Source organism: Scardinius erythrophthalmus, assembly GCF_964197995.2.
Source record: "Scardinius erythrophthalmus genome assembly, chromosome: 4".
NCBI classification, from domain to species: Eukaryota; Metazoa; Chordata; class Actinopteri; order Cypriniformes; family Leuciscidae; genus Scardinius; species Scardinius erythrophthalmus.
Window position 1 is genome coordinate 23,157,881 of NC_138224.1, and position 144,179 is coordinate 23,302,059.

Here is a 144,179-nt window from a genome sequence, read left to right on the forward strand (position 1 = left end):
AGAAATACATTTTAAAAAATGGCATTAGATCAAGATAGGAATAAAATCTCAAAAGTAGATTGAGAATATACATAAAGCTTTGGGAAATCTAAACACTTCACCTTATGTTGTTTTTTGGTGATAGAACAATTGAACAAAACCATATTACATTAAATATTATTACTACTCTGGTCTGAGTTAACATCAATTATATATTGCCAACCCATGTATTACATATTGAATCAGAACCAGAATGTTGAATTTTGTTTCAATGCCCGACTTATTATACTTTATAATTTACCCCTTCAAACATCAATATAAAATCAAAAGATTAAAATTCTGATGGCAATATTCATTTATAAAGTTACCTGAAAACATTTTGGATGACATTTAAATCTTTTTTGATGACTTAATTGTTTTGACATAGAAATACATGTCCTATCAGTCAGAAACAATTTAGAGAACAAATATGCATAACTAGGCAATTAATAACGTAAAAATGTCTTGTCAAAACTTGTGGTGCACTAATGAATCTCATTGGTTGTGTGACAGTTCAAACTCATGAGTGTAATGAAAGCTAATTCTCATTATTAAAAGTGTTCACTGCTGGGGATCATGTCAGACTTGGTTGGTGCCACAACACAAAAATACCAGTTTGTGGTTGATGGGGTAAACAGTCTCTGTGATTGCCAACTGAATAAAGCACAAATACAAAAGCTGTGGAGATCTGCCCAAAATAGACAATGAATATCCATAGTGAGCCACAAACAACTGGATTATTTATGAAGGTGGAATGAGCAGTACTGTCAGCGCACGACTCTTTCGCTTCATGACAAATAATAGCACAGCATATGTGCTGTACGTCTAAATAACAAAAAAAAAAAAAAAATCAATAATCATTTGATTGTAACTGGTCATTTGATTGTAATTGTAATCAATTGCAATTGTGATTAAAATTGTAATTTATAATCATTTGATTGTAATTGTAACTGCTCTCTAAGATATCGGCATCGGCCATCAAAAAAAACAATATTGGTCGACTACTAGTTTACACATTGTTTAATGTTTTCAACTAAAAGAAAACCTTAAGATATATATAGCAAGCTTGTGTATATTGCCTAATCGTAAGCTTGTTCAGAAATGGTGACAAATTTTAACTTAACTTCAAAAACAATTTCTACTTAAAAAAGTAACATCTTTCTCGTTAAACGTCATTTCAATAAATGAATATTCGATTTTTATGAGCCCGAATATTCGAATGCAATATTTGAGAAAAATGCCCATCCTTAATTTGCTGAATGTTGACTTGAAATCAGAAAGTACTGAGTTCCTATTAATAATAATAAAATAAAAGCAAACGCTATACTTTTTCGCATAACGTTTACTTGCTTTGTTTAACAAGTTCTGTCTAATAATGTATGAGATATGACTGTTGTTAACAGAGACCATAAACTAATGAAGAAGAATGCGAGCGCTGTGTTCAGACACTACCGTTCTCAGGGCCGCTCCTCAAAATAAAAGTCAGGTGTGCCATCAAAAATAAAAGTCCCGCTTCTAACACCAGCCAATCAGAAAAATGTATCGGCTGAGATATTAAAAAAACGCCAAATATAGGCCTTGGCGTGATATTGTTCGACCGCTACTATTCAAATCTATTTAATATTTGATTATTCAATTTCTGTACCTGAAAACTACTGTTAGAACTACTTGAAGATCCTGAAAAGCACTTAAATCTAACATTTTGTTTTATTTCAATGGTATCTAACATTTTGGTATCATAACCTTATTACAATACAAGGTTACATGGGTCAAAAACAATAACTATTTTACTACTTTTTTTGTGGTGGGGCCAGTAAAATTGATGAAGTGAAAATGGAGATCTTGCGAATCGGAATCGAGACATCTGTATCAAAGGACAGATGATTATTTACATCGTTTAATTTAAGTTTCACTGAAACTCTCTCTGCTCTGCGGCTGTCAGTCATACTTCGGTTATGACAGTCAGCATGGGAAAACTCTCCGAGATTCAATATTCCCATACTCGATCGGTTTACAAAGATCTTTATATTGTGGATTTGCATAAAATGACTCTTGATGGAGTTTATTGATGTTTCTAAGGCTACGTTCAGAGTACAGTTACATATTGCGACCTCAGTCTGAACAGTCATAGAGATTTTGCATACCTGCAGTTATCAAGACAGTTGCGAAAGGTAATCAGTGAAGGATAGTGATGTGTCAGAACAAAAGATACAAGATACGAGGGGCTCGTATCATAAATATTTAAAAACTCTCTTTTCACATTCTCATCTTTGTTTTTAATATTGCATGTGCATTAATTCCCTGGATTCTGCGGCAGATCACACAATAATTTAATGTCCTACGTGTTTTCTTCCATATGGCAGCCTGCTGTGTGACGTCTTTTTACCATTCTTTTGCGCATGAGGGTCAGTTCAGTACCATGATCTGTTCGCACTGGAATCTGATATTGGCCATGTTTAAAACAACAATGTGAACAGCTATACAAAAATCGGATCTGAGAAATGAATCGGAATTGAGCACTAAGGCTCGCAGTGTGAACAGCCTAAATGATGTGGTAATCACTACCGGGTGTTTGTTAGATCACAACACTGGTGTGAGAGGACATGAATTGACATTATGCACACATAAGCAGTTTGCGCGGTAAAAGATTATTAAAAGCCTATCTTGTTCTGTCATATCTATCATAGGCTGCATTTACACTGCAGGTCTTGATGCCCAATTCCGATTTGCCGACTATATCCGATTTTTTTGACGACCCGCTTACATCATATTTTAAAAGTGACCCACATCCGATATTTGCATTTACACTATACACTGCCAAAACAACCAAATGTAGACGTTCTGACCTGGAAAATGAAGTAAAACAGCTCGATATGCAATGGACGCAGCAGCAGACAAAATTATTATAGTGATGCGTGGATCGCGGTCATATCCGCGGGGGCTCTGTGGATAATCCGCGGATCGTGCGGGTTAATAGGCTAATAAAAATAACATTCTGATTAATTTCAGGTGGGTCGCGGGTGGATATGATAAATCATTATTAACGAAAATATTAACTACATTCTCTAAAATATGAGTAGCCTATGTTCCATTCCAGTTTAAGTTTCAAGGGAGTAAAGTCTGTTTGCCATTAAGAAAATGAAATTGTCAAATAAATTTTATTTTAAATAAATGTTCATTTAAAAGCAGCGCTCATTCATCAGTGTATTATGTTACCATTAGAGATGCACGCATCAACCGTCGCTTCGAGTCCGCTGTTGAAAGCGATGATCATCCATTTATCCTCACGCATAACACGAATACATAATTTGACCATCGGGTACGATACTTAAATCAGACAAAAATATTGGTGCGGGTGGATGATTTGTTTTTGGCTGCGGATTCGGGTGATGTTGGAGCTCATCCGCGCATCTCTAATTATCCAGTGTTTTGCTTTCCGCACTATTTTCAAAGGTCAGCAAAACATTGCTCTCGTAAGGCGGAGAAAAAAATACTCCACTATGTTGAGACTTCGTCCTCCATCGCTGCATTAATAAGTCATGTGATCGCAGTTGGTGTCTTTTTTAATGACGTATGACTCACATTTACTGGGGAATATCCGATTTGTCTGCTTACATGGCAGACGCAAATGCACGTATCCGATTCATATCCGATTTATTACCACATATGAATGAGGCCTGAATCCGATCTGAGAAAATCGGAATCCATGCGTTTTTTTCCTGCTTACACGTTCACCGGTCATATCCGATCTGTGCCACATGAGAGGAAAAAATTGGAATTGGGTCACTTGAACCATGCAGTGTAAATGGGGCCATAGATAGTTACCCCATTAAAAAGCTGCACAATACATTAAAAAAACCCTCTTTTAATTTTATATTTAACTTCTTGTATATAATATGTTATATTTACACATCTAAACAACTTGTATAAGATTTCTATATAAACCTTAATCATTGTTTAGATTACATCTACAATTAACTTTTTTCATGAATGAAAAAAAAAAACCCCACTTACCACTGTTAGTTTTAGCAAACGAGGGAACGTTAAAACTGGCAAAAGATGGAGCCACTGATGCCACACTGCCATTGGTCAAGCTGGACATAGGTTTGAAACCAGCGCCATTACCAAAGCCAGAGAATGACGCTGTCCCTGCGGCCGATGTCAGAGAGAAGCCCTTAAAAGCTTTGAAAGCCCCTCCACTCTCTCCCTGTTACAAAACAACAAAACTCATCTATAAATCACCCTTCAAAACACATGACCGGATGCCTGCCAGGACACAGGAGGAGTGTTACCTCTGCTCCGACGTTACGACGCTTGGCTTTCTTGATGGAGCGATTCTTCATCACATCTTCAGTTGCAACTGAAAACATTCCTGCCTGAAGACAAAAGACAATATATTCAAACGTTCACGTATTTTTGGCTGAAGCACTTACCGCTTAAACAGTTTATTCTCTCTTTAATCTTAAAAAGTAAAAATCTCTCTCATAAGGATGTACAAGTAAAATTAAATCAGAGTAGTTTTGGGATTGCAGATGGATACAGAGCGGATATAGGCTAGTGGTTAAGTGTCTTTTTAGACACTATGGATAAAAGCATTTCCACTGGGAATGTAAAGACGTTTCACAGTGAAAGTGTGTAGATACTGAAAGGTGGCACACCTCCTCTCCTTCATCTTCCTGGTCCCAGTTCCTGTCCGTCAACTCTTTCTCTGCAATCCTCTTGGCCATCACAGCTCAGCTGTAAAATAAAATACATGGCAGACGTTTAGTCAGGCAATACGATAGAGACAAATCAAACGAAACAGAGTTGGGATTATTGAAACTTCCTTTAGAACTGGAACTAAATGGAGAAATGCCAGATTAGATTACAAAGGAAAGGAAGCTTGTGACGCAAGTAACACCAGCAGGAGATTTTGGATCAACATTAAAATATCAACTGATCCTAGTAGACATCTGATTTAATCCTCTGATCTTAAGTACACAATAGGTGTAGGGTTAGTTTAGGTCTACGGTGTGGATCAGTTGAGGTCAAGGTTCGGTTGAGGTCTCGAGTTCATGACCAGGAAGGAGTCCTATTTAGGTAAATTGTATCTGTCAACCAAACAATCACATTTGACTCACTAAAGAAGAGACAACATTCAAAATCACATTATAATATATATACAAATGAAATAATGCTGAAATTCCCAAAGATTTTAACAACATGAGTCATTAATTACGACTTTGAAGCGCATTTCATTTGAATGACGTGACAGATTGAGCAACTACCGGCAGATGAATATTAAATAGCTCAAACATGATTTTAATCGATTAATTTCGGACTCAAATCGCATAATACTATATTAGCAGCGAGATTATCTGTTTATATGGTGCGTTTGTGTGAATACGATGGTTTAAACGTGCTAATGACGGGCCGGCTCTTAAATAAAGATCAATACGACGAATCACGGATCAGTGTGAAACAAACCACTATTTAATAAAGTTATATACATACCTCACACAATTTCCCGCCAACCGTTCGCCCCACACACACAGTTTCGACTGCTTGTGCTTGAATGATGACCGCGGGAATCTCAATCTCGCGCATACAGAAGCAGGCCGCGCGCTCACACCGCCATCTTACAAACGCATTTCACACTCCGCATGTGCACACAGAGAAGTGTTCTGCGCATGTGCAAAGAGAAGCGGCGCCCGCGCCTCACACTGCGCATGTGCGAAGAGCAGTAACTGCCGCAGGAGTCTGTGGGAAATGAAGTCATATATATATATGTGTGCGTGTGTGTGTGTGTGTGTGTGTGTGTGTGTGTGTGTGTGTGTGTGTGTGTGTGTGTGTTTTATTTATTTATTTTTTACTGTAAGCATTTGTGGTTCTGAATACAGTATTACAGTCTGAAAAACCTATAACTTGACCTTTGGCCTATTTATAGGCCTATTCTAAAGCCATGATTGGTTGGTGTTAAGTAAAGCAGTGAGTGTTTGCACATGTGAGGAGTTTGTGTGAGGTATTGATGAATTACTGTGGCATTTTGATAGGTTGTGTTTGAAAAAGTAAAATCAAGATATGTCCTGTTAGATTTGTGTGAGAAATAGAGAAATGTGTGTTGTGGTTTGCAAAAAGTGTTTTATGAAATTGAAAACTGAGGCAAAGGCTGAGAATTAGTGTATGGGTTTGCAGATTTGGTGTGTGGTTCTGGTGTTTGAGTGTCAGGTTTCAGAAATTGTGTGACAAGTAAGGATTTTGTGTGTAAGCATTTGAAAAAAACTGTAATATAGCGTAAATTATTTTGTTTCAACGTTAGATTTAAGTAATAAATTATGTAAATATTCAAAGGTGCTGTAAGGGATAGCATACATTATTCACAGTAGCACAACCTTATTGCTGTTATAAAACTGAATTTATTTCCTCTAAATAATTATTTTATAATCAAATTCTCAATGTATTTCATTCTCACACGATTTAGTCTTTACAAGTAAACTCATTTTAATAGTCTGGCTATGGAAAGGTTTCTACTGCTGGATATAAGCATTTGGGTATACTTTCTACTTTCTACATGATGATGTATATCTTGAGCAAACATCTGTAGTTGATCTATGTGTGAGATGGCTTTGTAGTGATACAGCATGGGTCAACCTGTGTGTGTGTGTGTGTGTGTGTGTGTGTGTGGATATTATTCAGCCTTGTTTCCTTCTGTAGGCAGATTACAGGCACTTCTGGTCACGGTGGCATGGAGAAACAGATGGCTGTGTTCCAATCTCTCAGGATCCCACACTTCTGTGCCAACTCAGAAGCAGGTGTTTCAGAAAGCAGGATATGGGCTATGCCAGAGGTCCTGGTGGCCACAGGAGAGCCCTCACCAGATGGATGGGATAAAGCCGAGGTGACTGTAGCCATCATACGAGACTGACTGTGCCATGTTTACAATCATTTCAAATGACTAAAAGTGAAAAATTCATTAAACAACGTAGAAGGCCTTTCAGGCGTTTGTCAAATTTAGCCTATATTTATGCCTTTGGCAGACACTTTTATCAAAGTAAATTACCTTGCATTCAAGGTGATAATTTTATCAGTTCTTGCATTTCCTTGGAATTGAGCCTGTGACCTTGGTATTGCAACATGCTTTGAGCTACAGGAATGTTTATAGTGTTAACAAACCCTTTGACTCAAGGTTGACTTTATATTGTGAAGCACTGACAAAACTTTGAATGTCTTGACAGTTTCTGTCATTATAGCCAAACACATTTAGGTTTATTCATTTGTCAGATGCTTTCATCCAAAGCAACAATTTTAAGCCTTTTTTAAAGTTTACGCAATTTAATTAATAGTAAAATTCCATCAAATTGAATAATCCTTTTTGAATATATATATATATATATATATATATATATATATATATATATATATATATATATATATATATATATATATATATATATATATATATATATATATATATATATATATATATATATATATATTTATTGTACAAGCAATACAATACAATACTGTATTTCAATTGAGTACTAGAGTAAGTTAGCAGTTTTGGGGGTAACTCATTACAAGTAACTTGAGTTACGTAATCCGATTACTTTTTCAAGTAACTAGTAAAGTAACGCATTACTTTTAAAATGTACAACAAAATATCCGAGTTACTTTTTTAAATAAGTAACGCAAGTTTCTTTATTTTCCCATTTATTGACTGACAGCTCTCTTGTGCCCATGTTGAGACAAATTGAAGTGCAGAGGCGTTGTGTGTAAATATGATGGTTATTGTAGTTCTAGACTAAATGTGAGCGTGCATCAAGTAAAATTGATGGTCCATAGCGTGCATTTACTCATCTCACTTCCACAAAAAAAATTCAGTATTCCTCACAATGAATAAAATCAGTGAAATTCAGAATCAGAATACTATGCAAACCTCCAATAACTAAATATGTTAAATAAAACATAATTTTTTATGCATTTAATCTCACTTTATTGACCATGTACTTACTAGATCTAGATACAAAAAATACTAGATCTTTTTGTTTTTATTGGTAAAGTAAGTGTTAAACTTTTTTCTCCTGCATCCTATTTTTGTATTCTTGTCACAATTCTGCAAGAGATAGGATCCAGATGCAAATGAGCAGAAAAGGGTTTTTTATTAACAAGGCTGAAAACTTGAAGCGTGAACCACAGTTCAAACAGTAGGGCTGGGCAGACGACTCATAAATAAATAAAATAAATAAATAAATAAAAATAAGATCCCAGAAATAAAAAACTGGATTTGCAAAAGAAAACCAAGACTTCCACTTGACAGGAAAAATAAGAACTGAAGAAAATAACTAAAAATAAAATTCTAAAACAAAAGAGAACTCAAACTAGATTATAAAGCACAAGAACAAAAGCTCTGGGACAGCTTCCTCCGCAGCGGGCTCTGGGACAGCTGGAGTCTGGACCATCTGAATCAGGTCCTCCTTGACCACTAAGCTAGGTGCCTCTTGGCTCAGACCATCCTGGGTCAATGGTTTAGGAACCTCATAACTTCCTCCTGGACCAATGACTTGGGAATCTCTGAACCTGGGCCCTCCTGGGCCAATGGGCTAGGGGCCTCTAAAAGAAGGGTATTTGACTTGCCAAAATGGGGCCTCCTTTTCCTCTGCTTCTGAGGGCATGACAATTTGTGCTCGACTGGCTCAGGACTGGCAGGAGCAGGCTCGACTGGCTCAGGACTGGCAGGAGCGGGCTCGACTGGCTCAGGACTGGCAGGAGCGGACTCGACTGACTAGAACAGACTTGACTGGATCTGGCGTGGCTGGAACTGTCATGGATGGCCCTGGGGTGACTAGACTTGACAGACTCGGGAGTGACTAGGACTCTGAGACTGGAACTGGAAAGGACTTGGAATCTTCTGCAGGGATTGCATTTACTATGACTGCAACTGACTCCGTGGACTCAGAGACAGTGGTCTGGGCTGCCCTCCTCCTTTTCAGTCTACGCTTTAAAGTTGGAGTCAGAGAAAGATCTTGAGTTTGACTCGACGAAAGAGGGATGGCAGTATGGTCACTGCAAGCTGACTCTGGTGGTGTCAGTATCTGCCAGTCCTAGCGGTGATGCAGATAGTGGGTGTTCCAAAAATCCAAAATTCCCAGTTGCTTCATCTCCCACTGTGGCAAGGGGTAATCCAGGCAGAGGTTAAAAGCAACCATGAGGGACGCATCATCGTACCCAAGGCCTTTTAGCCATAGTCCAGAAGAACAGGGCAAAAGGCTGCACATCCAGGCCCTGCTGGCGAAGCGATAACATCCACGCTGGAGTGCCAGTCTCTCTTGGGCAGTTATAGGGGGAACTACACGGATGCTCATTGCTGGGTCCTGTGTTGGCCGGTTCGTTTTGTCACAGTTCTGCAAGAGATAGGACCCAGATGCAAATGAGCAGACAAGGGGTTTTATTAACAAGTTAGTACATTCTTCTTATCAAGAACCTTTCCCCCCAGGGTTCTTGAGTTGCTAATATGGTTCTTTGGAGACTGACTACAGTCTTGATTTTAGGTTCTCAATTGGTTCTCTATTAGTTCTTCTAAGAAAGGGTTTCAGACACCAGGAGGTGCTTAAGTTTCTGCAAAAAAAATGTTTTACAAAATGCATTTTTTTGGGCTGTCAAAGTTAACATGTTAACTAAAGATATTCATTAAATATTTAACACATTGCTTTATATCATATGTATGATATAACATTTTATTGCTATTATTTTATTTTATTGACAACCCTATTTATAACAGTAAGACATAACCCCATTTGTTTAATTTTGTCAATAAAATATTTCTTATATAAGTCTTTATCTTTATAAATATTTTTCCTTGTATTGTACAAACTGTTCCAGGTCCCGGGGAGTCAGCAGGACAGGAAGCAGTGAAAAACTTACCAGCAGCTTTGATGTTATCAAAATTTCAGTTTGATATGAAATTTGATGATTTTAACTAACCTTAAGTTAGCAGTAAATGAGAGAGAGAGACAAGAGTTATTAATTGGTTGCTTACAGTTTTTGCCCGTTGCTTGAACACATTTTGAAAAATTTCGCTCATTGTGCCAAAACTCTACACACAAGTAAACATGACACAACACTGGGAAATATACCATTCACATCTGTGTCACATTGAAACTCTACTATCAAAACCTAAACTCTGCTATCAAATCCTAACATTCATTTGCCAAAATTTAACTCTGATGACAAAATGACACATACTTGCATCATATGCATACACTTTCAGATCAGGGGGAATACACTAGTCTACTTTATATAAAACACTGCAGTCTTTGATTTTCACTGTTAATTCAGAAGGCATATTTTCAGGAGGCACATTTTCAAACAACCAAAAATTGTGCAAAATAAAAAATTGTCCACAATTGCCCTTTGGCCAATTACATTACGACCCCGTCGTCTTGTTTTGCCCAGGTCGAATTCAGCTTCATCAATGACAATGAATTCATGAGGCTGTGCAGCTCCATCCATGGCCAAGATTCTCTGTAACAAAAAAAAAAAAAAAAACATATTACTGTACTACAGTACACATACAGAACCCTCACCCCATCACACAGGTACCCATGTAGCTCTCCGAATGGACCTATGTGGTACTGATATGGTACATATTCAGCTGCTACTGGATTTCACCAATACTGTATTGTAAATGTAAAGGACAGTTACACTTACCCGTACATATTCAGCTCGAAGTCCTTTGACCCTGACACGGTTCCTCTCAAATGGGAACCTGTAGAGCTGCTTCATGGTGATGTTGTGTTTTCCCAAGATGCGTCTGATGGTAGTGATGCTCACATGGTTTATGTTGTTGAACACTTGCCTGTCTGCAAGTATTTTCTGTTGTAGCTGGTGGAGACGGATGGCATTGTCTGCCCTCACCAGGTCCACAACGGCAAGTTCCCGCTGTTGTGTGAACAGGCGTTGGCGTCCTCCCCCAGGAGGTTTTCTAGTCATTCTAGAGAAATACAACCACAAATTGTCATCGGTTTGCTTCTTTTTCTTACAGTACTTTACTGTATACTGTATCATCCACTGTACTGAAACATCTCAATATAAGTAATCATGGTATGTTTCACAAAAACTACCACTTTGGCTGCAAAAGGAGCATTAGCACCCTGCAATACCCTGTTGTTTTACATGATGTGGTAATGTGATATACTGTAGTACAGTGCTGTAAATACCATCTGAGTAGAGTAGAAGGTAGAGAGGTGAAGACATACCTGTTTTCTAGTCAGAATGTTCTTACAGATGCCACTGTGAAGCGGCTTAGATGTGGGTGGACTCTCTGCCCAGCTTCCCTCATAGTCAGGCCATGGTTGATGACATGGTCCACCAAAGTTGCTCTTATATCATCAGAAATAGGGGTCCGTGCATGGCCTCTTCGACCTTGACCTTGTCCTCTTCGTCCTCCTCATCCTCCTCGTCCTCCTCTTCCTCTTCCTCTTGCTCTCCCTCCATCCATGCTTGCAAAGTTCTTGAAATGGCTAAACTGAGGGCTTTTTGTTGCTGGCTGATTGGTGTTCAGTTTTGCAAGTAAGTGTCTTCATGTGTGTATTTGAGTGGTTGCAATTACCCGATGTGTTTTGTATTTTGGATACATGTGTTTTCCAAATGGCACCCTGAGATTTCATTTTTGAACTAAGTGTCTTATGTATGAAATAGAGTGTAGTATGCAGGACCAAGTGTGTTGCATAAAGGAGAAAGTGTGTTGCAGAATTGCAACTAGAGTGCAAAGCAGCGCTTTTGTTTAAGGTATGGGTACATGTGTTTGAGGTATGGTAACAAAAGCTTCAAGTTGTGTTACTTTAGTCTAAGCATGGGTCTATAGTGTTCAAGCAACGGGCAAAAACTGTAAACAGTCCTCTTTGTTGTCTGAGGATGTGCTTTAGTCACCACGGTAACTCTCTCAACTGTCACCCAGAATTCAGAAAATACAGCTGAGCTGTTCAGTGCAAACTTTATAATACATTCAAATAATTTAAATTAAAACGTTTGCATACTACATGTACATAGAAATATATATGCAGATAAAAAATTATATATATACAAATAATTTAATATTTTTGTGACCCAATCTAGCGTGGTTCAAGAATGATTTGTGTTAACCATCAGTGGAGTTTCTCCTCATCATAGTCACACTTTGGTTTGTTTTCTGGGAGTTTTAATGGTACTATGCTCTGTAAATTCTTAGAAGAACTAGATTTTAGAAGAACTAGATATTGCGACAGAAACTCTTAACTCTCTCTTTTCCAGCACTTTAGACACAGTTGCTCCTTTGCGCTTAAAGAAGATCAAAGAAAATAGTCCAACGCCGTGGTACAACGAGCACACTCAGGCCCTTAAGAGGGCAGCCAGAAAAATGGAGCGCAACTGGAAGAAATCAAAACTAGAGGTATTTCACATTTCATGGAAAGACAGTTCGATTGCATACAGAAAGGCCTTAAAAGCTGCTAGATCTGCTTATTTTTCAAACCTATTAGAAGAAAATAAACAAAACCCTAGGTATTTATTTGAAATTGTGGCTAAACTAACGAAAAATAAATCTTCAACCCCAGAAGTTTCCAAGCAGCAGAGCAGTAATGACTTTTATGAACTTCTTTACTAACAAGACTGATAATATCAGGGAGAAAATTATAACTATGCACAAATGATTTGCTCCTATCATCCGATTGTGGTTGTATCTCGTTATTAGTGTTACTCGATCTAAGTGCAGCATTTGACACTATCGACCATAACATTCTTTTAAATAGACTCGAAAATTATGTCGGCATTAGTGGAATTGCACTAGCATGGTTTAAATCATACTTATCTGACCGTTATCAGTTTGTAGCAGTATGGCGTACCACAAGGCTCAGTACTAGGACCGTTGCTGTTCACTCTGTATGCTACCATTAGGAAGCATGGCATTAGTTTTCACTGTTATGCTGATGATACTTAGCTCTATATTTCTTCACGCCCCGACGAAACTTACCAATTCACAAAATTAACAGAATGCATAGCTGATATAAAAAACTGGATGACTAGTAATTTCCTACTACTTAATTCTGAAAAAAACTGAAATTCTAATTATTGGACAAAAAACTTCCTCACATAATAACCTAGAATACTGTCTAACACTTGATGGCTGCTCTGTTAAGTCTTCGTCGTCGGTTAGGAACCTGGGTGTGCTCTTTGATACCAATCTTTCATTTGAAAGTCACGTGTCTAGTATCTGTAAAACCGCATTTTTCCATCTTAAAAATATATCTAAATTACGCCATATGCTCTCAATGACAAATGCGGAACAATTAGTTCATGCGTTCATGACCTCAAGGCTAGATTATTGTAATGCTCTACTGGGTGGTTGCCCTGCACGCTTAATAAACAAATTACAGCTGGTCCAAAACGCAGCAGCTCGAGTTCTTACCAGAACCAGGAAGTATGACCATATTAGCCCGGTTCTGTCAACACTGCATTGGCTCCCTATTAAACATCGCATAAATTTTTAAATTGCTGATTACTTACAAAGGACTAAATGATTTAGCTCCACAGTACTTGAGCGAGTTCTTAACGAATTATAATCCTTCACGTCTATTGCGATCTCAAAATTCCCGCCAGTTGATAATACCTAGAATATCAAAATCGACTGCTGGCGGTAGATCCTTCTCCTATTTAGCACCAAAACTTTGGAACAGTCTTCTTACCATTTTCCGGGAAGCAGACACACTCTGTCAGTTCAAAGCTAGACTAAAAACACATCTCTTTGACCTAGCATTCACATAACACATTATAGACTTCTATAATTCCATATTAGGCTGCATAGATTAGGTCAGCCGGAACCGGGAACAATTCCCATAAATCCTGATGTACTCGTTACATCATAAGAAGAATGGCATCTACGTTAATTTTAGTGTCTTTGTTTATCCCGAGGTTTTCCAGCAGCCTGTCGGATCCAGGCTGTATCCAGATCTGATGAAGGACCTTCGCCTGGTCCCGATGTCAACGCAGTGCTGAAGTGCCAACTAGTCTCTCCCTATGGAGGATCCCTTTACCACTCTACAGATAAAGCGTTGTTGGGAAAATTTGTTTCGCGTACCTAAGTGACAAAATAAAATAAAATTCTGTATCAAAATTTATAAGGAAAGACCAGTACTTTGTTTAAGGCTTGGTCTGTAGGGAATTCCAAACCTGCGCACATAGGCCTACAGTATATTCAAACGCACATAACTATAGAACCAATTCTTAATGCGCATGTGAACGCCATCAACGTTTATCACAGGTTCACGTTTAAAGTCTAGAGAGAATGGTGTCGTCTTAGCGGCCCCTAATTTAATAACAAATGATTGTTGCGACAAAAGCGAGTCAATCAAAACTAACTTTAGCTGGAAAATAACTTTACCACTATAAAGCCAAAACAATCTCTATTACCTTAAATTATACGTTTGTCTCTGTAAAGCTGCTTTGAAACAATCTACATTATTAAAAGCGCTATATAAATGAGGATGACTTGACTTGACTTGTAAATCATATTTATTGGAGAGAAGAAACGGGCAAAAAAAACGGGGAAAAAATCACTTTAATTTAATTGAAAATGTGTTGGGAATAGATGCTGTAAAATCTGTCAACATAATACAAGACCATATTTCAATAATTTGCTTTGCTATTAGAACAATAACAATATACAAGCCCATTATTTATTTTTTGAGGGAAAACACACATCACAGTATTTTTCTCACACAATGAGTCCTTTACTGAAAATGAATAGTTGCCTTTTATATTCCTCACAATGGAATCCATATATTGGCATCCAAATGACCTTGGCATTAAAAAGTTCGAAACCCCCCTGTTCTTTAGAGCTCCAGATTGTTAGATTGTTTAATAATAATAACTAAAAAGAATCATTTAAGACATCAAACTGTCAAACCATTAAAAAAAAATCTAAATAGAATGTTTGTATTTAAGAATAAAGAGTTATAAGTAGCAGAACAGTGGAACACTCTTGATCACTTTTGCCAGTTCCATCAACAGAAAGACGAAAATGTTTGTAAATCTGATGGGAATAAATTTCCAATATGCTCATGTATAGACCTTTGACTATTAGAATATGGTTGAGTCCATATTGCAGCTTATTCCAGTCAATATCCGCTCACTTAGACCCTTTTAACAGTTTAATAATAGCAGGCAATCTGTAGAGGTGTTCTAACTAGAAAAAATCTGACTTTCTACCTATATGTGACTCAAAGCGGTCTTGGGTTCTCCTCACTAGTCTCTTAATGAAGTCATGTGGGCTGATTATCTTTTCTTTTTTGCGGTATGCGTCTCTAATTGCTAATTTGTTCAGATGACATATTTAAATGTCAATCAGGCACCACAGATCAGTGAAAGTCTAATTATGCAGATTTAGTTAACATGCTGTAATTATAGGAGTGAATTGACAAATTAAGAGGAAATTTAATTGGTTTCTCTTTATGGAACCATCTCTCTGGCATTATCTGCATGTCTTCAACCATATTTCAGCACCATAAAGCCACTGCGGTACAATCTTTTTAATCATTTAAATGAAAGTTGTCATCCAAAACAACCATTACATTAAAATAGCAAGAACACTTGCCTGTATGTGAAATCTGTAAGCGATTGTGATGGATATTAAAACTAAACAGGACTCAAAGTACACAATTGTATATTTACACCTATTAAATATTAGTGTTTACTGACTAGTGCAAATACTTCTTTTTCAAATAATAAACAAGAACATGATGTAAAGTTATTGATTAAGTGAATTGTAGATACATTACTATTTTTAATAGTAACTATTATTTAATTTTAACTATTTTTAATTTCCAGTCTTCACTGTCACATGATCCAGCAGAAATCATTCATGCTGATTTATCAATGTTGAAAACTGCTGTGCTGCTTGATATATTTTTTAATAACCTGTTATATATTTTTTTCCAGGTTCTTTGGTGAATAAAAAGTTAAAAAGAACAGCATTGATTTAAAATAGAAATCTTGTGTAACAATATAATACCGTTCAAATGTTTGGGGTCAGTATGTTTTTTCTTTCTTTTTTTTTTGAAAGAAAATAATACTTTTATTAAGTGATAGTAAAGATTTATATTGTTAGAATAGATTTCTATTTTGAATATTATTTAAACTATTTAAATTATTCAACTATTTAAAAAAAATTGTAATAATATTTCACAATATTTAAGTTATTTCTGATCAAATAACTGCAGGCTTGATGAGCATAAGAGACTTACATTACACAAAAACATTAAAAATAGTAATGTTCCCAAACTTTTGAGCGGTTATATAGCATATGCAATGTTAGCATAACACATAGATCTTTTCTGATGTTTTGATTCTCTGTTTCTGCCTCTGCAAGGAGAGATGAACCATAAATGTCAAAAACTGTGATGATATGCATTCAAATACATCTGCCTGCCAAGTCGAATTCAGTATTTACAGCTGACGAAGCGTGTCTTAATTTGTTCATATAAAGTGCGTTGGCAACTCAAACCACCGATCTGGAATTCCAGCAGTTCAGCATTACTTAATATAATCTTGAAATAAAAAACAACATTTCCCACTTTACATTGACAAGAATGTTATAAAGAGAACAGAATATGAATAAAAGAGCAAGGCACAGCTTTAGACTCAAACCTGTAGAGCCCACATGTGCACCAAACCACTGCATCATCACATTTGAATATTCATAAAACCAGCCTGTCTCAGGAATATTGACTATAGGTAACAAAATTTGCCCTAATTGATTTGTTGACAAGTTGACAATTGATTTGTTTACAAGTTAGATTAGCACTTATGATTGCAATGTTTTTCTGTAAAAGAAAACTATACTCATTATTGCCTAAAATACGTGTGGTGGAAATACAGTACTTAGAATATTGATGTATTTAAGGTATTGCATGTTTGTCATGTTTCCCTGACTGGCACATGAGTTCATTCTAAAACTATTCCCATAGTGCTGGCATGTGCTGATGAAGGTTACGGTGCGATCAGATCTCCTCTCTCTCAGCCGTGATGCTTACAGTAAGAGCCGAGCTCAAGTGACACACACTCATCTATTCCAGGAAACTCTCTTATTAAAGTCAGAGTGTGTTTCAGGACATCAAAGATCTGATGTCATGACTGTTCACGTGTCTCAAAGAAATGTAATTTGTGTTATGTGTCGTATAGCTAATGTAACATCTGTTGTTTTACCGTTCCATGAGCTTAAAGTCAATATAAAACAAAATGTACACTGAAAAAAAAAAATTCCGTTAAATTTAGGGTAAAAAAAAAAGGCAGCTGCGGTTGCCAGAAATTTACTGTAAAAAATACGGTAGCAACATTTTAGGTTTTACAGACTTAACTTAAATTTACAGTAAAATTTAATTAATTGATATAATGTTAATTTACAGACCTATTGAAGTACTAATATCTGTTTTGTACCATTGTAATACACTGACAACAACCAATCACAGAGGTGATGAAAGTCACATGATGAATCAAAGCTCATCACAAACAGCTTTTACACATGAAAATTAGCAATTGTATATAGAAGCTGCACAGTGTCATTCACACAAACACTAAATACCATCATGGTGACACACATGAAATTTAAAAAATGCAATAAACATTAATTTAACAACATTAAATGTAACATAAAACACTAATGTATAGTACATAACTTATTAGAAAAAAATAAGAAAAACTATGAAGAAACAGTTATTTCGGCAAAAATACATCAAATGTGAAGTGTCATGCAAGGAATTGTGGGATTGTCAATTTACGTTTTTTCACTGTAAATTATACAATGACTTGTTCTTTTTCACTTCCAAAAACTGGTATTTTACTGTAAAATTACATTAAATGTACAGTTAGATCTATCACAGTTATTCACCGTATATAGTACAAAAAAAATCTTTTAACCAATTAACAGTTTTCCACTGTAGAATTTTTACAGTGTGTTACTGTTAAAATCATGATTTTTTTTTTTTTTTTGTATTTAATATACATGTTTGACCTAATGCTTCATTTATAAATATATAAGCATTGTTAGTTATTATGGTTAGTGTTCAGGGCCCCTTTCTTTTGTGTGTTAGGGTTAGACTGTTCTGTTCTGATCTTGGAGTTGTTGTCATGGTAACAGATCTGTGAGCTCCAGAGGAGGTTTGTTTAGAGTAGACAGTAGAGTATAGGCCTACTGGAAGTTTGTCCCAGATGCTGCATCCAGTTTATGAGAACAATTTGTTACCAAGGACAGTAATCATTTAAAATGATAATACATCTGTAAATGACACCATATCAAGCTGTACAAGTACTTGACATTTCTACATACAGTGTTTGTGTAATGATCAATGTGATTAAGTGCATATGTCGTATATAAATATATGTTATTATAAATGCACTGGTTCTGAAGTCTCATATATTCACAGAAAATAACTTCTGCTTTGCAAAATATAGTGGTTAAGTATATGTGTGTTATACTTATAATATGTGTGTTCATTTGGATGTAGTAGAAGTGTGGTAAACTGAAAGCAGTATTACCATATCTCACAGGCTACTGGTATTAAATTGAAATTACACTAATGATTTCAATAGTTAGTTCTTTCTTAAAAAATATTTTTTTTTTTTTAAATATATTTCTTTATGGAGAAAATGAATGAGATTTGTCCTTCCGAACCCTCAATTCCTAATAATAAACTCCCTTTAAAAAAATGCTAATTAGTGGTGCAAGCAGTTTGTACTGATTTTCTTCTTCTTCATTATTTTTCTGTCCTAAAAGTGTATAGCTGTCAGAAACCATAAATCGCAGAGACCACAACCTCGGCAGGATGGATCACAAACGTGCAACGTTACTCAGGTGCACACTGGTCCGACATTAGGTGGCGCTATAATAAGGTAGTTTGCATGTTGGATCACACCAAATTGTTATTTCCGCTAAATCCTTGAGTTAAACCCTACAAAATGTACATCTCCGATTTTCGCCTATAAAATTTTACCGTCATTTTGGATTTTCTTAAAAAGCTACCTACTTAAAAAACTCCTGCTAGGCTGTTGGTCCGATCTTCACCAAAATAGGCACACAGCAGCTAGCAGTGCTGACAAAAAGTTATTAAAAAAATTTCGATTCGTCAAAGCATTGCAAATGTATAAGCTAACTAATTGGTCATGCAACACCCATTTTTATGAGTTGACCTATATATGAATGCAATGTCCAAGCATTACGAAATTTGACACGCAAAGAGAAAAGGACATTCTGAGGGCGCACACCAGGTTTCGTAAAATTCCACCACAATAACAGCAAAAAAAACATTATGGGCCCTATCATACGCAATGCAGCGCCAGGCGCAACGCAAGTGTTTTTCTAGTTTAAGCCCGACGCAGTTATCATTTTCACGTCCTGCGACACGTTATTTAAATAGCAAATGCATTTGCGCTTATTTGTGTGCCCATGGGCTGCTGGTCTGAAAACAAAGGTGTTGATGCTTTGCTATTTTGAGGCAACTGAAATAGACTGCGCCATTGACCAACAAAAACCTGGACCAGCTCTCTCTCTCTCGAGCGTGTTAGTAATGTGCGCCTACAGAAAGTCTAACACGCACGTACACTCTTCTTATTACGTACACAGGGACGCGCAGCAGCACATAAACTAGCCAAAAATTAAAAATAAAAGGATTACAATGTAAAAATTATTATAAATAAATTAAGCTGATCCGTTTCCTCTCTGGAGAAGCATTCAGTCTTTCCGCTTGCAAATTCCACCATGTAAATAGCGAATCCGCCATAGCGCGAGCGCAACTGGCTTTTAAAGGGAATGTGAGATGAGTTTATTGCATGTTACGCTCAAAACACACTCATTATTTATTAAGAGAATAGGGACAACCCTTTTAGACCATGCGCCGGGAGCGCTGACCATTTTTCCCGTCGTTAAACTAGCAAAAGTGGATTCGGACACGCCCTAAGTGCACTTGCGCAATGTGCTTTAGACCATGCGCTTAGATCCTTAAAATAGGGCCCTATAACTCAACAATCGTATGACCCAAGGAATGGAAAATTGGTACAAATCTTCTTTAGTGGACTTCCTAACATATCCTCTAATATATGTAAAAAAAAAACATGGCCACCAGCAGCCAATCCAATTTTAGAAGCTAATATGGCTATATTAATAAATATAAAATCTGAATATCTTGTCAAAATTAATATGTTTACTGAATTTTTGTGAAAATCAGCCACAAAGTGGTGCTATTATAAGCAACTTTACATTTGAGCTTATAACTCCATAACCGTGTGTGGAAGAATCAAAAATCGTATTTCTTCCAAATGCTTGCTTTAAGCAGGAACAATATTTTAAAAAATCTATGATTCTTTTTTCTTTATCCACCACTCTAATTTGTAAAAAAAAAAAAAAAAAAAAAAAAAAACTTTTTCAAAATCCTCCTAGGGTGTTTGTCAGATCTTCAAACTTCTCAAAACATGAAGGCAGTAAAATTAATGCTGTCCACTAGAGGGAGCCACATGATAAGGAATGTTTTTTTTTTTCAATCGGTTTCTATCCCTTTAAATAGAAATTAATTAATAAATTAATTTATCTAGTTCATTTGTATAACTATTGTGTACTAAGAGTATAGTTTAATTTAATTAGTACATAGAAATCTGTTAAATGCTTCATTTATCCTTCCCTCGCGTCCAGTAACAAATCCTTCCCTCGTGGGTCATATATATATATTATTTTATTTTTTTGTCCAGAAATCTTATTTTATTTCATTTTGATAATATTTTTTTTCTATTTTGTAATGCATTTTTTTTGGAGATTTTTTTTTTGGAGATTTTTTATTTTTTTTTATTGTATTTATCTTTTAATTACTATATTTAATCAGTAAATAATAAATAAATAGTAATTTCGTAATTTAAGCACATTCCTCAAATTCTTTCAACTTAAAGGTGGTATCAGTGATTTCAGGCCCAAAAATATTTTTATCACATTCATCTAATCTTTCCTAACGATCTGCTAGCTGCCCGCCCCATAAGCATGCCATCAAAAAAAGCGCATCTTTGTAGGCAGCCTAGGCTCTGAGATCTGCACACAAAAACAAATGGTTTAGCCAAACACTCAAAACCAAAACAAATAGTGTTCCAACCAGTCACTGACAGTGGGAGGGTGTTGTGAGGTTTTGAGCCAGCTTTTTCTTCAGCTCTGACTTCGCGTGCAGCCGTGCACGAGCACAAAACCTCACAACACCCTCCCCCTGTCGGTGATTGGTTGGAACACTATTTGTTTTGGTTTTGAGTGTTTGGCTAAACCATTTGTTTTTGTGTGCAGATCTCAGAGCCTAGGCTGCCTACAGAGACGCGTTTTTTTGACAGCATGCTTATGGGGCGGGCAGCTAGCGGATCGTTAGGAAAGATTAGATGAATGTGATAAAAATATTTTTGGGCCTGAAATCACTGATACCACCTTTAAATTCAAAATAACTCACAATATCATGCATAAATCTTTTAATTCAGCTCAACATATTTTACATTGGGTGCCTTTGCCGACCTCTTGTGGAAAATGTTTTATATAACATGATGTTTCATGACTGTTGCCACTAGATGGCCTTATATCATTATTTGGAGCAAATCAGCTGTTCCGCTAGGCCCTAAAGTCAGTTATTTTTCAGTATGCATTCAGCTACATATGTAGACATTATAAAATATTTTTTTTGTAAAGTTTTAGCATTTTTTATTTAGAATTTGTAGCATTTTTAGGTTTTTCTATGTGTACTGAAGCATTCATCGCATTCCATTCATTTCTAAGGGGGTCAAATTGACCCGCAAGGGAAGGATTTGTTATTTTTTTAAATTTAACCACAAAACTCCTCGAATCCATTTATGGTAATTTATTTTTTTTTTTTTTTTTTTTTTTGGTGGTTCAAGTGTGACAAAAGTCCTAGGGTCTTGGACCCCTCTGATGAACACTCAATTTTTCCAAATTCCTAAAAAAAAATCCGGGGAACCCGATGGAAGAATGAGGGTTAAATTTAATACACCATTTTTCAATTTACCAGACATGATTACAAATATTGCTGTTCGATTAAAATAAAGAAACAATTTTGTGTCTTTATCCAGATACTATATATTATAAAATGTCTATAAAGACACTTCTTTACTGTGTGGTATGAATAATAAAACAAACTCTTATGTGTTAAACTGCAAGCATAAGGATAGAAGGCAACACAAATAAATAATAAAAGTGAAAAGGATAAACAAGGGTTTGAGCAACAAATGATGTCTTCACACTGTCCTGTGACATTCTATGACATGTGAATGTAAAATATGAGTCCCCACATATTATGATCACATGGCACGCCTTTCAGCTTTTAAACAGGGGTATTTTTTTTAACTTCTCTTTTAATCTCACAATAAGAGGAATTGATTTCCTTTAAAAGTCAGTAGCCCTTTTGACACCTGTGTTGCTGTAACCCGTTCAATCAAACTCTAAAAGATTCAAGATGGACTTTGCTATAAAAACCACATCATAAGATGCATTTTAATTAGATTGCTAATGATCCACATGGGCCATTAGTGCTTTGACCATGATGATTGACTTTTACGACCATATTAAAACAAACACCAATGAAATATTTGTCACAACCATTTGAAACGAAAGCAAAACAATGATTAAAATGCTGGACAGTCTCAAAATATCCTCTGTTCAAAATGCTTTTTGACTTCCTTCATAAGCACACACATCAAGCAGAAGAAGGTTTCCAGTCAGTTGTAAGTAAATGCACTGGACTGCCCTTTCTGCATCACATTAACTTCCACATCACATTCCTTCTGTCCTGAAAGCTGATTGGCTCTCATCCCTTCTGTCTGGATGCATATGCCACAGCCGCAACTCCTGATTGGACGGCAGGGCAGAGCAGTGCGTGAGCACGCTGTAAAGCTCCAATGGCATTGTGACTTGTGTTTAGAGGATCGAAGGGGGCGGAGGGCGCACCACTGGGAGGGTGGATGGGGGTTGGGACGAGGACAGGGTGGAGTAAAACCCAACTAGGATCAAAATGATCAGCTGTTAAATGCAAAACACATTAGTATGCATGCTCATTCTATAACTTTTGCTGTAAATGAGTAATAACATTAATACATGGTCAGAGTTTTGCTTCATTATTGGAGCAGCTGAACCAAACTATAGAAGTAAACAGTAGATTTATCTTTAGACGCCAGATTTCATGTAGCAAATTATGTTAGCAACAGAAATATTTGTTGATAAAGGGAAATGTGAGGTAATGCAGCACTACTGACTAATAAAAGCAGAACAGAGGCCCATATTTGCATTTTAATAGCTGGAGGGATTTGTTCATTTACGCGATGTGGGGGTTATACAGAGGTCTGTGAGGGTCTGTGAGGGGGTTGTGTCTATACACCCCCCAAATCATTCATACAGATCACACTTAATCATAATACACACTCTCTTTGGTCTTCTTCATAATCAAATCAGATCATTTTAATTCAGCCACAGTGTTTGATTTACATATCATTTATTGCTAGAATAACATATACATACTAATGCAGAATCTAATAAACTTTGCATTGTGACTATGATTATTTATGAGTATTTCATCATGACAGTACCTTACCAAAATGTCAGATTTTTTCTATTAATTCTAGAAGTTTTCAAACTTTTTTGGTTTAGTTATTTTAAAATGAAAATAGTATATGGCTAAGAAAAAGGTTATGCCGATCAATTCGATGCCTTTGTTTTTCGTCGTCTCCATAGAATAAAATAACAGATAAAAAAAAAAACACACATTTTGCACAATTTGAAACAAATTTTCACTGGGAAATTAATTTCCATTAATTTACCACTAAAACTCAACACTCAAAAAACTCAAAACACAATATCATCCATAATGAACTTTTTTCACTAAATCTGAATATAGGAATACGAAATACGAATCTGTAACTGTCAAAGCCACCTCATAACTGATTTTCTGGAGCTCAGCTTTACAACTTCACAGACTGTCAACATACTCTCAACAGGTAAATGATTTCTTTCTTAAAATGTGTAAAAAAAATAACTTTAAAAATTGTAATAATTTCCTAACAATCATGTCTTTTTCTCTTTTTAGTTTAACAGAACATGTAAGTGTGAGCAGCTCTGTTCAGTTAAGAATACGCATCTTCTCTTATCAAAGCAAGTAACAGAAATATGGAATTTGATCCATATTGTTTGATTTTTATGCCTATAGTTCTGCTGGTGAGGTTTTTGTAGAGAACTGCGGGAGCGCGCATGACTCCATGACTGAGGGAGCGCGTGCACGCGACAGAGGAAGGGAGAGTTCTTCTTTCACTGCTCCATCCGGGAACTTTTCCGAATTAGCATTGACAACCGAAGCGCAACTTTTTCCCCAGGCAAAGTGAAATCACGCCGCGCACTCGGACAAAATATAGTTCCACATTTTTCAACTCAAAGACTTAAAAATAAAGCCGTACGTTACGGGTAGGTCGTTCAGGCGTTTGCCGTGTGGATTACGGAGTGAATTTACGTGACTGCTGGAACCTTTAGGTCGCTTTCTGAGCACTTTTGTTTATACTGGCGTAAAGTGGGTGATGAGTCTTACGGCCAGTAAAGAAGCGAGAACTTGCTGTGCAGCCCGAGTAGTTCTTGCGATTGTTATTGTTGCTTTTAAAATATTTGTATTACGCCACAAATAACGCGGATCGCGTCGAAAGTGGAGGAAAAGTGCTTCTGAAGTCGGAATATGGAGCTACAAGGCCTTCAAGAAGCACTCAAAGTAGAAGTCCAATGTCATCAGGTAAATAAAAATGGCATTTTGTTCAAGCTTTCCTGGGATTCTTACGTGAATAAAACGCTATAAGACGGACATCAGCCGTGTTCGAACGCTTTAATTCGGGTGGAATTCGTAGCCTTTTAGAGTCATACAACGGTAACATTCTTTCGCCTTTATGACGCCATAATCACTTTGAGCGCATATTGTTAAAACGTTCTTTGATGCACTTTCACGCGTGCGGCGTGTTTTTAGCGATTTGCACTAATAATGCGGCGGTTTTGTGTAGCGATCGGGACGAGACTTGAATATTTATGAGGTTCAAACGGACTCGCTGCTCGCCGCTTTGTTCCTCCCTCACATCCTAACTTGAAACACTTTCAACGAAACGCATTTTCGTTGTTTTACTTCGTTTAGAAACTAGTTGCACTGATGAAGCGGGACCCACAGGTAATTCATTTTATTTGAAGCGTTGAAGAATGGGGCATTTACATTGGGGCGAGAAACTTTATCGGCATCACTAGTTCTTACGGACGTTCTCAACGCTTTGTCCTTTACGTGACTTTGCCAAATAACACAAGGGGGGTTTGTGAAGTTCTGGAAACATTTAGGTTGTTTTTGGGGAAGAATCGTGTTGATTAAATGTGTTTAATATTATAACGGTGAGCTTAAGAAACAACTACATTAAAGGCAAAGCAGAATAACTGCTTTAAGTGGAAAAACAAGTAATAATTAATTTAATAGGGATTATATTTTGCCCCATGAATGCATTAAGCGACATTTTGGAAACAAATCCCCCTTTCATACAAGGAAAAACACAATAAAATACTATAAATTAGCTGGGCTCAGTGAAATCATAATAAACAACAACTGCTTTATGTGCACATGAACATCGTCTTGGTTCTTTAGTAAATTGTAGCGTCCATTTTTAGTAGGTCGACATGTTGAGAGTTTGTGAGGGAAAGTTGCTCACTTCCTCGGCCATGTTGCATTAAAACATCGCTGTCCAGTGTGTACTTAACCTCAACGTACTTATTCGATACTTTATCGACAGTCTTCTCGGTGGGTTATATTTCTTGGTCACATGACGACGTGGTAGAATTTGATTCGATCTCTGCAGTTCACTTTCACTTTTTTTTAATAATCGCGACTCAAAAAGCAAGGTCATCAATACTATAGCGTTCCGATAGCAATTATTCATGTGTTCACTGGTAATTCGTCTGCTTGGCCTTGGTTTGTTGGTTTGTTAGACACAAGCTCTCAATCCCTCACTGAATTCGCCTGTCAGAATGACTGAATTTCGAGTCCGTTCGATTGTGAGTTTCAGTTCGTAACGCAGTTTCAGCACCTCGGACAGCGGCGCGCGCCTGCATTTCAACGTGTTTTAAATGTCAAATGTTGCCACTGTGTGAAATGTTTGTTGTGAGGCTTTTTTTGGTGTACCCCAGTTTGATAGTGGAAGCTTCCATTTTGTACTGAAGGGGTGTTGGTTTCTTCCTAACATGGAGCAAAAGTCTGCAGAGTTTCTGGCTGGGGGGAGGGCTCATTCATGGCCATTCTGGAGAGGGGGAAGGGAGGAGAAAACACTAGTCAGCATCACACAAGACACTACACACAAGCCTCTGTAGGCCTTATAACACTCCTTATGAGGTTCTCCTAATTAATAGTGTCTATCACAGTTTAAATGCTTAACAATACTAACTTATTCATGCTTAAGAGTCAAATAATGCAGTAAATACTAGAGGAAAAGCATTCAAATACATGGAAATACATATAATGGGCTACAAGTATGATATATTTGTTATTGTGTGATTAAATCAAAGGATATACAGAATTATAAGGCACTGTGATGTTTCTATAATGCAATAATCATACCCATGAATCGCATTCAGAGATCAAATTCCAGAGGTTTTAAAGTAAGGTGTCATAATTCACCGCTAAATGTAAACCTTTTAAAACATAAAACGTTGCTTTCTCAAGGCATTCTCATGTTTAGGCTTTCATAACCCCAACAAAGGCTGCGACTTTGTAGTACAATTTATAATTTATTTAACAGTTTTTCCCTTTTTACTATTAAAGTCTTTGAGATGTGAATTATAAATGTGTGGTATGTAGAAAATCCAGAATGTTGCAAACCTAACCACCACATTTATAAGCGACTGCTGAGTAAATGCAGTGTGTTTTGTCAGTATTAAAGCTTATTTATGCTAAATGCTGTATTCGTGAGTGTCTAGAAACTAGAAATATGTAACTGAACATGATATTGGACTTTTTTTTTGTCATCTGGGTCTGTACTGACCCATCCTCTTCATATTTCACCCGAACTTTAATTTGAAGGAGGCTTGTAAATGAATGCAGATGATGAGAGGAAGCAAACCCTCCAGTATTTATTAACTGAGAACATCATAATTGTGTGAAGCCTTTGTAAGTATCTTTGTAAGTTCCCCACAGGGCAAATAACTTTTATTCATATATAAATATCTGTCTTAGCTTGTGAGTTTTTAACACATATTATGCGAGAGGGTTTTGTATTGTTGTCTTCTTGCTAGTTGTTGCATCACTGATTCAGAAACACTCATAAACTTGCTGTAAGTCTTGAGCTTTGATTTGCTCAATTTTTGGTCTCTCTCAGGGCTCACAAATCCTTCCTAAACTGATCCCTGTGTGTGTCCCTTATGCACAGTGAAAATGAATTGTGTTGTTTTTGTCTTTTGCAATAGAATAAGGTTTTGCTTCCTGCAAAAATATCCCTGTTTTAGTTAGTTTGCAGTAAAACATTTGCAATGTCTGTTTATTCAGATTCATAGAGATGTGACACACATTTCCATGTGATAAATGAATGGTTCACCCAAAATCTAATTTTATAGAGACAGAAGAAAGTAAATGTTTAAAGGTTGAATAAGTTTGATGCATTAGCACTTGTATCTCTTAGCTTGAAAGCAGTTCAGCGTTCTGTCCAGAGTGATTTTATGTTACTCTGTCCCACAGACTGACAGCAGCTTTAATGTTCATATGTGAAAGCGTTAGGGCTGGATCGACGTGTCGACATAATCGATTGCGTAAATGAGTCGATTTGCGTTGAATGCGTCTAATCGCTGCGCTGTTTATGGTCATCCAATGATGGTGGCTCTGACTCTTGGGCTTGTTGAAAATCAGCTGTTATCACAGAAATATTGAGCCCGATCTAAAGGGCAGGATTTATTTTTAACAGAGACCAAATAAAATGGTGTAAAACTGAAATGGCACAGGCCTATCACAGCAGCACAACTTCTCAGGGTTTTTCTACCTCAAAACAACCAAACGGCAGTGTATGTATTTAGACTATTATAGTACATTTTTTACGCAGCACTAGAATACCGTTGTCAGTCCTATATTTTGTGCTTAAAAGGATAGTTAACCAAAAAATTTGAATTTGCCCATGATTTACTCACCCTCAAGTCATCCTAGGTGTATAAGACATTCTTCTTTCTGATGAATACAGTCTGAGTTATATTAAAAAATACTATATTCCAAGCTTTAGGCCTATAGTGAATTGCTGTTTCTGCAATTCAAAATTTTTTCAAGAAAAATATCCAAATTTAAAACTTTGTAAAGTAAAATAGCTTCCAGCCAAATGAAAATACAAGCGCAACTTATGCGAGTAATGCGACGTACTGCTGATATTTAGGCTATTCCATGACGCACTACGCTACTTCTGATGTCAAAGCAAAAACTGAGTATGTTCGTTTGGCCGGAAGCTAGAATTTTACTTTGTGTTAAATATGAATATTTTTCTTACACAAATGCATCGCTTCGCTTCAGAAGGCCTTTATTAACCCCCCGGGGTCATGTGGAGCACTTTTATGATGGATAGATGCACTTTTATGATGGATAGATGCACTTTTATGGACTTAACAGCCATTCACTGCCATTATAAAGCTTGGAAGAGCCAGGACATTTTTTAATATAACTCCGATTATATTCGTCTGAAAGAAGAATGTCATATACACCTAGGATGACTTGAAGGTGAGTAAATCATGGGCTAATTTTCATTTTTGAGTGAACTAGCTATCCCTTTAATACGGCTGTTTATACAGCATCCGGTTTTATACGAATGCAGTGGGTGCGATGCCGCGAGATGCATGGCTCAAGCGTACTCTCTGCAACCAGTTACAAAGCATTTAACGTAATTGTATTTAATGGATGAACTTACGCCTCGATAGGACTCATTTATTTAATAACTCACTGACAATCACTGTTAAACTTCACCATTTTATTTTTGTTATTGTCGCTATGGTTACTGCTATGGATGGTTAGAATGCTGTTGTGACTTGAGCTGTTTGATCATACGGGTGAATTAACATATCCAACAGCTACTCTAATCTCAAGACTGAATAAAACATTTCAGGTTTCACACTTGTAAGCAGTTGCTGCTGTAAATCCCAAAAAGTGACTGTGAACGCAGCCGTAGTAAACGCCTATACTGCATAAACCTGATCTTTAGTCATAAATATTATCATTAGATAAAAGTTCATACATAGATTAGTTATGTTTATTATTTATTGGTAAATGAACCAACAGATTAATTGACTATTCAGAAAATAAACAATAGATTAACTAGGGAAAATAATCGTTGATTAATCTAAAAAAAAAAAAAAAAAAAAAAAAAATCTTTAGTTTCAGCCCTAAAAAGAATCTGAGTGTAATTTTAAAAATCTATTATGTGCATATTATGTAATAAGACACGAAAGTGTAAATACCAATAACCCATAAAAGAAAATGATCACCATTCACTTCAAACCTTTTCTCTCTTTTCTTCAAACCTTTTCTCTCTTCCATTGAACACGAAGTCGAATGGACACAAATATCATATTTTTCGTATCCGTCTTGTGCTTTACAGTACCCATAGTTTCAAAGCCAAATATGGATTGAAATTGAATTATTGATGTTGTGTGCGTTTGATTTATTCTCATCTGGAACAGGATGTTAAAACTCTGGTACTTTTATGTGAGGTACTTTACTCGAGGAAATCACAAAGCATCAGTTGTGGAGATGTAGTGAGTTCTTCATTTGTTTTCCCGTGCAGTCCTGGCCAGGACGTGAGTTCCTCGTTTTTTGCGTTGTGGTCGGGAAAGCCCTGCTAAATGATCCTGATGTTAATGAAGACACATGTACGGCTCCTCCTGGAGCTGGAGGTTAGTTTGAGAGTGAGATTACTGACCTGCTTTGAAAGAAATAGTTTATCCAAAAATTACAATTCCATAATTGTTTTTCCATATAAAAAGGACAAAAACTATCCATGACTTGTGCACTGTATTTTCGTAGTTTTCGGAAGTCGTATGTTAGCTAATAAACAACACAAATTGAAGTTGTTTTTCACTCTGCATTTCTTAAATCAAAAAATATTGCAGGTTTGAGGTCAAAATCAGTGCCTGACATCAACCTGGCATAGTCTATATTAGGGCTGGGTATTGATACAAATTACTGGCTGGATTATGTTTGCCTAATAAAAGTAAAGTTTACAGGTAATGCCACGAACATGCAACGCCATCACCCTGATCTCACTGAAAATGTTTAATTTACTTAAAATGTTAAATTTAATTCCCAGACTGAAAAACATTTTGTGCTGTTTTCTAACAGTTTGGACTTTAATAAAGAGAGAACTTAACCTGCACTTAACCTTTTCACAGGCATTTTGTTTTCATAGTTAGACATATCATGATGTATCATTATAGGATTGTCTAGCAATATATCGATTATCATAGAATTGCTGTATCGTGTATCGTATTGTATCGTGAGGTTCTTAATAAAATTGACTGAATTTGAAAGCTAATTCAATGTTTCATATCAGAAGTAACAAAGCACAAAGCTTATTGGGAGCCATGCTACAAAGTTTTGTTCATTCATCAACTGAAAACAGCATAGACCGAAAGATCGATTCTTGGGGTTTAAGAATTAGCCTACCATTGTTTTATCAAATAAAAATCGATTAAAATCGAAAAATCTCTATTTTTTTTACCCAACCCTAGTCCATATGATGTATTCAGTCAATTTCAGAGCTTTGGTGGGTCATTTCCCAACAGAAAGCTTTCATAAGGCTTCAAAACACTTGAAATAATAGCATTCGAGCTATGTGGACTGACTGGTGCTTTAATGATGAGATTTATGGTGTTTTACTATTTTATTCTGGTCATAACTGACTATCATTTTATGAAAAGGAGGTTCATGAAGCATCTTCAGTTGTTCTCCTTTTGCATGTTTTTTGTACAGAACATTCAGATATGGAGATGAAAAAAGGCCTTTGGTTAAAACATGGTTTCGATTGCATCACTTCACGGGATATGGAAAATGTTTTTTTTTCTTTTTCTTTTCAGCAGAATATCAAAGTCACTATGTCACAACATCATCTAAACTACACACAATCCATTTTTATCGACAAGATTGATATTTTTGCAAAGTTCAAGTTCAGATTTGATTAGGCAAACTGGTCGTATCCAATGGCAACACAGTCTGATACTAGGACAACTGTGTGAATCATTCATGTTCAGACATGATGTTTGAGCTCAGTGTGTGAGGTTATAAGACCTGTAGGAAAAAGACATGATGGACGGCCAGTTGAAGCTTTTCATTTTAATGATTCTAGCAGTGTTTTTGATCTGTCCTTGTGTCTCATAGCAACACCGTCTGCGGTAAATCATTCATGCGGTTATTTCTGTTGATGTATTTCACTCTATTATTGTGAAACACTTCTAGAGCCATTCATACACAATCACATAAGACATTAAATCATGTAAGTGATTTATGCCTTGCTTTATAATATTTGTGAAGCATTAAAGCCTTTTAGACCAAAGTGATCAAGTTTGTCATCATCTCCATTGTCTTAAAGACCTGAATCTGAAAATCAAGCTTTTAATGTTGTTTATATGTCTATGTGGTGTTTTTAATAATAAGACAAACTATGTGCAAATTCATGTCATCACATTACGTATTGAGTATTTTCTCCTTAAAACTGCAGTGAACCAAAGACAGTCTCAAAAACACGATTTGAAATCGCTGGGTCACAAACTACCTTGTAACCAATCAGATCAATGTGTGATTGACAACGAGTGGATCTCTGAGCTGGTGTGAGTGAGTGGAGGCAGGGCTAGTTTGCATATATTTATCGAACTTACTTAGAATTTACTAAATGAGGCAAGTGTGTAGAGTTACATTCAAGCTATTTAAGGCGTGAAGAATATTTTTTCAAGGAAAAAACTTTTAAAAATGTTATTTTGGTGAACAAAGATGAGTTTTAATGGATAAATTGATTAACTACAAAGGGACTTTAATATTCTTCTTGAGATAGCAGGGCTTCTCAAAGACATGTGATGTGTGTGTCCAGTTGGAAATATCTCCAGATCATATAAATTGAATTTAACTGTATTTTGTTTGATTCACTATTTTTTTAACCTTATTTAATGAGTTTTCTATTTAAATATCATTCCAAAAAAGTTATATACTGTAACAACACATGCCATGCAGCCAGTATGTACTTATATTGTGTCTTGTTAATGTAAATGTCATAATTTGTCATTGTTGAACTTTCTTTTGGAACAAAAAGGGAGATATTTAGTAAAACAACAAAGCTGCTCTTATCCACAACTATTTCCAATTTGTCCAAATTCATACCAATGATTTTTTTGGGAGGATCGGATCCAAGTGGCATTTAATGAGAATGTTCTCTTCCGTTGTAGCTGTTGAATTTCTATAAGGAGGGGGGGGCATTATCAGTGAATAAGGACTTATATTTCTGTCTGTTTGTCACACAAAGCTATCGTATAACATCAGAAGACTTGGAATATAGTGCCCAAGTCATATGGACCATTTTTATGATGTTTCTTTAATCCTTTTTAGAGCTTGACAGATGTGCTCACTAAGACCTGTAGTAAATTTCTCTAGAGTGCATGAGGCCCATTCCGTCACTGAGCGTGACATTTGCTTCAACGCTCTGGCTTTCTGTGCTGTGAGACTAATAAGGTAACGAGATTAGATCACGTTAGATGACCAATAGGATTACTTTGTTTGAACAAGTCAACGTGATGACTCTTGGCCCTGCTCCAAAACCTACTTACAGTGCCTTATAATATTTCGGCCAATTTTAAAGAAAGCATTGTAATGAGCTTGTGAAAAAAGTCTCTTGACGCAATTTTAAATATATTTTTAAAATTTAGTACCAAATAATATATCAATACGAATAGCTAAACTGATCTTATTTCATGCCATACATGTATGTTTGTTATTTCAATGATAATGCTGTCTCAGAAGGCAACTGCCTATAGTATACAGCGAGGCTGTTTAGTATTTTGGAACAGAACCCAACTGTCTGTTTACCACACGAAATTTCCTCAACGAAAAGTCTCAACTTGCTTTACTGGTTTTGATGTTCCGGTCCATTTCCTGCGCTACTTAATATGATGGAATATGATGTCTGAATAGTTTAAATGTGTTTGAGTCAGCATAACTATGGCCAGTGATTGGGAAAAGGTCTTCATTTGATCAATAATTTATTGTTTCACAGATTCTGACTATCAGAAATATAGTAAGACATGTAATTTGCATGAACCCTGTTTATCTTGTACTTTTTATATATATATATATGATTCGTACTACAGTACGGTGGCAAAGTAGCCTACTGCACAACTTAAACGAAATTTAAAAAGCAAACATAAGTTCACTTCACAACGGAGATAAGCCAAAACACAACGAAATCAAGCCACAACAACTGTAGTAAGTCAACACGGTTGTAAGTGTTGTGGCTTGATTTCGTTGTGTTTTGGCTTATCTCCGTTGTGAAGTGAACTTATGTTTGCTTTTTAAATTTCGTTGTGTTGTGCACTACTGGGCCACCGTACTGCAGGCACCCTAGAAGTATCTTGATCAATAATAAAAGGTATTAGTTTATGAATCAACTAGTAATAATAGTAAGTTATTTGAACTTACAACCGTACAAATATGATCTGTTTTAGGCTAGAAATAAACGTTCATAAATATTTAGGCCTAAATTTAAGATTTATATATTTGAATTGAGTATTCAATTTCAGTCCATTTGGATGACACAATTTTAACCTAAAAAATAGATAAAAAAAATACAGGTGATGGTAAATATAAAGCTGGTTGTTGTGTATTCAAAATGCATTAAAATCTTACCAGTTTTATTTATGTATGACTGACGAAAATGCATCACTTTAAGTTTATGTTAAAACAGTGTTATCCAAATGGATGGAAAGTTTATGTGCAATTCAAATACAGAAATCTAGGCCTCAATGTTTTTGGAGTGTACCCAGCATACCATTTTGTAAGGCTAGAAGTGATTAGCATGCTCTTGTGCTGTGATGTTGTTTTTTTAGTGCACTGTAGTAAAGTCCAGGGGGCGTGTTCTTTCCGTCTTCTAATCTGTACACTCTTCTAGGCCGTCAGTAGTTGATGCATTATTGAGGTACCCTTAAAATACATAAAGACTGTTTAATGATTGATGATATGTGAGGTTTTGTCTTTACGCTTATGTATATTTACGCTCTAGTGTTATTGGGGCGACAGGGCAGGGCTTTAATAGGTCACCAACGGTTGGTACTGTATTCCATGTGTGTGGGTGTTTATTACCACCCAAGTCCTTTTAAATATAAAACAACTGCTTTTGCTGCAATCTGTGAGCTCATTTCCTGCTGAAGCCTGATTCAGCTTTGGAATCATGTCATGAAAAACAGATTTTTCTTGATTATGATCAGATAAAACTGAACACATACTGTTACATTTAGCACTCAAAATTTCCCTTCCAGTCCAAAAAAGAGCCGTTATGAAATGAAAAGCACATATGACTGAATTTGTAGTATTTTACTAGTATTGTACTAAGAATTTTTGATTGTGATGCACCGAGAATTTTTTTTTTTACTGTAACACTTAAACTGAAATTAAAGTTTTCATTTTGATGAAAACAGAAACCGAAAATAACACTTATATAATAATCAATTAGGGCTGTGAAACGATTAATCGCTATTTATCGCATCCGAAATAAAAGTTTGTGTTTACATAATGTATGTGTGTGTACTGTAATTATACATTATAAATACACACACACATGCATGTATATATTTAAAAAATATTTGCATGTATATACTGTATACATTTATATATAATTTATATTATATATATAAATATTTTATATATAAATAACACATTTTTCTTAAATATATACATGCATGTGTGTTTATTTATATACAAAATAATAATAATAATAATAATAATAATAATAATAAACACAGTACACACACACACACACATATATTATGTAAACACAAACTTTTATTTTGGATGCGATTAATCGTTTCACAGCCCTATAATCAATTAATTAATAAAATGTATAATAATCAACTCAAAAAATTGATTTAATTTTAATTGAAATATTTATGTTTCTACTCCAATTTGTTGAAATATAAACATTTAAATGGGGGCTGTAATACAAACTTGTTTTCATAACAGATTTATTCAAGCCTATTAAATAATGAAGACAACAATGAATATATAATATAGTGCATATATCTAGCAAAATGAGTTTTTTTTTTCTGTAGCTGACTAATGAGTTTTCCTGAGGTAAATAGAACATTACTTGACGCCACATTAAAGAGCATCAAAATGACATTTATTGTTTGAATTTTCGTTATAAAATTGACAGAATTTAAAAGATGAGACTTTGTTTTTATAACAAAACTAACAAAGCATAAAACTCATTGCGGTGTTTAGTGAAGTTTTGTTCATGCATCGAAAGAACAAAGCATAGACTAAAAGATCTTGGCTCATCAAATTGAAGGTTGAGTAAAAACAAGAATTCTCCCATTTCACCTAATATTGGGATCGTAGTATGCATGTGTTCCCACCAAACCATAGTGAACATCAAACAACTGTGCCCAAGTAGGAAGGAACAGTGACTTTGACTTTTGACCACCGTACTTATATACTGAGCAGACACTTTCTTTCCATGTCAAGGGTTCAGTAGCATTTATGGGATTGAAACTCAACCTTTATGATGGCGCAGTCATACCTTGGTATTCAAATGCTCAGCTTGTGTCTACAGGAAACTGTTCTTATATAAAAACACAGTTGAATGTGAATGAACAGTAATGAAGGTTAATTTCTGGAGGAAACATGCAGCGTTGCATGGAACAAAGTGTTCAGAGAATTGATTTTGTTCTAGTAAAGTGAAGGCTTGACTGCTGATTCATATTTCACAATTCATGGGAAGTCAAACTAATTAGGCTATAATTCTAAGTAATGCTGCTTTACTGAACTCTCATGACTCAAAAACTCATTTACACAGTTATTCACATGCAGAATCTGTAAGATGTTTATCATTTATTTTTAGAAAGACAGGAATCATAAAAATAGCTGGATATATGTAGATATTTTATCTCTCTTAGTTAATTAAAATGCTTTTAACAGCTTACAGATTTAGCAACTGTATATATGGACTGCATAACTAGAAGCAATAAGGAAAGTCATTTATACGAACCACTGACCTATTTCTGTTATTGGTAGTTACATCACTCATGTAAAGACAGTTTGCTCATGCCTTTACTTGAGGATTTGAACTGATGTTGTCAGAGTGATGTGTAAGTCATATATCTTGTATGAAACACAGCTCAATGAAAGGATCACAACAGGAGGAACAGCAGTTTGTTGCGTTAAAAGCACTGAGCTGGTCTGAATCAATCAGCACTTATATATGTTGTTAGAGAGAATGGTTTAAAGTGTTGAAAAAAAATAATTAAACTGCAGATTTAGATTTAACGCTCTCACTCAGTAAGGGTTTAGCTAGTTTGGGACCAAATTTTAGTTTGTACTTATTGATAAAGCATTTGTTTTATCACCCCCCCCCCCCATTATTTGTGTTAAAATTGAGAAAATGGAAAGAGACCATTTAATTGTCTTCTTTCCATGCTGTTGGAAGGGTACACATTATGTCACATCCAGCGTGTCAGCAATTTTAAGGACAGACAATTTTTGCAATGTTTGGAAAATCATGTGGGACCAGATTTGCACACAAAAAGTGGGACACAGCTAAAAATTACTTTTTTAAATAATTCAATTAACTTTTCTCTGCAATGAATTAAATATTAATTAAACAAATAGTCAAAATGATGACACTGTTGTACGATTGTTCGATACGGTTCAGACCTTTGAGGTGAGACGGGCAAAAATCACACTTTTATGGAGGCGGATACGAACATTTGAAAACTAGGTACTTTTCCTGCTTGGTTCATTTTAACAGTTTATCAAACCTAATGATTCTCACAACAAGAAAAGATGGGATTTTGGGCCTTAAATACTTAAAGTCATGGGACACCAAAGAGTACTGTGTTCGTGTCTCCGGTTATAAATGTCACTATAGATAGAAGCATGTTTTTGTTTATTTGTATGCTTTATCCAGTGTTATCTTGGCATTTCTAGCACATGGTGCTTCAGGATTCATGACAGTCTTCTTTGTAAAGATGTTCTCTTGGCGTCGTTGGCATTCAGCAGCCGGAAGGTGGCATGCTTCATATTCAGCATTCACAGATGAAGCAGCGGAGCTATTAATAGCTTGAGGACAGTTTAAATACACACCGCCCGTCAGGAAAGAGTAGCGAGAGCGCTTGAGTGACTCACTGTAAATAAAGAGAGCCTCATAAGCTCTCAAAGACACTTCACATCTCCTGCCCGCTGATCTAACTTCATTTTTTTATTTAGAACACCTCATGTGGGTTTAAGTGTGACTGAAGACCTTTAACTGGGCAGAATATCTTCATTACAGACACAAAAAAAGTATTCAGATCACAATATAATGGTGGACTTATCCAAACTGGAGTTCAAAACCATGCCATGTGACGCAGGGCCAAAAATAAACCACTTTAAAACAGTACAACTGAAGGGTGACATGATCGTTTTCATTGATCAGCGTTGGTGGAAGTCGGTGTCTCATGTGGATGGTTATCGGACGATTTCTCAGATCCATGGAGAATTCCCAGGAAGCTTTGGAATCTGTAGGGAATCTTTAAACCATGGTAATCTGACCATGTTAACTGTGATGATCAATAGTGACATCAGCTCGACCCATCAGATGCATTTTTCCGCTGAACGGTCAGATGACTACAAACTCCTCCGAGAAAAGTAGCATTAGTTGAAGTACTTTAAATAAGGTGTAGCTTGTGTCTCGGAAAGCTCCAGTTTCACAATCTGTCTTTGTTAGGGTGACAGTAAAACAGAAGAGGACAGAAATAATTGAGGAAAGAGAGGCCGTCCTTGTGCTGTCACTCAAAGACACGGGCAGAACAAAGAGTCACCCATCCTAATGAATGAGACTTTGATTTGTTTTTTTCCTGACAAGGTCATTGAAAGCAAGTGAAAAAAAGCACTACCAGACATAGATGCTGGAAAGAAAACGCCTAAGCAGTCTTTCTTCTGCATTTGTACTCCAAATGCACATTTTCCTGACTTTTATACTGTGCAAAAGCTGCATTTGCGAGATGAACAATGTTCTTGTGTTCACTACAGCGATGTTAAAAGGGATAGTTCACCCAAAAATTGTTTTGTCATCATTAAAGGAATATTCCAGATTCAATACATCTTCAGCCTCCATTGACAGCTACGCAACTACCACTTTGTCTCTTCAAAAAGTTCAAAGAGATCGTAAAACTATTCCATATACATTGAGCGGTTTAGTCCAAACTTTCTTAAGAGACTGGACTGCTTTCTATGATGAACAGATTGAATTTAGGCTTTTATTCACATATAAACTTTGATCAGCGAACATTGACAGAAGCTCAACTGAACCTGCTTGACGTGCGGGAACAAACCTCATTGGTTCTTGCAGAAGCTCAAACTTGCTGCGTATCACGAGAATGAACCTCATTGGTTTTTGCAGAAGCTCAAACTTGCTGCGTATCACGAGAATGAACCTCATTGGTTCTTGGAGAAGCTCAAACGTGCTGCGTAACATGAGAAATAACCTCATTGGTTCTCGCATGTCAAGCGAACATACTTGAGTGAGTTGATGAATGTTTATACATTGTAACGGGGTTTAGATGTTACGGGAAGAAGGAGGCGGGAACCGGCGGACATTCAACAATATCTAATAATAAAATACACAAATACAAAAATAAAAGTAAAAGCCAGCAGCCCCTCACGGACGACTGCTGGCGACAGAAACAAAACATGAACTAAAAATCAGGCCTGTCCTCTCTCGCTCTTCACTGTCGTCGCTCCTCCTTTATGCTTCCGCTCCTCCGTGAGAGATGCGAGACCGGTGCGTCGCGCAGGTGTCGCTCATTTGCAATCACGCCACCGGCCTCGTGCCGTTCTCCCACGGCCCTCGACCTCGTCCTGCTCGCCACATACCCCCATCGCCCCTCGCAGGCCGGGGGGTACCACCGAGGCTGCGCCTACTCCCCCCTCCCCCCCTTCCCGGGGGGACCGATCACGGCGGCTGCGGTACCTGGGGGTATGGACAGACGAGGCGAGAGTACAGGAGACGGAAGCATGAGGAGCGACAGAGGGGAGAGAGGGGAGAGAGGAAAAAAAAAAAAAAAATCTTGATCCGGTTCCCGGACACACTGCCGCTCGGCCCTCAACCAGCTGAGAGACTCACTCGCGGTGCCATGCGATGGTACTGGACATCCGTTGGGGGACGGCTCGACGCTCCTCCGCCTCCTGGCAGACGGCGATGGCTCCTCCTGTCGAGGGCAGCCGGCAGCGAGCCTCCCGTCCCCTGCTCCGCCCCCATCATGGCCGACGGCAACAGGCTCCGGCCCATGGCGAACGGGAGCGACTCCTCCGCTCCCTCGCGGATGGCAGCCATCCCTCCTCGACCCAGGAGGACGGCAGCGAGCTCTCCGTCCCACCTGATCTTCTTTCGATCCAGCACCATCGCCTCGGGCAGCAATCGGCGGCCGACGCTCCCTCGTGCTGCCCGACCTCCTCAGCACCGCGATTCCTCCCAGCAGCGAGGGCTCTCCGACTGCGTGTCCCTCCTTCTTCCCGGGTTTCGGCACCAATGTAACGGGGTTTAGATGTTACGGGAAGAAGGAGGCGGGAACCGGCGGACATTCAACAATATTTAATAATAAAATACACAAATAAAAAAAAAAGTAAAAGCCAGCAACCCCTCACGGACGACTGCTGGCGATAGAAACAAAACATGAACTAAAAATCAGGCCTGTCCTCTCTCGCTCTTCACTGTCGTCGCTCCTCCTTTATGCTTCCGCTCCTCCGTGAGAGATGCGAGACCGGTGCGTCGCGCAGGTGTCGCTCATTTGCAATCACGCCACCGGCCTCGTGCCGTTCTCCCACGGCCCTCGACCTCGTCCTGCTCGCCACATACATGATTAAAATACTAAATTAAATCTGGTCAGCGATTAAATTTATAAAACAAATCTTCAGAAAATTTGGACTAAACCACTCAATTCATATGTATTAGCTTTACGATCTCTTTATGAACTTTTGTAAGCGTTAAAGTGGTAGTTGCGTACCATGTCAGTGGGATTGAAAACTCTCAGATTTCATCAAAAATATCTTCATTTGTGTTTCAAAGACTTACGGGTTTGGAACGACATGAGGGTAAGTAATTAAATGAGAACTCCGGTCAATACAATACAGAGAACAACGACAAAAATCGGTGTTGCCTACACCGAGTTATTCCATTTTTAAAATTTGCACCCTGTTGACTTCAATGGGGCAAGTACTAAACCTGCTTTTAGCCTCTTAACTGTCACGATCCACACACCAAGGAATGGGAGAGAAACAGGTGGATCCAAATACAACACTTTTATTTGTAGGGCAATCCAATTCGTCATCATCCATGCAGGGGTCAAAATCCATGTTAGCAGTCCAATAACAAAATAAACAAACAAGGAACAAAACAAACTCAAACCAGGAAACAGACTTCAAGAAGTGTAAGTGACATACCACAATGACTCCGTGACAAGGACTAAAACAGACAGGGTATTTATAGACAGGTACAAACAATGTGATGAGAAACAGCTGTATGCAATGATGAGTGATAAGGGACAGCTGAGTGCAATGAAAAGACAAGAATCATGGGGAATGTAGTACTAGAGTGTGCTGGACACCGTGAGGAAGGAGGAGATCTAGTGGTGACCCAAGGAACATAAACCAGACACTGTGACATAACCCCCCCTCTACGGAGTGGCTCCCAGACACTCCAAGACAGGACACGGAACAAAACAAGAGTTCAGGAGGGAGGTGGCACGGTGGAGGATCAGGGGGAGGGACGGGGGGCCAGGTCCATGAAGGGAAACAGAAACAGGGGGTAACAGACTCAAAGGGGGCCAGGGTGACACAGACAATACATCAGGGGAACAGGGCGAAGCAAAGAGTCCATCCGGCGGCCAGGGGGGAGACTTTCCCTCGGGCGGCCAGGGCGGAGACAAGTCCATCGGGCGGCCAGGGCGGAGACTTTCCCTTGGGCGGCCAGGGGCGTAGACAACAGTCCATCGGGCGGCCAGGGCGGAGACTTTCCCTCGGGTGGCCAGGGCGGAGACAACAGTCCATCGGGCGGCCAGGGCGGAGACTTTCCATCGGGCGGCCAGGGCGGAGACAACAGTCCATCGGGCGGCCAGGGCGGAGACAACAGTCCATCGGGCGGCCAGGGTGGAGACAACAGTCCATCGGGCGGCCAGGGTGGAGACAACAGTCCATCGGGCGGCCAGGGCGGAGACAACAGTCCATCGGGCGGCCAGGGCGGAGACTTTCCCTCGGGCGGCCACGACTCAGGCACTGGAACTGGCACCACCGGCTCAGGCGCTGGAACTGGCACCACCGGCTCAGGCGCTGGAACTGGCACCACCGGCTCAGGCGCTGGAACTGGCACCACCGGCTCAGGCGCTGGAACTGGCACCACCGGCTCAGGCGCTGGAACTGGCACCACCGGCTCAGGCACTGGAACTGGCACCACCGGCTCAGGCACTGGAACTGGCACCACCGGCTCAGGCACTGGAACTGGCACCACCGGCTCAGGCACTGAAACTGGCACCACCGGCTCAGGCACTGGAACTGGCACCACCGGCTCAGGCACTGGAACTGGCACCACCGGCTCAGGCACTGGAACTGGCACCACCGGCTCAGGCACTGGAACTGGCACCACCGGCTCAGGCACTGGAACTGGCACCACCGGCTCAGGCACTGGAACTGGCACCACCGGCTCAGGCACTGGAACTGGCACCACCGGCTCAGGCACTGGAACTGGCACCACCGGCTCAGGCACTGGAACTGGCACCACCGGCCCAAGTGTGTGCGTAGCCCACACACACCACATGGCTGTGGCCATAATGGCCAGTGTCGCGGTCACTGAGGGCTCAGGAACAGCCGGCTCAGGCACAGGAACAGACACCACCGGCTCAGGCACATACTCAGGAACAGGCACAGGCTCCGGCTCAGGAACAGGCACAGGCTCCGGCTCAGGAACAGGCACAGGCTCCGGCTCAGGAACAGGCACAGGCTCCGGCTCAGGAACAGGCACAGGCTCCGGCTCAGGAACAGGCACAGGCTCCGGCTCAGGAACAGGCACAGGCTCCGGCTCAGGAACAGGCACAGGCTCCGGCTCAGGAACAGGCACAGGCTCCGGCTCAGGAACAGGCACAGGCTCCGGCTCAGGAACAGGCACAGGCTCCGGCTCAGGAACAGGCACAGGCTCCGGCTCAGGAACAGGCACAGGCTCCGGGTCAGGAACAGGCTCCGGCTCAGGAACAGGCACAGGCTCCGGCTCAGGAACAGGCACAGGCTCCGGCTCAGGAACAGGCACTGGCTCCGGCTCAGGAACAGGCACTGGCTCCGGCTCAGGAACAGGCACTGGCTCCGGCTCAGGAACAGGCACTGGCTCCGGCTCAGGAACAGGCACAGGCTCCGGCTCAGGAACAGGCACAGGCTCCGGCTCAGGAACAGGCACAGGCTCCGGCTCAGGAACAGGCACAGGCTCCGGCTCAGGAACAGGCACAGGCTCCGGCTCAGGAACAGGCACAGGCTCCGGCTCAGGAACAGGCACAGGCTCCGGCTCAGGAACAGGCACTGGCTCCGGCTCAGGAACAGGCACTGGCTCCGGCTCAGGAACAGGCACTGGCTCCGGCTCAGGAACAGGCACTGGCTCCGGCTCAGGAACAGGCACTGGCTCCGGCTCAGGAACAGACACTGGCTCCGGCTCAGGAACAGACACTGGCTCCGGCTCAGGAACAGACACTGGCTCCGGCTCAGGAACAGACACTGGCTCCGGCTCAGGAACAGTCTCTGGATCGGCAGACGACCCGTGCTTCCTCCACGCCTGCAGTACCGCCACTGCATAAAAAAGGAAGACCACTCTCTTGGCCGTGGCAGGACTGATGGTGGGCGACTCCGAGACGATCTCAGGGATGACAGCGGGCTGCTCGGAGGGGACGGCCTCCGGGACGACAGCGGCCTGCTCGGAGGGGACGGCCTCCGGGACAACAGAGGGCTGCTTAAAGGGGACAGCCTCCGGGCCATTGGGGAGGCAGGAAGTCTTCCTCCTCCTCCGCCTGCGGACCACCGGACTCGAGACCACCAAACCCGGGACCACCGGAACTGGGATCACCAGACTCGGGACCACCGGACTCGGGACCACCGGAACTGGGACCACCGGACTCGGGACCACCGGACTCGGGACCACCCGAACTGGGACCCCTGGAACAGTCACGGAGGAGGTCTTCCTTCTCCTCCTCTGTTTCCGACGGTAAGGTGCAGGTTCTGAGCTGGACGGAATCAACGGTGAAGGGTGCTTAGGGGAATTCAACGCCATGGCCTCTTCGGTCTGGCGGGCCCATAAAGCAAGGCCCTGCAAAATGTTCATGTTGCTGGATCCATTGTATGACGGAGTCATTCTGTCACGATCCACACACCAAGGAATGGGAGAGAAACAGGTGGATCCAAATACAACACTTTTATTTGTAGGGCAATCCAATTCGTCATCATCCATGCAGGGGTCAAAATCCATGTTAGCAGTCCAATAACAAAATAAACAAACAAGGAACAAAACAAACTCAAACCAGGAAACAGACTTCAAGAAGTGTAAGTGACATACCACAATGACTCCGTGACAAGGACTAAAACAGACAGGGTATTTATAGACAGGTACAAACAATGTGATGAGAAACAGCTGTATGCAATGATGAGTGATAAGGGACAGCTGAGTGCAATGAAAAGACAAGAATCATGGGGAATGTAGTACTAGAGTGTGCTGGACACCGTGAGGAAGGAGGAGATCTAGTGGTGACCCAAGGAACATAAACCAGACACTGTGACACTTAACATCCTTGATGTGTCATTACAAGTGCACAGAAAATGTGAGTGATTCCTTCAGAGTGAACACGAGTGAATCAAAGGTTTAGTTACCTATGATCACGCCCGTGAACTCGGCAATCGACTACTTTGGACTTCCACCGAAAACAGGATGTAAACACAGGTATTTGCGCTGGCTTAAATAACAACATTTTTATACATATCTTTCACATCTACTGCAGTCAGATTCACTCGTGTTCACTCTGAAGGAATCACTCACATTTTCTGTGCACTTGTAATGACACATGAAGGATGTTAAGAGGCTAAAAGCAGGTTTAGTACTTGCCCCATTGAAGTCAACAGGGTGCAAATTTTAAAAATAGAATAACTCTGTGTAGGCAACACCGATTTTTGTCGTTGTTCTCTGTATTGACAGCACTCCAAATGTACAAAAAAATTAGCTCAATGTTAAAATTGACCAGAGTTCTCCTTTAATGACAGAATTTTCATTTTTGGGTGAACTATCCCTTTAAACTCAATCGACAGTATTTGTGGAATAATGTTTATTAATTAAAAAATAAGGACTCATCCCTCACTTTCTTAAAAAAAAAACAGTAATGAGGTTTTGATGAGGAACTGACAATGGAAGGTGAATATACATGTTAACATGAATTTAGTGTTTACTGTGTAAAATTGTATTCAATTTTACAACTTCATAAGGCTTAATGTCTTGTAGCTATATACTATTGAAACATTGAGTATTTTAACGTTTACAGTTTGCTCCTATAAGTAGGTCTAAAAAGCACCATAATAGCCATCCATAAGACTGCTGGACTGTATTCCAAGTACACAGAAGTCATAAAATAGCTTTATGTGAGAAAGGGGCCTTAATTTCAGTTATTCAAGGAAAATATTCAGTAACCCTTTATTTTAATGTGTTGTATGTTACATGTATTTACTAACAGTTAATTATGCATAATTCTCAGCAAATAACACTAAACCAAACTTTGACCCTAAACCTATAGTAAGTACATTTTGCTAATTAATATTACTCCATAATTGTATAATTAAGGCATAAAAATAAAGTTTGATCAAATATTTCCCTCGACTAACGCTCTTATCTTGCTATCTTGCAGCCTTGTTTTTCAAATTGTTGCATTCATATATCTCATGTACATATCATAGTCGTTACCATAGGCCGTAAAGGACAAAAGTGCTTACTTTGTGACTGTTTGTGGTGGTATTTATAAAGTATTAATGCTTTTTTTTTGGTATGTTTTATGTTTTCAACACTTTAAGTGCAGAGACATGCTCCTTAAAAGAAAAGTAGAGCACAGACACATGAAGATCTGAGAGAATAATCTATCATGCAGCACAGAAAGCTTTGTCAGGCTTATGTTTTTCCTGTGGATGTGCTGTTCCTGTCATATCCTGATCCGGGATCCATTAACCGTATTTAACAGCAGAGCTAAAAACCAAAACAATAGAATAAAAGCTGAAAAGGTTATAATAAAGACTAAAGAACGTGACAGCGTTTTTTAAAATGTCATGAAGCAGTTATGAGTTTGTCATAACAGATCTGTAGCCTTATAGTGTAGATTATTCACAAACGAAAGATCAGAGAAGATCAATACATCTCTTCAGAATGATGCACTTTGAGGCACACTTGAGGTCTTTGAGTTTTGCTATTAACACTAATGTAAGAAAAGAAAATACATTTACTTGTGAATATAATTTTGGCTTGGTTTAGGACTAACCTTTTCTTCTCCATTGGTCAATTTGTTTTACTTGTTTTAAGCACAAATTTAACAAAATGCATTTTTTTTCTCTTCTTTTTTCCTGGAAAAATGAGAGAGAATACGATTTTTACCTCATGATTTGTTTAAATTTCAATTCAGGGAGTCAAACTTCAAGAATCATTCTCGCTACATATTAAATACTGGGTAAAGATTAAGGGTACGTTTACACGACCACGATATGCTTAAAACGGAGAAGTTTTTCCTTTCAGTTTTCCACGTACAGACAACACAATTGTCAAAACGATCCCAACGCCGTTGTGTAAACGATCGGCCAAAACCCATAAAAAGTTTTACATTTTTAGTTGAAAACGGTGTCATGTAAACAGCCCCTTATTTGTATTCAGATATGTCTGTTTGGACCCATCAATGGAAATTGAATCGTATGCAGTTTTTTTGTAATTTGTAGAAATGTTGTTTTCTGTGGATGTGAATGAGAATTATCAACTGCCAAGTGTAAGACATTGTGGGATAAATACATTTATTATTTTATAAAAATGTGAATTCGTTCATGATGCTGAATGAAGCTTATTTAGCCTTTTTTCCCTGGTTGTTAAAATTATCTGAAAGCATATGACTGACAAGTTTTTGCACTTTCATGGTGTATATGTATATACCACTGCATATGCACCTTGTGTGTTGTTACCAGAATTATTAATAATTGCTTAAAATTCCTATTATAATTTTTTTTTGTCAATCAATCCAGAAATGTTTGAGAAACAATCAGGTTTTTTTTCCCCCTCACAGTATAGCAGGCAGTTTTCCTAGGAGAGAAATCCAATCAAGATTTCATGTACCCTTTCAGTGGAAATTAATTTTAGCAAACGCAGAGGAAATGTTAAGCGTACGGCACATTTTCACCTGGAAAATCGTTCTGGAAATGATGCAAGCAGTTAACAGCAAACAGAAGAGTCAAACTAAAACTGAACTGTTTGTCGTCGTGCTCCACCTCACACAATAAAAGAAACAAGATGTAGTTTCACTCGTCACGTTCACACGCCAACGCCTGCGATAGTCCAGTAAAGATTGATTTCTCCAGCAGACATACAGCAGGAGCTCACATGTGGCATTTCATTTTGTGTGCGTGTAATGAAATAGTGATTCGCTCTGAGATGAAGTGCCATGTTGAAACTCACAGAAACACGGGCAGCGGTCTGAATATTGATTTGCATCTTTATTAAAGCAAGAAAATTACCAGTTTCTGAATACAATACAATACTCAAACCCAATTTCATTGTGCTGAAGAACGGAAGAGCTGTGCTTTCATCGATCAGACGCATTATTAAAGAAATGAGTTTTTGGGATTTGAGATCATTGAGATGGAGGCAATAAACAGACTTTGACTTTGACTCTGATTTTGATTAGTTTATTGAATGTGTTCTCATGCTGTACTTACAAATCATGCTAAGGTTTCACCTGAATATTACTTTGTTACTTGGTGTTATGTAACTGACTGGCAGGCGTTGGAGACATTTTGGACTTAACAGCTGGGGAACTAGTGATTTAACTGTTTTTTCTTCTTCTTTACTTTACCTTCACACCGTTGATGTTTCAAACTAGGATCTCAACTATTCCCAACTATTACAATAATAATATACTTTTCTCTTAATTTCTTAACTTAAGGGAGATCTTTAAGTTTGCTAGTTTAAACTCTTTAGTTATATGTAGAGCTGTGTATTGGCAATATTTTTTTTTAAAAAGAATAATAAAAGTGCTTGCAGGATTCTTCAGGTACGAAAACAGTTACGAGTGCATATATTCTTAGATTCTGCTTTAAAGCTGCACAGTATGCCAGTTTTTAATTTCTCAAGTAAACATCAACACTGCATTGAGAATCAATACAGTATTGTCAAACATAATATTGTGATATTCAATTAATGTTTTCTTACACCCATAGTTATTATAGGACCACACAATCACCTGAATCAATATGGAAATGACATTCAGTAATTAATATTAAATTGACCTTTTAGAAAATGTAGAACAATATTACTTATGTTCCTCATGAAAATTTGGGAACACATAGTTTGATACACAGCATGAACTTCAGAAGATGTAATTAACAATTTGGGTTACACTTATTTTAATGTGTCAGTGTAATTATTTAAGTACTGGGTAACATTAAGTTATTACATGTACTTACTATATGGTTAAGGGCAGGACTACGGTTTGATTTAGGTTAGTTACATGTAATTATGCCTAATTTATAGTTATTACTATAGTAAAAACATGTAACGTGTAACAAGGACACATTAAAATAAAGTGTTACCAAAATTTGAAAAATAAGAAAAAAAAAACCAGCTTGTATCCTCTCTGGCTACAATTGTGTGTGTTACTTACTATTACAGTATAAATGTCCTGCCAATAATGTTTTACTGTATTATTGGATCATTTCTGAGTTTAAAACTATACAAAGAAACACACTTCTCAATAGTCTTATGTTAGAAATGGTTTTCTAATGGAACCATTCCAACAATTGCTAAGATTGGATTGGTCAGTCAGGTTTTTAAAGCGGGCCTCACTGAAGGGCCCAGATGGGCAGTAGACACACAATAAAACTGTTTGGGGGAAATTGGGAGTTTACTTGCCAGGGTAGTCGATGTTTCTGGTGTTACATGGTGTTTGGCCATACACCGATTACATTACTTGGCCACCGCGCTACTGTAGTTTTTCTTTTTTAATTTTAGGCCTATACACAGAGTATGCGAGATCGCAAATTCAAAAGTGAAAGTGAAAAGCGAAAATTTCCTCACCATGACATCCGTAATCTGGAGTCAGGATTCAGTTTCATTCCTGTTGTGGTCACATCACAAGGTTTATTTGATGTCTATTACATGAGGCCATGGGATTTTTGTTGTACAGACAATCAAATAAATAATGCCTTGAGATATCTTATCATAATGTTCAAAGGGGCTCTAGTTTGATTATCAGATTATTATAGAAGTTTTCAATAATTGAACCACCTGTTGTCAGCTATTCCTGACTACTTTTGGACATTTAATTCATTGTATTATTATGGTGCATATTTTCATTTCAAATATGTCTAGTCTGGAAGATTTACCTTCAACAAAATATAAAAACAACAAACTGTGGTTGTATTTTCTGTCCAAGTTGGCGGCTCACGGCCAGAATAACTTGCAATGTGGACCAGGTTTTATGACAATAGTCATTGCTCAGTCTTGAAGACCCTGAGTAAAAATGAGAAGAAATCTTAGAGCTCTGACTGAGGGGTTTTTGTCTTCTGAAACGTTGCTTGACGTCCACACAGTCTTATCACAGAGAGCTGAGGATTGGGCTCATGGCCTGTTGTTTGGCAGGAGATTATTGGTTCTGAGGCCAAAACACACAGCACAAGACAGTCCCAGATTATCCCGTTCTCAAGTGGGATCGCCTCATGTGGTAGGACGAGGTCAGGTCATTTCGATGAAGGCTACTTCACATCTGCAACTCTCTAGCTCTATAAGGGGTGAATAGGCTTCTACATAATTGCAACATCTAGTCATAAAAATGGAATTACTGTATAAAATGGAACGTCACGGAATTTAGCCAAATTTGGATGAATAAATCAAAAGTTGGGCTGTACACTTCTGTGCACTTTAAACCTCAAAAGACTGCTGTTTAAATATGAAGTCTGCATGTTCTGCGTGTCTCAGACATCTAGAAAAATGGAAACATAAAACACAGAATTTGGGACTGATTTCATAGGGCCCTAGATGGACTGTGATCTTCTAAAAAGAGGATTTGATGCCCAATTAAGACTGTTGCCCAATCTGGGGCCATTTTGACCAAAAAAACTGGGGTCTTAAACCTGAAGATCTTTACACAGGATCCATTGACATCAGAGGGGCATGAGGAGATATTAGAAGATCAGAGTTTGCAGATTTTTGAGCACAGTTGGTTGTTGTTGTTGCTGTCAAAGAGAAGAGCGTTAAAATGACTCTTGAAAAGGCTTCTGATAACCGAGAACATTTATTTCCCGTTCCATTCATCGGGCACAATGAAACCGGAAGCTCGGTGTTGACACGAGACACGTGGCTGATTTGTTTAGCCCGAGGCGAGAGAGGTCCGAGCGGTTCATTACAGCACTGAAAAGGCTTTGTTTGTGTCAGACCGCCAACTCACTGCTGCTGAGCATGCTGGGAAATAGCCCCTTGTTTATGAAATGTCACACATACATGTCAATCACCTTACTGTGTGGATGAATATCCACGTCAGTTTTAAATATTAGGTCAAACATGGTAAATAAATTTAACGGATGGATTGAGACGCTGACTAACCTCCTGCAGATTTGCCTTCAGGAAGTGATGTTGCTTAAATGACTGATAAAGTCGACCATTAGCGTGACAGTAGCTCAGCTGTTCTCAGAAATATTGAAATGAACTACTTTAAAAAATATATGTTGCATTGTAGCGTGGCAAATTGGTACATTGGTTTTCAAACTCTATCATATGGTGTTCTACCACATACCCGTCTCCATATCGGCGTGATGAATATGATCTTCAACCAGATGGAACTGGATAATATTCTGAATGTTCTGACCTATAATGCTGCCTGAATCAATCATACACTATTCGTTCATTGGCCAGAGGAGAACTGCCCCCCGACTGATCCTGGTTTCTCCCAAGGTTTTTTTCTCCATTCTGTCACTGGATGGAGTTTTGGTTCCTTGCCACTGTCGCCTTTTTTACCTTTTGACTTTTGGCTTGCTTAGTTGGGGACACTTAATATTCAACAATATTATTGATGCCTGCATTGATACCATTGTATGAGAACTGAACTGAGCTGGACGATGACATCACGGTTTTCTCCAGAGTGGCTAGATATATAAATGAACTAAATTAAGAACTTTTTTAAACGAAAATTAATCATTCCTGAACTTACTTAAGCTGGAATGTGACGCTATGTTTGAAACTAACTTTGTTGCGTTTTTTTTTTCCTGTTGTCACTGTAAAGCTGCTTTGAAACAATCAGTATTGTAAAAAAGCACTAAATAAAAGTGACCTGACTTCACTTTGAGCACTGAGAAGTGAATCACTTTGTTTAAATGGTTAATTTGCATTTACTACCGTTTCCAAAAATGATTCACAGATAATTAATTTACGTCTTTGTGGCATTAATTTGATAGGAGTATTTATTGGAATCATTTTACAACATAATAAAGTTTCATTTGAAAGCAGCAATTGCTAAAAAAACAGATCATCTAATGATAAAGCTAGAATTTTCTACCAAGTTTACCCATGTTGCCTTGCTGTGGTTTGGGGGTGGGTCGGTTCATACGGTGACCTTTGAAACAATCATCAGTGTCTTAAGGTGAACGGGGCAGCAGTGGAAGGTTGTGTCCAGATGCCGGTTGTGAGGTTTCCTGTGGATAACATTGATCCTTAGAAACAATAGAGCTCACCACATGCATTGTGAGAGAATGAATGAATAACATATGAATAATCATCCTATTCACACCACAGTGGTGAGCATGTGCAGTGATTTTAAATGGCTTTTGCTTCACCTGCTCTGGATTGGGGTTAATTCACCACTCATTCTCAGCAGATTTACTGTCGTAAATAAGGAAAGAGTTTTAAGAGTTTTTTGGTGAATGCTTAGCTTTAGATAATTTTGTCCAGCAATAATGAGAAACACAAAGCTGGTGACAGGTAATAGTGAGCAATTTTGAGTGCCAATAACTTTTCCTTTAGCAATGCAAACACATAAACCTGCAGAGCCAATGTGATTCTTCAGAATCATAAACTGAAGCAGCATTATGAATATATGCATCTGTCTGTCAGGGTTTATTGGCTGTAGATGCTCACATGTGAAGAACATATTGAAAACGCTCCTTTACAGATAGATGGGCTTCTGAATATGAAAAGCTGAATATGAAAGACCTGTCTCGCTCTTTCTCTTGCTCCCTTCCCCCCTCACAGTCTTCAGAAAACCATAAAAGCCGTTCAGAAATGAGAACAGGTCGCTGGAATGGAATATGAAATATTCAAAGTGCTTATAGTGTGAACTGTGCTGTTTGGAGCAGGGAAAGAGGTTTTCTGTGTGTGGAATTATTAGCGACACTTTTACGTGCACCATCAGACTCTAGAACCCCAGTGGATTTTGTCTTTTCAAATTTCCAGTCAAAATATTTGACCCTCTGGAGCTCTTTGGTCATTTTAGGCCGAAAAATGTTATGTTTTGTTTTTTTAAAAGATTTTTTTACTTCATTGGAATGGTTCGAAACTTGGTAAAGGTTTTGGCACTTGCTTTATGAACACAAAAATGAATAAATAAATCATGGACATGATTTGAAAAGGTTAAATGGTCCTGTAAAAAATAGTCACACTTGTGATCCTCGCGGTCAAAAATGAGCGTTGGAAATGAATGGGAGACGAATTTTATCTAGTGAAAACTTTGGTACTGCAGCCAAACAAAATCTTACTGAAAGCTAATTTTTTGAGATATCAAGCTCAAATTTTTAACACAACTTGTTTAGATTTATGGCTTTGATTTTCTTGTAGTTTTAGAGTAAGACGTGATTTTTAAAATATTTAGTTCATAAAAATTTTTAAAATAGTATTTTTGTAAATTTTTCATAACAAAACGTGTACAATTTTTACTTTTTTAAATTGACTTTTTAAAACTTTTTTCACTTCAGCAATAATCTGCCAAGTGTTGTCTTTAAAAAGAGATCAAACTTATGTGCAAAGCATTCAAGATTTTAGACAGTTTAATTTGGAAATTAAATTTTCAGGTCTATGCTCAAAAAGTTAATAAATGGATTATAAATACAGCACAAATATAATTTAGTACATTAAAAAAATCCCCTAAAAATAGAAAATATTAAATAAAAAACATTATCAAACTAAAATATAGTTTTAAAAAAACTTTTTAAAACCGACACGCGAAGAGCACCGTATCCTTAAAATAAGATAAAATACTTGAGAAGTGAAAATATGTAAGACTTTTTCTGACAGTTATCAGACATTTTGTTGAACGATTTATGCTTTAAACTATTTTTTTTTTTTTGTGGTTGTTTTCCAATAAATCCTGAAAAACCCTTAAAACAAGATATATTAAATTGAGAAGAAAAGCTGCGTGAAATAGACTTGTCAGAGAATTTATTTTGAACTAACTTCAAGATATATTGAATGCAACACAGATATATATGAAGCAATTAAATCTAACCAATTTTTTATGTTTATGCATAAAAAATGCCAAAAACTACAGAACAGATCCTTTTTAAATGAGTCTTAATATCTTACACAATTTTCAATTTAAATGTAATTTTAGTTTTTCTAGGGATGCTTATATTTTTATTGGAAAACAAAAAAATAATACTAATTAATATATATATATATATATATATATATATATATATATATATATATATATTCTTTGCAGTGTACACAAGTCTACACCCCACACACATGAAAGTGAATGCTGCTCTACTTTCTGCTTTTAAAGACTGTTTGATCATCTGCTGTATTATTTCCCACGGTAAATGAGAGGAAATGGAAGAAGACTTTGAACAGCCAATAAACACACAGACATTAAAGTGCACTCTTAAATCTGAGGCCCTGAACTTGAGCTGATGCAAGAGCATGAACAAGTATCAAAGCAGCCCTCGCGCTCTCTTTATTATGTACAAGCTTCTGTGTGCTGGAAATTGGGGGAAAACTTTGATTATTCATGATAATTAGCATGCGTGTACACAACTGACACGAACTGTGCTGGTTCAAAAGGAAAACTCCTGAGACAAATGCCCCTGTAAGATCAACCATTAAGGTTTTAATCCAGCACAGGGGCCTGAAGGTTGTCAGAGGTTTGAGGGTTAATGACCTGCTGTTTGTGTGTTTTGTGCGACAGAAGCTCGCTGTCAGAAGTTGTCCTGTGGGGACGGCTGCTAAACCCCTCGCCCTCATCAAGCCGCCCAGCCAGAGCATCGCCATCTCCGTGGTGCCAGCAAAGACTCCCGTTTCCATGGTGACAGCACACATTAACGGACAAAAAGCGTTGAGTTCTGAGACGCTCCCGACGTCCCCCATCAACCTCCAAACACCCGCCGTACACATCAACCGCTCACAGGTACAGCAACACAACTACACAACACACACATCAACCGCTCACAGGTACAGTAACATAACTACACAACACACACATCAACCGCTCACAGGTACAGTAACATAACTACACTACACACACACACATCAACCGCTCACAGGTACAGCAACACAACATACACTACACACACATCAACCGCTCACAGGTACAGTAACACAACTACACACACATCAACCGCTCACAGGTACAGTAACACAACTACACTACACACACATCACAAACATCAACCACTCAAAGGTACAGCTACACAATAGGGGTGCAACGGTTCAGTTCAATTGCTTACGGTTCGGTTTGTATCACGGTTTTAGATTCACGGTTTCGGTACGGTTCGGTATGTGCTGTGTTCAGAGAAAAAGACTAATGTTATAAAAATAAAGGGAAACAAAGAACAAATAATCAAACTACAAGCAACAGCACAAATAAAGACAATAGAGCAAAGATACTAATAAAATAAACAGTGCTTTTCAGGGAGGTCTGACTAGTTTTAAGGTACAGACATTGAATAAAGGAATCAAATGTAAAAAAAACATTGCATATTTTACCATATAAATGAAAGATGAATACTTTATTAAAGTTACAAAAGCAATTCAATCAAGAGCAGTGCGTGATTTCCTTGTCATATGTTGTTTGATTAACATTAAAAACACAGACAGCAGGAATATTAGGCTGCTGTCCCTTTAAGACAGAATGCACAGATTCAGTACACATGCGTTGTCTTTCTCAACTGTATAATTTCACTTAAGGCATAACAGACTATGTCTGTTCATCAAGACGGACATGTTGACATAACTTTTGTGTGAATTTGTCCATTCAAGTGCAAGACTTCAAAGAGAACTCAATATTTGCGCTACGGATGTGCGCACACACGCACACAAATCTCACAGCCCGCGTGAGTTCTCTTTTCGTTTTGCTCTTGAGTGTTTAAATTGGCATGGCTTAAATGAGTTTAGGGGTCTCACTATGATCACTCGGGTGATGACAGCATAAATGACTGGTCATGTTTCAAACATACGGCACTCGCATTGAACAAAGTTTACATAGAGTGACCGTTTTGTTCGTGTTTTTTGATTATCGCTGTTGTAATACATTATTGGGGAGCCTGCATGTGCATCCATCGACGGAAACATACATTAGAGGAATGTTTTACACGGTTATTTTTAGGGATGCACGATACCGATTCCAGTATCGGTATCGGGCCCGATACTGAGTTCATGTACTCGTACTCGTACTCGGAAAAATGCTTTCATACCAACAACCGATACCAGGCAGCGTTTGTACACTTGTGTCCAGATAAAGAAACACTGACAACAGAGAGTATAATGGGGATAAAAAAAGAAAGCTGTTTATGAAGTAAATGTATCTTATTAGTGGAATATTAAACGAAATATAGGAACACATTGTTACACAGTGATGAATCCTGAAACAAGCTATAAGCTGCATAGGCATAGCAATACAAGTGTTTCTTACAGGATTTTTGTTAAAACTATGGTGGTGGGACCTCAGTCCTTCTAGGGGGGGTTGGGGGCATGCCCCCCCCCATGAGAAAATTTTGTGCATTTTAATGTTAAATTCATCAATCTGGTGCACTTTGAGAGTTCAAAATTAAAAGCTCCAACCCATATTCAGTGTGCAAATTAAACAAAGAAAAATTTATTATCTATTTAAATCTATTTACATTACACCTACTACATAATAATAGTTATAATATTAATCCAATGACAGTAATAGCCATATTTTGTAAAACAAATGCACTAAAAAATAAAGGACACTTTCATAATTAGTGTTGTACCAATTTCTATAGATAGATAAGCACATGATCTTTTATTTTGACGCAAACTGCATCAAGCTTTTATTTTGGCGGAAAACATGGTTTACAAACACCTCTCATTAAATTTCTAGTGAATTGCGGTAATCGTCAACTATGCAGATGTGGAAATAATCTGTAACTGGGTTATGGGTTCCTACACTCATGACATGGCCTAAGTGTTTTGAAAGTAGTTCTTATTACCGCAGGCTCTACACTTTCCCATCTCTCTCCTGATCTTCCTCACTATCATCTGAGTTATCACTTGAGTTATCATTGTTATGCAGACGACACACAAATGTATTTTCCTCTTAACCATGGAAAGAATATAGAAGAGATGGCTGATTGCCTTGAGGATGTGAAAGCATGGATGTCGCAAAATTTTTTAAGTTTGAATGAGGAAAAGACAGAGGTTATAGTGTTTACACCTTCCAGTTTACACGATACAACAAATATAAATCTTGGTACCTTGACACCATATGTGAGGCCATATGTTAAGAACTTGGGAGTGGTACTAGACAGTGCCCTAAAGCTTGATAGACAGGTCAATCAAGTTGTAAAATCAAGCTTCTACCAGTTACGAACTCTGGTAAAAATTAAGTCTATACTCTCATTCTCTAACTTCGAAAAAGTCATACATGCTTTTATCTCTACAAGGCTGGACTATTGTAATTCGCTCTATGTGGGGATCAGTGAATCATCCATTAACCGTCTTCAAATAGTCCAGAATGCCGCTGCAAGAGTTCTGACAGGAACTCGAAAACGAGATCATATAACTCCTGTCCTTAAGTCACTCCATTGGCTGCCAGTGCGCTATAGAATCACTTTTAAAGTTTTATTATTAGCTTTTAAGGCATTACATGGGATGGCTCCATCATACCTCACGGACTTACTGACTGTTTATCAACCATCAAGAGCTCTTAGGTCTGCGAACCTAGGCCTTCTGGTGGTTCCAAGAATAAAACTTAAGACTAGAGGAGACAGGGCTTTTTCTAGTGCCGCTCCTAGATTCTGGAATAGCCTCCCTCCTGAAATCAGAGCTACGCCAACTTTGGCCATTTTTAAAGTGAGGTTAAAGACATTTCTATTTGATCTGTCGTATGCAAATTGAATGTTGAAGCAACTGTCTTGTTGCTATCTTTGTAGTGTATTGCGTCTTGTCTTTTTTATCCTCTGTACAGCACTTTGGATCAACGGAAGTTGTGCTTATTTGTGCTTTATAAATAAATTGAAATTGAAATTGAAATTGAAATCATCTGCAACAGGAGCTGATGAAGGTCAGAAAACATATATTTTGACACAAAGCGTCTGCTTTAAGGGCCTGGTTCTATTTTTTCACGCTATTTCTCTGCACATTCCTTGCGTTTCTTCTCCATCTCGCTGACTATTTTGACAGATACACACTGACACTGCTGCACGCTCGCTCACTCGTTTAAAGTTGTGATTGGGCCTGCCCAGTGACAATCAAGAAAAGAGCCAATGGGCCGCTGATCTACGTGTTTCATGGGCTGGTCTGTCAGAAAAAAAAAACTAACACTGACTTTTTTTTTGACCAATGCATTACACCAGCACAAACCCAGCGCCGCAAATTAAGCAAAACAAAACAAAACGAATGGGTCGCCGATGTACAAATTTTATGGGCCGTAAAAAAAATAAAAATAAAATTATGTATGAGTATGAGATGTATCGGCCCAAAAAGCACGTCGGCCCACCGGGAAAATGCCCGGTATGCCCAATGGCCAGTCCAGCCATGACGAGTGGTTCCCTACATTATTACAGGACGTGTGCAAGTCAAGAAGTTCCATGAACGCAAACATCCAAAGTGCACGCCCCGAAAACCAGCGTCTCAGCGCTCAAATACTGAATTGAATTGTCTTTCACATCTCTTGCTTGTACTGACTAATTCAAGTGAACGTAGACAGTATATTTAAATGGGGTCCGTGCGTTCGGTCTTAAAGGGGCAGCAGTCTAATAAACTGCCGGTATCGGCAAGTACCAAAAATGAAAGTATCGGTATCGGACTCGTTCTGGAATAAGTGGTATCGGTGCATCCCTAGTTATTTTCAACAAACCATATTATAGATGCATCATCAGATTTGATATCAACCATCCCGAACCATGTGTGGAGAATGGTGCGGTTGGATTTTTTACTAAGAACCATTACACTCCTACTACACAAATACACAGCACAAATATCAGCCACTCACAGGTACAACTACAATTGGTACAACTAAACACAAACACGACACTATGCAAAACATCAGCTGCTCACAGGTACAACTAAATAAACCCATCTAAAAACCAACAAAAGCACCTCCATCACAACCCCAGCATTCTGAAATACATTGGCATGAGACGGGATTATTATAGCAATGCACACCATCACGCAGTGACAGATGACACATTCAGCACGGTGGCCTTTTCTGTGTTGGTCAGTTTTGCCTGGAAGTACCATCTCCTTGTGCAAAGTGGGCACTTTAAGTGAGGGTAGACAACATATCTAATTTGACAAAACTGAAAGCGAGACTGCAAAAGAGCTATGTGTTTGTGTGCGCTGATCATAGAGTGATGCAGGTATGACATCACTTTGTAGGCCAAAACACGAAAGCGAGTTGCATTTTAGCTCTTCCGGTTCCATCGTCCCGAAGTCAATGGGTTTTTTGAATGGGGTTTTGGTTAAATGGCTGAATAATGTCTGTGGTGAACACAATCTTAAGACACTTTCACGTTTTATTCTACAACATAAAATACTTCAGTATTACCCCACTCATGCTTTTTTTGAAGCTGTTGCGTGTCTTGAAAAAGGCGGTTGCTAACAAGTAGTTAAATGGGACTACAGAGGCTGTTTAGGAAATTAAATCTCGCCGAACAGATAAACTCAGTCCGCTTTTACAGCCTCGTTTTGCTTATAATTGTGCTCTTATAAACTATTCTAAGTCAAACGTTCTTGGAAAATGTTTTTAGATAAAAACTGAAAGAGTTTCAGAGACTGAAAGACGTGGGACCGTGGTGTAGTTCGTTTATAGCCTACCTTTAGCTTTTTACTCCCAGCGACTGACTGGCGACTGGCTTCAAAATTCATAAAAGTTGTGTTTATCTGTGATAATTATATTGATGGACAAAATGTGCAAGTATAAACTTTTGTTGATCACAGAGCTTGTTTTTAGCGATAATCCAGAAGCCTATGGGGAAATCCTATTGGGTTTTTGTCAAGGTAACCAGTGTGATGCGAACTGCCTGTTGTAGGCAATTGTAGGACTGTATTATGGTATATTGATCTTCTCTAGCTCACAGTACTGTCTTGCCTTTTGCCTCTAGCTCGGCCAACAAACCATTGAAAATATGTTTGTCCAAATATGTTATGTTGACAAACATAAAATTTAGTGTGTTATTGGCTCAGAGATCGTACAACACTTGACACACAAGGTACAACAGGATTGCAACTTTTGCTGCCCACACTACTATTTTACCTGTGTGTTGTACCATCACTCATCCAACAAATCACTGGAAATAAACTGTCCACAAACTTCTGTTATCAAAACAGTATTTTAAATTTTAGTTATTCCAACATATTGTATATTCCCTAGTTTCTTGTTTATATCACATGAAATACACTGTCTACTCTGGTTGGAGTGTGTCCCAAAGCAGGTCTTAATAAATAATAGCAAAGACCTTCCCAACAGAAAAGACTCTTCATTCGCATGAGTAGTCACCCCCTCCACCACTTCTTTCACTTGTCCTCCCCCTTCTCTCTCCCTTCCCCCTCCTTCAGACTGGAACGCTGGGATTGTTTTACTGCCTTTTATGGCTGTATTGTTTGGTAGAGTGAAGCTGTTTTCAGCTCTCCCCAGCTGCCCACTGATTCAAAACCCTAAAACACCCTTCGCACTAGAGAAGGAGAACCAATCACTGGCTTTTTGTTTTGTTGATGAATGCGGGAGGGGGGAGAGATCTCAGACCACCTGGCCAGTCATTTGGAACTGGATAATAAGTGGATTGTGGTCCAGTGTGGATGCACATAATAAAAGCTTCATTTCAGCACATATGCACCATATGAAGCAACTTCACAAGCTACACTGAACTGACAAGAATACAACTGCAAATAATTGTAGTTTGTAGGGTTGTATTACAAAAATTTAGCCAAAACTATATCAAAGTTTGTATGACTGGACTTGTGCATCGCCAGTGGACAGCAAAAGTCAGGACTGTTGCATGTTTTCATGTCCACTCCTGACATAAATTAAAAATCGCTTTTGATCATAATTGTTGAGATTTTTTTGGAACCTATTCACTTTTTCATTATGAAATAAGTACAGTTAAATTACAAGTACATTTTAAATTCTTATTTAAAATAAATAAATAATAATAATAATAAAGAAATCAATGTTTTTAATTTTTTTTTATTGAAAATAGCTTTAAATATCAGTGCTTGTTTGTTATAAAATTCAAATGATATATAGTTTGTAGAACTGGATGGTCACATGCAGGGAATGTACAAAAATATATATTTTTTCATTGCTGACATTTTAAATGTTAGCCTTTTAAATGTTAGAATGTTCAGATAATATAGCTTGTCAAAAATAAAAAGTATTTAATGGTACATATTGTATACTGCAAAATTAATTGCAAATTTTTTTAAAATATCTATGCTTGAAATTTAGATCTATCAAATAATTTGACATGATGAAACAAGATGTAAACAGTTTAAGAAAAAATATCACTGACATTTTGATTTCAAACCATTTTTCATGTATCAAAGCTTGAGTGTTATAACTTTTAAATTATATATATATTTTTTTAGATAAAACATGATTTTGACAGTAAAAAAGTACTGCAGGTTAAAGATTTTAAATGAATTATTAGGGATTTAGGGTATCTGATTGTCATATTCGTTTGTAAAACAATGTAAGAATAAAATCCATGTGTATTATTAAAAAAGACATCAAATAATGCATGTATTTTCATGTGTCCAAATGAGATGAAAAACGTAAAAGATTCCTCTAGGACACAACATACATTTCAACACAGGAAACACAAAAGAGAACAGATTGAGCTCAGAGATTGGGTTCATTATTCACAGAGTCCATAAAAATGCTGACCAGCTGCATATCTTTCAGAAAGGCCGTTTTTCTGTCCTCCCCTCTGACCGTTCTTTTACAGATGTCTTTACTTTTGTTTAGCAACACTCAAAAGCATCTCCGTGCGGTTTCCCAGTGATGTCAATGCATAACAAAAGAGTCTGATTTTAAGTTCTTTATGTTGGTTTCCAGAAATCTGTTGAAAAGATTTAATTACCATTGTTGAAACAAACAATTTTGTGACAAGAAAATGGCAAAAAAATCGCTTTGTTCATTTGTGTGCATGTATATTAGAGGCTTTTGAAGTCTGTCAGAGTAAGTGCTCAGATTGTTCAAACAGCAGAGCATATGCATATGACCCTACCACAGAATGACGGAGTGAATTAATTTTAGTCTGAAGTGTCTATAGCCCCTTTCACAAAAATTGCTGTAAAATTGCTAGAGTGCCTTCTGCAAACGCAAACACGTCCCGGGATTGATGAAAAGCTGGGATAGGGACCTAGTAACATTGCCGAGATCAGTCCCGGAATGCGTTCTGTGTGAACAAAAGCGGAAATCAATGCCTTAAGGGGTGTGTCGTAGTGATGACGCTGAAGCTGTGATCGTTCGCCAGCTAGTGAAATGGTACGTGATGCGCTAGTTTATGATCGAATCAGAAAAAAAAAAAAATACATAAGCGAGAGAAATCACAGCTCATAAGCAAACTTAAGATGCTGCTGAGACATTACATGTCACATCGATGTCACGTGTCTTTACGGGATCTTTACGGGATGTGTGTGAACGCACGCACAGATTCAGGAAAATCACTGGCAGTGTGAATGAACCAAAATCAAACGATCCCGGGACAAATCCCGGGACACATTATCCGTGTATTTTCCGGAATCTCTAAGGGCTCAAGATGTAAGAAGAGAACTGCCCCCCGATTGAGCCTGGTTTCTCCCAAGGTTTTTTTCTCCATTCTGTTACCGGATGGAGTTTGGGTTCCTTGGGTTCCTAGGGATGTCCCGATCCGATCACGTGGTTTCAAGACTCGATCGGAATCGGACGTTACCTCCCGATCAGGACTCGGATAAGTATATTCTCATTATTTTTTAACACATCTATAGTTATGCGGTGGCACAGAGTTACGCCGGTTTCACACTGCGCACGTTAGCAGAGCGTAAGCAGCGCGTATGGTGAGCAGGAGCAGGACAAGAGCGTTTTGCTTTCACACTGGCAGCGTTTATCACGCGCGGCTAAACTGCGGGTTGTGTACAGACAGAGTACTCCAAAATGGATAAGTTGGCATTGCTTTATTTCGTTTTCAAATACATTTAAGAGAAAAGACTTGTCAAGAAGCTTATTTTATTAATAATGTCATTTATATAACTTTTGGTTCATCTTTGTTTTTATTGTTCTGGCAACAAGTTTGTTTTGGACATTTGTTTTCTTTTTAAATTGCTGTTGGTCATTTGATCGACTGTTTAAAACACAATAGATTTCATCAATGCACTTTTTGGATTAAAATGGCGGTGTATTTTTGCCATGATCAATGCATTGTCACTTTAATTCAGCGTAAGCGGCGCAGCAAAAATAGACTCGGCGCCGAAACTATCGCGGCACTGCTGCTCCTGCTCTGCTACGCGCTGCCGCGCCGCCTCTGCGTGCGGTGTGAATGCTCTAATCTGTTAACATGGGCGCCGAAAAAAAATACGCGCTGCACGCTCTGCTAACGCGTGAAGTGTGAAACCAGCGAGTGCAGTTCCTAAAAGCACATTACTGGCTTTGCAAACACTGTGGCACTTTTATTTTTTTATTTGTTTACATGCCTGCTGGGTATTTTAAGTTGAGGTGCTATTTGTTTATATATTACACTTTTTTATATTTACTGTTGCACTTAGTCCAAAAGTGAAGAATTTATGTTTTTTATTACTTGATTGTTCAAGCTACATCACAGAAGTGCTCTGTTTGTTAACAGAGTTGTTGAATGTTAAAATAAGGTGAATCCATCCTGGATCTGTTTTTCGCTCTTCTTTATTCTTTTTTTATGTATTATAGAAGTATCGGATCGGGACTCAGTATCGGTAGATACTCAAAATCAAATGACTCGGACTCGAGGGCAAAAAAACCTGATCGGGACATCCCTACTTGCCACTGTCGCCTTTTTCAGCTTTGTTGCACTTTGACTTTTGGCTTTTGGCTTGCTTAGTTGGGGACATTTAATATTCAACAATATTATTGATCTGCCTGCATTGACACCATTATATGAGAACTGAACTTAGCTGGATGATGGCATTAGGTTTTCTCCAGAACGGCTATATATATATATATATATATATATATATATAAATGAACTAAATGAATAACTTTTTTACAACAAAAATTAACCATCACTGAAATTACTTAAAGGGGGGGTGAAATGCTCATTTTCACTCAATCTCCTGTTAATCTTGAGTACCTATAGAGTAATACTGCATCCTTCATATCTCCAAAAAGTCTTTTGTTTTATTATATTTTTAATTGAAAGATTGGCTGTACCGAGTCTTTCCGGAAAAAAACGAGCGGCTGGGGGCGGGCCGTGTGGGCGAAGCTAAAGCTGTGCTAACGCGCCGAGCTAACAACACACAGAGACATTTGTTCAACAGTTTTACTCACCGTTCCAATGCACGACTGCGAACCTTTATCATTGTGACTGCTCGATCCTTAAGCATTAGACGATCTGGGCTTTGTTTATAAAACAATCATCGTCGAAATGCAGGGAACAACAGTCTTACACAACTCCGTTTATGCTCAGGAAAACAAACTCCATCCACGAGTGCCTTAACGCCGGGTTCTTTGGGAATCTGTGCAGGGTTGTCTTGCCCTGGCAACCAAAAACACACTTCTTTGGTGACATTGACTTCCCAAAAGCCGGGCAGGGCGCTTTGATGGCGAACTGCTTTCACTCTCTTGCTCTGTTTTACGAGTGCGCGCGCGCCCGCGATCTTACCGGAGAAGTGCCCTTAGGACCCATATAAGGAAATTCCGCCCTCTCTTACGTCAGACAGAGCCATACTCGAAAAAAACTTTCCGAAACTTGTGACAAACCGGAAGGACAATTTTTGGAACAAAAATACTCCTTCAAACGTACAACTTAACTTTTGAAACTTTGACCATGTTTAGCATGGGAATCCAACTCTTTAACAGTGTTAAAAACTAAAGTATGCATGAAACAGTAATTCACCCCCCCTTTAAGCTGGACTGTGACGCTATTTTCTTTCCCTCTTCTGCGTTATGCGTTCAGCCAATCAACGTGCACTCATGTCACTGGTAGTTCCTATTGCGCTGGGTTAGACCCTACTCTGAAGCAGGAGCTAATTTAACCCCTATAAAACAAAATTCCTATTACTAAAATCGTTCCCAGTTCCTGTGGTCCCAAAAAGCAGGTACTTCCGCCAATAGTTATAGGAACTATAACTCCTTGCTTTGTCATAAAGTCAAAATTATAGGAATTCACATTCATTCTATATAGAACATACTTTTTTAACTGTTGTGAAGTTTCAAACTAAATGTAGTACCTACCCAGGGCCGTTTCTAGGCATAGGCAAACTAGGCGGTCGCCTAGGGCGCAAACAGCTGGGGGGCGCCATTGAGAGCCCCCACCACACCAAAAGATTTTTGCCCAAGTGAGTGGAAGAAAAATCCTTCTTTCTTTACATTTCCGATAATGGAGCGTATATTTGCACTAAGTGCCTGTCTTTTTTAGCAAAAATACGCCCACTACTATATATCTACAGTGGCATAGGTCGTAAGGCGTGAGGTGCTTGAAAGTAGCTTTGGATGCGTTCGACCTGAGTTCGAATCCGCCTTTTGCCGAAATCGCTCTTCTCCCTTTTCCCAACACTTGAGATGTAAAATTTATAGCCTAACATAAAGGTCTCTAGCGTTATATTTTGTCAATGAATTAAAATCGAAATCAAAAGGCTTTGTGCCTTTATAAAACAGCACAAGACTTTAATTAAGTAGCCTAGACATTCTGTTTGTGCTGCATGATTTAAAGAAAAGTGCGCACTTTGCTCATGCGATCAGCATGGTGATCTGGTGTTTTTCTCCAAAATAAAAGCTCAAGGGTTTATTTCTTGCAAGTGAAGAAATTACGAGGACAAAAGTATTGTAATTTTCCGATACTATAGTGTAATGTAAATTATACTTTTGAAATATTCATTTTAATTTATAAAGTAGCCTACATATGATTGGCTATATGGATTTTACGTCATAGGAATACTTATATAAATCATAAACACCAGTGATAATGTAATGTAGACTGAGACTCTATATCATGATAACTAATGAGATGTTTGAGCCCTCTTTAGTGTCCAGGTACAAGTCAATGGTTTTTCTTTGTTCAATGTGCACAGTTCATGGGTTGAAGCTCTTAAATTTTAGCTCTCAAAGTACCAGATTGATGCATTAATTTAACCTTAAAATGTACAAAATTTTCTTGCGGGGGAGCATGCCCCCGAACCCCCCTAGAAGGATAGTGGAGGGAGGGAGGGAGGGGGGGGGTCAATAGGAATCTTGCCTAGGGTGCCAAAAAGGCTAGAAACGGCCCTGTACCTACCATACACTTAGTACACTTGAGGAGATTCCCCCTTCCATATGTAAAGTGCTTTGAGTACCAAGAAAAGCACTATATAAATGTAACGAATTAAACAAATTATTAATTTTATTTAAATTAATTAATTGGACCACATTCAATTTGTACAACTTAAACAGTTTAAATCAAAACCCACCTATGTTGTCACTGGTGTTCCCAGGGTTCTTTTTTAGGACCTCTTTTGTTTATTATTTATCTTTTACCAATTGGCATCATCTTAAGAAAATATGATTGATTGATTTTCATTGTTATGCTGACGACACCCAACTTTATCTGTCTTCTAAACCTTCTTCAAAGTTTCCCTCTTCTGCTCTTGGTGAGTGCTTAAGTGAATAAAAAAAAAAATGGTTTTCAAGTAATTTTCTAAAATTGAACAGTAATAAAACAGAAATTCTTCTCGTTGGTTCAAAAAATACAATAACTAAGTCAAATATTTCTTCTATGGTAATAGATAATTGATCTATTCCTCTGTCGAAGCAGGTTAAAAGGTTGGGTGTCATTCTTGACAGAACTCTGTCTTTTGAAGCTCATATTAACAGTGATACCTATTCTGCATTCTTTCATATTAGGAATATAAATCGTCTGCGTCCCGTCCTTTCACTCAAGAGTACTGCTACACTTGTGCATGCTCTTGTAACATCACGAATCGACTATTGTAATGCTTTGTTTTATGGGCTTCCATCCGAATCTCTTCATAAATTACAGTTGGCACAAAATGCCGCAGCTCGAGTCATACCAAAACTTCCATCTCTGAACATATTTCTCCTGTTTTACAAAATTTGCATTGGCTCCCAGTTAAATTCTGTGTAAATTTTTTTTATTTTACTTTTAACGTTCCTCTGGTGCGAAAGTCCCGTAAGGTCAGTGGCCCTTGAGGGCCAGATATGTCCGTGAGGCCATGGCCATGTTCTATTTTTTTTTTGCATGCATGCATCTGCTTGTTGGCTTTGATTAGGAAGGCAGAGCAAAACTGCTTATTTATTCTTATTTTAATAAAATATTATGTCAAACAACTAAAAGTTTCTTTAAGACTCTTATTCTTTTAATGAGGCCTTTTATGATTGGAAACAGTTATTGTACCTTATGCCTCAAAATATATTTTTGATCTTAAGCCCCACAAATTGGCACAAGGAATTTTAAACAAGTTATTAATAGCACAAAAAGCTTTGCCATATTTCACTGCGTTGCTTTTCAGTCGTTTTTCTATATAAACATGCGTTGCCATCTTTGACTTGTCACATCTCGCTGATTTCAGAGCCTCACACATGAGCACCAAGATGTTGTCAAATTAAAAGTTCAAATTTCAAACGCGTCCCAAAACACTGCCTTCTTCTCCATTCATCACTGTTAGTAAATGTTTTGACTAGGGATGTAACAATGCCCTCATGTCACGATTCGATAAATATCGTGATACTGAACTCACGATAAGATATTATTGTGATACTCCAAGACGTATGGTAAAAGGTTAACAAAAAAATTCACTGTTGATTTAAAATGCTAAATGTGGTTTTACATTGTGGGTGTAAATGAATAGGCTTGAACTTGATGCTGGTTACCCAGTGCACAGGACAATGGTTACACCATAATAAAAATATTCATGATTCTGAAGCTGGAAATACAGAATTATTTTAGATGAATATGTCTGCACTCTGTCACTGACTAGATATATTTAAAATAATGATAACATTCCGATTAGAAGAGCGTTTACACTTGTCTTTTCAATGTGTGTGTAGACAACATCCGGTTGCATGTACAGGTTGCATGTTAATGCCAAGTGTAAACGCAGCCCAAGACTTCGATAAGAAAATGTGCAGTGTTGCATGGGGTTGGGAACCACTGTCTGACAACATTGACAACATTACTTCCCTAGGACCAGGTCTGTGAACCACTTGTGTAAGGCCTTACAGAGGCACTTCAAACCACCTAAATAAAGAAGACGGGCTCTGTTCCAATGTTTATGCCCCGCTGATAAGTCAGAATTGGGGTGCTGTGCTACAAACACAGCTACAGTCGCACACGCCGGTCCAAAAGGCATCACTAATAACTCCCACACACCAATGACACGGCAAATGCCAAGTGTTAATTGAATTGCACAGCGTCTACATGTGCAGAGAGAGAAGAGCAGTGGGGTGTTCTGATTACGCAATTTGACTGCTTCATTTCATTTCAAAAAAGATTATTAGCATGCTGGTTCAGCTAACTGGTCACATATCGTTTTTCCTGGTGTGGCATGAGTTTTCAATTCTGTAAAATAATAGATGCTAGTAATGCTAGCTTTTTAAGTTTGTTTTTCTGTCTCTGTGGCTGAAGTCAGTTGTCCTTTTGAGTAAAGAGCTGAATCTGTTCTGTGTGGAAAAACAAATATAATATATATGCTTGCATTTCAGCAGTGTATGTATTAAGATAAATGTCTGTATATCATGTATATTCACTGTATATATTTCTATCTATAAAACACTCATCTGTGTGTCATTTCCTCTCTTGTTCACCTGCTGAAGACAGAAACTTTATGAACTGGTATTTTAACTGCTCACAGCGCCTCCATGTGGGGTTTGCTGGTACTGAACTAGTGACAGGGAAAAGACAAGAGTTTAGCTTAATTATGCAAATGTATGCATATTTTATTTTGCTAGTGTAGTTTCACTCTTATTTAACTATAGCCCTGGTTTAAACATTCAACAAGTTAAAAATGTGTAGGATGCATAAGATAAGGAGAATTACCGTTAGTGGTCAGCACATTGTTTAATAAAATACTTTAATTATGGTATTTTTAATTTGACATTGATATCTGGTCACCCAATTTAATGAACAATATCACATGAAATATCTGGGTTTTCTCCTCAAATTTACTCTCACTGCTCTCTCTGACTGTAACTGTGCCATTTCTTTAAAACATTCCTCCTTTTTTCTTCTTTTTAAATCAAACACTTTTAACTTTTAACTATTATTCTGCCGTAGAACTGTTACCTGTAAATATTTTAGCAGCATTTGACATTTTCATAATATTCAGTATAGATTTTGATATATCTGTATTTGCTTTTAAAATAAATTATGTTTTTTAGAGGCACCATCATAAAAAAATACAGTAAAATGTTGAACACAAGGACAAATATTTATATGTGGCAATATAACAATGAACAACATTTAGCTACATAAAGTTTTTACTAAGAAAAATGCATGCTAAGACAGATGTTTGATTGACTGAAGTAAATTAATTGTAGAATCAGTTAATTCAGTGATATTTTGAACTGATTCACTTTTTTTAGTATTAAGATAAAAGAAGTTTACAAGACTTAATATCTTGCTTCACAAGTAGTGTTGCTTCACAACACTTAATAGTGTTGCTTCACAAGTAAATTCATCTTGCTTCAAGGAATTCATTTGAATTATGAATTCATTTGTTTTCATCACCGCCCTCACTGAGTGTTACATACTATAGAAATTTTGTCAGATTTGTGTGTCCGTAAGTACATTTTAAATGCTTATAAGATCTATGACCGTGTTATGAAATGAAGCGCTTTCATAATTTGACTATTTTCTTTTGTGGATCACAAAAATAGACAATTCTAATAAGCAGCTAAAAATAGGTGTTTCAGTTTACATTTAAAAAGCGTATTGAGGCTCCAGGCCAGAATCAGCTTTATAGCTTCTGATCCGTGACCATCCGGGCAAAAACAGAATTGTTAGCGTTCACCTGACATTTCTATCTTGCTGCAGGGGCTGATGGGTAATTTCATGCAGGCCTGCTGTTTCATTCAGTACTTTCACAAAATACAAGCTGAATGCCGCAACTCAAGGTTACAGCCCCTCTCTCTCTCTCTCTCTCTCTCTCTCTCTCTCTCTCTCTCTCTCTCTCTCTCTCTCTCTCTCTCTCTCTCTCTCTCTCTCTCTCTCTCTCTCTCTCTCTCTCTCTCTCTCTCTCTCTCTCTCTGCTGGGATTCAGCAATTACTAAAATCACAGCCCTGACGGAGCAAGACATTTCATTCGGACCGTTGTCATGGGAACAGGCCGCAGGCCGCCCCACCTCCTCATGTTGGTTCGCTAGCGCACAATAGACAGAGATGAGTGACTGAGAGGGATTTTAAAGCAGTAGAGCTCAAACTCTTGTCTTGTATTCTTCTGGTTATATAACCCCCCAGTGACAGCAGGACATAAAGTGCGGAATCGGTGCACACTGCGGCCGTGGAGCTACAGCAAAAAAAAATCCAGCTTCTTGTATTTATGATACTATTATTCATTGCTGAGGGGTCAAGGGAGTCGAAAACTCAGTTAAACATTCACATGATTCCTTATTTAAGGCTACAGCACAGCCTCAATGTCTTAGTGCTCTTATAAAAAAAAAATGCATATTAAACAAAACAATTCTGGTTGACCATTGATATTACAGAGCTCACACCTCTTGATTCTTTATTCGTCTGTCAGCGTTTTTTCAGCTCTGCTGTTAAAACTTGAAATGGAGTGTTTAGTGCAAATGTAAAAAAATAGTGAAATTCAAATTCTACTTCCTGCCAGTGATATAAAATTCACTAAATAACCATTTTGTATCATTTCTTTTAAATCAGTTATTCACATTTAAGTTACTTGTCATTTGGAGTCACTTTTGGAGTCACAAAAATATGGAAACATGTCTGAAGAGTTACTTTTATTGTTCATTACATATATATATATATTATATATATAAATTATTATTATTTTTTAAATAATTTATAATACATTTGAGTGGATTACAAAATTATGTAAGTTCGTTTCCGCTAAAGAATATACAAAAAAGGTAACTTTTTATCTATTAATTCTGACTTTTTTCTCACATTTGCGAGTGATATAAATATAAATAATTGCGTGATATAAAGTTGCAATTGCAAGTTATAAAGTCAGAAATGTGAGATATAAACTTGCAATTCTGAGGAAAAGTCAAGTCAAGTCATCTTCATTTATATAGCGCTTTTAACAATGTAGATTGTTTCAAAGCAGCTTTACAGAGATAAACGTATAATTTATGGTAACAGAGATTGTTTTGGCTTTATAGCGGTTCTAAAAAAAGTTATTTTTTCCCTCAGAATTGGACTTTATATCTCACAATTCTGAGAAAGAAGTCAGAATTATGAGATAAAAGGTCGCAATTATCTTTGAAATTGTTTTATTCAGTGGCGAAAACAATCTAATATTTTAGTTATTAAATATATTTTTTAATACATTTTTTATTTTAAAATATATTATTTTTATACTTGTATAATGATTATATTATCATCAATAAGTGATAGACCATGTTCATTTAATTGAAATGCTTTCTGGGAGAGCCTATCTCGGCAAAGATAATTAAAACCAATTTGCCCATCCAGCTTGTTATCTGAGGGGATGAAAATGATGGCACCATCTGAATATGCATACTTCCCTGATATATAGTAGATGAAAAACTGCAGGTGAAAAGAGTAGTATGTCTGAATTCACAGTATTCATAAAGCAGCAGGCAAAAAGTACCCGGATGACCTACTACTATTTCCATTGTTTAAGCAATTTTTTGCTGTTGTTTATTTGCTTTATAACGGGCCAAATTGGCCTTAAAAAACATCTGTAGCCATTTAAAATTAGAGGCAACCACTGCGTTTTAATCACAATCCAAACTAAGATGCTACACATGTAGCATGAGCAGCTGTTTTTGATTTAAATTAGATTGCATAATTTCAAGACTTAGAGCAAATACAGAATGGGCTGACTTTACCCATGTGAAATTGCTACATAAGACACCTGCACAAACCAAAAACAGACGGACTGAATGAAAACGCAAATTCACTCTCTGACAGCAGATGGCGCTAATGGAACTGCTGTAAACAAAGCAGCTTTGCTGATAAACACTACTTTATATGGAGGCGGGGCAATTCCAGGATTTTATAAATGGGGGGGACCAAGAACCAGTTGGGGGATTTATGGAGGTAAGAGGAAAATAAAATGCCATCGAAACTATTCTGAAGACAGTCAGTTCCATTAAGAGATACATTCATACAAACCCCCACCCCACCCCAATTCAATATTTTTATTCCCATATTTCGAGCATCGCGAAAGCATCACGCTCTCCTCTTTGCGTCCGTCTTCAGCGTGTCTCTTCTCTGGCCTGTGTTAACGTCCTGTTAACAGACTTCGTAATATTTTCACACAAATGACATTTCAGGACATGATTGCAATGCATTTTGTGTGGAAGTCCGGAATAGAGATAAGCCAAAATAAAACGAAAAACTGTCCGGTTGCCGATCCTGTGTTTGGAGCACAAACCGGTGAGAGACTGGTGCATCTCTAGAAAAAAGGTCGCACCACAACAATTATTTGCTCTCCCACAAATGCTTCCAAATAAATTGAGGTCGCACACAGGGTTTGAAATTAACTTTTTTTTACCCACCGGCCAATTTGGCTACCAAAAGAAATTAACTACATCACTGCTTATATAAATAAATAAATGAATATATATATATATATATATATATATATATATATATATATACACAGATATATATTCTTTAAACAAAATTCTTTTATCCTCAAAATGTGATTTAGGTGGACAGATCAATACAGTACAAAGAACATGTAATGTTGTAAAATAACAATGTCTTTTCTGTTAACCAAATGCTTTTCAATCTTTGATATTGCTTCAGTGCAAATGAACAAGCACGCCATTATTTGTTGCGTGCGCATGCTCAAGTAAGCCAGATATGCGTAGATTTGCGCAATACGCTGTATTTAATATATCATGATGACTCACGAGTTGAATATTTGCCGCTAAATCTGCGCAAATTTGGCTTATACAAGCTTCCCCAGCAAAGTGAGTAAATATATTAACACGCTAAATTGGCTAGTGACTTGACAGCGTTACCCACCACAGTTCATTTTTGCCCGCATTTGGCGGGTTGGCGAATGTTAATTTCAAACCCTGGTCACACAGATTCAATTTCGGTAGTATATGCGACCAAAATGGTCGCAATTTCGAGCCTTGAAATGGTCACTTAACTATCCCATGAGGCCACGGGAGAGGATTTATGAATTACTTAAAATTACTTTTTTTAGGACCTGATACACCACTATGTACGCTTGAAAATAAAATGTGGCGTTTTGAATGAACTTCTGATAATAAAACTTCAATTTTTTGCATCTGAGAAATTTCTCTTTTCCATTCGCTTTTGAGAAGACATGTTGAAATTCTCACTAGGTGTAGGAGCACAGCTACTTGGGCGGAGTGGCTACTTGGGCGGAGTGATTAGCGCAGCACACGAGACGCCCTGTTGATGGTTCCGTAAACAAAGTAGCCACTCCGCCCAAGTAGCTGTGCTCCTACGCCTAGTGAGAATATAGTTCCCAGTATTTCTACGATTAAAAATGGTCTCTGTCTCATATAGCCTTGTTATTTGTTCACGCTGTGACTATACAGATCACAAGATGTAAATAGGAAAATGTTTGCATTATTTTGTCACTTATTGGGATTAGTATGCTACCTTATCCATTTACATCCAGTCTTTGTGCTAAGCTAGGCTAGCGGTGGGTGCGTCAAATAACACTTACAGAATGCACAGAAATGAAAAAGGTATGTGTGGACTTATCTAACTCTGGGGGATACTGTGAATAAGCTAAAGTCCCAAAAAGTCAGAGTGTTCCTTTAACACACACACACATTTCACTATCACATCTGACATTTACGAAGTATTTGTGAATCAGGAGAAGAGTTTTCGGGAAGGTCTCTTTATGCGCAAATCACTCACATATTTACTCGTATATTTACGAATGTTTCATGAATGAGACCCATTGTACGGTTGAATGTTTGTTTCATATGCAGATTTGAGTTTTCAAATGACACCAGTGTGATCATGAATTAGTCAGAAATAACAGTTTGGATTAATCATCCACTGATTCAGTGATTTGTTCTGACCAATAATTGAGTTAACAAACTACCTCACTAAACTGAAAGTCATCACCTGAATCACCACCTCATGACTTGACTCAAAATTTGCCAAGAAATGAGTCCTACTGAAGAGCATGTGCTTTTGAGTTCACCTTTTGAGTTTTTGAGTTCATTTACTGAAAAGGACAGGATGAAAGTGAATCTGGCTCTTCTGTACTATTTGGCCGGTTAGCATGAACAATACATTTTGTAACTACACCATTACACATCTTTTCTCTTCATTCTGTCCCTCTAATGTCTGAAATGATTGCTTTGTAAAGTAATGATTCTCATTACATGTTTTCTTTCTCTCTGCCAGATGTTGGGAGCCCTCACGGCATTCCCGATAAAGGTGCCTCACATCAGCTCTCTGCAGCGACTGGCAGGACACTCACCCAGCATGCTACCTCAGGTACTGCACAACACTAAATGAACAATTCAGCAAACCTTTTTACATTTACATGCCACAAAGTGCCTCATTAATTATTAATGATGTTTCTATCGGACATGTTTAAAACATTTTGAAGAAATATAAGGATAATCCACTGTAGTGACTCCTAACAGGAGCAGCTTAAAGTGAGAGGGATTCATAGCAGTCACTTTTATTTCAATTTGTAACAAGGCCTCGCTGCATTTGCATGTTGAAAAAGTGCGCTGTACAAGCACAGTGGCCTATAATGACTGACTGGACAGTCTGTTTTTCTGAGGTGAGAGACTTTTTATTTCGTAACAAGTTAGGAAAATAACGTTGGAATAATGACACTGACATATAACCTGACAACATCTCATCTGACAGACGAGATCAGATACTGAATCAGGACAACGCCTTTTCTCAGGCACTCTTTACTTAAGTGTTGAGTAAAGCTTTCACTCACGTATTTCAAAATAAAAGTCTTGCATCAGAAAAACATAGAATTATGTCTGTTGTTGTTTCTTTGAGTGCAACCCACTTAAAATGGTCTTGCGACCCACCAGTTGAGAAACTATTCATTCTTTGAAGGGATATGCATTGTTAGTAACTATTGAAATAACTGAATTAATAATTGGTTAATTAATAAGTTGAATTAAACTTAAAGTGAATGCACAAATTAATTAACACAAAAATGTATACACACATCATCGTTCTTCTGTTCTCCCTGGGGCCTTCAGGGGGATTGTTTTGGACCCCCTGTACTCAGTCTCATCTTTTCTCCTGCTAGTGACACCTACTAGAGGTCAAACTGATTAGTCAGCTGGTCGTTTAGATCTACCACTAGTCAATACTTTGTGTTGGAGTTGACTCGTGAATCACATTATTTCAGTTGCACTTGCTCTACACATGACGATGGCAGGAGGAAAATTCCTCTGTCATCAGCTTTGTATAAAGATTGATTGCTCACTTATTGCAGAATTGGACATTTGCACACACATACACATTCATGTGCACATATTTATTTGTGAAAATAAGAGGCAACATATCCATGTATAAATGTGAATATTATGTAATGTATTTGGATTGTATTGTGATTATTACAGTTTTGAGTGTAATAATCAGGGGCTGGAATGTAGTTGCTGGAAAGATTAGTCTTTAATTTTGAAATGTTGTCACTTCCACTTGTTAGTCCACATCACATGGACATAAAAGGAGTGTATTTACTTGAGAGTTTTCCGGTGTTATGAGTTATAAGTAGTTGGGACGCTCATTTTCAGTTGAACGTTTTGTTTTGTTTTATTTTCATTTAAATGTGTCCTTGTTACAGTGGAATTATAATTTTAAGTACCAAGTAATATTAATTAACAGCATGTATTACTGTAGTCCAAAATTCTTGTCTGAAATTTTTGCATGTAAAAAAAAAAAAACACCTCACATTGTTCAACACCTCACATCACGTTTACACACTGCCTCTGAATATTTCGTCCATCATAAGAAATTTACTGTGTTTTTCGCATTCGTAGCAAGCATTTTGAGAGGTGTTTTGACAATTCAGAGCCACCGAATGACGAATACGAAAAAACGCATACAAAAATGTATGGACTCAGTGTGCACGGACCTTTACCCTAAACTCTGCAAGACTTTGGCCATCCAGGAACTAAGTTTGGCACCCCTGGTTTAATCTGAACCACCTTGAAACTAAGCAAACACTACCCAAAAGCTAACAGAAACTAGAATTGAAAGATTGAACGATTTCATTTAAGAAGCCATTTTATTTTAAGCCAAAGCCAAGAACCATCTGCTGCTGGTGTCTGCTCAGGGGACTAAACTGTGCTCTCTTTTTAATTTAGGTTAGGCCAAAGACCCTCATTCCAGACAGCCTTCCCCACAGCCCTTGCCGAGAGCAGCAGTCCAGTCAAACGCTGGTCGTGCCGCAGAGCATGTCTGTGGTCAGCCCAAAAAGCCAAGGCGCATCTTTGCCAACTGCCAACAGCACCTTCAGTCACGAGCGACTGTCCAGCGGGCAGGAACAGAGTTCCTCATCGCCCTTGTGTGTGCCGAGTGCGTCCACAGCCTCCGCCAGCCCAGGGGTGGCATATGCCATCATCTCTGCAGCCTCGCCGGCCGCCCATGGGGTGTCAGGAATAACTGAGGCCATTAAAGTGCAACCGTTGATTTTCAGCCCAGACAGCAAGGTCTGAAGATCCCTTATCACCTACTTGCCTAATAATGCTCAGCTTTAAACTTCCATGATGCTGTTATTGTCACTCTGTGACAAATTATACATTTAGATGCCCAGAATACTGTTCAGTTGATCTGTTTAAGAGGTTTAATGTGTGTATGCAGGTTATAATCATTCAGCCACAGATTCCCAGCTACTGCAAGAGCTCTCCAGCTTCACAAACTGACAGTCCTGTGAAGGAGCCAAGCCCTGACCCCTCGACCCCAGCCAAAAAGCTGGAGGATCCAGAGGTACACACACAACTTGTCTTGACTATTAGCACAAAGTCTGGTCCACATTACAGGTAATAATTCTTGACAAGAAGAGATTTACCTGATTGGCATGGAAAATAACCAATTACATCAGTATTGTAGTGCTCAAGTCCAGACCTCAACCAAAGTCTGTGTGAAGTCCGAGTCCAAAACCATATTTTCTATGACTAGTTGAGACCAGGTTGTTCGAGTCCGAGTTCAGGCTGTCCAAATTCTCCTGAAGGTAGGGTGTTGGTCTCGAACTTAAGTCAGAGTTTGGTCTTGTCTAGACTTGAGTGCAACAACACTGAATTAGATGCCATTCATTTACCAAACTGCTAGTCTTATGCATGGCCAGTCTATCGCAGAATCAAAGTTCATACATGTGGAATATACATTTGAGTATATCTTGTTACTAATGCCTCAAGCAAAACTCTCCCTTGAATTCAAGAGATGCTATTATCCTCAAAAACTTTTGTAATATTGAGTGACTGGTTCTTAAAAACTGATCTTTGTAGAATTTTGATACCTTGTAATTGTTGCATGTGGCCAATCAGATTGAGAAAATGTCAGTTTTGAGATGGGCCGCCCCTGACTAAAGATTTTCCTAGTCGACTATCAGTCGTTCTATAGCCTCAACATTGTTTGCAAATTCTAAAAAGCTAATAAATAAAATATATAACAGCAAACTGAAACACTACAACAATATGGACAATTAGGCTATACCTGACTCCCCATCGCTATTTTTGTCCTCCAAACTCAGTCTTCTCATATTATGAGAAAGGAACACTAATTTGTCCACATTGTCAGAGAGAAGGGAACTCTTGAGCACTATGGTGGCATAGATGTGGAAGCGTACACTTGAAAGAGTACACTTGAAATTTTCTTTCTTTTTTTTTGACTAATCGACCAATTCAAATTTAGTCTCTTCTCGTTGACTAACGTTTAGTCGCCTATTAGGAGGGCAGCCCTAGTTTTGAGTGCAGTATGAACCAGACAGTCAGTGAAAGAACTGTTGCCAGTGTTTGCCCATGTTGTCAAGTGAAATAAGTCTAGAAGAGCAAGACTAAAGTTAACATGGAACATTGAATACTACTAATGTATTAACTTAATTAACCTTCTGTCCTACAGAAAATTGCCTTCATGGTCGGGCTAGGCCTGGTCACTACAGAACACTTGGAGGGTGAGTTATGTGTAAAATGGAGCTAAATATCAATAGACTGACATTTTGATGTCAAAATGTATTTTATTGTTAAGGACATTTTGTGGTGCTGTCTGATACAATTAAAAATAGTATTAATGATGGTTAATTGTTTTGATAGTAGTTATCTTGGAGAAATATGTTTAGTTAATTGAAAAAAATTAATTATTCATATCGGGGACAAAAAAACTCACAATCAGTCAATATTAGTGGTGTATGTTCATCTGCTGCATGACTGTGTTGAATTGGTTTGAAATACATACCAGTTCAAATTCCAGTTCCATCATGTGTGATGTTGCGAATTACCTTCAAATTCATATTTGAAACAAGCCAATTATTCTGAATTCTGCTCAACTCTGAATGAAACAGTGAAACACAGAAACAAACAAAAACTGAGATGCTGGGGTGTAAAGATTCATCATAGATGGTGTTTTTGTTTGAATCAGAGATCCAGAGTAAACGGCAGGAGAGGAAAAGGCGAAGCACAGCTAACCCTGCATACAGCGGACTGTTTGAACCAGAGGTCTGTCTGCCAGTCATAATTCCTTTAAATAATCACTTCATTTTAGGACTGTTCATTTGTAAACATCTTGTATCTTGCTTTTCAGCGCAAACGACTCGCATCCAATTACCTGAACAGTGGCATGTTTCTGTCGGCGAGAGGTAAAATAGATTTCTGCTTCTGTCAAAAATGAGCTGAAAAATAATGCATGGAAAACAGAAACATGTTTGAACAGAATGAATTAAATGCGCACATTCACCAAGTGCTCATGTTTTAATTAGTTGTTTAACAGGTTGTTAAACCAAACACTCACTGCTTTAACTTGTTAAACATGCCAGCACTGCTGTTGAACTGGAATAACCCTAATAACACAGTCTTGTCAGTGTGACGCTACTAAACTGCTGTCTGCTTTCACATGCTAGACTCTGAGGAGCTTTGCTGGAAGGTACGTCTATACTCTAACATCACTCTGTGTGTATGAATCTCACGTGGGAAGTAAAGATAAAGTTTTTGATATGTTTTTAACAGGGTTTAAATATGTACAAAAATGACCAAAATATATTAGGAAAACGTGAATTCTTTCATCATTTGGGCTGCGTTTACACTGCAAGTCTTAATGCACAGATCTGATCTTTTACCATATCTGATTTTTCGTTTTGACCGTTTACATTCACTTAAGACACGACTGGTATCCGATATCTGTGTTTACATTAATCCCTCCCCAAAATGATTCTGTTGGTGATCACTTTACTATGCTACATGGTTGACCCTCGGGTTTTGCATAGGTTTTTGAATCGGATAGCGTGCAGATTTTTGTGTTTATATGTGTGCAACATCTGTGTCAGATCAGATGTGAGTAAAAAATCAGTTTTTTTTTTGTGCCAGTGTAAACGCAGCCTTACTGCATTCATCCATACCTGTTTGACTTTTTTTAGTGGAAAACACACACAAACAAATTTACTGTTTGGATTCTACTGTATATGCTTTAAATACAATTGAGGAAAACTGCAATATTCAGTCCATTTAATACTATAAAGTCAATAAAGTCAATCCAGTCAAGTCTTTATTTACGTACTTTATACGTTTTTTATTTAAGTACTTTACAAGTCTAGTCAAAAATAATTTAGATTTTTGTTTCAGACATTTAAATACACATAAGTAGTAATTAAAACATTTTTATTTGTAAAAAAAAAAAAAAAAACATGTTTATTAAAGCTGTAAAAAAAAAATGTAAACATAATTTGACAACGTGCTTTATTCACGTCAGACACGTATTGTGTTGGTAACTTTCATGCGACACATTAATGCATTGCCATGGAAAAGGTAACATGATAATAATGGACTCATAATCATGCAGAGGGCTTAGTTTGAATATTTGAAATTTTTTATTTATTTATTTATTTTACAGTTTAACATGTTTTGCATGTGAAACAGTTAATAGTTAATTGTTAAAATTGTAAGAATTGCTGACAACTTGTTGTGTGATGTGTTTCTGTAAATGTGTGTGTCGCAGGAGGAGCTGCAGCATGATGATCACTGTGCAGTGTGTAAACAGGAAGGAGATCTTCAGCCGTGCCACACCTGTACCCGCGCCTACCACCCCGACTGCCTCAACCCACCTCTCAAAACTGCCACCCGCGGCATCTGGATGTGTCCCAAGTGCCAGAAGAAAGTATGCTTCTCTTTTCTTCGAACACACATTTTAAAGATCCCAACAGCACAGGGAAGTCTGCAAGACATCTATTGATCAAGTCAAGTCAAGTCACCTTTATAGCGCTTTAGACAATACAGATTGTTTTAAAGCAGCTTTAGAGTGATAACAGGAAAATAATGCATTTCAGCTGTTGTTCAGCTGAAGTGAGTTCAGTGTTGTGTCTATTTTAGTCTTATGTAGTTATCAAAGTAAGTTGATTTTTGTTTTAAGGATATTTAGATAATTTTACTAGAAGGATGTTTAACCTAATAAGACAATGACAATCTGCTCATATTCTCTGTTCTGTTTTCTTTTGAAGGTTTTGAACAAAGATAACTTGTCTTGGCCACAGAACTTCATCCAGTCATATGTTACACATAAAACAGGTGAGCTGTCAAAGAAATATAAATCACTAGCTCTTCTCAGGACTCTGTTCTCCTTGGTGATGATGATGATGATGATGATGATGATAATGATGTGTGTGTTTGTGCAGTGAGAGAGGAGGAACGCAGGAAGCTAATGAGGAGAAACACTGAGCTGAAACTTGAGTGTGAACATCTGAGCGAAGAGGACCAGAGACTCTGCAGTTCTTTCTCTGTAAGTAACTGAGCTAAATGGGGCTGGGTTGCCATGTAGAGAACACAGTTTTAATCGATCTTCACTTTAACGATCCCAATTGTGATTCAACTGCGAAAGACGACTGGTCAATAAAACAACAATCGATATCGCATCTGAATTGAGTGCTTGTGTGAATCAGAACTGATTCAAATCATGAAATCTGTGTCAATACCCAGCCCTGGTGCTAAATTTCTCAAATAACTATTTAATGTTGTACTGGTTTAGTTTTTTAAATTAGCATGCTCTACTAGTTTTGTTTAGCATAAATGTATGTGTTCATGTTGCTGTCACCATAAATGTGCTACGTAACTTGGTCTTTTTCAAAACAACATTTCTTTTTGTAAAAAAGTACAAGATTTGCAAGATAATCTTATAAACATTCTATCAGGTAAGAAACAATACATTATAATACCTTTATCTATGTGATTTAAATATGATTTAGATATACCTTCAGAAATGTAACAGGATTGACATTAATAGTCTTGAAAAAACTACAGTGTGCTTCTTAGAAAAATAAATTGCATTTAAAAAAAAAAGTAGAGACGAAGACTGCATCTGAAATTGTGTACTGTATCATAGGTACTACATTTGATTTGAAATTCGGACGTACTACATCCACCATGTTGTCATTATCATGTGACCTACGTTACGTTGCTTCACTGCCAATCACAAATCCTCTCCCGTGGCCTCATGGGATAGTAAAGTGCCCATCCTATGCACACTTCAGAATCTCGCCAGAAGTAGTAGTAGGTCATCCGGGTACTTTTCGCTTATGAATACTATGAATTCGGACATGCTACTCGTTTCTATTTAAATACTATTTATATATACTATAATACATGCTATTTTTCACCTACTATCTAGTAGGCCTATGGAAGTACTCCTTTTTTGAGGGAATTATTTTTGGGAATATATATATATTTTTTTTTGGTAAAATATGGTAACAGGGTTGATGCATACCTGAAGCAACTCAAAAAAGATGAACATAGAATAACATTAACTTATTATTCACCTCAGATTAAAAGTTAGCAATTTCTGTACCACTAGCACCACCAAAGAGAATGAAAAAAAAAAAGGGGGTTTCCGAATCTTCCATCAGATAGTCCTGCCCCAAAACACACGCCATTGGTTGAACCGGTGTTGCTGTGTCAGCTGTTTTCAGCAAAATCTAAGTGAATGATTTTAATTTTGTGCTCAACAGAAATGCATTGAGCAGAAGGAGCGTCTCCTGGGTCAGCAGCAGGAGACTCAGGCATCCCTGGAGCGTCTCAAGACTCTGATTCGACTCATCCAACGCGACCAGATGATTCAAGTGACTATGACGGCCACCACCACCACCGGAGCATCGCTGCTCTCGCTGCCGTGGATCAAAGCCGCGGACAGCAGCACCAGCACCACAGCGCCCACTACTGGCCCCTCCGCAGTACTGCACAAAAGCGTGCTTCAGCCGCAAGGAAACAACTGACCCCCCGAACCCACACAAACACAAGATCACCACAGACGGTGATATCCAACCGATGTGCATTTTCTTCTGGTAATGTCTTACCAAAAAAATAATGGGAAAATTTGAAAAAGAAAAAAAGAAATAAGCGTCAATCGATTCATAAGTATTTTTTAAAGCCAACACACACAGTGCTCACAAGATTTTTTTTTTACCCACTGTTTTTTAATGTATTATTTTTCTTGGCCTTAATGTATTTATGACTAGATTACAATGCTGTTGCAAATATATGAAATAAGTATTCTACATAGAAACATTTCTTATTATGCTTTGCGTTTTTTTTTTACTGGGGTTTGGTGTGTGCGTTTCGGGGGGGGAATAATTGTTCACATTTCGTTATTGAGAGGGTTAGCATAGTTATAGTTGAAGACAAGCGACATATGAAATGGAGAGCACTGTACATTGATATATCCGAATAGATGCTCGTTTGCATTTTCCGAAAGAACAATGTTTGCCATAATAATTCAGGTTAAAGCGAGACAGGGAAATGTTTTCATTTTGTTCATTTTGTGTGTACTTGCGAGCGTACAAACATAAAAAAACAAACAAACAACAACAACAAAAAATAATTTTTCAGTATTAATAGAGATAAAAGAACAAAGTATTTAAGATAACAACAGAATTTAGCCTTTTTAGTGACGAATTTAGTATTTTCATGCTGATGCCTGTTAATAATTTCAAACTAGTATTGGAGAGAGGGATCGTTGTACATATATGATTTTTTTTTTCTATTTTTTTTTTTTCGGCTGTCCCAACAACAGAAACGAAAAAGGCCATTTGAGTTCTTTGAGTGCCTGATCCCGGAATCCAAAAACGTTTATTTTGTCTCCCCACCATATAAAATATGCCAAAAACCCTGAGTGTTTTTGTACCGTTAACTGTATAACGTTTCCATCTCATCTTGCTCTTGTCTGTTTTTACTTTTCACTTGAGTAGTGAATCACATTTTCATTTACTAATCTCACGTCACTCCAAGGATACCACAAGTTGCATTATTATTATTATTATTATTATTATTATTTTTAATTGTTGGAAGTGAACACTGCCTGATGAATAAAAATAAAGAATTCATATCTAAAACACTCAATGGGGGAAAATAGGAGATCATTTGAATGGTACTTTTTTTTGGAGGTAAAGTTTAGCATGTTCATCTGAATGGTTTGTCTTCCTGCGTGGTTCGAAAACAGATGCCACATCTTTTATGAAGTTACAACTTTAACAACGCAAAAGCGCAAATAACACAGTTAACTACAGCACTATCATTCTAAACAAAGGAGATCACAGTAAAGAATTTATTTAGTGTTAAATAATGGATAACACCACCTGTGTGTACATTTAAGGGCTAACAAACGTAAAATGTATTTAACCACAGTCAGAATCATTTTCCCCCTTTCAGTTTAAAAGGAATATCTACTGAATTCATATGCAGCTAAATTATTGTTACACTTGGTAGTGTCTGTCTTTTGTGTAGCATTTCTATGAAGTCTGGATATGTAATGCAATATCGTGATGTAACACTACAGTTCAGTTCTATATGTTAACATATGCTATTGCATTAATGTTTATGAGCTTACAATTAATTGTATTTTTACAGCATTTATTAATCTTTGTAATTTATAAATGTATACAATTGTTCTTTGTTAGTTCCTACAATCTGGAATTAAACAAATTTGTTAACTTAACTATAGCTTTTTATTGCTGCAATTATAGGTTAAATCAAGTTATATGTATGTAGAAATTATATTCCACCAAGATTAATAAATGTTGTAAAAATGTTCATTGTTAATTCATGTTACCTAATGTTAAAATGTACAGCTTTACTGTAAAGTGTTACTTATACATTATAAAAATATTATTGCCAAATTACTGTTTCCACAAATTCTAATACTTATGAATGGTCACGCGTACAATGCATTAAAACAAGATCAACACAAAATATGATGTTAAAGTATAACCATAAATGGGTATGTATTGTATATATGTATACAGACATCATAAAAAGTGCTGTTTGTTTTTGTTTTCTTGACAAACTTTAAATCTCATCCCACAGAATGTCTCATTCGGGTCCTGTATTGTCATATTCAGAATGTAATCGAATGCATATCATCTGTTGAATTGTTTCACAACAGTCACTCCTGCTGAGTACAGACTGCAGACCTAATTATTTTCTTAACAAGCTTCTTTCATGTTTTCCAGTAAAATAGGTACATTTCCCTAATTTACATTATACTTGTTTTCAGACAATAATTTCTAAAGATTTTTTTTTTTTGCCTTCCTCTACAGCTGTTTAAATGTTTTTATTGGAAAACAAGACAACGCTGATTGAGAAAATGAGTGGGATTTGATGTTATCAGCCCTTTCCATGAATACATGAAATGTTTAAATGAAACTATATCAGTGCTCTGTTCTTCATATCACTTCCATCTACATTGCGACACGTCCCTGATTTCTGTTGACCCGTTGTGGCCCGTGTTCCTCAGATATCTTCAGATATCCATTTCCGGGAGAAACTGTGCAGTGCTTTTACAGATCTATTTTACTACACTCAACACTGCGTTGAACAAAAAAAAACAAATTATATTCTTTTATCAAGGAACAAATGACGGAAGACAAAAAATGACAATTTTTTTTTATTGTTTGCTAATTATGCATTTTGACTTGGCTTGCAATATGTGACGTGTCCTTTTGCATTGGAGAAGGAAGCAAAGCGAAGGAGATAAGACAACACAGAGGTGTTTAGCTAGATGTCTTTGGACTGTGTTTTTCTTTGTCATTTTGAAGGGGACTGTCCAGTGGATAGTACAAATAGAAGAGTGTTTGTCTTACATATGCCAATGTAGTTTTTACATCATCTAATGATCTATTAAAGTTGATTGATGGAAGTTCATCAATTGTAAGAGTTGTCTTGCTTTTTTGTGCTTTGGAGAATTATGGAAAAATTAGGTACAATATTTAATGTGTGTTAAGGATTATTACAGATGTTAAGATGGTAACACTTTATTTTGATGGTCAGCTTTACATATTATACTCACAATAAGTAGGTCTAACTTTGCAACTACATCAGCTACCAGTCATGAGAGTGTTAGTAGACTGTCTGCTTAAAGGTGGTATCAGTGATTTCAGGCCCAAAAATATTTTTATCACATTTATCTAATCTTTCCTAACGATCTGCTAGCTGCCCGCCCCATAAGCATGCCATAAAAAAAAACGCATCTTTGTAGGCAGCCTAGGCTCTGAGATCTGCACACAAAAACAAATGGTTTAGCCAAACACTCAAAACCAAAACAAATAGTGTTCCAACCAATCACCGACAGGGGGAGGGTGTTGTGAGGTTTTGAGCCAGCTTTTTCTTCAGCTCTGACTTCGCGTGCAGCCGTGCACGAGCACAAAACCTCACAACACCCTCCCCCTGTCGGTGATTGGTTGGAACACTATTTGTTTTGGTTTTGAGTGTTTGGCTAAACCATTTGTTTTTGTGTGCAGATCTCAGAGCCTAGGCTGCCTACAGAGACGCAGTTTTTTGACGGCATGCTTATGGGGCGGGCAGCTAGCGGATCGTTAGGAAAGATTAGATGAATGTGATAAAATATTTTTGGGCCTGAAATCACTGATACCACCTTTAACATCTGCTAACACTTTATTTTGATGCTCCTCAGACATTCTACTTACTAAAAGTTACTTTACAAGTATTTCAACTTATTCTAGTCAAGTCATCTTCATTTATATAACGCTTTTTACAACACAGATTTTTTTCAAAGCAGCTGTGCAGTGATAATAGGAAACTAATGCAACAAAGATTGTTTTGGTGGTATAGCAACCCTAGAAGCAAGTCATTGTCCAGCTAAAGTAAGTTTTTGATTGATTCATTTCCATTGTAAAAATCCGTTAGTTAACTTAAGGGCCACTTATGTGACACCATTTTCAACTGAAAACTTTTATTCTCGCCATTCAATTACCCGACAAAAGCATTTTTGTGGCCAGATGACGCAAACGAAAACGATTTTTAAAAGTGATACCGTTATCAGCTCTGCATAAACTTAAAAAACATGAACCTGTGAAAATGGTGACGGCATGCACATGCGTATTACGTGTTTAATCTATAGACATCCACGTTTAAATGCGGATGTGCACGGGCGCATAATCTTTCTTTACAAAGTGACATCACCAATTACTTGTCTGGCATGCATAATACAGCGTTTCTGTGGATCCGTGTGAACGGGAATCGTTTTGATAATGTTCTCATCTCTAAAAAAAAAAAAAAAAAACTTTTGTTGTGATTTTTTTTTTTTTTTTTTTTTTGCCACTTCGATGAGGCAGGGGATAGTCTTGTTGACACACGGTCTCTGCTGACACTTCAGGGCTGCACTGTGGTTGCGTCTCCGCAGGTCCTTCATCTGATCTGGATACGGCCCGGATCCGGCTGACTACGGTAAACCTCGGGATAAACAGAGAGACCAATATTTATTTTTATGTGCTAAATAGGAAAATGATCTATACAGCCAGCAGTTGATTTTGATATTCTAGGTATCATCAACTGCCCAGAATTTTGATATCGCAATAGACGTGAAGGACTATAACGCGTTAAGAGCTCATTCAAGTACTGGGGAGCTAAACCATTTAATTTGTAAGTAATTAGCAAGATTTTAAAATGTGTACGATGTTCAATAGGGAGCCAATGCAGTGGAGACAGAACATCTCGGTTACGTATGTAACCCTCGTTTCCTGAGCAGGGAACGTAGACGTTGCATCGTGATGACGAATGGGGTTTCGCTCAGAAAGCCTCTCATCTTCGAGAAATAAAACGAGCCAATGGCAAAAAAAATGCCATGGGTCTGCGTAATTTGCATAGTGTAACTCCGCCTTACCTCATGGGTATATAAGGATGTACACTGGCAACATGCAGATATGTCTTCGCTGAGGAGCCGAGACTCCGGCATTCCAGCGTTACAGCGGAACGAGGGTTACATACATAACCAAGACGTTCCCTTTCGTAGTCACTACGAGTTACATTGTGATGACGAATGGGGTTCCCAGTCTAATCACGCCACCTCGGCTGTCTTCCAGTGCCCTGCATAAGTCTGAGCTACCTGTCGTGAGACTAGCACGGACAAACGACTCCTATTTAACACAGGAATACCAAGGTACACTGGGAAGCATATCTCAGTGGAAATATGCAATTAGTGCCTGCCCGAAGAGGGGGGACTTACAGAATACACATATGACCCAGGAGGGAGCTGCATATGGAGAATCACTGGGGTGTCCAGCCGCAGGTGGAATATTTCAACCCCAGGGGTGGCAAGGTGGCTTGCCAAGGTAAAGACACATACTCAAGAGAGGCTTACATTGGAAATACACATGTGGGGGTCACCCAGAGGGGGAACCATGCACATGGGGGCACCTAGCCAATCGCAAAAGCTGCCGGTGACATAACTCGGCGTTATGACGGCGTTGACGTCAACAGTGCTGGAGTAACTTAGGGCTTCTCGGGGAGGCTCACCTGAGGAGAATATTGCACGTATCCAGTCCATGGAGTGGAATGGCTGCGGAGCAGGAGGGGAGAAGCCGCAGGGAGGCGGCCTCGGCGGGAAGCAGACTAAGGGAACCACACGGACGGATGGCCGTTGGTGCAGAAGGGCCTCAGTCTGCTTCTGGGTGGTTGAAAACTCCCATCAGTCCTCAACCACACCGCCGAAGAGCCCACCCTGGGATATGGGGGAGCTGAGAAACGAGTTCTCAGACTCCCGCACATCAACCTGGTTGAGCCCTAATGGTGTTCCTGGACCACACGTGGACATCACCTGACCCAGGGATCACGCAGTGACCAACATCACCCGTAGAGCGAGGTCAGTACAGTGCGCGGCGGATCGACCAGTCCGGACATGGGAGGCATAGCGTCCCGGCGTGAAAGCATCAGAGGTTCAGGTGTTTTGTGAATGTAGTTCAAAGATTTGGTTTTGTGTTTAATGTTGTGAGAAAAAGGGTGAAGTTTTCAAAAAATGTGTCTTAGCAATTGTGAAAAACTGTAGCGAAGAAGGGTGTGTTGCGTTTACGACTCTGGGTAAATATGAATTAGCTCAAGAATATGGGGAATTTTGGGAATATTAATATTTATGACTCATGGTCATAATTCCTAAGTCGCATGTACATTTATTTTATCAATTACCGAGATTACCTTGTTCTGTAACTGGTCTGTCCAACCTTTAATTCGTCCATCGAGTAAAGGTAAGATCAGTACAGTTAAGAAGAGGTATTCACAAACTTCAAGGAAGTTTATGTCCTGGCCACGGACATCAAACTTTCTGAGTTTATTAATTAAAACTACTCAAGTAGTCTATATATATCGAGCTTTGTAGCTAATAATTGGATCTTTTCAAGTTTCATTGACTTATAAGGTGGATTTTGCAAACACGGAGACAGTGAAAAGTATTTATGAATTTTAATAAATGCAAAACTAGAGATTATATGAGCTACGAATATAAATGTACGTAAAAATGCAAACAATAAACAAACAAACAAACATATAACCAAACAATAACATAAGTGATCAGAATGAAACGAGATGAAAGAAAGAAATAGAGAGGAGGGAAAAGCTAGTAATTATTACATACAGAAACCTAAGTTTACGAGACACCTGGAACAGCTTTATCAGACAATGTACTTGCGAGTTTCTGTGCTCTTTCTGGTCAGGCTGAAGCTGATACAGGAAGCGGGAAGCGGACAGCGCGGACGTGTCCTGTTTCTGCTGGGTCTTCCAGTGCCGCGAAGTTTAAAGGCTCACTGAATATAATATTACCGAGAAAGTCAGGTGCGTCTCCCGGGACGGGAGAGGTTTCAGATCTTGGTTGCAGAGACGGCAGGCTTTTTCATGGTGCGGGCCATGTGTCCCAGAGGCCAAGGCCTGTCCAGCTGGAGCAGCGCTGCACGTGGAGAAGGAGGAGGAGGTCAGGGACCGGAGAAGCGAGGAAGTGGGATCGAAGAGAGAAGAGAGTGAGAAGTGGGGGTCTCTTCCTTTTAACAGACAATCTGTTTACGCCTTGTTTTGTGACAGAGCGAATCAAAACTTCTGATCTGTAGCGGGAAGACATCTTCTTTGTGTGAAGAACAACACGCCCCCTTTTACCATATGTCTTATGAGGGAAAGGATTCATACTTAGAAATATGATATTTCCTGGAACAAATGCATATTATTGTACTTTGCAGTCAAGATTCGTCTCCGTGAGATGGAGAGGATTACAGAGATATAAATTATGACAGGTAAAGATTGGGGAAACATAACGTTACATTTATATGCATAATTACACACAAATAAAGTTTGATTAAACCCACAATAAAGTTGTCAGTGTTTCCGTTATGGCAAGTGACGACACTTTGAGAAACATAGGAATACATATCTATTTAGTGGCTTGTTGAGTGGGGGAATATCTGTTTCAAAGTCCAGAGTGTGTGTTCTGGAATGTCTTACGAACGTAAAGTTTTATGGTCTGAGGTAGGGTTACCACAAGACACTATTGAGGAACTTCTTTCAGTGAACATTTAGAATTAAAGATTTTACTCTTAGCAACCCACACCTCTATTATAAAGCAAAGCTAATCACACACATACATATCGGAAGGTATACACTCAAGAGCCATATTTCTACATGAAATTGTACTCAAAGGAGGTTTTGTGTGTGTGGGTGTGTGTGTGTGTGTGTGTGTGTGTGTGTGTGTGTGTGTGTGTGTGTGTGTGTGTGGGTCATGAGGTTGTAAAGTCACAGGGAGTCCATGCTGAAATGGGGGGTTTTACAAGGGATTCTTAAAACAGGGTCCTCTTTTATGGCTCAAATGTCCCTCTGGGGGAAATTATTAACCAGCAAGGCCATTTGACGATGGGTTTTGACGTCACATGATTCCTTAATTTGAAAAGCAGATGCCATTGTCGCTACAGGTGTTTGACTCGAGATTGTGATCTGCACTGATACTGTATTACCCTAATGTGAACAATAAAAAAAGTAACATTTTGATACATTCTGGCTATGAAAATAAGATTCTTTTTTCATTACAGTATAATAATTTGATGAAATTGCATTCATTGAAATGCATTTATTTGAAAACTTTACTAAATAAAAGTCAAAGAATTTAACAAAAGTTGAAGAATTTTAAAGTGAATGGAAAAGCATCAAGTTTAATTTAGGTGCAGTGTTGCTCATGAAGGGGGTGGATTGGAATCCACTGCTGCTTCAATGTATATGTAATGAGTGATTATAATCAAGGTATTAATCAATATTTTTCCTTCTAAATGTCAAATGAGTTGAATTACACTCTCTGGAGATTTTACTTTTTTATAGAAGTTACCAGTGTGATTTCTGAAATGCTCTTTTCATGTATTCTTTAATGTCTGTATTTGATATCTGAATGCAGTAACAGCTTATTTAGCCCAGCTTCCAGAAATTAAATAGGGAATTGTTTTGTGTTAGAGAAAGGTCTTCAAAGTGTTAAAACATATAGTGGTCATTGAAGCCAATAGTTTAAGGGACCATTTCTTTTTTTAAAGCCTTACTTTCCAGTTAGACTAAAGTGTGCTCTCTTTGAGAGAAAGAACACATTATCTTGATATTTTGAGAGGACTGAGTTTATAGTTAGAGCCTGGCCAAATCTAACCTTGGAAAAGCTGTGTGTGTTAGTCTTCTTGGTTACAGGTTAAGGAACCACTGGCATTATGGGAGATTGACTGAGTTGCCTAATCGATGTCAAGTCAAGTCATCTTCATTTATATAGCGCTTTTAACAATGTAGATTGTTCCAAAGCGGCTTTACAGTGATTATAGGAAATTAAAGTAACAGAGATTGTTTTGGCTTTATAGCAGCTCTAGAATACAGTTATTTGTCCAGCTAAAGTTAGTTTTAATTGATTCACTTCCGTCGCAACGATCATTAGTTATTAACTTTGGGGCCACTAACACGACACCGGTTTAACTGAAAACTCTTAAGTTCTTTCTGCGCAAATTTCAAAAATGCGAACCCGTGAGAACGCTGATGGTGTGCACATGCGTATTATGAGTTCAGTCTATAGGTATGCGTGTTTGAATATATGTGCGCAGGCGTGTAGTCCTTCCTCGCAAATCAACGCTCAACATACTACTTGTCTAGCCTTAAAATTCATAATACAGATTTTTTATCGCTTCCACGTAGCCACGCAAACCGGAATTATCCCGACAACGCTTTATCTGTAGAGAGGTAAAGGGAGGCCTTCACAGGGGAGAGACTAGTTGACACTTCAGGACTGAGTTGTCGTCGCGCCCAGGCGCAGGTCCTTCATCAGATCTGGATACGGCCTGAATCTGGCGGACTGCGGTAAACCTCGGGATAAACAGAGAGACTGATATTAGCGTAGATGCCATTCTTCTTATGATGTAAAGAGTACATCAGGATTTATGGGAAGTGTTCCTGGTTCCGGCTGACCTAATCTATGCAGCCTAACATTGAATTATAGAAGTCTATAATGTGTTATGTGTATGCTAGGCCAAAGAGATGTGTTTTTAGTCTAGATTTGAACTGACAGAGTGTGTCTGCTTCCTGGACAATGCTAAGAAGACTGTTCCAAAGTTTTGGTGCTAAATAGGAAAAGAATCTACCGCCAGCAGTTGATTTTGATATTCTAGGTTTTATCAACTGGCCGGAATTTTTAGATCGCAATAGACGTGAAGGACTATAATGCGTTACGAGCTTGCTCAAGTACTGCGGAGCTAAACCATTTAGTGCTTTGTAAGTAATCAGCAATATTTTTAAATTTATACAATGTTTAATAGGGAGCCAATGCAGTAATTTTGAAAATTTTACTATAAATTACAGCAACACCTCCCCCTTTGCCTTTCAGACGAGGTTCATGTTTATAACCGTGATCTTGCGGGGTCAACTCATTTAAAGTAATGTAATTGTTTCTGTCAAACACAGCACATCTAGATTATAGTCTGTAATCATATCAATAACAATAAGGCTTTTGAAGTAAGGGATCTAATATTCAGAAACCCAAACTTTATCATTTGCTCATTTGTATTATATCTGTTTTTTATTTGTTAAACATCAATTAAATTTTTACCCTTAGATGGGTTTGGAAGGTTTTTGTATTTCCTAATTAGGGGAACAGACACAGTCTCCATATGATGATATCTAGGTGAAAGAGGCTCTATGTGATGGGATTTATCTGACCTTGGTGACGTGAGACAGCTAGCAGACAGTCGGTTTAGCCAGTCTGTCTGCTTCCTGACCTGAGCCCCAATTCATGTTTGAGCTCTAGAGTCTATGTGCCATATTACTAGAGAGAAGAGCAGCACCATCCCAGGAGGGATGAATACCATCTCTTTTCAACAGGTCAGGTCTGCCCCAAAAACTTTTGCTTTCGATGGAGATATGCTTCTGTCTATCTGTGTATGTGTGGAAAATTACTATGTTTATCTGTGTGAGTCTTGAAGGTGACTTCTGCTGATGAAACTGCAAACTATCTTAAGTAAAACTTTTCTTCAATTTATTATAATTCTGACTCCGAGTCTTCTTTCAAACATCTGGTCCTTGGGTCCTAAACTGTTACCCCCTAACACTCATGTAAACAGAATCAGTTATTATTGGTCACACAAATTTAGCGCGACTCGGATATGAATAATCAAGTTATAATAAGCACAGACACAGGGCTAGGCAATTCCTCATGTATATTTAGTGCACCGTGGGAATACAGACAGGCTGCGTTGAGCACTCACAGAGACCTTGTTCAAGTTGCTGTTTATAAAAGAGTAAAGCAAATGAAAGACGCTTGTAGACTTTGAGAATTTGGTAAGAGAGATGAAACCATGCTGATGGCCTGGGTCTGTGTTGGAGTAGTGAGTTTGATGTGATTAAACTCGAGGTTCTGTGGGGTGCGGACTGAATTGATTCCATTCCTAGAGCTTCCGAACAAATGGGTTTTTGATGTGCGGACTGATGGGGCAGTGAACCCGAGGTAACCCCATGAGTCAGTCCTAGAGCTCCTCCTGTCCGATTTTAGGGGAAAACCGGGTCCATCGGAGACGTCCAATAGATTTTTAGGTGTGCCGAAAGAACACCACAGACACAGTGTAATCACCATAGGAAAATCTCTGAATAAAACTGGGAGTTGTGAAAAATATGATACACCAGTGTTTTGCCAGATGAGAAGTTTATCTATGTATCATCGTTTTACTCTTTTAATTCATTTTTATAACTGTACCATATATCTCTTAATTTCTTTTATAACTGTTTTAATTCTTGCTTTTATTTTGTGATTATTTTAATTATTTTATGTAAAGCATTTTGAATTGCCATAGTGTATGAAATGTGCTATATAAACTTGCCTTGCCTTGCCTTCTAATGGCTTTTGATAAATACATAAATGCGAAATGTGAAACGTGAATGAGTGTGCGTTTAAATGAGTTTGGGCAGATGTCGTGCCGAAACTGTGCTGTAAAAGATGTCTCCAAAACTGCTTTCAGATCAGCATATAAACCCCTAATGGCCCTTTGGGTTTTGGCATGCTTAGTTGGGGACATTTAATTTAACATTTAATTTAATATTCAAAAAATTATTGATCTGCCTGCATTGACACCATTATATGAGAACTGAACTGAGCTGGATGATGACATCACCGGAGCGGCTATATATATGAACTAAATTGATAACTTTTTTACAACAAAAATGAACCATCAAAGAATTTACTTAAGCTGGACTGTGACGCTATTTTCTTCTGGAAACAAACTTTGTTGCATTATTTTCCTATATCACTGTAAAGCTGCTTTGAAACAATCTGTATTTTAAAAAGCGCTATATAAAAAAAGGTGACTTGACTTAATTTTAGTTAATAGCAGACATCCTGAAATACATTTAAAGCATAAAATGTAATAGTTTTACCACAAAAAAAGTCTAAAAGACAACAGATAAAAAGTGACATAACACTTCCTGGTACTGTATACATACTGTAACACATGTTTGCTAATTCCATGTGTTAAGCTACTTATGTCATCCATAATACAAATATATAGTTGTCCTTCTGAATAAGACCCTCAAATATCTGTTTTTGTCAGAGTAGATGTCTTGTTGCAATCAAATTGCAGGCTAGTTTCTAAAGTCTAACAATAAAAACTCATGGTGTCCAGCAGGTGGCAGTATTGCAGTTTACTGTATTAAATGCTCATAAAACATCTTTTGGCCTCATATGTAAAGCCAAAACAATGTCACTTATACCCTTTTTCGAATTCATTATCATTTTGTTGTGTACGTGTCAAATGCGTTCATCTATTGGGAGACATTCAGGGACCGTCTACTTGTCGAATCGTCTGTGTACGTTGTATATAATAGGCTGTGGTGGTCTATTATACACACTATGGCTCACAGATAGTTAACACAGATAGTTATGGGGTTTTGAAGACACGCCAGGGCCGTCACGTCCTCTGTGTGAGCGGTTCCTCATCCAGCGTAATCCTGCTTGAGCCACATCTGATCTCCTGTGATAGCACACAATTCCCAACAACAACACTGGCCTAGATGCCGTGCGCATTGACAGATCAGAGCGCTGATAGTGTGTCCTTGTGTTTGTGGTTTGAATGGGCTAATAAAAGCACTGACCTCTGTTGGGAGACATCAGTACTGCTGAAAGTCAAGTGGCCACCCCGTTTGTCCACCACCGACATCCTGCGAGGGCACCAGGACCATTGATTTTCCACAAGGACCTGATGACTTTTTTGCTGTTTACAGCTTTAGCTCGCCACCCTGTTTGTAAATTATGGTTTATAGCCTATTTAGCACCACAACACATACATATAGAGGGGATCTATTGGTGGTTAAGTTAACTTAAACCGCTCTTATTATTCCAGTTATAAATGGAAAAAAACTGTAAATAGGTGCCATCCATCAATTTGGTGCACTGAGATTTTGACATTGGCTGTTTAAAACAATTAGTCTTAGAAATATCTGAGCAGTGTTTCATGACAAACACATTCTTGAGACACTCATGAAGGGCGAAGGTTCACATTCAAGAGAAAAGAGATTTGTGTTTTCCTCACTTATTGAAATACCCTAGTGTGGTGTAACCTGTCTGACTATCATAACCTGTCTGATTTCAAAAATGGACGCACAAGTTGAGCCCTAAATGGAATGATATGAATTTGATGATCACTGTATGAGTAGATTCTTTTTAAATCTCTGCTCATTTGCCATTTTAGTGTCAAGCCCAAAAATGACAAAAGAGAAGGGTGGAGGTTCACATTGTTTCAAGAGGAAAGACATTTGAGTTTTCCTCACTTATTGTACCACACTACTAACCCTAGTGTGGTGTAACCTGTCTGACTGCGTTCCCAATTCATAACCTGTCTGATTTCATAAAGGGATGCACAAGTTGAGCCCTAAATGGAATGATAAATCTCTGCTTCTTTGGCCTTTCAAAAAATTAGTGTTAATGCCATTTGACATCAAAAGACATTGGTTCTTGTGACCAAATCATTGGCGCCACTGTAACGATCCATGTACTGTGTCTTGTAGGACTTTTATGTTAAAGTGTATTCTTAGTTCCCAGTTGTTTCTGTGTTCACTTCCTGTGTTTGGTTCCTGTTTTGCCTTGTACCTTGTTTGTCACCATAGTTACCCTCATTAGTTCCCATGACATCAAATTGCCAACACCTGTCCCTCATCAGCCCCTTGTTAACCTGTTTATTTAAACCTCTGTGCTTCATTTGTTGTTTGTTGGTTGTTGCTCCTGTATGTGCACTCCTGTATTTGTACTCCTGCTTTCTCTTTGTGGTTTTTACTAGTGATGGCCAAGTGAAGCTTTCAACACAATTGTATTGGAAAAAGGTTCATTACTTGAAGCTTTTCAAATCAGAGCTCGATGAGGATCTCTACTGGTGAAAGTGAAGGAAAGCGATGTGTCGCAAAATGTTTCACAACCACCAAGGCATTAATCTTAGAAGCAAAAATGAATGAATACAGTAATGAATCAATAAATACATGACAACAAACTGTTCCATTGCATTCTAGTAACTCAAAACAATAAAGAAAACATTTTGTAGGCTATTGTGAGAAAATATATATTGCTTATGTTTTATCATTTGCTGATGTTTTATCATTTAATCAAATGTAATCATCATTTTTTAATAAATCAAATTGATGTGTTTCTCATTACTATCATCCCTATATGTCGTCAGACGGGGAAAGGTTACCTCCCCTTTGTCTGCTTTGCCCGCAGATGAGAAAATGAGCTACGACCGTGCGAGTGCGATATTGGTTTTTCCTCGAAAGACATCATGGCTTGCAAATGAACGAAGCATGGCAGTTGCTCTGTGTTTGGATGTAAAAATGAAAAAAAAAAAAAAGTATTTTTTTAGTTCCTAAATCTTCAGGAGTAAATCATGGGTTATGTGTAACATGACTTCAATATGGACATGGAGAACTTTGTCATTAAAAAATGACAAAAAAGTCTTCTCTAAACTACAAAGATTACTGATATAGATTCTTATGCAGCTTTAGAACGATAGCACATCAGAGCAACATGAAAAGCCAACAACATAGGCTAGCGTTAGCTACATGATAATAACTGTAACAGCGTACATAAACAAACCAACTAAAGTAGGCTACGTATCAAGACACAATATTTTAAACTAACCATTCGGAGACGTCCTGAGTTGCAGCTTCTTCAGGTGCTTCTCCATCCGGATCAGATTCTGGGTCAAACTGGAAAGCTTGAACTACTGCATGTCTACAAGCCATTGCGATACATCCACTGTAAAAATTTGCGCATGGTACCGGGCCGCAAGCTGGTCAAGGCCACACCCCCACCCTCCACCTTGCCCCTCCTCTCTCCTCCTCATTAGCATTTAAAGCTACAGACACAGAAATGGCACGTCCTTAGGAAAGCTCATTGTAGGACTGGCTCGTAGAGGCTGTAATTCTGCACCAAGGCTGAATTCAGATGCAGTATTAAGGGACCACTAAGGTCTTTATAAAAGCATCCAAAAAGCAGCATGTCATAGGACCTTTAAGATTAACAACTTTCTGACACATTTGGGGTACAAGACAATGTGTGTACGCCTCCCCCTCCACGCTGTGAAACCACAAAAGAAAGATATGCCCTTTGTCTTTTGCGTCTGTTTGAATGTTAAAGTAAAGAAGAACTTTGACCAGTACAGCAAATATTCTTCCTCTTATGCAGTTGCTGATCAGCACAGGGCTGTCTATCCTTTGGACTCAGACCTTGCTCCTTCGCAATCTGTCTTTTCAAAGAGTTGCCTGTCTTTTCTCTCAAACAACTTCTTTGTTAAACTTTTGAAACTGATTATGGATGAATTCATTTTACTCTTCATTTATTTTTTGATTGTCTGCTGTTAAGAAATTAAATTTGACTTAAGCCCTATTCGGACAGGATTAGCTTTACAAGGGTGGATGGGGTAATGTAATTTTACCACATGACGTCTGTAATATTAATGGCCAATTCGCACGGGATAAGATATCTCAGTAAAACTAGCAGAAGTGGGAGGGGTAACTCGATTTGCCCATCGCCATCACCCTCCTGTCGTCATGTGCGTATTATGTTGCTTCCTGATATCACATGCGCAAACAACCTATATATATATATATATATATATATATATATATATATATATATATATATATATATATATATATACAGTACAGTATATATATATATATATATATACAGTACAGTATATATATATACACACACACAAAGATATATACAGTGCTATGCATAAGTTTAGACACCCATGCTAAAGTTGACTAAAAAGAGGAATAAAAAATCATCTTTTGGAAATTGAACTTAATGCTTTAATTTAAAAAATGAGAAAAAAATCCAACCTTTAAGGACACCAGTTTTCTTTGTGAATGAATAATGTATCGTAAATAAATAAATGTTATTCCTTAAAATACAGGGTGCATAAGTCTAGACACCCATATGTTAAATTCCCATAGAGGCAGGCAGATTTTTATTTTTAAAGGCCAGTTACTTCATGGATCCAGGATACTATGCATCCTGATAAAGTTCCATTGGCCTTTGGAATTCAAATAGCCCCACATCATCACATAGCCTTCACCATACCTAGAGATTGGCATGGAGTACTTTCCATAAGATCATCTCTCAATGCAAATCAAACTAGCTATTAGGCTAACTGAAATAAAACCATGCCAATCACTAGGTATGCCTAATTATTTTGACATACGCCTCTGAGCTTCAGTGTAACGGCTAACATCACTAGATTTTACCCTTGTTCTTGGATTATTTTGTTTGTTTGTCTATTAAACTTGTGCTTCTGGATTCTCTCGCTGCCTCCTCCCGGCTTACACGTTACAGCCACATGTGGGAGCTACAACAGAAAGGAAGATTTTCAGTGAATAAATAGTTAAATTGGGTTCTGTTTCTTACTCAAAGCTATTATATAACTTCAGGAGACATTGAATGTAGTACATAAGCCATATGGGCTACTTTTATTATAGTTGTATTATACTTTTATGATGTTTTGTCATTTTTTGGTTTTAGTTTCTTTTCACTTTTTCTGCTGTTCCTTTAAATTTTTAACAGTGTTATTCTTGTTCATTATTTTATCAGCATAACATCTATCAGCAGAATGTGAGCAAAAAGACTCTCAGATCACAGATCCTTGTCTAAGCAAGCTCTTCTTCAAGTGGTTAAGGAGAGATTAGACAGAGTCAGTGACCTGTGATCAGAACGGAGCAGTAATGATGAGCTGGGCATTACCACTTTACAAGGTGAGAGCTATGTTACCGCTTTCCCATTCCATGCACTTTTCCCATTCCCCCACATTTCATTGAACAGATTTGCTCAGTGTCATACTAAGTTGGGTGTACTGTGTAAATATTTAACGTAGGTAAGTAGGGAATATGGACTAGATAACAGAAACTCGGTATATTGATTGGAATATTACACCTCAGTGTAGTGAAGAGCTGTATAAGATTCTGCTGAGCTCACCTTCATGTCCATTACACAGAGTGCACTTACAATCCCCAAGATCTGCACTAACAACCACGTTATGTGAACTTTCCCTTTTTGATATTTTTGATATTTCATTATAAAATGTTCTTGATCGTTTTAGCAAACTTTCTCATTCATATATCAATATTTATGGTTCAGTTTATATTGGCTCCATTAAGCTAAATATTTGAACTCTGTTAAAAAAAATTGTTACGAGACAAAGACTTTTTTTTAAGGTATTATTTTGTCTTGATCAGGTTATTCATTAGTAAAACAAAGAGACATTAAAAGTTTTGTGTTAATTTACCTTCATTTCCTGAAAATGTCAGTGAAACCATGGCATTAAAATCTGTTCTGATTGGTAAGGAAATTTGATTCCATCTGCAAAAGAGTGTTTGATAAATAGGGGTGAATTATTTAAACATTTGGGTGATTGGGACACAACCTTTGGGTGATTTGGACAGCACTCATTGATTTCAGCTAGTGTAAATTATTACGCAAGATAAATTCATATGCAGGATTTTGTTTTCTGTTCATGACTCCGTGTTTATTTCTGTTCAACTTTATTACTCAGTGTTTAAATACATCCACAATTCATACATTACAGTGAATTCTCTTCCCCCATGTCACAGTTGTGTTCTGTTTAGTATAGCCCTGTCCCAAATGGCACACTCCGGACTTGTGGACTTCCTCAGAGTCCACACTTTGGTGATGTCATGTAGTGCAGACCTATAGGGCCCTTGGCGCGAGTCCACAAGGGCGCATTGAGAGGTATTTTTGGGACAGACTTGATCGTCATGCCGGAAATAACGGTCTGGTTGTTGTTGGACAGGAGAAATCACATTTTTGCGCTCCGACGTCTTATCTCCATGTCAACTACACAGCCTAATTTTACAGTTTATATTTTGATATTGTGCATGCCACCTGGGCATTAGACAATAGATGAATCATGTATACAGTTGTACATAATAATACATAATGTTCCATTTGAACTAAGATTACAATTTTAACACATAATGAAAATCTGCATGAGTTTCAGATGAATTTACAGGTTTCAATATTCATATGTTTATATTTGACTCAGTAAATCCCTGACATTCGGTTCTATTTATTTAATGAATCATAATGCGATCGTATTATTCAATATGCTATTATTTTGTTTGAGACATCAACCACTGGTCGATGACCATAATGTTTGTATAAACTGTAGGTTACAACTGGTAAAATGTACATCTAGGTCATAAAAAATGTAATATTTTCTTCTCAGCCATGTCAACAATTGTCCATGAGCGAAATTTCCTCCCATCCGTTGTCTGATTGGCCTTTGGCAAGGATTCCTGGGTAGTTAAAGTGTGTGGAGCCTGCATCTATGCGGGCTTCGCGGAAGACCGCTTCGATGGTACAAAGGGGGCGCTGCTGAGCACACTTCAGAGCGTTCAAATGCTGAATGGGACGGCCTACGGACTCGTAGACTCAGCAAGCACGCACAATTTAAGTCCATGAGACCGAAAGTCCTCATGAAGTGCGCCATTTGGGACAGGGCCTTTGTTTTCATTGGACTTGTCTGCCTGTCTTCATGTCACGTGTCATCATCATTATCAGTTCATCTGTATCACCTGGTTTTAGTTAATCATCATCATCATCATCATCATCATCATCTACATCACCTGTGTTCTGTTAATCAGTATTCATCTGTGTTAGTATTTAAGTCCCTTCAGTTCAGTCAGTCTTGGTCTGTTCTCTGTTGTATTTAGGTGTGTGTGAACCTTCTGCTTGTCTGTACCTGTTTGAATTATATTATTAGTAAACGTTTTGCATTGGAACTTTTGACTCATCATTTTCGTCCTGCACTGCACCCTGACACCCCACATTTCATTGAATAGATTACATTTTTTCCCCCCAAAATTCATTAAAACATTTGTCAACTGAATCAAAACCTGGGTGAATTGTTCCTCATCCCCCATAAACTGTTTAACAAACACATTTAATTGTAGCAAAAATTACCCCAGTCCATCAGACCAAAAACTTTTTTCCACATTTTTTTATTCTTGGGGATTTTAATAATTGTAGTCAAAAGAAGTAATTCGGTACTTTTTTATGTTACTTATAAGACAAGACGAAATAAGATACTCTGTTATGGCTCTATTAAGGGGGTGATGAAATCTACTGCTGGCCCACCTTTGGGTTTCTCTGATCATAATACAGTTCACCTGTTACCTGTGTACAAGTCAGTGCTGCGTAGAGAGAAAGTTAAGGAAAGTTAAAAAAATGTTTGGATAGATTTGACAGAGGACAGTTCACTGGCTATACAGGGATGTTTCGATTGTACAGATTGGACAGTATTTGGAGAAGCTATGAGCAATATTGCAGTGCAATATATAATTCATCAATAAGCAATATTGATGAATTTACTAAGGTTGTGTGTGGATATATTTTGCACTGAATGTGTTCCTTATAAGACATTTAAAGTATTCCCAACCAATAAGCCTTGGATTTCAAAGAGAAAATAGCTTTTCAGATGGGAGAATCACAAATAGTTAGAGAGATCAGTAAGATGGTGAGAGCAGAAATCTTGAAGGATAGGTTCAAATTTATAAATAAGGTGGAAGATATGCTAAATGGAAAACAACAAACAAATTTTTGAAGCAAATGTATCGATCGTTTGCAATAAGTTTAACAAAGTCTGCTTACTTTGCATATATATATATATGAAAATGTGTGCGATGTGTGCAATGTGTTTTTTGTATTGTGTTTTTTAGTGTATGTCTGTATGCCTGTTACCTTTTGCTGCAAAACTAGTTTTCCCCAAGGGGGACAATAAAATTAAACAAACAAAACAAAACAAACAAACAGACAGTCCTTGCAGAAGAAGGAGGTGTCATCATCAATGATGCAATTATCTTCTCCACAGGAATCATGAAACCACCACTGACAGATAACATTCCTCAGCTTTTTTAGGTTGTTCTTTAGGTTGTCCTAAAATTGCTGCAAACAAAACACACACGACTCTTCCTTCTTGGCATTTTGGATTGTTGTTTTTCCTTTGGACTTGCTTGGCACATATTTAAAATGTGTGTTGCTTGTGAGGTGGAAGCTTGGGGCTCAAGGATGGGTATATAAACCAGGTCAACAAAGTGTGGGGTGCTCTGCACAGAGGTTTGACGAGGGCTTGATGAAGCATTACCTGGACGAGGGCTTGAAGGAGAACTTGACCTATGACTTGGAGAAGGGCTTGAGTGAGGATTCTGGGGGGCCTCAGGTGCTGCATTCTGTTCTTATGTTAAACTAGGAGAAAAAAGAGCTTGGTCAATGGGGGTGGGATCTAGTGGGTAGATCCCACTGACTTTAAAGTCTGCTTGTGTATTCTGTGGTGTTGCTGCATTTTTCCAGGCATTTGAGAGCAGTGGCAGGAAGAATTGTCTCTGCAGCTTCCTTCCACAATTCTCTCTGGTGTAGATCCGGCTCTCCAGGTTCTAGTGATGTTTCAAGCTTTCGAAGAATGCCCTGTCAGCTAGTCGAAGAATGTGTGTTGTATGAGGAGGGAAGCACACGACATGCACATTGTTGTCTCTCATAAGATTAAGGAACTCAATGTTAAACACATGGCTGCTGTGTCCGTCAAGCAGAAGCACATGTGGACGGGGATCTTCTTTGGGCAGGTGACCTATACGGTGCTTTCTCCAGTCCAAAAAACACCTCAGAGTTGATCCATCCACTGTCAAATATTTTGTCAAGGGTATTGATTGGTGCCGCAAAAAAACATTCAGCCAGAAGCCTTTTCAAGTTCAAGTATCTTGGGGTCTTGTTCACGAGTGAGGGAAGGATGGAACGGGAGATTGACCGACGGATCGGTGCAGCTTCTGCAGTAATGTGGTCGATATACTGGTCTGTCGTGGTGAATAAGGAGCTGAGCTGCAAGGCGAAGCTCTCGATTTACCGGTCAATCTACGTTTCTACTTTCACCTATGGTCATGAGCTGTGGGTCATGACCGAGAGGACAAGATCCCGGATACAGGTGGCCGAAATGAGCTTTCTCCGCAGGGTGGCTGGGCAATCCCCTCGAGATAGGGTGAGGAGCTCGGTCACTCGGGAGGAACTCAGAGTAGAGCCGCTGCTCCTCCACATCGAGAGGGGCCAGCTGAGGTGGCTTGGGCATCTGTTCCAGATGTCTCCTGGACGCCTTCCCGGGGAGGTGTTCTGGGCATGTCCCACCGGGAGGAGGCCCCGGGGAAGACCTAGGACACGCTGGAGGGATTATGTCTCCCGGCTGGCCTGGGAACGCCTCGATGTCCCCCCGGAAGATCTGGAGGAAGTGTCTGGGGAGAGGGAAGTCTGGGCATCTCTGCTTAAACTGCTGTCCCCGCGACCCAGCCCCGGATATGTATGTATGTATGTAGTTAGGAATGTATTAAAAGGTCAAAGTTAATAGGGTATTAGGGTAAATTGTCATAGTTCATATATTGCACAAACCTTTCATGGAAACATGAATATAGTGTATTGCTGCAACAAAATGAGTAAAAATGTGTAACTTTCATGGTTTGTACAAATTAAGAGAATGAGAAGCACCAGTTTAGAGCATACAGAGCATACACAATGGTTCTCTATTGCAATGTTAATCATTTTCTTAATTAGCATAGCCTTTAAGCACTGTCCCAAAATCATGCTGTTCCATTCTCCCAAATTGTGTTTGGGTGGATGGGACAAAATAAAAACCACCTAATTCTGAAAATAGAAACATGATATTAACACATTTAGCTGCACTTATACATCACATTCATGTTTCCATCAAAGGTTTGAGCAATATATTAGCTATGATAATTGTATGACCTTGTTATTAAAACAAGCTAAAGCTCATGCAATTTTCATCACCTTATGCTTAGCAGGGTCAATTTCCTGTTTGATGTTTGCCCCGCCCACCTACATGATATCACACCAATGAGGGCATGCAATTTTGATTATGTGCTCTCACAGCTAGGGCTTAATTTTTTTTTAACTCTATATAGCTATACTGTCCCATTTGACCTTATGTCCCAATCACCCTTAATTCACCCCCAATACATGCAATAAATTCATATGACCATGTTTCCACCAGATTATTCCAGAAGCTTTAAGCCCAAGAGAACAGTTTTTATTGTTGTTGTCACAGTACCAACATTTCAGTGGTCTGTTACAGAGACCGTCTGTACAGAGTTGTTCTTGGTACCAGTTTTGGTACCAGAGCAAAAACTGCTGAATTTAGAACTAAAAAAAAAAAAAAAGTACTTTAAACTTTAAAAAGAATTAAGTACTTTTTTTCTCGTCCGTTGGTTACAATAAAAACAGTTATCAATCCAGAAACTTTCAGTGTACTTAACATTATGAAAAATTTGCATTCAGATTGTTATCGGTTAGTAAACAGAAAGCAAGAGAAGAGCCCTCCTTTTATAATCACTAAGATGTTAATCTCTAAAAAGCAAGCTCATTAAATTCTACATTCTCTTGAAAAATCCTGGTACAATATATATATAAAAAAGCTGTCTTAAAAGTGCAATAGGTGATCTGGGAAATGCTAACTTCTAGCCTTCTAGCATTGAAAGCATACGATCCCACCCTCCCTGCAAAACGCCTCCTCCAAAACACATGAACACACACAGACCAGAAGCAAGACGACCAGGATTGGATTATTGGATTACATCATGTGTCATTCACCGGTGAGAAAACTTTACAGTACAATGAGGGGAGAAACAGAAGCGCTTGCTTGCATAAGTATGTGATTGTGAATTGACTTCAGTTCAGAAGTTGACCTTTTGACATAAAGGAAAGAATGCATTGTATTTCAGCTTTATTCATATGCTATTTAAGGACATAGCTAGCCTGGCAAGCCAGACCTACATCAAGATGTTAGGTCTGGAAACTCACCATAGACACGGCTCAATCCGAGGGGCGGGATAAACGGCTGTCTTTCAAATTCCCTCTGCACGCAATAGGACAGTGCTTCAACCAACCAGAGCGTTTTCCCAACAGTGGAGCTAACGATAGATTCAACTTTTGCCATATCTGGCCAGCAAAACGACGAACACATCTTCCTTTTTAAAGAATGACTTCAGTGCCGTTCTTTGCTCTTTTCTCAAAGAAAAACTTAACTCCAAGTCCTCCAGAGTCGCGGCCAAAGCTGATTCGAAAGACTGTTCTCCAGCAGCAGCCGTCATTCAGTGTTTTCAAGTCGCAGCCAGGTAACCGTCGCAACTCTGTCGTCATTATGTTTAGCCCGCCCCATCTTCTCTATACGCGCCGTGATTGGCCTGACCCAATTTAGGTTTTTGCAGCTCGAAAGTCTATGGAGAGTTTCTAGACTACCCTGGCTGCAAAATACATTTTGCTGCCGCTAGGGTGCGTCTAGATTTCTAGGCTACAGTGGTAGTTCAAGGCTTTTACGTTGGTAGGCGCTTCCAGCGGCCACTGTTTACATGTTCCCATTACTATGATTAAACTTCATTCAGGTAAGTATAAACTTGCTCTTCTGCTCCCTTCATCAGTGGTAAAGATCAAATGGTGACTATGGTGAAGTGGTAGTTTTCTTAAACTGCCGATACATGTAGGCTACAGCAGTCTGCAACGCAACATACTCATTATAACGCTTTAAAAAGTAGGGCTGGATAGCTCGCTGAATGGGTTGTAGTAAGTGTAAACAAAGATTCACGTAACTGATTTCCTCAGCGAGCGCAGAGGTAATCTGTTTTTAGCGTTGTCGATTCCACCCACTCATGGGTAGTTGCAAAATTCTAACAACTGGGTTGCTGAATAGATTTAAATTAAGCTTAAGAGCAACTAAGTTATTAAATCGGCTTTATGTATGCCATATTCACAGTCCGCGCTCCTCATCTGCTCATTCACCACGTGAGAGTGCCTTCTATCTTAAAGGAGCGGTAACTGTTTTACGCCCTTCTCTGATTTGGTATTGCTTCGGCATTTATGAGATGTTTTAGCCAAATCACTTCCCGACCGCCGGGAAAGTTATTATTTAAAAAGGGTTGTAAAAATTTGAAAATGAAACATATAAATATGTCCATATCATAAAGAGAAGCTGAACTTTAAAGCAAGTTGGTCATTGATATTATGCGTATGCCGTTGTAGACATGGTTATGAAGGGTAGGAGTTATATGTTGCAGGAGTATTTAATACATTGGAAGTAAGTGATACATTTACGGTGCTCTACAACTGTTCTACTGTTTTCTTTTTCATATCAAGATCTTTTAATACTTATATTTAAATTATTCACTTACATAAATATGGTACAATCGCTGTAATACAAATTTTCTCGGTGTCTACTTAATCCACCGATATGTGTCATAGAAATATACATTTATAGGTAGTTGATATTAAATGTACAAAGGCAGACTAGGATTCTCAGGTCAAATGTCACAGACTAAAACGTGCTTAACACCGTAGAACTATCCGTTACAAGTTTAGACCATACAATTCAAACCAATAGCCAGACAAATCACAGTCAAGAAGACTTGAGTGACATTATATTTACTCATCTGTATGATTTAAATGTTCACTTATTTTTCTGTTCAAGGGACTCCCTTGGTCGCCATGGCCAGTGATCTCTCGGCTGTGAATAAAACTTCACTCATACAAGAGCAACTAGAGAGTAATGTCAGGCGTGCGCTGCACAGCTGAGAAATACATTCTACGCTTTAAGTCAACAACAGAATATCTAGAGTGATTGAGGTTGTATTTTATCGGTATGCATCACCTTACTTCAGGTAAGTATCGAACTAATATTAATAAGAATACGATTTAATGGTTATTTAAAATGAGTGAAAAAAAAACAAAAAAAAAAAAACAAACATGTATCTCTTCAAGGCAGGCTCATCTCTCATCTGTTATCACTGGCACTCAGTACTAATTAAGCGATCCGATCAGTCGCTTTGCTTAATCCAGCTAGACCGTATATATCAGAAGATTCCCTTATTTCCCATCCTGATCACGGCCAGTTGTTCCAGTTGTTGCTCTACAACTACAAAATCGATGTGTGGTGGGTACTTCAGTGTCCCCAGGGTGCGTGTGAGGGGTTTTGCTTGGAATGCCCCAAAGATATTTTAATATACTGTTCTGGAATTGTCATTGCATTCTGTTTTGATATGCTATAGATCATATTCCGGGAGCTGGATTTATGTGACTTCGGGGTTTGTGATGCCACTAATCCAGAGGGAGTGCCGCTCAGTCTCTCTTAGCGTTGTTGCAGCCCTTTAAAATCATCCTCTTTAAATTAAGTCTTCCATGCTTGAAGTTTGAGCGTTGTAACATTTCAGATGTTGTTTATGCTTTAACAGCAACATTACAGAAAAGTGGAATTCATTTAACCCCTCTTTTATTACTTCCCATCCGTTATGGTCTCTTCTCTTCCTATTTTCATATTCAGATTGTAGCCTACTAAATGCTCAACAAGCCCTCTCAACCCAAAATCGAGGTTAATTTCTTCGCTAGCTACTGGTGGTGGTTAACGATCCATACATTTATCATACTTCCGCTTTTCGCTGCTAATTCTGATTAGTTATACACGCAGTCAATTTCTTTATCTCGTTCTTTACCGTCATCTCAGCCCATAATTGATTAATGAGTATAGCTTTGTAAAAATACCATAATAACAACACTCCAAGGTTATTCGTATCCCTGCTTGCTTATGTCTATCATGACTTTCTTTTGCTTGCTTTCTTCTTTGGCTTTCTTTGGCTTGCTTTCTTTCTTTGGCTTTGGCAAGCCTTTGGCTTGCTCAGTTAGGGATATTTTGGGGATATTTAATTAGAATTTTATCAGTCAATAAATTTCACTAGAAACAAACCTTGTTGTATTATTTTAATTTAATACCATGAAGCTGCTTTGATACAGTCTGTATTTGAAAAGCGCTATACAAATATATTTGACTTGACTTTCGTTTCTGATATCTGCAATAATTCTAAGTCTATCGCGGCTTCTGAAATTCTACGATTACTGTTTTTTTATGGCCAATCGTGGCCTATTTCATTAATGCTATCGAAGCTTTCGACTTAATTTTGTTCTCGACGCATGAACTCTGCCTATCGAGGCATCACTAGTATGAGCTTTCATGATTGTACTCTAAAGGCAAATATTTCATGGTCGATCGCGACCTTAGTTCATAAACGCATATCGTAGCTTTCCTGATTGTAATCATCTTAATGTCATATCTCTGCCTATCGTGGCTCCTCCGAAAAGTCGCCCTGGCTTCAGCCTTTATCATTATAAATGTAAGGTCAATTATGGACCTATTTTCCGATCACTGGTTTTGTTTCATGGCTAAACGTAGCCTATTACATTAATGTTATCAAAGCTTTCGACTAATCTTGGTTCTGATGTATGGCATCGGCCTATCGGGGCATCGGCCTATCGGGGCATCGGCCTATCGGGGCATCGGCCTATCGGGGCATCGGCCTATCGGGGCATCGGCCTATCGAGGCATCGGCCTATCGAGGCATCACTATTGAACAAGCTTTTATGATTGTACTCCAAAGCCAAATATTTCATGGTCGATCGCGACCTTAGTTCATAAACGCATATCGTAGCTTTCCTGATTGTAATCATCTTAATGTCATGTCTTTGCCTATCGTGGCTCCTCGGAAAAGTCGCCCTGGCTTCAGCCTTTATCATTATAAATGTAAGGTCAATCATGGGCCTATTTTCCGATCACTGGTTTTGTTTCATGGCTAAACGTAGCCTATTACATTAATGTTATCAAAGCTTTCGACTAATTTTGGTTCTGATGTATGAACTCGGCCTATCGAGGCATCGGGCCTATCGAGGCATCGGGCCTATCGAGGCATCGGGCCCATCGAGGCATCGGGCCCATCGAGGCATCGGCCTATCGAGGCATCGGCCTATCGGGGCATCGGCCTATCGGGGCATCGGCCTATCGGGGCATCGGCCTATCGAGGCATCGGCCTATCGAGGCATCACTATTGAACAAGCTTTTATGATTGTACTCCAAAGCCAAATATTTCATGGTCGATCGCGACCTTATTTCATAAACGCATATCGTAGCTTTCTTGATTGTAATCATCTTAATGTCATATCTTTGCCTATCGTGGCTCCTCGGAAAAGTCGCCCTGGCTTCAGCCTTTATCATTATAAATGTAAGGTCAATCATGGGCCTATTTTACGATCACTGGTATTGTTTCATGGCTAAACGTAGCCTATTATATTAATGCTATCGAAGCTTTCGACTAATCTCGGTTCTGATGCATGTACTCAGCCTGTTGAGGCATCAGCCGTCGAGGCATCACTATTGAACAAGCTTTCATGATTGTACCCTAAAGCCAAATATTTCATGCTGATCGCGGCCTTCATTCATAAACGCAAATTGTAGCTTTCCTGGATGTTATCATCTCAACGTCTTATATCTGCCTCTCGTGGCTCCTCGGAAAGTCGCCCAGGCAACAGCCCTCATCATTTATAGATATGGTCAATTACGAACCTATTTTATGATCACTGTCATTGTTTCATGGCTAAACGTAGCCTATTATGTTAATGCTATCGAAGCTTTCGACTAATCTCGGTTCTGATGCATGAACTCAGCCTATCGAGGCATCACTATTGAACAAGCTTTCATGATCATCGCAGTCAATCATGGCTTCTTGCTTTATTTCGATCTTTACGTCAACTCAGCCCATAGCTGATTAATGTAGAATAGCTTTGATGAAAATACCATATTTAACGCTTCAAGGTTATTCGTATTCCTGCTCGCTTATCTTTATCTTGACTTTAATTTTGATAGCTGCAATATGTCTAAGCCTATCGCGGCTTTTGAAACTCTACAATCATTTATTTATTTATTTATTTATTACGGCCAATCGCGGCCTAATTCATTAATGCAAATTACATTTAATCTCGGTTCCGATGTATAAACCCAGCCTATCGAGGCTTCAGCCTATCGAGGCACTAACCTATCGAGGCTTCAGCCTATCGAGGCACTAGCCTATCGAGGTACTAGCCTATCGAGGCACTTGCCTATCGAGGTACTATCTTATCGAGGCACTAGCCTATCGAGGCACTTGCCTATCGAGGTACTATCTTATCGAGGCACTTGCCTATCGAGGCACTTGCCTATCGAGGTACTATCTTATCGAGGCACTTGCCTATCGAGGCACTAACCTATCGAGGTATTAGCCGATCGAGGCATTTGCCTATCGAGGCTCTAATCTATCGAGGCATTAGCCTATCGAGGCATCACTTTTAACGAGTTTACGATCGCATTTCAGTCAAATATTCATGGCCAATCACGGCTTTACATTAACGCACATCGTAGCTTCCGTGATTGCATCATCCCAATACGTTATCTCGGCCTATCGTGGCTACTCTTAAAGGACAGCATTATCATTTATTAAGGTAAGGTCAATTGTGGTCCTAATTTTAAGTAAGATGGGACTAATGCATATGCTATTGAAATTTGTTCTCATTTATATTTTATTTCTCTCTTGCTTCATACCTCGGATGTAGGCTATATGCATCTTAAAATCTCAGCCTATCGAGGCTTCATTTAAAATCTCCACCACAAGTTTCGCGGCCAGACGTGGCTTTTGTTCTTGGTTTAAAGATGATTAGCTTAGTTCACATATAGTGTCATTTCCACACTCGATCTTGGTTAAGTTACTAATCAATCATCTTTATCTCAGTGTATCTCGTAGTTATAATTTCTCACATATAGATATTCACATTAAATAAGCATTAAAGAAGTTGTCTAATTGTCTTTACTATTTTACTAATTCTCCTGCATGCTTTTCAGAATCCTCATAGGTACGTACGGAATTCATCTCATATTTCTTTTTTTGGGGGGTAGGCTCCGCCCCTGCCTCTATCATCAGGCAGGACCTACAAGCTAACTTTCAGACCCGGACGGAGGACGGGGCCTACGCCAAAGAACTGAGACGGAGCTTGTCGTGCATCTATTTTATTTTGTCTGTAAAACCTTTCATAAAATAAATTCTATCTCATTCGAGAATCCTCCTGAGTCTTTTTGGTAGAAATGAAAGCGTAAGCGAAAGTTCTACTAGAAAGACTCTACTGTCACGTCATTAATTCACAATTACACGCTACCAATCACAGCCTGACATCAAATATATAAGACTGTTCTTACCGCCCCATTTTGTTGCCTGCAGGTGTCGTAGTAAAGTTTCCCCCCATCCTCCCCACCACCACCAGAATGGCTCCCGTCCACTCGTCAGGGGGTAGGCTCCGCCCCTGCCTCTATCATCAGGCAGGACCTACAAGCTAACTTTCAGACCCGGACGGAGGACGGGGCCTACGCCAAAGAACTGAGACGGAGCTTGTCGTGCATCTATTTTATTTTGTCTGTAAAACCTTTCATAAAATAAATTCTATCTCATTCGAGAATCCTCCTGAGTCTTTTTGGTAGAACTGTACTGACAAACCTGAAATGTAGATACTTGTCACTTGTTGTCTGTTCCCCTGCCATTCTCGCTCTGTCTGCAGTTTTAGTACCGGTATGTTTGACAAACCTAGAACACATTAAACATAAATGACATTATAAAGAGATGGATAAAACACTTTAAATTAAACTACAAACAATATGTTTAACATTTTACCAAATTTTACAACTGGAATGAAGGAATTTCAAGAGACCTCCAGAAACTCTTTCTTTCCCTCACACAAAGCAATTGGATTTCTTCAGGAGATTTTGAATATAGCACACAAGTCATTTGGACTTTTGTGAGACATTTATAGTGATTTTCTTTTAAGCTTTCGAACCCATTCATTGTAATTACATGGACAACAGTAGCATGACCATTCTTCAAAACATCTCTTCTATTGACTCAGTATGGAAAGCAAGCAATATGTTAAGCAATACGTTTAGGCAAAACATTGAGCACAACCTAGACAGAGCTCTATCCCTACAGTGAATTTTCGTGGTGACAGTATTGTCTTTTGGGGATTCTTCTGGAAAATTTAAAAAAAGAGAAGGAGCTGAAACCCTGGAGGAAAGCGTGCTGTAATTCATGAGTGCACTGAGACATTGATCCAAAACATACAGCAAAAAACCCCTAGGGTAACATCACACCAGAGAGGTTAATGTCCTTGAGTGACTCTGACAGAACCAAGAACCACATCCAACTGAGAATCTTATTTACCTCAAAACTTTTTTAAAAAAATATGAAATATGTCAGTTTATATGATATTATGTTATTTCACATAATATCATAGTTTGTCCTTAGAGAAGGCCACAAGCCTGAACATTTTATATTACATGATTATTTAATTTATTGTTTGATTAATGTCTTAATTTATTGTTTTCCATTTACCCTTGAAATATAAAAACATTTAAATCTGTTAACTTTAATATATATATACACACTGTATGTTTGTTTTTTTCCCTTAGATATTCCACATGGATGCTTTTTTGTTGAATGCCTGAAGGTTTGACATGTGTTTTCAGATATTTTGAGTCATGAAATCTGGGGCACAGAATGGATGCATGGAAACTTGGGTCTGAAGACTACAACAGGAGTTTAGCTTTGGGAAATTATACCTCCAACATCTACCATACAACTGAACTGACTAAATAAAATAAAAGAATCATTGACTCATTTCAAACCTTGACTATTTGGAAGGATTATTTGTGAGGTGAATTACATTCAAATTAAATTTTATCACTGAAAAAAAAGCTTTCTTTAGCCCCAAGGAGTTCCTGGAGGACACAATTCAAACATTGAGGGATGTTTATTTGTCTCAGGGGGTTTTCCCTCCAAAACTATTTGCTCCAAGATATTTGTTCCCAAGCGTCCAGACACAAAATGAGGTTCCCTTATCAGTCTGACATATTCATTCACACAGCAGGACAGGGAAAAAAAACTAATTATCTGTTGGGTCATACAGAGACGCAGGTCTTTGGTGTGAACTTGATAGTACATACACTCATAACAACTGAGAAATAGCAACTGCAAAGTGATTTGTTAAGCCTAAATGTTATTTCAGAAACTATCAATGAGTGTATGAGCAAATTAAAATGAGTGCTGGTTTCTCTCCATGAGCAAATAAATGATTTTTGCCCATTGTTTGCCCACTGTTTGCCCCCTGTTTGCCCACAGCCATATCACCCTGTAGCCAAAGACTGGTTTCCCACTGAGACTAAGCAGGGTTGAGCCTGGTCAGTACCTGGATGGGAGACCTTCTGGGAAAACCAGTTTGCTGCTAGTAAAGGCCAGCAGGGGGTGCTCACCCTGTGGTATGTGTGGGTCCTAGTCTTGCTAAGCCAGTCCTTCTGACGGCACAAGGTCTGTGGCCTCATTTATAACAGTTGCGTAAGCACAAAACAGGCCCCGAAAGAGGCGTACGCCACTTCTGACGCATTAGTTGTGATTTATAAAAACAAACTTGACGGGAAAATGTGCACACCTGCATACAAACTCTGACCCATGCGTACGAGCAGTTTGGCGACACCGATGGTGAGCTGAGGGACTGACGGCAGATGTAGGAAAACCACTTTAAATCTTCATTATGAGTCCTAATCATAAATACAGAGCATGTTGACAATAACAGTTTAAATAAATAAAATAATGATTTAAACTATGTTTTACATCTGATATACACATTTAGATTAAATTTGCCATTCTCATTAATAGAGTTAAGCACTTAAATTACACGAAATCATTAAAACAAGTTACAACATTTTATATATTCTAATAAATAGAAATATTTGTAGTGGATGCAATGCTTTTGAACACTTTTCCTGTGGCTTGCTGTGTTTTAATGTTTTAACTACAGTGAGGATTGCTTAGCGCATGATATAGCAGAACTCATGGTCTAAGAAAATATTTTCGTGCAAATAGTGATCAATAATACACAATAAGGCCTATTTGTTTTAAAGCAATTAAAAATACTATTTGGCCAGTGGAAAAGATTGAGAAAAATTTTCTCAGAAATGTATTTTATACTATTTGATTTATTTATTTAAAAAAAAGGCTAGGATAGGCTACTAAATGATACTTAGCAACATAATGTGACGGCACATCCGTATCTCGTATTTTCCTAATGTCTTGTACCTTTAAACATGGTATCACATGGATAAATATGCATATGCAAATAATATGCAGATGAAGATATGCATAGGCATTGTAAGCTCCATATATGGTTATTTCAGGGAGGAGACGGGGTGTAGACATATGTGCACACAATCTTCGGCTGACTGGGATTTATAAAGGGAATTTTGCACAGGTTCTGGCATACGCACAGTTTTATAAGCCTGAATATTTTTTGCCTTACACCCTTTTTGGCTTTCGGGCGCAAATACACTTTTAGTAAGGATCTAAACGAACTAAAATTTCTATGATTAAATTTCATATAATCCATGAATTCATATAATTCATGGATTATATGAATTATCATATAATCCATATTTTGTATAAAAATGATAAATATATACATAGTATTTTTAGTGACTTCTGACTTTTAATTTTGCAGTCTATTCGGAGGCGGCATAAATACAATCTAACAATTGGCCTTAACTGTATATTAAACATAGTGTATGTTAATATTTAAATTGGGGTGCAGAAATAGATTATAGATAAAAACAAATAGATTATAAATCTATAAGCGAGTCTTACAGAGGGCTACATGTAAGAATTTTCATGTATTAATTGTTTTTTTTTATTGCCAGAGTTTGAACAGCTTGTAACTAAACTTAAAAAACAATACCTTCCCCGACTTCCAATGTTCAGGATAATGCTGAAAGAGCCATTCTGTACTGTGATGTCAATGCAAAGAAGGGATTCATTCTAACTATAGCCAAACTATAGCCAGATCTATATAGTCTATAGTCTCAAAAATACTTTATAATCAAGCTATCATAACAGTATAATTTTAATTACCTCATCTGTTGATATAATGTCTATGAATTGCAGAGTTGGTGCAAACATTTCCACATCGCTATATCAGATGCTTTCTTAGCAGCTGTTTTCTCACCGTTGTCATTTTTGTTGTATGTTTATTTTCCCGTTCCAGAATGGTTTTCATGCATGGACCAATGCTGCCTGAATCATAATTATACAATGTTCGTTCATTGGCCAGAGGAGAACTGGCCCCCCAACTGAGCCTGGTTTCTCCCAAGGTTTTTTTCTCCATTCTGTCACCGGATGGAGTTTGGGTTCCTTGCTACTGTTGCCTTTTTCCATTGTTATCCACCATTTAATTATGATATTTGTCTGAAAACTATGGTAAAACAAACAGTAATCGATCACAAATCGATCACGTCTATTGTGATCTCAAAATTCCGGCCATTTGATAATACCTCAGGGCTGTAGCTAGAGGATTCGGGGCCCCCTGAAAAAATATTGATGTGGGCCCCACCACCCTCCACCAATATCATATACTGTACAATAGATGAGCATGGAGGCCCACATATAACAGAAGAAAGTGATGTTGTTGTAAAAGCTTTATTTTAAAAGTTAAATTTATATAAAAATTACAACTAATAAAAAGAAATTGTTAAATAATAAAACCATTTTTTAAAAATTAAAAGGGAAATTAATGTTATTTCCCCATCAGTCTGTTATAATTCATAAATCAAAAAGTAAACATTTATAAATTGACAAGAATGCAGTTAAATTTAAAAAATAAAGTAATTTATTGTCTTATTTTTTTTTATATTATTTAATAAATCTAAAATGTATTCATTCAAGTGCAGTGTGTATTTGTGTTTTATTGATGTAATAAATACATCATCAGCCGGCAGGTCAGGTGCATAATGCAATGCTTCGTGACTTGTTTAAATTTTTTCACTCTATTTACAATAGTGTAAAAAGACAGGAATCTTGACCACATAATCATTTGGTTGATTGTGGTGCGCACCGATAATGAAAAGTGACAGTACCCTGCAGGCTGTAGACGGTAGTTTTCTTATTCCCAGTGAAATAACAATACAACCTGTCTTTAAAGGGATACTCCACTTTTTTTGGAAATAGGCTAATTTTACAACTCCCCCAGAGTTAAACTGTTGAGTTTTACCGTTTTTGAATCCATTCAGCCGATCTCCGGTTCTGGCGGTACCACTTTTAGCATAGCTTAGCATAGATCATTGAATCAGACAAGACCATTAGCATTTCTCTCAAAAAAATGACCAAAAAGTTTCTATATTTTTCCTATTTAAAGGCACACTATGCAGCTTTCCGTTTTTGTCAAACAGCGACCCCTAGAGTCGCTGTGGAGTACTTGTATTTAACGTTACTGTCGTAAATACCACTCGCGCAGAGCCATCTCTGCACTCACGGCCGGATCCCTTCCGCCCTCTATACCGGTACCAGTTCAGTAGGATGGAAGCTGTAATGAGTGGAAATAAGGTGTGGCCCCTTTAAGAGCTGTGCGCGCCCTGTTGAACTGTCGGCAGTCTGTATTGTATGTGCACCTCGAACACCCCATGTATGCGGGTTATTTCAGTTTGATGCTCATTCTTATCCTACTTTTGTTTATCAAGTAAAGATGTGGACGGTAGAACGGGTGACAGACAGTTACATGAGTTCGACTGGGGAATAAAGTGCAAGTTGTGAGATGCCAATCGCCTCCGTGAGTCTGTCTGGCCTCTGTAATAACTTCATCTGTGAGCTATCCCTATTTCTCCTCCTGACACAACGCGTTACAAAGCGTCGGACATCGAACAGGCACAGATAACCTCTGAAGATGTCTACTAGTCCATCAACAAGAACGATATTTACTCGAGTCTGACTCCTTGCTCGGTCAGTCTGCCGTTTCCTCTTTCTTTCGTCCTCCGACAAAGCTTTCCTAACTTTGTGTGCAGTGCCGTAAAGCAATTCGTTACATCGCGAGACCTGATATCACGCGATACTTCCTGACGCTGAGGCCTGCGAAAAAAGTCATATAACTATTCCAATGACTCCGAAGCTGTTCGGTTAAGGTAAAAAAGTTACTTAGTTCACCTTTAAAACTTGACTCTTCTGTAGTTACATCGTGCACTAAGACCGACGGAAAATGTAAAGTTTTGATTTTCTAGGCTGATATGGCTAGGAACTATACTCTCATTCCTGCGTAATAATCAAGAAACTTTACTGCCATACCATGAGTGCAGCAGGCGTAATGATATGACGCAGCGCCTGAAAATAGTCCCAAGCTCGGTAACTTCCGACGCTCCCTGTGCAAGCAGGTTGTCACGTTGGTTATGTTGACGGAAAGTAGCCTATTTTCAGGCGCTGCGTCATATCATTACGCCTGCTGCACTCATGGTACGGCAGTAAAGTTTCTTGATTATTACGCAGGAATGAGAGTATAATTAAATTAAATTAAATATTATAATTAAAAATTTGTTGAGGTCAATTTGTAAAGAAAGACTATACGCCTGTGCACATACAGTATATATTCAAACGCTCATACCTATAGACTAAACACATAATACACATGTGCACGGCGTCAGTGTTTTCACAGGTTTGCATTTTTGAAGTTTGCGCAGAGATAACCTTTTTTTCCCCAACATTTTTCAAGTCTTGCACCTTGGAACCTATTTCAAGGTTTGCGTTCTCGAGCCACCAGGCACTGTTGTTGTGCGAATGAGCAGGCAAGGTGTCATATTAGTACCGTTAATTAGTTAATAACTAATAAGTTAATAAGTTATAAGTAAACAAGTTATAAGTAAATAAATATTATTAACAAATTTACTTATTAATAAGTTAATTACTAATGATCTTTGCAATGGAAGTGAATCAATCAAAACTAACTTTAGCTGGACAATAACTTTATTCTAGAGCTGCTGTAAAGCCAAAAAATCTCTGTTACTTTAATTTCCTATTATCACTGTAAAGCTGCTTTGAAACAATCTATATTGTTAAAAGCACTATATAAATAAAGGTGACTTGCAAAAGCAAGAGCTTAAAAAAGCTATAGTGAACAACACTATATCAACACTAATGTTGGCGAGCGTAGCAACAACCTAATTAGGGGTTCAAGCACATATCGCTGAAACCCTATTGTAATTGTTACATTTTCCAAGGATCAGCAGTCTCCCCTAAAAGTGATTGGTAAGACCAAACCGTAAGTCGTAGAGACTTGAAACTTTGAGGGCTGGTACTAGTACTCACACTGCCTACGACACTATAAAATTGAAAAGACATGAAAATGGTCATAACTATGCAGCCGTTAGTCCGATTGACTTGGAAATTGGCATGCCGTGTCTTTGTCTGAGCTACCATGATTGTCTATGCATACATTGACGTATCTCAAAAAACATGTCCGCCAGGGGCCAATGAATTATCATTAACTCTGAAAAAACTTTAAATCCATATATTTTCTTATGGTAAATTTACTCCATTGGCTGTAAATGAGCATTTCCATCTATGATTGAGATGGTAATAGGCTTGCTAAATAAAACATTATATTTTTTAACGCATGTGCTTAAATGCCTAAAACTGCTTGAACCCCTATAATTGCTGCTTGCAGCTATTTTTAGAACTGTTATTAGAAAACGCAACTAGACAACAGACATAGTTATCATCCACAAACTACAGATTGTCCCAACAAAGTGGAAACTGCTCCATTTCAGGAGAAGCTATTGTGTGTTCTAAGTTCGTCAGCCTTAGGAAGGTCAACGGAATGACCCCATTAAATGAAGAAAAATGTGATGGATGTGCTAACAAGAAACAGAACATTTTCTGTAGAAATACAAATTCCAGAAAGCTGTGGCACAGTGGGCTCTGTACATAGTCATGACATCAGAGCAGTTGACTCTTGGGGACCCATGTTTACTGTAAGTCCAGCCTGGGACATTTCCTGATCACACGATGTTCCTAAAATGGTTCCTGTGATAAATTAATTGCAAGTTACTTTATATAAACACCCTTTTTGACTACATTATGAGGATACAGTACTTCATCCAAATCTTCCAAACCTATCAGGACAGAAATAACAGCTCTGTGTGCAGTTTGTGGGCGGAGAAAGAGATGCAGTGGTCAGCTGCCAAAGAAAAGATTCAAATGATCCTATAATTAGTGAAAGCTGTGTGGCAATGAAGATTACTTTTAGTGAACTTTAATGAAGGTGTCTAATATTCTTTGTCACGTATAAAACACATATTATGACTTACATAGCCTACTAAACATATTAGGCTGACAGATCCTTAGGATACTAATAGAAGGTAATGAGTTCAATCACATAGTGAGAAACTTGTTATATGGTCCATTTATATATTACAAATATATATATCAAACATAATGCTTTTAAGAACTGTTCGCTGAAAGGTTCTTTGTGGAACCCAGAATGGTTCTTCTATGGCATCACTATGAAAACCCCATTTTGAAACCTTAATTTTTTTAAATGCTATGAATGAGAATATTGCGTTTCCATGTACTTGATAAGAGAAGACTAGAGAACTTGTTCATGAAATTAGAAGCATAATGCGTTTACATGTTCAACTGGACGTAAGAAATACTCTCTTTAGAAATGTTATGCAGTGAATGATTTTGTATCTTGTCAACTAAAGACACTAGCAGTGTCATACATGAGAACAAGTAAAGAGTGAGAATATGTGTTATGCTTTAAGAAATGAGAACTTAATGTTCAGATGGGCCTCATAAGCTGCACACTTTGCATTAAATAAATAAATAAATAAATAAATAAATAAATAAATAAATAAATAAATAAATAAATAGTGCTGTTCCAAAAGCAACAACAAAACAAACAATTTTGCTATGGGCAGCCATAACAGCAGCAGGAGTAGCGTGCATTGCAGATCTAGTCTGCCAAGATCAAATGGACATGGTCATAATCATTAGCATAACAAACTATCCCTAAACTCGCTGTCATGATAGAAATCCTACATTTATAATCCTCTAAAAGACTTTGATAAAGTGTAAATCTTACATAATGTTTTAACTGTATCTAACATCATCATTTTGACATAACATCATATTTTGACTTAATATTCGTCTCATTGTGTTTAAAGGTCCCGTATTATGCCCCTTTTCACAAGATGTAAAATAAGTCTCTGATGTCCCCAGAGTGTGTATGTGAAGTTTCAGCTCAAAATACCCAACAGATCATTTTTTACAGCATGTTTAAAGGGTTAGTTCACCCAAAAATGAAAATTCTGTCAGTAATCACTCACCCTCATGTTGTTCCAACCCCGTAAGACTTTCGTTCATCTTCAGAACACAAATTAAGATATTTTTGATGAAATCTGACGGCTGCATCACTCCTCCATAGGCTTTCAGAGGGACCGAAACTCGTCAGCCCAGAAAAGTTATTAAAAACACCGTCCAAGTGACTACAGTGGCTCTACATTACGTTTATCATGCGACGACAATACTTTTTGTGCGGAAAAACCAAAAAAAATAACGACTTTATCCAACTATTAGTGTTCTTCAATGTGGGCCTCTGACGAGAGTTCACGGGAGCGCCACGATGCATGCGCGAGAACTGAGATTACGGCGTTCTTCTTCTTCTTCGTTCTACAGCGTGCGTCTTCCTCTGCTTATAAACAGACCGTTTTGCGCTTCCGGCAATGTCGGGACGTCATCTTGTACATAGATATCATATTATTATATGACATCTATGATCTTGTACAGTAAATGGTGGTAATACTCCTAAGGAGTGAGCAGCCAGTAACAACAGAAGAAGAACGCCGTAATCTCAGTTCTCGCGCATGGCGCTCCCGTGAACTCTCGTCAGAGGCCCACATTGAAGAACACTAATAGTTGGATAAAGTCGTTATTTTTGTTGTTTTTCCGCACAAAAAGTATTGTCGTCGCATGATAAACGTAATGTAGAGCCACTGTAGTCACTTGGACTATTTTACCGATGTTTTTAATAACTTTTCTGGGCCGGCGAGTTTGGGTCCCTCTGAAAGCCTATGGAGGAGTGATGCAGTCGTCAGATTTCATCAAAAATATCTTAATTTGTGTTCCGAAGATGAACGAAAGACTTACATGGTTGGAACAACATGAGGGTGAGTAATTACTGACAGAATTTTCATTTTTGGGTGAACTAACCCTTTAAATTGTCATTTTTTGGGTCACAGAAAAATGCACTGTTGTAGTGTGTGCCCTTTAAATGCAAATAAGCTGCTGCTGGACGACCCAGGGGGCGGAGCTTCATGAGCTCGCGCTCAGTCTCTCAGGCCAATTTCATCTCACGGAATGTTGATAATATCAGAAACTCTCAGTAACGGTGTTCATTTCGAGTCGGACAATAATTCCTACAGAGTCAGAGTGCTGTATAGAGATGAAACAGGTATAGTTTAATTACGGTTATTATAACGTATTTGTCATCTGCTTGTATGTATCCATTATTTATTAATAGCCAACAAGTCTGCTGTCTGAATGATGATCAAACATATACTGATGAGTTTAATAAAGTTTATTGTACATCACACAAAAGATGAAGCGTCAGTAGAAGTGCGCAAGTACATAAACGAATTTCGGTAGAGTTGAGGGAGCATTCCTGTGTGCGGAGGTTAGTCAAAAAACGGTTCTAGTGACGTCATTAAAGAAGGAAGTAGAGGGATGTAGTCCAAACGAGCCGTTCACTGTAGGCGACTTTTTTAAAATAAAATATCTCGCTTGGCATTGAACTTTGAGCTTTATAATTTTAAAGATATTATTTATGCTCTAACAGCAACATTACACACTAACTAAAGTTTGAAACATGGGATCACGAAGAACGGGACCTTTAATTTATATAAACTGTCGAAATTAAACCTAAACTTCAAATAGTCAATTAGAACTGTGTGGTTTGACTCAACATTTTTTTTTTTCAATTCGTCTTGTGCACTTCTATAACTGTCTGATTTGGCTTGGCTACCAAATTGGACAAAAATAGGCTACAGCAGACTGTTAAGTCTGCTGAGGGGATCATTGGTCCACCCCTGTCTGCCCTTCTGAACCTCCAGAGTAAAGAGATCAGCTGGCAAAATCATTTCTGACCCCACACATCAGAGGCCCAAACTTCTCCCCTCTGCCCAGAACAACCAAGTTATACTGCAGTGCAAAATCTTCGGTTCAATATGTAAATTCATATTTATACCTTTACAGCCCCATGTGTACAATATTTAATCCACTTATGTTTCTTCAAACGGTAAATATGCTATTCTACTGTAATTCTGTTTATAGCTGCATTTCAGTGAGTATTTGATCTTTTGTTTCCAAGTCCTTGTTTGTGTGACTGAGTGATATTTAGCAACATCCAACATTTTGGGCACAACCCTATCACAACATAATTTCACAGTTACACAAAGAATGATGATAAAGAAAGAAACTTATTTTCTCAGTTTTTACACAAATTGTAGTGTTGACTACATTCATCAAGCATGGTTTATTGTAAGAAAAAATATATGCTAAAACAGATTATGAGAACTATATAAACAACTACAAACCAACATAAGTTTATTTAAGGCTTATTGCTATACAATCTCATAAATAAGAGTTTCAAACTGTTTGTAGGCTGTATAATGTCCCACATTATGTATTTTGGTAACAGGTATTTTTTTTTTTTTTTTTTATAAACTTAATCGAACTTAACAGCTCTACAGCAATTTTAAAAGGTTCAGGGAAGAACGAGGCGGGAACTGGCAAACAATCATCGCAACTTTGATCATAAAAATAACAAACACATAACAAAACCAAAGCGGCAGCCTCTCACGTACGACTACCGCACAAACAAAAACACAACATAAAATGGGGGATGGGGGGGGGGGGACTGTGAGACCCTCAAGACTGCGCTCTACTCATGGGGGCTGTGAGAGCGACCGCAGCACCTGGAGGTAAGAACAAACGAGGCAAGAGAAAAGGACACGTAAGGATGAGGAGAGACAGAGACGAGAGAGGGGAGAAAGGAGAAAAAAAATGTTTTAGTCCAGTTCCCGGACACACTGCAGCTCGGTCCTCAACCAGCCGAGAGACGATGATTCGTCCGTTCCCTCGGTTTGCCTGCTGCTCCCCATCATGGCTGGCGGCAGCAGAACAGCGGAAACTCCTCCGTCCCCTCACGGATGGCAGCTAGCAGACGGTTGGTTCAGCCAGTCTTTCTGCTTCCTGACCTGGGCCTCAGTTAGTCAAGGTTCAACTCTAAGATTATGTGCCATATTACTAGAGAGAAGAGTGGCACCATCCCAGGGGGATGAATACCATCTCTTTTTAACAGGTCAGGTCTGCCCCAAAAACTTTTCCAATTGTCTATGAACCCTATATTATTCGGCGTACACCACTTAGACAGCCAGCCATTGAGTGACTGCAGTCTGCTAAGTATCTCATCACTCCAGCGAACAGGAAGGGGGCCAGAGCATATTACAGTGCCTGACATCATACTTGCGAGTTCACACATTTCTTTAATGTTATTTTTAGTGATCTCTGACTGGCAAATTCGGACATCATTAGTGCCGATGTGAATAATAATCTTAAGAGTATTTACGATTTTGCATGTCCTAGTGACTGCACCAATTACAGATAGGAGTGGCAACATCCTCTCAAATGAATGCGAGGAAGTCAACAGATGGGTATGGCACTTTTGTGAAATACTCAACAGTCCTGAGCCAGAAGAGCCTGCCAATCCTCCACCAGCAGTAGATGTTCTGGACACTGACATCAGTCCCCCAACCAAGGCTGAAGTCAGATGTGCAGTTTAAGTGCAGTGTCATCCTTGAAGGCAACCTATCTGAGTGGTTTTCAGTGAAGTCAGGGGTACGGCAAAGATGCATAATCTCACCAATCCTGTTCCTGGTAGCCATTGATTGGGTAACACTTTATTTCGATAGTTCATTTTAGACATTCTACTAACTATAAGTAACTTTGCAACTACATGTCAACTAACTGTCATAAGAGTATTAATAAACTGTATGCCTAACATCTGCTAACACTTTATTTTGATGGTCCCCCAACAGATATTCTACTGACTATAAGTAACTTGCCAACTACAAGTCAACTTATTCTCCTAACCCAAACCCTAACACCTAACCATAACCTAACAGTCTACTGACAGTCTACTAATACTCTATTGAGAGTTAGTTGACATGTAGTTGCAAAGTTACTTAAAGTTAGTAGAATGTCTAAAGTGGACTATCAAAATAAAGTGGAACCACTGACTGGATCATTAGACCGACAAATTCAGAAAAGCCTAGAGGCATACAGTGGACTCTCTTCCAACAGTTTGATGTAGCTATTTTGTCATTTACGCATGCCCACCTATAAGAGAAGACTGACAGACTGGACAATTTTGCCAAGAAAATAGGACTCAACATAAACACCACCAAAACCCAAGTGATTCGCATCAACATTAGATTTGTTGAACCCATTATTCTGAATGGAAGTCCACTTGAAGATGTTGAGGAGTTCATCTACCTTGGCAGTCTGCTGAGCAAGGACAATGCTGCAGCCAAGGACATTAAAGCAAGAATAGGTAAAGCCTGACTGTAGTGCATTCGCTAGACTATAGCCCATCTGGAAATCTGCACTGTACAGCCTCAGAACAAAGATAAGACTATACAATAGCAATGTCAATTTTTTTTCTATCTGAAAGACTTGGAAGACAAAAGAATGTATGAAACATTTATTTAACAGTTGTATGCAAAATGAAATGTTAAAGTTCTTTAGTGTAGGCCCTGTCCGTAATCCAAATCCGGAGGGTAGAAGATACTTGCAGTTCCTGCTTGAAGTTGAAGGCAGGGGCGGAGCATACCCCGATGGATAGACAGGGACTGACCTAGTGGTGGTGGGGAGGATGGGGGTGAACGCCGACGGCAGTTTCTGCAAACGTAGTAATGGGTGTTAACCGGGCTTAAATACTCCATATGTCGAGTGGCGATTGGCTAGATCTGTAGTTAATGAATGACGTGATTAGTGAATGACATGATATTAGTCTTCCCGGTAGAACTTGTCAGGGAAGCGCAGGACACAGACAGCTAATGCACAATAGACTTTATTAAGAGCACGTAGTGGATAAGGTAGATGATAAACTGGAAGTAGTAGTGTAGGATTTCTAAAGTTCACTGATGGTCTTATCTGTATTGCGTGGTGGATGATGAACCGTTGAGCCAGGATAGACGAGACGGGGAACCAGATTGACGAGACGAGACACAGGATGAGACCAGGACCAGACGGGAACAGGAACAAGGATCGTAGATAGCTGAGCAGGTAAGTAGATCATGAGGAGTCGGGTATCTCTGTGAGGTATTGACGAGACCGGACAATGAACTGAAGTGAGCTTGGGTCTTAAGAGTGCTGGAGCTGATGGTGATGAGTGAGTACAGGTGATGAGAGCAGGTGATGACAATTAGAAATCCAGGGATAGTGAGCGAGTGGGTGGAGTGAATGTGTCTGGATGCTGACGAGGGTGTGTCCGTGACAGAACTTGCCCTAGAGCTCCCATTTCTGCTGTATGGGTCAGAATGTTGGCGTGTCATTAATAGTGATGTGTTTTGTCCCGCGACTATGGCGTCTTACAGTCACCTAGTTGCCCTGCTGCGAGGGCTCTACAGCCAGAAGCGAACAATGTACGGGGTTCGCTAAGCTAGTCGCATCCAAAACATCAGCCTGTCTATTTCCCTGAATTTATGACATGTGAAACCCTCGTCTCTGACAGAGGCTATGCTATACGCTATGTGGCAGGCATTAACAATAAAAGGAGAAATTACATGACTCACATGTTTGTTGACTGATCCGACTCAGCACAGTTGCTTTATGGACTCATAAATGGTGCAATTGCGCAAGAGAAAAAGAGATGGTAAGCACGGATGGCAGGATAGCAGGCTAGCAAAATGTGCTAACGTGTTAGCGATAACTGATTTAGATTAAAGCTAGTGATGTCAGATTAATGTGACAGACAATATTAGATAATATCAGATATATGATATCAGATATGTGATGATTAAGTTATATTAAGCAATATAATCAGCAAGGAAAAATATAAAATAGAGATTAAAAACAGCTGCACGGAGCTACAAGCGCAATCCACTCTGGCAGACAGGAAATTGCTGTGCAACCATTATAGCATACTAACTCTGTATGAATCATAATCATACACTGTTCGTTTGTTGGCCTTCAACTGAGCCTGGTTTCTTCCAAGGTTTTTTTCTCCATTCTGTCACCTGATGGAGTTTTGGTTCCTTGCCACTGTCGCCTTTGTCGCTTTTGGCTTGTTTAGTTGGGGACACTTAAAATTCAACAATATTATTGATCTACCTGCAGAGCGTCTATATATATAAATAAAATAAATTAATAACTGAACTTATTGTACAGCCGAAACAAACTTTGTTTCATTATTTTCCTGTTATCACCGTAAAGCTGTTTTGAAACAATCTGTATTGTAAAAAGTGCTAAATAAATAAAGGTGACTTGTCTTGACTAAGTGTGGCCAATACAGAATAACATGTCGCACCTGTTGTTCAATTGCTCCTGCACCACCGCCTCAGGCAGCCACAGCTCCTTCATGCTGCCCGACCTCCTCAGCACCGCGATCCCCCTCAGCAGCGGGAGCTCTCTGACAGCGGGCCCTATCTTGCACCCAGCGCAATTGACTTTGTACACCGACGCATGTATCATTCCTATTTTACACCTGCGCAAAGCTAAACTAGGGAATGAACTTGCGCTCCCTGGGCGGTTCAGCGCAAAAAGGAGGCGTGTTCCGGCGCAAATGTTCCTTCATGCTATTTTGCAGGTTTAGAAAACAATTGCGCCACTAACCAGGAAAAAATAGTTTAAAGTCAGTGGCGCGTTGCGCATGTTATTCATATGCTATTTTAAGGGCGCATGCTTGGCCATAATCAATGTAGCGTGTGCACAACGCGAATACACTTTGATTCTCTCATCTACACAGAAGCAGCAGTTTTCATTTTTGCAAATAATACATTATTACGATAGATAGATAGATAGATAGATAGATAGATAGATAGATAGATAGATAGATAGATAGATAGATAGATAGATAGACAATTTATTATATAAGCATACATCTAGCTTACACATTTACCCAAATTATCATACGCCTTTTTAACCGAAGTTAATTTGGGTGGGTTTCTCCATCCCCAACGTCCCTGACGAGAGCGTTGCTCTCCTTGGCTGTGAACCGCTCCTGGCGCGCGCCTGGCAAATCCGCCGTTATAATAGGAATCCGCTTTAGAACAAGTGTGCCTGCTCTTAAAGGGAATGTGAGATGACGCTCTGATTGGTTTATTTCACGTTACGCCCAAACCACACCTATGAATAATGAAGCTACTTCAGACCAACCCATTTTAGATTTGTGCCTGGCGCAAGAGTCATTTATCCCGCCGGGAAAATAGCAACAGCGCCAAGACCCGCCCACAAAGTTACTTGCGCTTTGCGCTTTGACTATTGCGTTTCAGATCGTTAAAATAGGGCCCAGCCTGTCACTCCTTCCTCCTGGGTTTCAGCACCAACGTAGCACTGTTAAAGGTTCAGGGAAGAAGGAGGCGGGAACCAGCGAACGTTCAATAAACTTTAATCATAAAATAAACAAACACAAAAGTACTGCAGCTTAAACTAAAACAAAACACCAACATAAATACTCTTGGCCTGGTCCTCTCTCGTCATGCACTGTCATCACTCCTCCTTTTATCCTTCCGAATCTCCTTCCATGAGACTCAAGGCCAGTGTGGCGCGCAGGTGATGCTCATTAGCAATTGCGCCACCGGCTTCACTCCGTTCCCACGGATCTCAGCTCCACCCTGCTTGCCACAAGCTCCTTTTATGAAGGCTAAGCACCTCCTTTCACTTAGTAATTGCTGAAAAAAAAAAATATTTCATGGAAAGCGCCATCTCAGTGTCAAATAGGTGGACATCATGAATCTTATGCAAATATCTTAAATCCTGGTTTCACAAACATATTAAGATTAAACCAGGATTAGGCCATAGTTCAATTAGGGAATTGAAGTACCTTTTAAGGCAAATGTTTATGCAGTGGCGGATTTAGCAAATCGGGGACCCAAGGCGAAGGTAGGCAATCTTTAAAAGAGAACGAAAAAAATATGTACCGACTGAATGGTGGATAGGCAGATAAAGCTAATCTATGGGGAAGTAAAGGTTAGAGAGGAGAAAAAACGTCCCCTTTAAACCCTGCATAGGCTACACTTCTTTACTCCTAAACAGAAACATGTTACAATGTTTACATGGTACAATTTCTGGTAAGCTATGTTTTTTTTTTTTTTTTTTTTTTTTGCTTGGCAAATTTCACCATTTCGATTCAATTCTTGTGATTTGATTCAATATTGACTCATTTGGATAAATATTAGGTAACGTTTCACAAGACAGGCGTTACTTTTTCCCAAGAAAAAAAAAAAGCCCTATCAGCTGGTATAATTTAAGGTTAAAATAAGTAATATAGTACACATATTTAGCCAAATACTCTCTATAGCTCTTTTTTTCTAGCCAATTAAATGGCTTTCCTGAGGTAAATGTTATTTGACGATTGTTCTCCAGCTGTTTTACCTCTTTCCGCGGTTGAAAAACACTTATTGATCGATATTATGAATGAGGAATATACATTTCGGTAAGTTATACTGTATCTTTCAACATTGTTAATTCGTGTTTAGTAGAGATGGTCAGTTCACGTGCCGCTATAGGAATCTGTCACGTCACATTAAAACGGCAAAACGGTATTTATTGTTTGAATTCCGTAATAGAATTGACAGAGCTGAATCTGAGAGCTGAGATTTTTTTAAATATCATGATTCATAAACTGCTCAGTTTTGTCTGTCGATCTCCGTGTCCTCCTGTCTGCGACACTAATGATTGATGCTATTTTTCGCAAATGGAGAAATATATTATAATAATAAAAAAAAAAACTTAAGCATAAGTTAATAGGGCATTTTGGGGGCCCCTAGATAGCTCGGGGCCCAAGGCAATTGCCGACCTTTGCCTAATGGTAAAGTCCGCCCCTGTGTTTATGCCTTACAAAAAAAAACATTATTGGTGTGCATCTTGAGACAAAACAATGACAGTGACATTTTTAAAGCAACAGTGCAAGTTGCTTTAATTTAAAACAGTTCAAACATGCATTTTATTCTGGAACTAGGCTTAAGCCTTGTTTGTGAAACCGGGGGTTTCCAGTATCCAGGCTGTATCAACAGGCGTATGGGTTTGATTTCATTTCAGGCGTATCCATCACTGTATTGATTGGCTAGTGCTTGTTGGGTTGTCATATCATAGTATGAAGTATATTGATATGCCTCTGGGTTTTATACACTGAAAAAAATTTATTGACTTCAGAGCAGAACACTGTTAGTCAGGTTTAATTTCATTCCCTCAGGTTAAACAAAAGGTTCAGGCTAAAATGTGGTTTCAAATGGGTAAATTTAGTGATTTTTTCTAAAGACAGTGTTTTATATGTGTTTACGAATCATAAAGCTAAACCATGACAGGTGAGCAACATGAGCAACAGTTTTGGAGTCCCTCGCTTTAAGTACATTAATTTCTTCTTCCCAACACAGACATGCATTTGTAATTTCCATCTAGTCATGTACATTAGTCATCTCAACTAACACATTTGGCCTTGTGAGAGTTTATCAGATGGATTTCTCTTGAGTCAGTTGAGTTCATCTTAATGCCTGAAATTTAGAGTTATCCTCCACACTCATTACGCTTTCCATAGTCTCAGCATCAGATGGCACACCTACAGACCGCCCACAGTCCGTTCACAGACCATATGATGCATAATGCTGGCAAACAAAACTAAGCACATGTGAGGTGGAACTGGTCACTGGATTTAGAAAAATGTGCCAAATTAGTGGAACCAAATCAAGATTTTTGTTAGAAGCACTTTGTAGTACTTAGTCGTTTTTATTTCTGGATGGACAAAAAGTCTATACACATTTATGAAATTGTTTCAAGGATTTCAGTGAATGTGATTTCACCTAGTACAACATGTTCCTGGATCAACATCTTTGTTGATCCTGGAAAAACATCCCAATCAACCAATCAGATATGAGGGCCAAGTTTTTAGTTTATGTCAAGTTTAGGCTTACAACCAGGGTTAGGTGCTTCTACATCAGTGTTATTCACCTATCATTTCCCTCTGGTTTTAGAAATAACTTATGGGTGGGGTTTAGGAGTAGAGATATGCTTAGGAAAACATTTTCAGATATGAATCTTGTTAAAAATTTGTTGATCCAGTCTTACTTGGCAAAATCACGGTGACCCAACCCAGATAGCATACATATCTGGGCCAACTATGACACATATGGCTCAGTTCTGGCAGTGGCAAAGGTCATATGGGCCGTATCTGGCCCACGCACATCAATCTGGTTTTAGTGTGAGTTGTGGCTTGCTGTGTGTGGCCCAGATGTGGCCCATGTGACCTTTGCCGCAACCAGAACTGAGCCATATATGCCATAGTTGGCCCAGATGAGGCCCGGATATTTATGCTATTGCCAGCCACACTCAGGTTGAGTCATCGCCGTCATTCCATGCGGTATGTGGGCCAGAAGAATGTGGGAGATGTGGGCCACAACTGGGCCAGATGTCACTTGCTATCTGGGAAGTATTTTGGATAAACCCACCCCTAAACATCACATACAAATAAAATGAACTGGTCATTCGTTTTACATGTCTGTCAAACTGTTTTTTTTTTTGTTTTTTTGTTTTCTAAGTTGGCCAAAAACAAATGTAAAGTGGATCAGACTTTATAGTTAAAGGCTCTGCTGTGTGCATCAAATATTTTATATATTTGGTCATGTTTGAAAGTGAAAGTTAAAGTTAAACTACTATCAGCTGCGCTCACTGACTTCCTGGTTGTTGTGGTTAGATGGCTCAGCATGGCCCAGTTACTGTTAGAAATTGTAACTACACTGTTCTTATTCGATTTCATTAAAAATATACTGTATATCAAATACATTTTAATTCCTCTGCAATTTTAAAGAGAAGCACATGTGCACTTTGAATGTGGTTGAGTCAATCTGTAATTGTCATCAAATGCCTTAGTTAGTCTTCAGACATAAAATTGGAGTGCAGACTGGACAGGCATTCTATATATTACTTGGAGCCGTGTTTTCCGGAAGCCAGCAGGCTTGAGTTACCCTTTCATATTAACAAATGTTCCACCCACCTCAAATGACATCTGAGCTAAATGCAGGTCAGATCTGAGAGTGAAGAAGTTTGCCAGCTAAATACTGTGATGATTTTACAAAGCAATAAAGTCTAGGAACCCTTTCACTGATTCCATCTACTAAGACTACAATAAATGATTTGTCAACCCCTCAAAACAAGCAGACTTTTCACTTTTGAGGACCAATCCTATCTCTCAAAAATCGTATTGTTAAGATCATTGATAAAACAGCATAACTGTTAAGGTAAAGGTTTACTTTTGCTGTCTCATTTGATAATTTTCTTTAGGAAAACTGCTTTTTTTTTAATCAGACCATATCAAACATTTCAGATCATTCCTATGAAGAACATACAGAAATAATATATACAATTTACATTATATATACTGAAGACTGGAGTAATGGATGTTGAAAATTCAGCTTTGCCATGCAACACAGAAATAAATAGCATTTTAAAATATTATATATATATATATATATATATATATATATATATATATATATATATATATATATATATATATATATATATATATATATATATATATATATATTAATGCAGCCTTGTTTAGCATAATGAGCAGGTCGGAGCAGATATGGTGAGCAGATATAGATGTAAACAATGGAAAATAGAAAACAGTTTATCAATAGTTTATCTGTTCTCAAAACTTTCAACTTTCAAACATGTTTTCTTGGGAATTTTTTTTTAATTCATAATCATCAATTTATAGGATTTGTGTCCCTAATCTCACCTTTGTTAGTCATTTATAAGATACCTTTGCCTAACAAAAGCCAAGTTTCTTAATGACATAATCCTCCAGGAAGTGACATAATTTTGAAAGGAAATCAGCAGCATAGAAGTATTATCAATGGATTTGATGAAGTCTGAAACATGTTGTGGTGTTAGTTTTTGACTATCTAAAGCATTCATCCTGTTTGATAAAATTATTCAATTTTTTTTTTCATCATTTCAAAAGATGGTTAAATATTTGAAAATTAACTTTCATAGAAGTTTGATCAGAGCAGATATCTGAAAGTCTGATAAACCCTTTTATAAAAATATTTAATTTTAATACAGCCACACAGCCTACAGCATTTAGTCTGTCTTTCTGCAGGATGATAATGCCTGTCAACCACCTCAGATATGATGGCATTTGGAGGCGGGCACCATCAAAATGAGTTTTCAGTTGTGCAGGTGCTCCGCTCAATGGGTGTTTCCCACACAGCTCATGAGAGATTCCATGATATAAATAGGTTCCTTTGCACAAGGGAATCCATCTCTAATGCCACCCCTTAGCTATGCTTTACTGACGATGTGTGCTGGGAAACCGAACGCTTTCACCACCGCCAGAGCACACGGGACAACACATTCAATATGTCTGATCGCCGTGGGACAGGAATAAAACTGCAAGGTCATTCATGGGTGACATCACATTCAGGAATTTCTATCGTATGGCCAACACCAATAACCAAAACAATCAATGAAACAGAACTGCAGCCTATATTGTGTGTAGCCTATATATATATTATACTGTTTGTTTCAAGAAGATGGATGAGCGCTAAAGATTTCAGTACAGTTTAGGTGGTGGAAGGATCCAAGCTCATTTGATCCTTATTGTCAAAGTACGTGAAAGGAAATGATGACCCATAAATAAGCATTTTATTATTTTATTTGAGATTAACTTAAAGCCTCCACAAAGAAACAATTGGCCATGAAAAAAAAAAGAAAAAGAACAAGATAATACTGTAAGATATTGCAATTTATTTAACGAATTCTAAATATCACTTGATTTTTGTATCTTATCTAAATCTAAAAAAGTTCATTTTAATAGTACCCATTTGATACCGCTATGAACTTTTATAGGTAAATAAGATACAAAGATGTCCCAAAAGGTACTGCCCCAGCTGTTGTTCCCATAAAAGTACAACATTTACACAATTTATTTCTGAGAATATAATGCACTTTTATGATTACATCGTGGTAGTAGCCTGGAAAAAAGGAGATAAGGGGGAGAGTGGGTCTCTTTTTGAGTTTTTGACTTTCTCAGTTTGTGTAAATCCACTTGGGGTTCAGAGTATTTATTTTTCCCCACATTAATTTCACACATGTCTAGTACAATTATGTGGTTTTGTTTCATTAATAAAATGTTGATTGATTTAAACTGATTCAAACCCGGCTAGTGTCTTCTGCTGGTTAGATAAGCATGAAAGAACTATCTAAACAGATTGAGGAGGAGGGGATTAAAATAATAGCAGCTTTGTCTCATTTTATATAAATACTAAAATCTGAGATGAAAAATTAACTTCAGTAAGAAATTTACTTCCGGAATGGTTAAATGTTCAGTGATATCTTCCAAAGATTTTTGAACTTTAAACTTCTCTATATATATTGTTGATATGGCAACTAGTAAATACACATTTTGTCATGCTGGCATGTGTGGAAACTTTTAAACCATGTGTGCTGCATTCACTCATCATCCACGCACTATATAAGCAGTCACATACCAGTTCTCCTTTGTCTGGTCTCGTCGTTCTACACTGAACTTACCCGACTACCTATCTTTGAGACACTTACCTGTGCGATCCTCTTCCCAAACTCTTCAGTCTTCTTCTTTTGTCATCTGTCATCCGGTCCTCCATTCAGCAAGCATCTCCATCTACAACAGATAAGAACTGTCATTTGTTGTGGTTTAATTATTTTCAGGGGAATGACTTCAAAGATATTTGACATCAGAAAAAATTAGACTTTATTAACAAACAAAGCCGAGTGTCCCTCTGCAGACAAGACCCTCCAGAAAAATTGCCCAGAATTTTCTGCTGTAACAACACCTTGTGCTCTCAGGTTCCAAAGTCAGCCAAAGTCACCCACAGACAAGGAAATAATAGTGTACAAAAACCAGTTAAATTACTTATTTTCTAAATAATAAAATCTTCAACACATTCACCATCAGCATTTCAGCATTGTTCATTCACTTCAGTAACTCACCTGCTCACGTCACTTGTTTCCTGCAATAAACAAAATGAAACTGTTTCTACACTTTGAAGTGAGACCACCACAGCGAATTGGCACCATATCCTCTATTTTTTTTTCTAGAGATGTAAAGTAATTATTTTAAAAACAGTAGCAGAAACACTTGAGCAGCAAAAAAAAAAAGAAAAAAAGAAGATACTTACTCTAAAATGCTTCAGAAACCGAGAATGCAGCAAATATAGTTATTTGTTATCATACAGTATATGACTCTGACCCTTCAAACCAGGTTTGTGATGCCGGGTTTTTTCTTTAAACCTACATTTAGCATTAGGCATATTAATCAGCATGTTAAGAGATTAATTGTTATCATTTGGAAAATTATTTTTAGATGGCAAGGCAAAACCATTAAAACTTTGAAATTACTAGTAACTTTTTTTTTTTTTTTTGTACTGCATTTCTGAGCCTTGTTCCCCAGATCTTTGTTATTTCTGTTCCCTGGATATACTTGGTTTTGCCTTAGCAGTTTGTAACAGGTGCAGATATGTTGGCTTAAGGAGTGGCTTTATCTGTGTAAAACACATGATTAAATGATAATGTGTCTGGACACGAACTATAGTGATAAGAAACGGATCCAGTTACCAGGAACCAGGAACCAGAACCAAACTGGAGAGATATGCGAAAAGTGCAAGTATTGTTTGAATTACCCCATCCTATAATCGTCATCCATTTTGGGCCTTCTCATTCAAAATGTCAATAAGATAAGCATTCAAGAGGAAATGCAGTGAATGCTGAATGTCACTGAGAGTCAGTGAGGCTAAGGTTGGCCACAATAAGAAAATGGACGTTAGACTGCAGAAGAAAACTATATAGTGGGTACTGGTACTGATACTGGGACCCACTGGTACTGGTACTGATACTGGTACTGATACTGGGACCCAACCCCCGGTCGCTCCCAAAATGTCTGCCCACTGTTCCAGGTGTGTGTGTTCACTACTAATGTGTGTGCACTAACTTGGAACAAATACCTAGTATGGGTTACCATACTTGGCCTTCACGTCATGTCACTTTCACTTTTTTTTTTCACTTTCACAAGACATATTAATCAAAATATTCCCTCTGTCCACCTCCAACCTCATTGCAAACAAGTCTGACATTTAGCATTTTCAAATGTTGCCGTTTCAGCTGTCTGCTCTTCCCATGTGCCGCTGGCTGGCTCTCTCTGTTCCACAACCAATCCCCCCCAGATGGCAATGTTCATATCATCGTCCATGCAGGCTAAATAAAGTGATTTGGAAATGCAATAGCTCAAGTGGATGTGATGCAAAATTCAACATGCTGGAAGTGAAAGAACAGAAAGTAATACACATCCAAAAAACTACCCACTATAGGAGTACTGTTGCTTGTAGGTTGTCCAGAAACAGGATATGTCACTGCATGGGGTTTTAGATGTGCATAAAGACTGAAACGCTTCTTGAGTGTCAGGGTGCTTTCACACCTGCCTCATTTAGTTCGCTTGAATCGCACTTGAGTTCGTCGTCCCCCTTGGTGCGGTTCATTTGGGCAGGTGTGAATGCAGCAAACGCACTCGGGTGTGCACCAAAAGCGGACCAACCAAGCGTACCGAGACCTTGTCTCGGTACGCTTTTAAACGTACGCTTTTAAACTCGGTACGCTTTTAAACGGGACAGCGATTCGTTTGTGGTCTGAACGTGATCCGAACTCGAACAGACCCAACTGCCAGAGAACTGTGCATTTTTTAACTAAACCAGCTGCCGTAGTCAGCTGCGCTGTGCATTATGGGAGGAATACTAATGTTTGTTGACAGTTTGCACTTTTAGCATGGCAGCTCGCGGACAAACTTGGAGTTGTGAGGAGGTCCTGAAGTGACTTGCGATGTGCCTTCGCAGCGTGCAGTGCATTAAAACATTATTTTCAAGCCGCATCCTCGCTTCATTCTCAAATGTTATTGTTTGCCTAAAGTGGTGTAGACAAACTATATAATAAACTATGACCAGGGATACAATCAGCCCACGCAGTCATCTCTCCATAGTAAAAAGCGGAGTGTTGTCTAATGGATTTTCCTCCTCTTTGTTTACTTCCGGGAGTTCTGTTGGAATTTTCCCGCACGTTGATTCTGACCAATCGAAGTTCAGTTATGGAAATACGTTCAAGACACATCTGGCCAACGAGTGATGTGGATGTTGTCACGTGACTGCATTTTTGTTTGTTTCTTCAACTCATCAACTGATTCGGGCCAAAGCAATCAGTGTAGTGTGAAAAGAAACCAAAACGCCTGAAAAATGCTACAAAGTATCATTTGGTCCGGACCAAATGAACCGAACTACAGATGTGAAAACACCCTTAAAGAAAATATACATTGCAGTCAAGAAATTAAGTGATTAATTAAGTGATGATTGAGCATTAGTGATAAACAGCTGCAGTTAACAAAATATTCATATAAACATCTGAACATCACAAAACAAGCAATTTAAGTCAGAACAAAAACAGCAAACATAAAAGCAAATAGTAAGAATAAATAAAAAATAAAAAATTTACCTGTGTTATTTATTCATGCTGCAATGCATACTGGGAGCCATGGATACATTTTGTACTATGCTGGTACCCAGCATGAACTGCAGCATGAATAATTTTTTATGGTCACCATTGTTGTGATTCTTGATGTCTGCGTTAGTCTTAGTAATGGCATAGATGAAAACTTTATTTGCACAAACTGTTTACAAAATCTTTCATATTACAAGATTGTCAGAAAACTGTTGTCTCTTATGTTGTAGAATCACAGTTTTGAATAAAACTAATAATAAGTCGCCCGTTTAAACAGAGATTAGACTCTGAACAAGATCAGTGAATTAGGTCACTAAATGATGACTGTCATCATCAATATTTAACCATCAACACCAGATCATATATTTTCTTGGCTTTTGTGCCATAACAAATGTGTTTTATGTACACTCAGTTACAGCAGCCAGAGAAAAACTTATGTCCAAAAGTCAAGGGTCAAGAGCCCAACTAAAGCAAACACTGATCACCATCACGGTAACTTCAAATGAAACTCAATAAAACATTAACTTCTAAACCTCTAAAAACAAGAACTTCTGTAGACGTCTGACAGAAATAAAGTCAATCTGGTTGGTAATAAGTGAAGCTGGTAATGCTGTTTGTGGAGTTGTTCAATCCTCCTCTGCTGAGATCTTGAGAGATTCAATGTTTTATCTTCATTTGATTTAATCTAAGGCTGTGGCTGAAATCAGTTGTAGTTCTTGTGTTTCGATTTTTTCTGTTCTTGTTCTTCCTCTTTCCTTCAGTGATTCTACTTGTTAAAATCAGCTAAAAAAGAGCTGGTGTACATTGCATAAAGGTTGTTGAAGTCAGTTAGAGTTAGAGATATGAAAACCAAGAAAAATGCTCAATAAAAGCCTAAAAATAAGAGGTTTGTTCAGTAATGAGAAGAGCTATTTCAATGGGACAGTCAGCATTTCAACAATTGCTGAAAGAGAATTAATTCAACAAATTCAATGGCCATGTGATCAACTAAATCTGACACTAATCACCATAATGGTGACTTCAAACAGACTTCAACAACCTTTGTACATATAGCATACAAAATAAATAAAGCCAAACTGGTTTTGGAGTTGGAGTTGGAGTTCATCCTCTGGTGAGATTTATTTTATTTGCAGTTGATTTCATCTAAGGCTGTGTGGCTGTAAGTCAGTTGTACTTTGAAACATATTTCCATTAAACCATTAAACGTTTTCTGTTTTCAGTTGAAGGAAATGAATCAATCAAAAAATTAAGTTGGACAATGACATTCTTCTAGAGCTGCTGTACAGCCAAATCAATCTTTATTGCATTAATTTCCTATTATCACTGTAAAGCTGCTTTTCGAAACAATCTGTGTTGTAAAAAGTGCTATGCAAATGAAGGTGACTTGACTTGACTTTCTGCTCAACTCTTCTCTTTTTTCTGTTCTTGTTAATCCTCTTATCTTCAGTGATTCTGCTTGTTAATTGCAGGTGTCCTCACTATTGCTCAATCATCACTTGCAGAGTGACCTGCAACATTGCTTCAGTGTTACTTTTACTCTCTATAGATTGGAACCATCTGTAAAACTGAGCAAGTTTGTTTAACACTTGGGATTTTACTGTGTAAACGTTACCAGTAACATGCATTTTTCTTTATTAAATAATTTATTAGAATTAATTTGGAAAATTGTCTTGGTTTTTACACAATGATTACACACAGCCTATTACATCATCACTAGTGCGACCCGGAAGTATATAAGGGGAGCCTGGAGAACGTCAACAGCTTTTTCGTCTTCAGGGACTGTTATGTTTGTACGCTTCAACCTGAAAACTTCAAAGAAGTAATTATGGCTTGTAAAAAACGCTTCAGGAAGTGTGTGCATCTGTGTCTAAGATATTGATACTTGATGACACACAACTTGTGTTTTTATTGTTTAGGCTCAGAGCATGCACGATCAGTTCCTGAGGGATCTGCTTGTGCCACTGTGAGTTTTTTGAGCCCTTGAGAAAACTCCACTCTCATCTGCTCTCTTCTCAAGGGAAGAGGGACAGACATCTGTACCAGGCGATTCAGGTCCTGCTCGCTTAAATGGCAGGGCATACGTGGTGGCGGGTCTGGCTGGTGATGCCTTGCACACAATGACGGTGCTGCAAGCATACCTGGCTGATCAGCTGACAGATTTGAAGCATTTAAATCACTCTCCCCAAGTGCTTCTTGCATCAGCCTGAGGCTGGACCTATTATGAGATATTCCTTCAATTTGGAACCCTTCTGTAGGTCTGGCATCGGGTTTGGTAGTAAGTGTGCTCTTTCGTGCTCTTATGGTGATAGGCCTCCATTTTGTGAATGTCGTTTAGGCCATCGCTCTATGGGCAGCAGGTTGAGCTCTGTATGTCTTCTCCCTTTACGTGAGTTTTTATTAAGGTTGAATAATAGGCTATGGTTCTCCGATAGGAAGTATTAAGGGGGTGTTAAATATGGTTTTCATAGGATGGTGAAATTAGGGCCCTGAAGTTCCTATATATAGGTAGGCTATGCATACCCTTCCCATAGGCCTCCTTTTATGTTAGAGTCGTCAGGCTTATATAACAGGTAGTGCCAATCTTCAAACATAGTACATACCTGTCATTTTCAAGGTGTTTGATTTTTCATTTTACCATGTTCATGTACAGAGACTCATGTGAATGTTGAAGTCAGCAGGACTCATCAGTGGCATCTGGTCTCTGTCAAAAAATAAAAAAATAAAACAAATAAACACCTGTGAACATGCTGATATCAAGAGAAACTATAGGGCTGCACGATTTTGGGAATACATTTTAGATTTTTCTGGTTAAAATGATGGAGTTACAGGAGCCTTCCTGTAGCTCAAACAGTAGAGCGTTGGCCATGGGTTTGATTCCCAGGGAAAGCAAGAACTGATAAGAATGTAAATGTGTACCATGAAATGCAATGTAAGTCGCTTTGGATAAAAGTGTCTGCATCTGCCAAATGCATAAATGTAAATGTAAAATACACACACACACACACACACACACACACACACACACACACACACACACACACACACACACACACACACACACACACACACACACACACACACACACACACACACATATATATGTGTGTGTGTGTGTGTGTGTATGAACACCAAGTTTGTTGTGCCTTGTAGGCATATATGTGTAGGGCTGCATAAAATAATGACAATAGCCTAGACAGCAGGCGGCCTATAAATCGTAAAAAATGTAACACTTCATCTAAATATATGTTATGAAATGAGATCGGAGTAATAACATGAAGCCTAATGTTTGGTACGTTTTGCTTTTCAAACTCACAGCGCATGCAGAGAACATTTACTGAAGCGATCTAGCCACTCCAAACTATTAAACGTTATTGTTACCATATTATAATTATCTACGTTTGAGCAGATATACACAAACACAATATTTAACAGTAAGCACGGGTCTAAACATTATAATATTCACCATATTAGAATAAACACTAGCCTACTTTTATATCGTGCTGTGTTTAATTATCAAACATAAAAACATCCTTGTGTCTTACATATACATTTAGCATTAGGCTTCATGTTTTTACTCCAATCTCATTTCTTAACATACATTTTAGTCTGGCACCAGTTTAACTAGTAGCTACAATGTAAAGTTTATGCAACAATAACATGCTACTATTATGAGTGTCTTAACTTAAAAATCGTTCTCATAATCAAATCGGGTTCTTCTAATTCTTCTGAGGTAAATACAAGGTAAACAGCACAGCACAAACACAGTCTTCCAACCTCGAGGAAAAACGGAGGAATACTGAAGTCTCAGATTCTTTGTTTTTGAGGTAATGGGCGTTTACAGGTCTGCGTTCCTCCGCGTGGATCATTTGCATGTCAATCGCTCGTGCTCGCGTGGGTGTGGTCACAGTAGAACTAATGAGCTTGGGCTGGATAAACTGTACATGTCGTTGCTTTCATACGGATTACTTAAACAGAATATTTTGTTTTTGATATGATTTACATCATTTAAAAATGGACACTTCAAGCTTTGTAAAGACATATGTTTCATGTCACAGTGACAAGCATTCGCTGAGTTACAGATCATTTTCTGTCGCGTTTCAGAATGAACTTCACATTGAGAGAGACGGGAGAACGCGCATCATGTTTATTTTACGAAAAACACAACATTTTGTTTTTATTATTAGTGTACATAAATAAAAGAAGACATTTAACAGTTTTGAATGATGCATAACACTTGCCTGTATGACATAAATCGACGGAGTTATTTGAGTCTCTTTTGCACTGATAAGAAAAAAGCGAGACAGATAGACGACCCAAGGGGGTTAAAGGGTCGATAGCACTTTTGCTGAGTACACTGCCTGTTGGCAATGTGAAATAACCAGGCCCGCAGAGATGTCTGTGAGAGCACCTGGCTTCTGAGGCTAGCTCTGCTTACAGTCCCGCTATCAAGTAGTTAGGCCTTGACAGGCCCCCTTGAAGGCGGATCCAACGAGTTGGATGCTTGGCATTGCAAAGGCAAAACCTAGCCCAGAGCCTGGTCAATACTTATCAGGTTTTGGGTATAGTGTTCCAGAATCTATCTGAGGGTCGTTCTGTATGAATACTTAGCTCCCTAAGTCTGGTCGGAAGGTCGAAGGACTCTCATGAGGCCTCCCTGTTAGATCAGCCTTACAGCTGGAGACGCTCGCCTATTAGGGTCCCTTTCAGAGTGCCCAGCCTCCACATGGCTTTGAAGCACTGTGTAGATCCAGGTTTGGGTAGAGATACTCCCCTCGTTCGCAAGGGTTAGAAAGATATGCTGAGTTCTACTCTCCAGGATGCCCGTCTCTATGATCCGGTCTGTGAGCAATCACTGCCACTATCTGCAGCCCTCCCTATCGGATGCCTCCACAAGTGAGGCAAATAATGTTTGAGACTCTGTTTAGGAAACAGACAGGTTGTTGGCAAGACTAGGTCATTAAATTAGACCAGGTCAGTCTCCCTGGTGGCATGTGGGGTTGACTTCATGTCCCCCTCAGAAAGTGACTGGACGGGACTCCTTTGGACCCCCTGGCCATATTCCCTTAAAGGAACCCCTTACACGGATGTTGTTGGTTCCAAAGCCTTTGATTGGCCTTGGTAGGCCTTCATTGTATCGGAGGTCTCTTTGATGCTTATAGCTTGGGCAGTGGCCGTAGGAAATACTGTCACTAGCTACGTTTACATGGACACAATCGGAATGAAATCAATCCGATTGATGAATCCGAACAAGGTGTTTACATGAATGATAAATAAAGTAATCGGGTTGATGTGCGCGTTTATATGTCACAAGTTTCAAATTGGATCTGATGTTTTGACATGCGCACACTGCACGAATATACAGACTTTCCCGCATAAATATTCTCATCTATTGGTTCTTTATTTGTTTTAAACAGCAGACGTAATATTAATTCGTCTCTGGTCATAATTTAGAGCATATTAACCGTTTTGCCGTGCTGCTTATTGATCACGCAGTAAAAATGCCCCTCCCCGCAGCCAAAACCAGTCGTCTGTGGATGAGAATCCAAAACAAGCACTGGTGGGACGTTGTCCTGCTTCACTTCACAGACGCGCGAGTGAAATTAGGATTTTCGAATGACGGGAAACTTATTAATATGACACTTTATTCAACAGGAAGAACAGCTCGTTCCACGCGTCATACGTCATTACGCTAGTTTAACGTCATTGCACATGCGCAGTCCTTTTAGTTTCGGTTTTCAATCCGATCAAGTGTTTACATGTTCTCTCGATCGGATTACAAAAGGGATAAACCACCCCTTTCAATCGGATCGAAATTTCATTCGGATCGAGCTCAATCGGATCGATTAAGGTGTTTACATGAGGGTTTTTTAGTCCGATTGAGCCGTCAGTCCGATTATAAGTGTCCATGTAAACGCAGCTACTGACAGCCTGTATGTGACCCGAAGGGGGAGTGTTTTTGGCATTTCAGTGAAACTAAACAGTTTTTTAACGTTTTTTGTCACATCATAATTTGGCATGCACTCCCCTCAGCATGGCAGCATGGGTAGATCGTTCCCCATAGCGTTCTGACGCAGTGCGAGTTCCCTTTCGAAAGGGAACATCTCAGGTTACGACTGTAACCTATGTTCCCTGAGAACAGGGAACGAGAAACTGCGTCTTTTCGCCATGCCTCGGGGATGCCTGCTGAACAGTCCCTTCAGACCATAAGTTGTTGACATGTTCTCCAGGCTCCCCTTATATATTTCTGGGTCACACTAGTGATGATGTCATAGGCTGTCGCCGGCCAATAGGATTGCTGTGATTAGATCAAAATGGCGGGTCTAGTGGGGCAAATCGGATCATATGATGAAACTGTCGAGCAGTGGAGCTCGTATACGGAGCGGTTTGATTATTTTGTCAAAGCTAACGGGATAAAAGATGAGGTTCTAGTGCCAACTTTTCTCAGTGTAATGGGAAGTAAGACATATAATTTACTGCGTAGCCTGGTCCAGCCTGATAAACCTGGTGATAAATCATTCAAGGACATTGTAACAATACTCCAGGGACATTATGCACCAAAACCCCTCATCATCGCTGAAAGATTCCGCTTTCATAAACGCAATCAGTTAGAGGGAGAATCAATTGCACAATTTGTGGCTGTACTGAAGCGTCTATCAGAACACTGTGAGTTCGGCACAACACTGGGTCACACTATAAGAGACAGATTGGTGTGCGGATTGCGTAGTGAGACCATTCAAAAGCGACTCCTATGTGAAAGTAAACTAACTCTAGAGCGAGCAATGGAAATCAGTGTATCCATGGAAATGGCTGCAAAAGATGCACAAGAGTTAAGCACATCCAGTCAAGTCCACAAAGTGTACAGTGAAAGAATGAAACATGATAGTAAGAAAGCATGTCACCGCTGTGGAAAGAGTGGTCATCTGGCACAAGAATGTTGGTTCAAAAACAAAGACTGCAGAAACTGTGGAAAAACAGGTCATATTGAACGTGTATGCCAAAACAAAAAGCAAAATGAGAAAGTAAACCCAGCCAAACCTGTGGAGGCTAAGAAAAGCTATGTCAGAAAATTCAAAAAGAAAAAAACATAAATCAGGTAGAATATACAGGGCAACAACAAGAAGATGAATCTGATGAAAATGAATATTCACATGTAATGTCTGTGTCTTCAAATTCTGATGGCTACTGGGTGACGCCACTGCTTGATGGAAAGGCTGTTCCCATGCAAGTGGACACAGGATCCGCTGTATCGCTCATGGCGGAGTCAACTTACCAAGAGAAGTGGCCATACCTTTGTCTCAAGGAAGCAAAGCTGACATTGAAAACATACACAGGCGAGCTGGTACCTCTCTCTGGAGTTGTGGATGTGACTGTAGAACTAAACAAACAGAAGGTAAACTTACCACTGTATATTGTGAAAGGCAGTAGTCACACAGCTCTGTTGGGCCGCTCATGGCTTGAAAAAATAAAGCTAAATTGGCAGGAAGTACATTTAGTGGCAAAAGAGTCGACCAGCTTACAACACATCTTGAGGAAGCATACAGAGGTGTTTGGAGATGAATTGGGAAACATGAAAGACATCACTGTAAAGCTGGAAATTAAGACCGATAGTAAGCCTAAGTGCTTAAAAGCTCGCCCTGTTCCTTACGCGATAAAGCCTAAGGTAGAAACTGAACTCGACCGTCTGGAGGAAACCGGCGTACTGAAGAAAGTGAGTGTTAGCGAGTGGGCCACACCAATTGTTCCTGTATTGAAGAAGGATGGTTCAGTCAGAATTTGTGGCGACTTCAAGGTAACTGTCAACCCTGTTCTAACTGTA

The 144,179-nt window shown here is 38.4% G+C and overlaps 2 protein-coding genes across 2 annotated transcripts in view; one reads left to right on the forward strand and one right to left on the reverse strand.

The window, feature by feature from the left end:
• The window catches only part of nup50 (nucleoporin 50), a 15,853-nt gene extending 10,160 nt beyond the window's left edge, over window positions 1-5,693 (reverse strand). The window contains exons 1-4 of the mRNA XM_081364399.1: window positions 5,512-5,693; window positions 4,677-4,755; window positions 4,311-4,394; window positions 4,033-4,225 (exon numbers count right to left, since the gene is read on the reverse strand). Coding sequence (XP_081220525.1) covers window positions 4,033-4,225; window positions 4,311-4,394; window positions 4,677-4,745 — 346 coding nt within the window. The 5' untranslated portion in view covers window positions 4,746-4,755; window positions 5,512-5,693. The remainder of the gene's footprint in view (window positions 1-4,032; window positions 4,226-4,310; window positions 4,395-4,676; window positions 4,756-5,511) is intronic.
• Window positions 5,694-24,408: 18,715 nt separating this feature from the next.
• On the forward strand, window positions 24,409-82,045 carry phf21b (PHD finger protein 21B). Its single transcript, XM_081364503.1, has 13 exons — window positions 24,409-24,818; window positions 53,726-53,944; window positions 73,719-73,811; window positions 75,662-76,006; window positions 76,158-76,283; window positions 77,415-77,466; window positions 77,931-78,007; window positions 78,093-78,147; window positions 78,409-78,431; window positions 79,500-79,658; window positions 79,999-80,065; window positions 80,173-80,276; window positions 81,499-82,045. The coding sequence occupies exons 1-13, from the start codon at window positions 24,765-24,767 to the stop codon at window positions 81,760-81,762; spliced, it is 1,638 nt and encodes a 545-aa protein (XP_081220629.1). The 5' UTR covers window positions 24,409-24,764; the 3' UTR covers window positions 81,763-82,045.
• The last annotated feature ends 62,134 nt before the right edge of the window (window positions 82,046-144,179 follow it).

Coding starts and splice junctions, on each gene's coding strand:
- phf21b (XM_081364503.1), top strand. CDS start 24,765: ATGGAGCTACAAGGCCTTCAAGAAGCACTCAAAGTAGAAGTCCAATGT. Junction 24,819..53,725: donor TAGAAGTCCAATGTCATCAG/GTAAATAAAAAT, acceptor TTTGTGCGACAG/AAGCTCGCTGTCAGAAGTTG. Junction 77,467..77,930: donor CACTACAGAACACTTGGAGG/GTGAGTTATGTG, acceptor TGTTTGAATCAG/AGATCCAGAGTAAACGGCAG.